The sequence below is a fragment of the Streptopelia decaocto genome, assembly GCF_964273445.1.
Source record: "Streptopelia decaocto genome assembly, chromosome: Z".
Lineage (NCBI taxonomy): Eukaryota > Metazoa > Chordata > Aves > Columbiformes > Columbidae > Streptopelia > Streptopelia decaocto.
In genome coordinates, this window is record NC_138657.1 from 54,847,854 (window position 1) to 54,992,032 (window position 144,179).

Consider the following 144,179-nt stretch of genomic DNA (forward strand, 5'->3'; position numbering starts at 1 on the left):
TTCCTGTTTTGATCCATGGGGAGAACATAGAGCACAAGCTCCTGTTCTTATCACAAGAAAGCTCTTCCTTCCTATGTCCCTCTTTCAGCTTGAGAGGTCAAAGCAAACCAGTCTGCCTGAAAACAAGCAGAAAAGGAGCACAGTCCAAGTTTTCCGCTGGCAACAAACCTGCTGCTCCCCACCCAGGCTAGCTGTGTCCTGTCATGCCCTCCTTGCTGTTTGCAGTCTCTCCCGAGGCTCCGGTTCTCCCCCTCTCCTGCACCTCAGGCTAGTGCTCCTCCTGTGTTTTCCCATCAGCATCACATGTTCTTGTTTAGCTGCCCATTCCTGCCCCTCACATGAACAGGGCTACCTGATAGATCATATAGGTGAAATGATGGGGGTTAGAGATAATCCTGTAAAAACAGTTCTGTAAAGGAGCCCCACCATCTACACCCCAGGAAAAGCACCCCTGCAACTCCCAACACTGATGCCACAACACCAGGTCCAGGTTTTCTGATCTGGAACCACTTAACAAAGCTGAGCTTTTGGACAGAGATTTGGGAGTAGGGTAAGATTTCCATGCAATACATTTTAGCCAAGTTGGCCCTTCAGGAAGTCCCACTGTCTTGAAACCATTTGAATCATACTGAAATCTTAAAAAAAATCTCCTCTTTTTTCCTAATTCTTTGTGGTCCTACCATTTCCAAAAATAAACAAACTTTCTATTAAGAACCTCCCATCAACTTAGCAATCACCATTTTGTGGAACCTCCACAGAGGTAATGCTCTTTTTGATCACCAAAGCCACCAAAAGCCAGCTTTTTCCCCATTCTCCAAAAGGGACAACCAAAGGTCAGGTTTTGCCTCTCATCTCTCCAACTTCCAGAGGCAACTTCATTTATTACCCTGTGGTCCTAGAAGGCTCCATGGTGTACTGGACAAATTTCAATAGTACTATTTTTTTTTTCCTCTTTTTGTAGCAGGCTGCTCTTCTCTGATGGAAACTGATTTTTCTATCACACTCCTGCTGTTGTTCACCCATGTCACATGCAGCTCTGACAGGCAGCATCTCGGGACATTTTTGTTTTTCTAAACCTTGGTTGGAAATTCTAGTTCCATCAATATGCTTTATGCACTGGCTCATTTCTGTTTAATTATACTTCAAGCCAATAAAAGTTATAGGTATATGACTCTAGTCTGAATAGACTCATACAGCTCTGGAAAACAATCTTTGACTAGCAGGGAAATGGTTTCTTCTACAAAAACACATAGAATATCATCCCAATGCCTTTTCTGCATTTACACTGTGGTGTAGATTTCTTTCAAAGTGTTAAAGAAGCAGAATCACCTCATACAACACAGCATCAGTTTTTTTGATTAAAAAAAAAAAAAAAGCAGATTTGGGTGCAACTTTAACTATTTGCAGACAGGCACGTGATATATTGATTAGTTTTGGCTCAAAAAGCCTGTAGAGAAGAGAAATATTAAGAAATTTTTTGATTTTTTAATTTAAAAAACAACTTTGTTTAGAAATGTTTCTGAAAATAACACCTAATAGTTTTAAAAAAAAGTTAAAAAAAAAATACAAAAGTCCTAAGGTAAGAATAGTTTTCTCCAGTTCAACAAAACAGGAATAAATGTTTAATTTTGATCACAAGACAGATTTAAAATCAGAGCTTATCCACAAACTAAGGTGCCTCCTGGAAAAGTAGTGGCAAGGCAACATACTAGAGGAGTATACCAGAGTCCCAAGAATATCAATTGCCTGACATTTAGGCATGCTTATATATATACAAACTCTCATTGTCGGTCTAAAGACAACATCTAAACAAACCCTGAGATAGAGCTACACTGCTGGTTAGCTAGTCTTGTTAGGCAGCTATGTCCCAGTTCAACATATTCAGTTCTCATCTGGCTGCTAGACTTGTTAAAAGTATAAAAAAAAAGCAATAAAAATAATAAAAGACAGCACTGTGAAATCTGGCCTTCTACAACAGGACCGAATTTTAAATAGCCACTCCTAAAGTTACACCCAAAGTTACAATAATTTTCTATTAGGTAGTGTGAATTTCGCTCAGAAAATAAAACGTTACTTTTTGAATTAACACCTAGTAATTTGCTTGCTCCCAGAGGATTGCTGACTCAGCTCTGAGGTTTCAGTTGTCCTTCATTAGGAGCAATTATTTTAGTTAAAAAACAATGGATAAATAACTCTGAACTTCTAGGAGAACATTTTACCAGTGGAAAACACCTATTTGTAAAAGTCAGATGCTTTGAATAGGGCTAAGGATTGCAAAGAAATCCTGGTGGACAACTGCCAGAAAACTCAGCTACCTGTGGGACTGCTAAGAAACCTGCCCTCTGGGACTGACACATCTGCACTATATAACCTGAACCCAGGCAATTGATTTTTCTAAGAAACAAACTCCTGCTTTGACAGCTTTGCTTAATAAAGTGATTCTCAGGCTACAACCTACTTGTGATCCTGTGAATCACACACTTTGCTGTGCCAAAAAGGTGTTTTTCCTTGGCTCTGCAGCACAGTTTGTACAGCTCACACCACCAGGACACAGCTTTCAACAAAAGCCACTTCACAGAGCAGCTGCCAGATCTATCCTCAAATGCTGCCTGCCTTTAGAAGCTTGATTATCTTATCTTCCACATCATATAGTTATCTACAGGCACCTGTGGGAACGAGACAGTCTTGGGAAAAAGGCATTATCCCTCCTTTTAGCTCTGACCTCAGAACTTTTTCTCAAGCCTTAACATCTGTTATGATATCCATTTCAAACCTTTGCAATAACCCACTGTGACAGAGGAGAGAGCAGCCATAGCTCACACTCTTCCCAGGGCCAGGAGGCTCGCAAGCCCTGGGAACTACTCAGCCGCATCCTCCCTGCCTCCAGTGGCTGCCGAAATAGCTCTTCTGTCTGCATCAGCCAGCTGCAAAGGGCTTTGAGAAACTCACTGGGGAAGCATTTGTTGTGATGAAAACACAGGGCCCAGTTCTGCTTTGTGTCTGCAGGGTGTGAGCACCTCCACCAAGGACCACCCCAAAAGGGCATGCAAGTGCACTGTTTGAAGCTGGGACAAGCAGCCATGGTGATGAGCGAATCCTGCACCTAAGCCAGGCACATGCCAAGGGGAAAGGCTGGAGATGGAAGCAGTAGATGCATCCCTCCCCTGGGGCTTCCACCCTTCCTGCCCCTCACATTGTTGTATTGCCTGCTTCTGGGATGCTAGCTCATGCTGGGAAATGTTACATCTAAGGGATGAAGTGGACAGCCTCTACCTTTAAAGAGAAAAAACAGACTGCAATGGGCACCTTTGGGGAACTTGGGAGAAGGAAGGGGAGAAGAGGTGGAAAACTCTATAGTCTTTGGGCTTTATTAAAGAGGTAAAGGGATGATATGGTTTATCCTAAATGCTGCCCTGCTCCATCAACTTGCTCATCTCATAAATTAACAGGTTCATCTCCTTAAGGAACCTTCCACAAATTCAAAACTCTTATAAACTTCATCTGTGATTTCCTGTGTATTCCAAGACCAATGTAAGAATTTATAAATCAAATTTTCATTAAGACTTTATTGATGTATTTCACCCACAGAGGAATATGCTCTAGACAATCAAAGCAAAGCAGATCCAAGCAGCATATCTAGATTAAAAACAGCAAATACACAAGAACCAGAATCATGCTGCTATGATATTAGCATGGAGTCGATATCATAATGCTGTTGATATCCTAATGATGTCACCACCTCACATCACTAAAGAAAGTGGTTTTATTATCATTTAGGCTAAAAATGTGGTCTTTGAAAAATAAATCTGTTGTCAATTTTCCAGCAAATATACTTTGCAGCAAACACTGCAAGCAAATACCCTTTCTCAGAAAACAAAGTAGCAAGAACAGGTCACACCAATGACATGGTTCAACTTCTTTCCTTCAGTTTCTCCTCAAAGATGAAGTAATTCAGCGAGCTCTTGCATGTCAGCAAATGGAGATCACATAAGGATTTTTTTTTTCTGCTAAAGCACAAAATAAATGCTAAGAATGATTGAATGCTATAACCCAAGTACTAATCCTGTTAATATTCCTGGTTAAATTTTATTTTACACATGAAGTGCTCAGGAATAGTCTGTAAGGCATCTTTCCTTCAGTTACATCAAAGCTAAACAGACTGCCACAATCTTCCACCCCAGGTTTGTGGTACTCGGGATGCTAATGACTTCTCAGAAAGCTTTTCTGTTCACCTTCAAATAGACTTCTAGAAAAAGACATTCCTTCGGCCTAGCTGTTACTTAACCACAGACAGACCCAAGCTTTTGTGCACTTCAGTCTCCAATTCCTCTTTAAACATAAAATTCGAAGGAGAAGGAAATCTAAGTTGAAACTCTGCCCACCAGCCCCTCAGATAAAAATAAATTATGTTCTTTTTGGTTTCTACATTCTCTGTACTGTTTCCCAAAACTTATACTGGCTCTCAGCAGTAAAGTGTCCTTCAATTTGACATCACACGTTTTCCTTAAGAGGCTTTTAACATCCCTATTCCTTCAAGTAACATTTCAATTTCAGGCTAATGTCTTTGCTTTGATAGCTAGCATCTCTGGTTATTTGCCTTCCCTGCAGTCAGTGCAAGCAAGTAGTTTATGCTGGCATGCTGACCACATACTCCTTACCAGAAAAATTTCTCTTTCATGAAGGATTTTAAGTGCTTAGAAATTTGTCCAGCAAAAAACATAGTAAACTGGAGGGAAATCTTATTTGTCATATGTAATGCCAACATTATGCAACTATTAGGGAAGAAGGACATCGATATTTTACTTGATCTTACAGACTTCTGGCAACTTCTGTCTCTGAAGCGTGATAAAAAGCTCCAAAGTATTTTCAGATGTTGTTGTAAAGCTGGTATAATTCTATGTACAGCCGATTCTTCACAGGGGATAGGAGGAAGCATGTGGTGTCACGCCCATCAAAACCTTTTTGCAAACCTGTAGTGCAGTCTCTAGTGCAGGAACTAAGATTGCTCTAACACTGCACTATTGTCCTATGCCCAAAGGGTCTTCAAGAAATGCTGGAACCAAAGCAAATACTCTTCCCCTCATATTTTCTGCAATTATTTTTTTTTACTTAAAAGCAAAGAAGAAACATTGATTCATTATTTATGTGGGCTCTGCTACATAAGCATACCTGTTAAAGTGATACTTTTTTCATTACTCTTTTCCCACTTTTTAAGACACCTTGTTAACAGATTTTTCTGACAAGTTTGAAACACTGTGAATTTTAAGTACATCTAAGAACCATATTCACAGCAGGTTCTGAGGACACATATTGCCACAAGATATTATCAGAAAGAGCAGCCCTTTTGCCATATGCAAACACAGACTACCATGTAGCCTCTGTCAAAGGTCGCTGCTGTGAGTAGTCAAAAAACCTCATTTGTCCTTCATTGCCTCTCTTTCCACTGTTCTTTTCTGGCAGCAACTGAATTTTGAGTCAGTTACCTAGTGTCTGTGAAAGAATAAATCATTGAATATGTTCACATGTCATATCTAAAATATCCTTCCAGTTGGAAACAGCCCACATGTGGTCATAAACAGAGTTCTGCTTCACATGCAGCAGGAATAACATGACAAAAGAAAATCTCTGTTTATCCAAAAAATCTTAAACCCATTTTACCCAGATCAAAACATTACTTTCAAGTAAGGATTTATAGGAAATGCATTAGAACCAGAAGACAGAAACCCAGTCGCGGAGAACATTTTCCAGTTGCAGGTTAAGATCAAAACTAGGCAGGTGATTAGAAGAATCAGGGTCCTCTAAGAGAACAGATTTATCTATTACATCTGCCCAATCAACCAGCTTATAGACAGCTCTCTGGGAAATCACGTATCTCCCCACAAACAAGGAGAAATATATTGCCATTTTCCTTGAGACATTCAGTGAAGAAAATTTTCATTCCATAAAACTAGTGTAAATTGCCTCAGTATGGAAATGAAGCATGGCACCTTGCACTATTTGGCAACATGGGTTAAGTGGTGTATTGCTAGGTACCAGCTATGGAGACCTGCTCAGATCTGAGAGGTCTGGTTTCCTTTATCAGTGTCTACCCAGGAGAAATGGGGCTAGGAATTCACACTTTAATGTTTTTAATGAGGAGAAGAAAATCAGATGAGGTGGTGTTTTTTTTTGCAAAACTTATTTTTTTCCAAAGAATTTCCTTGTTTTTCAGGGCTGTATTTTCAGGGGAGAAGGAGGATACAGAGGGATTATTTCCAGAGAAAAAAAATCCCTGCTTTGCTAATAAATTATATCCAAGTAATGTGTGATCCCACCACAGATGTATCAGCTTTAGAAGAGAATGTGTGAGGATGTCATGTTGCTCAGCTATTTTAAGACTTCTACTGTTACAAAGACATCCCACTTATGAAAAAGCATGTGCAGGCACAGCCTCATTTTTGCAGTGGGACCCACATCTAAAAGCAAAGCTCAACCAAAGAGCACAAATATAAAAACAACCTGCATCATTTCAAACAGATTCTACATTAAAGACCTGATCTTATTCTACCAGTGTAAGGACACAGAAATCAGTCAGACTACACAGATGTCTAATGAGGAGATGCAGAACCGCACCATAGGCGTCCTTATTGCTCATGATATATTATGTTCTTGTGCTTAAATGCTATAGTCTTCTAGTAGGCAATACACAAACAAAGGTAATTTTACATGGGAGTGGCTACTATTGTATTCTCTGATGCATAACAAGCATTGACCAACATACCAACTCAGCTGACAGACAAGACAGGTTTCAGTGTGCTGTTCCAGACCTTTCTGCCACAAAATTAGCGGTTTGTGAAATGAATAAAAAACATGAAGAAACTGAGTTCTTCTGTTGTTCTTTCAGTTCTCAATCCTGAGTTCTGCCAAAAGCCTGCAGAATTTACTATCATTCTGAGAGTATGCAAGAATCCACTTACTGAATGTTTTCTGCTGGACAGGGCTTCAGATTTTACCTTGGAGATAATCTTTAATGTCAGTGGCCATCTGTGCTGAATACAGGTCACACAGAGAAACACAGAGATGAGCAATGCACCAAATTAGACCATACTCTTGAGCAGTCCCTGCTTACAGAATACTTCTGACTTGGTACAGTTTATTTTGCTATAGAGTACTGATCAAAAATCCCAGTCAATCGGGCATAAAAACCTTTACCCACAAAGTATGGATTCAAAGCATGTTCCTATGGCAATACTGGCCCAGGACAAGGGAACTGATGTGTTCTGAGCAGTGTCCAAATGCTCATTTACCAGCACAAAGGTGGCCAAGCCCATGTATTTGTGCTTAGGTTTGTACTGGGAATGTTTACAACACAAACTGTGGCAGATGCAGGCCTGCTCTGCCCATGCTCCAAGCTTGAAAAGGGTAATGTGACCACGTTATCACCACACCAAACCCAAGCTAATACACCCTTGCCATTACATTTTGTCTCTCTCAGAAGGTTTAACTAGCTTGGCCTCAAGTGCTGTACCAGGGTGGTCTGTACTATCGTCCTCCAGTAACCAGAGAACATAGGCATCCCACTTGTGCTCGTCCTCATGGCCTTACTTGATATCCACACTGAATTAACCAAGCTAATGCCATCTCTGCATTCACCTCATGACACCCTGTGGCCTCTTCACAATTTATTCTAGTTCTATTAGGCAGCTTATCAGACCACCTGTCAAAGCGACCAGGTGGAGGCAACTCCTGGGATAACGTGGACACACAGCAAAGGGAGGGCAGAGCTGGTTACTGCCTTCATCCCATCAGGTCTGAAGCTCTGGATGAGGTCTTTGCTTCCCCACTGACCCCAGGGCCCTGCCTCCAGGTACAATGGAGAGAGGAACCAGGATGCAACCTCGGCACACAGAGCAGCCTCTGAAGGGCAGCAGCAACAGACAAGTGCACAAGAAAGAGGCTTTCCACAGGCAAGAGAGAAGGGAAAGTTCCCCAAGGCAGTGTCATCTCTGCTTACTTTTCAACATAAGGCAGAAAGCAACAGCCTCAGTTCTCTTCCGCTTCAGAATTTATTTCACTTGCCTTCATTGCAGTTTGGTTAGCAATCAATTCCAGATTAGATTTGGTGTGGAATGGAGGAAAAGGAATTTCGGGTTGGTACCTACGTAAGCTTTATATAGTCAAATATTTATTTGTAGTATTTGAAAGAAAGCCAAGGTAGCACACATGTTCACAGAGCCTGCTGTCCACAACATATTTCAGCCTTACTCAAGGGAAAGCTCAGACGCAATTGTGCTATCCATGTTTTTCCTTCTTGTTTTAAGATTAATAAAACAGAAGACCTGTAAACCACACTCATTTATAAAATGCTAACCATAAAATTTCATTCAATTACCCTGTATTGAACTCAAAACCATGCATCTGACTAAAGCATAACTTTTCTAGATTGCACTTACCTATCAAACAACAGAAAAAAGCTATTATTTTAAAGGAATGAAGTTTTCCATTCTCACCTCCTTCATTTATTCCATTGCTATTTGCTTTCCATTAAGAAAGCATATAATGTATAGGCAAATAAATATTACCTGAAGATACTTACAAAATATAAAAAAAATAACTTCTCAGCCCTTTTTTCCTAAGTTAAGTACGTTGCATTATTTTAAGTTGTTCGCTGGCAAACTGTCCCTTCAGCCTTGTTTTTGTAGCTTTTAGATCTGTTGTCATCACTGTCTTCAAATCTGTTCTGTGTTTTAGGTGGACTCTGGATGTGCATAATATATTGCAGCCTCAGTCCCTCTTCTCCCTTCTTCCTCCTCATTGTTCTTCTGATGAGAGCATCAGCCTCCACTACTCCAGGGCTGTGGCGGGAAGGCATGGCAAGGGATGGATCAGCGCCTACAGCCTTTCCAGACTCACTGTTTTGGATTTCCTGCTCCAGGAAAAGCCTTCATTGCCTGGTTCTCCACAGAGAAGTTTGTATTTGAATTATTAAAGCAAACGATGTGTAATTTCACCTTCTATACTGAAACATCTTGATTCCTCCCTCCAGCTAGCTCCTATGTCCTCATCGATTAAAACTCTGCTAGTCTTCATAGCATAAAATCACTGGTAGGTGCAGTATGAGAATATTCACATCTAGATGATTGATGAACACACAAAGTAGTTTAAGGCTTGGTAATAAACTAGGACAAGGCACATGCTAGAAATATTTCTAATTGGCGAGGTTTCCTTTTTGGCTCAACTTTCAATCCATATATTACTCACTTTATCGATATCATAGTAAGCTAGTTTTAAATTAGAATATTATGCAGTATTAATAGGATCATTGTATTACTATGCATTTTAATGAAACTGAGTCAAATGAGGTTTTCTTGATGTGGTCAACTTCTTCCAAAATCAGGGTGGCTTCCATTAAATACATTCCTTATCCTTTAACCTCTTCTTTGAATCCTCATATTTTTTTTTTGTTTCCTTTGAAAAGATGACAAGACACTAGACTTATAAGTTACACTGGACATTACACTTGACTTTTCCAAATTTTGGTACTCCTTCAGACATTCAATGTATGCTAACTGAACAATTACTAAGAGATGTGTGACTCCTTTGTAACTATAAAGCACATTTTACACTAGCCAAGTAAAGACCAGCCAAGCCAGGATTTTCAAGATTCTTGGCCTAATTTATCCAAAATGGCCTATTTAGAACAAAATAAAAAGAAATCATTTTCTAACACACATTCTTCAGACATCCTCTCTTGCTGCCAATAAATTGTAATGCAGTTTTCTACCTCTTTAAGACTTGAATACATCATCCCAGTTCTTTCCAAACAGAACATAAATACCAAAACCACAAACCAGGTGAGAAAATGCAAAACCATGTATGATTTTAATATTTTTTTCACAGCTATTGACTCTTAACCCACTAGTAAATTGAGCAAACCAATAAAGAAAACAAAAAACAAACACCATTGTGTCAACAAGTTAAGATACTCTTTATTGAAATAGAAAGTAACTCCACTGAGTTTAATTGAGCTGTGAAAATAAAAAGTGAATGCAAACATACTCACAAAAAGTCAACCTTAGATCTAGATTTGCCATGCATACTGCTTTTGTTATTCTCTCTTTGCACAAATATCCAAGCAAGAAAGAGGTTGTCTGCACAAATACAGGTGCAAATAGAATTTTGGGCTTAGCACACAGTTCATTGCAAAAATATCTTTCCCACACAGAAATGAGAATAGCTTCTTTAATAAAGTTACAAATGGAAACCTGCTAGCAAGTTGGGATTCAATTAGGATTTACAGTTGACATCAGCATTGGCCTGTCCCAAATCAAGTCTCTTCAAGGGAAGCGAGTCTCTTTGAGGGTGATATTTATATTCATTGTGTGTTCACTGTGTTACTAGCCACAAAGGCAGGTAAAACTATAACAAAGTTTAAGTTCAGCGGGTCACATTAAGCAAGGTTTGTGCTACAGCTCTCCAGGTACACCACCTATTACTAGAACCACAGACATTTTAGATCCAAAATGTATCGAGGTACATGACACAAACAGGAAAAAATTATGAAATATTACATTAATCTATGTTGTGAGTCTGTACCTTTGAGACTATACTCACTTGCACTATTCCTGCAAAATTTTCAAAAGACCCCTGGAACTGATGCATTTCTGTGAGATATGATTCCTAGGCAAAACACCTGTCTAGTACACTGCACAACACCGGACAGATTTTTACACAGACGTGATCCAACAAGCCAGATAAGGATCTGAACACACCTTACACAGATGTAATTACTCCATGAGACAAGAGCAGATGCATTTTAAAACTCGCCCTACCTGTACTATCTCAGCAGAGCAAACTTCATACAGGCCACTCCTCCGCCAATCGCCACACAAAACAGTTTCATGTGCTTCAATGCTCCCTTCCCCTGCACAGAAGGTGAGTGCAACCTGTGCACGTTGTTACTGTGTGGGCAAGTGCTGGTGTCCCAAGGCAGCCTATGCTATGCTCCTTTTGTTCATCCAGAAAACCCCAGTGGCACGGGCTGTGCAAGCCTCTGGCATCCAGAGCACAAATGTATCAATAGCATTCAAGGATCTTCCCTGCCACCAGTAGCTCTACAGAGGCCTTTTACCCAGCTCAGTACTTCCATATCAACAACTCCAGCTACAGTCATAGGCACATAGAAGCTCCATATTGGCACCTCTGATCACTATATAGACTATAGTGTAACCACAGCTCAAAACTGTTGCAGCTGCATGATGCAAGCTGCTGAATTGGTGCTAATTCACTCTTGCTCTTGCGAATCTGTTCCAAAACACCTGGAGAGATAACTTTGCCCCCAAAATACCTTGTCAGGTCAGGTATAACCTTTGATCCCATGCCAGAAGACAACCAGCACAGACCACACTATTCACACTTGCTAACGCAACAGCAATGAGATTTTGTGCTTATTCCGGTTTCAGATCTCATCTGAGTGCTCAGAAATGCACAGGTTAGTGGAAACAAATATTGAACTACTGGTACTCACTAAGCTGCTGCAAAACCATAACCTTCTTCCCTACTGCAGGTCCAGGACCTCTAGAACAGGTGTTACACCCAATTCCTCTCATTCCTCTCGTTCCTCTATTGAGATCAACAATGTTTCCGTAAGACTCAATAGCAGAAAGACTTCTTCCACTTAATGGCAGCATTTGCACACCATACAATCTAACAGTCATGCATAACATCTTGACCTACAGTACCATTTGAAAATACAGAAGAACTGAAATTTACTGCAATTCTTTACATGGCTAGATTAATTCTACATCTGCCTCACTGAAACAAAAAAAAAGTAAATAAAGTTGTGAATGGGAATGAAAAAAGGAGATGTGTTTTAAAAAGAAAGTGAAAAATTACTCACAGATAACTACTGTCATTCCCCTCCCTCACAATGGAAAAAAAAGATAGGAATAGAAAAAGAAAGAAGTTATTTCTCCTTTACTCACACACTATATCTGACTTTCCATACACCTCCCTCCAGACTTAAATACTCTTTAAATGTTTTCCTTCTGATTTTTTTGTCATTTCTGTCTAGCAGAGGAAATTAAAAAAAAAAAAAAAAAAAAAAAGCCATTATCAGAATCTAAAATATTTTGCAAATTAAAACTCTTTTAGATGAGGCATTTTTTGTTCTGAATTTCTAAAGGCATGGAGTAGTCTTTCAAACAAAATAGAAAATAGCCTTTTTAAAAATCTCACTCAACTAGGATTATTCCTTCAGTAGGTCAGACAAAAAATACTTCGAGAGTTACAGAAAGAGGCTTTGATGTCAGCCTTGTTTAAATAAACAGGACTTTGGAGAAAAGTCCTTATAAGGGAGAATTACCATAGGTGATCAACCATTAAAAAAAAAAAAAAAAATCTAGGTTATCTATATAACAAATATTTTACCAGTGACTTGCATTGGACGAGGCTTATTATTATCTATTGCCAAACCCCCTGCCATGGGCAGACATGCCTTCCATGGGATCAAGTTGTTTAAAGCCCCATCCAACTCAGCCTTGAACACTTCCAGAGATGGGGCATCCACAACTTCGGGCAAGCTGTTCCAGCGTTTTACCACTCATTTTTTAAAAAACAAACAAACAAACAAACACAAAACAAAAACAAAACAAAAAAACCCCACCTGCTTATATGTAATCTAAATCTTCACTCTTTCAGTTTAAAACTGTTATCCCTCATCCTATCACTACATGCCCTGATAAAAAGTCCCTCTCTTCCTTGTAGGCCCCCTTTAGGTACTGGAAGGCTCCTGTATGGTCTCCCTGGAGCTTTCTCTTCTCCAGGCTGAAATGAAACCTGACTCTCTCAGCCTATCTTCAGAGGATAGGAATTCCAGCCCTCTGATCATCTTTGTGGCCCTCCTCTGGACTTACTTCAACAGATCCATGTCCATCTTATGCTGGAGGCCACAGAGCTGAACTCAGAACTACAGGTGAGGTCCCACAATAGCTGAGTAGAGGGGGAAGAATTTATTTCAACAGGCTAAATAATCTGAAGTTATTCTTGTTTGATTTAGAGATGTCTGGGATGTCTCATGTCTGGTGACTCTTCCTGCAGACATTTCTGCTGCTACAAAAGCCCAGTGCTCTGTCACCCAATACTGAACAGTTCAGACAGAGTACGCAGTTTCCGTGCTTTTACAATCAGGATATACTTTATCTGTAGACACCTTCACCACTGTTTCTCTGTCACATTGCTTTTCCAGTTGTAGTGATAGCACGCCAATAGTTTCAGTTATAAACTCTGACAAATTCCCTTTTTTTCTCCCTTGTCCTCTACTTCCTTACAAACCACCCCTGAGAAATTTTGTTTCCTCAAGGACTCACAGAGAGAATGCAGGGAGGGACTGGAGAATTTAGTCATCTGTATTTTTATTTGAATAGAAAATGAATTGATATTGGGCATAATCAAAGAATGAGATAAGACATAGTTGCTAGAATGGATGGGGTTTGTTTTCAAAACTTTTAAACACTGGGTTTGGTTTGGTTTTGGTTTTGTTGTTTTGTTTTGTTTTTTTTTCAAAATACTACATGAGAATTAGACAGCCAGAATACAAAAGAAAAGCATGGTCATTATGTCATTACAAACCATTCATATGAATCCAATTTTTTTCTTTAATAAAAAGGAATTTGATTATGTCAGGTACCACATATTCTTAGAATGATCTGTGGAGAACAAGGTAGAACAGGTTGCTACAAACATTGTGAATGTGAAGTGCCCTCAAGATATAATGGCAACCAATTCTTGCTAGTCCACTTCTTACTATCTAAGTTTTTAAAACAGTTTGATAAAAGGTCAGATGCTTAAAAAAAATAAAATTGATTATTCAAGAAATTCTACAAATGTGTCTGCCAATGTTAAGATCATCTTGGGTGTTTTACAATTTTCTGTAATGCCTGTCACTGCAGTAAATTATACCAGAAAAAAAAATCACTAATAATGGTGATTTAAATCAATGTGCCTCAGTAGAAAATTGCAGTGTGCCATGGCCCTCAAAGGACAGAATTCATCTGCCAAAAGTCAATATGGTTCACAATTCTTTATCCACACCGTTAAAAAACAAGTTTTCCTTTCCCCTCAAAATTGACATTGCATCCTTCTTCCAAGAAAAAATGAGACAACTGTTTGCTTTTCTATGCAGAATGTAAAACTTGATTTTGTAATTCTCACCTCATCTGGTCATACACAGCTTCTGTCTAAAGATTACATACACACATGAGTCCATGGAGCACTTCCCACACCAAATCTATAGAGTTTCAGCCCTCCCAATCCTGGTTTTGGTAAGGTCTAAGGGAGAACCAGGAAAATACTGCTTTTCTCTGTACCCACACCATCTCCAAAGTGACCATGTTTCTCTTTATCTGCTCTTTGTCTGCCTCCTGATACAAACAGCCACTCCTCCTCAGAGATGTTTTTTTCCAAAGTTGTAAGATTCAATATAAATTAAAAATACATGCCCATGGACAGGGTGCACACAGAGCAGCCTTCATCTTAAACAGTGACCCAGAGACCTTCTCATGGTGCCATTTAGTGCCTCATGGACAGTCTAAAAAAAACCTGATAATCGCTCTCCAGACATTTCTGACATTTCAGTTGCTGCTGAGCAAAAAAGTCCTGGTACTTTTGGGAACCAAACTGATACATTTTGACTTCTCAGGAATTACCTCAATGAGTATTCATCTGGAGAGCCATAAAGACAAACCAGACACAAAGACAGTTTAAAGAATGTGAGTGCTAGCTAGGAAACACATAGCATCTGAGGTTTTCACATCAGTAAGAGCACATTGATCCTGAAAGTGCAACAACTCTGTGTTTGTGCAAATACTTATCGTTCTTTGTCCAAGGTCATTTCAATTCTGTCGTCTACATCCCACCACCTGAGCTGGTAAAATCAAAAGGTGGAAAGTGTCGAAAATTAACCAAAGACAAGAGAGTAAAGGAGCTTGAAATGACCCTCATCTGCCAGTGGCCTCCATTCCAGGGAGCAAAGCTTTGCCTTAGCTCATCAGCACTTGACCATATGAGTCTGGCAAAGCTCCACACGAGAAAGAGAGTGACCACAACTCCTTTAGAGGTCTGTGCCAGAGCATTTGCTCTGTCACTCTTGGTATCACTGTGCCAGCAGCATCCTTCCTGCATTATGGGGAATCTGGTGAAATTGATCAGTGACTCCATGGCCTCAAATCTGGGGAATGACAAACTGTGGCTGTGTTGATGGAGCTGTACCTCTCCCAGTTATACATATAGCCCTAGCGACAGAAGCACTAGTAGGCTGTAATTTACTAAAGTCAAATTCCACTAATTTTCCTTAATAATGATGACAAGGAGGAAGCTAAGCCACTTTTATATTTAAATATAGTTAGGCTAAAAGATCATTTGCACAGTTTAAAAATAAATAAATAAATAAATTATTGAGCAGGAACTTGGCACTTTATGGTTGGCTGTGTATGTCTAGGGTTCCTGCAAGCACTACTGAACACTAGTAAGTCTGTGAAGGAGGACCTTGTGCTCACTTCCACAGCAGTTGCAGTCAAGAGCTACACCAAGGAAAAAGTTCAAAACAAATGAAACCACTACAGGTACTAACAAAGCATGCCAGGATGAAAGCTGTGAAACCACTGTCATATTGGCCACATTAAATCAATAATTAAATTAAGCCATTGTCAGATGCCCTGACTCCACTGCAGCTCTTTCTTCCTGTTGCTGCTGTTTTCTTTGCCACTGTTACAGCAGCAGCAGAGATGTTGGCCTCGTTGGAGATGCTTGGACAGAAGACAAGAAGCAGCAAATCAGTGGGAGGCAAGGATGTATGAAGTAGCATCATGTTCTGCAGCACCATGAGGATACAAAAAAGAAGCTGTGATCAAATAATATTAAAAACAGAAAGAAATGAGATAATGTTGGAAGAATCTGCCAGATTTTCTACTCAGGCAAACACACTCCTGTCCAGGTTTCAGGGTCAAGGTCTTGTTGAAGTGACAGGCAACCAGCGATGTGATGTTACAGGGGTTGCTACAGGAGGACAACTGCTGCACAAGCTCCTACAGGGAAGTGCAAATGCAGAAGCTGGAAGGGAACATATTCCAATCTCACTATAGTCAATAGGGGAAAAGTTATGCAATGAATCAGGAGACTACTTCATTTAAGACAGTTTTGCTGGAATGTCCTATCAGTCTGTATCTTTTAAATTGGAGGTAGAGGTTTCCCATTCCTTCTAAATTAGATTTAGTCTGGTCTTGACCAGTACAGCAGATGGAAATAATATAAAAATAGTTCCAATAAGGTTAACAAAAAATAGATATATACGAAACAAAACCAAAACAAAACAAACATACAAAAAAACACACAAATAAAACCAAAAGAAAACAAAAACAAAAGCAAATAAACAAACAAAACAAACAAAAACACACACACACAAAAATAATTCATTGCTGCCTTCTTCACTTGTAAGCTCTTGGGCCACTGAAGCAGTCACAGTAGATTACAGAATAGACAGAGTTGTCATCAAGTTTTTGCGGGCATTGGGGGGGGGATTTTTTTATTTTGTTTTACTTTGTTTTTCATTTTACCTCATTTCATTTCATCTACAGGGCAAAATTCAATTGAAAACTTCTACTTGAAGACTACTTCAATAAAGTGCTGAGTTCAAGGGTTGAGGTGGGGTGCACATGCTCACATGGAGCTCTTTAAGCACATCATGTCTCAGCCCCAAGCCTACGGGCAGGCAGGAAGGGAAGAGCTGCTGTGGGTGCCCAGTGCCGCAGAGCTCCCCACAAGGCTTCCAGCTGACACAACAGATCTTCCCAGGTGGCAGATGTCCTCAGCTTTGGCATGTCAGAGGGAAATGACCAATTCAGACCAGAGCATGACCTCAGCGGTCAACAACAAAAATTCCTGCCAAATCCTTTCCTTAAAACTTCTAACACAAAACAACAGTTCTTATAAGAGAAAAAATATTTGTGTTGAAAAACATGAACATTTTCATTACAAAAATGAAAGCATCAGGTGTAACTCTCGGTAACACGAGCAAATGTTTTCTGCTTAAGGAAAAGTATATTTTTCTTAAAAGAATGAAAATTCTAAAGATTTCTAAGAAAAGCTGATGTATAAATACAAAACATAGGAACCTAATCTTGAGAGCCCTTTTTTTACTTTGAAGAGAGAAGGCAATATTTTAGATTTCATTTGCCTTCATTTAGTAAACCTAGGACCTATTTAAACTCAGTAAATCTTCCTTGCACACAAAGATAAGTATAAATTAGCCTAGCTCAACTATCTGCCTTTTAATTTAGATGTCCAGAAGAATTTCAGCCATTGCACTGGTCAGACATCTCTTCTTCCCCAGCCTGGTGCCTCAGCTGAGAGCTGAAGGTGCTTGGGCAGCCCTAAGTGGCAACCAGTTGCTCTCAAAGGGGAAAGCCAGTTTGAAGCCAGTTTGTGTTTTCCAGCTGTGTGAGGTCCTGATTCTCTATCGCTTGTTGCCCTTTTGCGAGCGCTGGCTGCAGTTTTAATGGGCTGGAGGTGGGCCAGCCAAACAGCTGGGTACAAACTGAGAGGTCAAAGTGCTGGTGCACCCAGCCCAATGCTCTGCAATGACAGATGCCAGTCACACATGCAAACTCTGCTGCACTCCTGCCCCATTCTTCTACACTGCCCTCCAGCACCCTCAGCTGTTATGTTAGGGTTGTTAGAGGATACGTGTCTCTTCTTCTGTCCCTTAGGACTTTAACTATCTGTTTCCAGACCTATTACCCATGCAATTGTCTAATCTGTGTTTCAATTTGCTGATGTCACGTGCATCTACAGTCTCCTGCAATATCACATTCTGAAGTTCACTGCCCAACACAGTAGAGTGCTTTTATCTGATTTAAACTGATCTCCTACCAATTCCATTGAGTGGTTCAAGTACCATTACTGGGAGATTTAGTTCTACATTAGGCTTGTCCACCTTCTTTCTGATTTTGTAGGCTTCATGCATAGCCTTCCAGCTTCCTCCTTTCTAAGACAAAGAGTCTTTTTAATATCCAGCATTTTAATGTCTCTTTGCAAGATATTGATCTCGAATGCTGCTTTCTTCTTCCCTCTTTTGTGGTGTAGAGACCAGAATTGCACACATTCAGTAAAATGATGCCTTTTTCCCTTTTCTCATCACCCTTATAATGCTGACCAATATTTTGCTGGGGTTTTGGTTGCTTGTGCTGTTGTGTATTGAAAGGCAATCACAAACAGCCCTCAACAGGTGCTCTAAGATTTTTTTCCAAGTTTAGCATCAAGTAGGCATGGTTATGATTGTTTCTCCTTCTGTGCATGGCCTTGTATTTGTCTACATTGAAAATCATTTGCTACCTTTTTGCTGATCACTCAAGTTTTACATGGTTCATTTGGGGTCCCATTTCATTAGCATATTTGATTACCTGCCAGAGCTTAATATCAACCGCAGACATTGAGGCTTCACTATACACTCCTTTATTCAGCTTGCTGATGATGCTGTTGGAAAAAATCTGTCCCTGGAGGCACTGATGATGACTCTTTTCCATTATGGAAACTGAATATTAAGCCCACCGAAGCCCTGCCTTTTGACGGACAGATATTCCAGAGGAAAAGATTTCCATCTCCAGATAAAATATCACCTATTCACACTCTATTTGTCACTGGTCACCACAATACTCTGCAATCATGAAGGTCTTTCCATGGAAAGTTTTCTTTTGAGAGAGCTACAATATTACAGAGAGTCAAACAGCACAGAAGTAAAAGAACTGGAAGGGGAAGAGATGAATTAAGGTTTTTCTATAAAAATGCACTAACCAAGAAGGAACTGTGGTTTACAATTTTTGTGCTTTATGCAAACTTACTTGCTTTATGCCGCTTAGTAATATTGCATAAAGCGATCTCAGGACAATTATTTACAAAAGGCTACATAAAGAAAATAAAAGTTTTGTGACTGTAACTAGAAAATGCCTTTGGTCTTCACTACTTCAGAAAGAGAAACTTCCTCAGTTTATAATAAAATGTAAAGGAATATCATCCAGTAATAGAATTAGTGGTTGGACAAGCTTCTTATTGGTCTCACTTGTATGAAGATAACTTCCCAGAGCAAGCAGAAAACAGACTGAAGCCCTCTGACATTGAGTCTCACCCTCCCAAGAGTGCCCTGCTCAGAAATCTACTTTATATGATGCTCAGATCAACAGAGATCCTTCTCCCTTAGCACGCCAATAATGCAGCACATCCCTCTACATACTTGGCCATCTTTTCTAAAAATCAGATTATTCTGTTTCCACAGCCCTCTATACAACTCAGAAAAGAGCTGGCAAGAGAATGTATCCATAGAAATATTTTCCATATATTTCAAAAACCATATGAGACCATTTTCCCCTTTCTGTCTCTCTCTTCCCTTTCTCTCCATATATTTTTGCTGTCATGCTGTTAATGATAAAAGTGGAACAAAGGCCTTACAGAAGAGTTTGAGGTGGTTTCACTGCAGTACTACTGTTCTCCAAGGTGTTTTATTTTCTGCAGTAATCCAGAATGATGTTTTTTTCAGTGGATCCGGAATGGTCTAACTGAGATTTCAAACTTACATTTAACTGGGCAGCTTAAGCAGGGACAGTATATCATGTTAAATTTCCCAGATGGTATGGAAGTATGTAACACTGCATGGTGGCTTTTCCAAGGACCATCCCAGGACAAGCCGTATCACACATGCCAGAGCGGCAGCAGCATGACCACAGCACTTGTGTATCTATCCTGTGACAGGCTGTCAGTTTATAACTGAATCAACTTGTTATTAGCTAATCTCTGAAGTCTCACTGGCCTCACTTGCACTTTCCTGACATGTAGCACTGTGTCCCAGACCAGCAGGCTTGAAGAACAACACTCTTTGTATCACAGAGGTAGTTTATAACACCTAAATCCCAAGCAGAAACACTGGGTGCCCCAGCAGCGATGCAAACAAATTGTACCTGGTAATATGTGTACAATGTCCTCACCTGCTTTCCAGGACAATCTTTCACCTTTTGGCTGCCTTGGTTACCCACCAGGGCAGAAAGCTGAAAACAAACAAACAGACAAAGCACTGGGCTGCTCCACCAAAAGGTCCCATTGGATAAGGCAGGGGACAAATTGCTCAAGGAGAGTTCCCTAAAATTGCTCAAGGAGAGTGCTCCCAACCATCTCAATTTGAGCACCACATCTTCCACTCAACAGCACAGCACTGCTAAGTAGCAGCAGTGAGGGATCTCAGACTGCTGACATTTGCAAGTGCATCCAGCAAAGCACATATCTTCAGTAAGCAAACTTCCTCCTCGTGTTTGTAAATGTGGAGTGAAGGGAAGGTCAGCCAGGTTTCAGGCTGACCATGCAGATCTGATCGACTGCTCAAAACACTAATAAAGAGGATTGGTAGAAATTGTCAGAGTAATTTTCTAATTTCCTTGGATCTCTGCTTCACTTAGCAGGGAGACAAATTAGAAACACTGTACAAGGTCTAGGCATGTGCTTTTAAACAGCAGAATTAATACATAACATGATTAACAGAGATCAGTAAACAGGATGTGTCCCAAAAATAATCTCTCAAGGGCTCTACCAGCTAAATTTAAACTATTTAACAAGGATAGCTTGTATATGGCAGCAGATTAAACTGCACAGTTTTCTGTAGGCTTAAGGCCTCAACTATGCAACCTGTATTTGCATTGATATTTAATTCCCTTTTGACATAGAAGGCTGGGACAAAGTCCCCTGTACAGAGTAAGGTCTGTGCAGAAAGCCAGCAAGTAACCAGTTTGTCGAATAGCCAAGGCAAAGCACCTGCCAGCCCCAGAGCTCGTGGCCGTACCTTGAATAACCAGCTTCAGGGTCTCTCAAGGGCAGGACAAAGACACAGAGATGTAGTCCTTGTCCTAGTGCCTGCAGTGACTCCACAACCTCCTGGCCTCATTAGCAAGATGGAGAAGGTTGCATTCCTCATGAGTCGCCATTTACTCCCATGTGAAGTCAAGTCTACGTGCATAATGTAACAACCAGTCATGCTACATTTGTGCCCTTCACACTAGGTGAGATTTTTGCCCCTGACACAGCTGCTCAGGTGCCCCAGGCACTGCACACAAGTCTTCTGTGTGCAAGATGAGAGTTTGGCCGCTGACCTTCTGTTGGTATGTAAATACTAAGTACTTTGGAGATATTAAAACTAACCCTAATAAGAGGTCAGGGAATTAGCCTGTGCCTTATTCAGCCTAATTTTCTGTGGCAAGAAGGACACTTAGGGCTTAGCATGCATGTGAAAGCCAGCCTAAACCATGCCATAACAGTTCACATGTGAAGTTTCAAAGCACCCCTTCTATGCCTGTGAAGAAGAGGAGGGAGAATCCCATCCTACCATTGACAACCCTGCCTGCCCCAAAACAGGATGTTTCAGCCCAGGAGAGAAGTGCACCCTCTGTTCTCCCAGGCTGGAAGCCTCCGCAATCCCACAGGCCCTTTGGCTCACTCTTGTTATCTCTGCCCCTTTAGTTCCCCAGTGCAAGACCACTTGCTCTTTTGGGTCCCTGGATAACCCAACACCACGTTGCAGGTTTTTATCCTATGGTTTCATGTAGAGCTGCCTCGGTGGCTCCCACCACCTGCAACAGGCAGCACCAACACACGCTGCCCCAGAGACTGGCTGAATGTACAGTTCATTGCCTTGCCAGTATCAGATGGCCATGTGGTATTTATCTTCCTTACCTTTTCTGAGGTCTCTTTATTTTTTTAAGTGTCTGCTTTCATGTAGGTAGTAAATACTTCTTTTCTTCCTTTTCTTAGTTTATGCAGTAGATCTGGAGTACTGTGTCCAGTTCCGGGCTCTGTGGTTTAAGAACGACAAGGAGCTACTAGAGGGAGTCAAGCAGCAGGGTACGAAGATGATGAGGGGCCTAGAGCAACTTTCTTATGGGGAGAGACTGAGAGAGCTGGGTCTATTCAGCCTGGAGGAAAGAAGGCTTATAGAGGATCTTGTCAATGCTTATAAATATCTCAAGGGTGGGTGTCAAGAGGATGGGATCAGACTCCTTTCAGTGGTGCCCAATTGTAGGATGAGGGGCAATGGGCACAGACAAGCATAGGAGGTTCCATCTGAATATGAGGAGAAACTACTTTGATGGTGCCAGAGCACGGGAACAGGCTGGCCAGAGAGGTTCTGGAGTCTCCTTCTCTGGAGACATTCAAGCCCCGTCTGGGCACATTCCTGTGCAATCTGCTGTAGATGAATTTGCTTTAACAAGTGGGTTGGACTAGGTGATCTCCAGAGGTCCCTCCCAACCCTAACCATTCTGTGATTCTGTGATCCAGTGCTACTAGCTGTGTGTGTACTTGTGTGTATGCAATCTCCAATTCTGCAGATAATACTTTCTTAACCCTCTAAATGCCCTCTGAGGATTGATAAGAGAGGATTGTTGACCCATTTTAACAGTAAAGAAAAACAGCAGTAGAGAGCCAGAGCCCAAGACCACAAGGTTACTCTGAAACAAACTCAGTCCTGAAGCTGGAGTCACTGTGTTGGAAAGGATGCTGTTGACTTCACCCAAGTGAGGAATGAATAACAGGTAACAACTCCCCACCTTCCCTGAGCTGAACCTGCCTCAGGATCATTTTCTTCTGTCCAGGGTATACATAAATGACGAGTGAGCATTTCAGTGAGACTTTCTCAAGCCCAGGCATTCTGCTAGGCAAGGAAGCTGACTTACTCCAGGCATGAACATAGTCAGTGCAGGACCAGAGTGGATTAATACACTGGACTTACTGTCAGCATAAGAGAGGCAAAGAGGAGAGAGAGGGCTGAATCTAGGTACCTATGAAAAATGACTGGATTTTTAAAAAAAAAAAAAAGTATTCATATATCTCTAAATCTATTGTGTAAGAAGTTACTCTTGAAGTTACTTTAATAGTAAGATTTTCAGTGGTACCATTGACTGACAAGATGCCAGTAACTACTGTTCATCCAACCTGCACTTCCTGAGCTTGCCTATGAGGATGTTGTGAGAGACAGTGTCAAAAGCCTTGCTGAAGTCAAGGTAGACAACATCCACTGCTCTCCCCTCATCTACCCAGCCAGTCATACCATCACAGAATGGTGTCAGGTTGGACAAATTTATTTTTTTTTTCCTTTGGTGAATCCATGCTGACTACTCCTGACAATCTTCTTTTCCTCCACGTGCTGGAGATGACATCAAGAATTAATTGTTCCATCACTTTACCAGAGAGTGAGGTGAGGCCACTGGTTTGTAGTTTTGTGCATCAGCCTTTTTGCCCTTTTTGAAGACTGGAATGATGTTGGCTTTCTTCCAGTCTTCTGGCATCTCTCCTGTTCTCCATGACCTTTCAAAAAAGATGGAGAGCAGCTTAGCAATAGCATCTACCAACTCTTTTAGCACTTGTGGGTGCATCCTATCAGGGTCCATGGATTTGTGGATGCCCAGTTTGCCTAAACAACCTCTAGCCTGATTATCCTCAACCAAGGGAAAGTCTTCCTTTCACCAGACTTTGTCTCCTACCTCCCAGGTCTGGGATTCCTGAGTGTTGCTCTCAGCAGTAAAGACAGAAGTAAAGAAGGCATTCAATAACTCTGCCTTCTTTGTACCATCTATCACCAGGGCACCCACCTCATTGGGCAGCAGACCTGCATTTTCTCTAACCTTCCTTTTGCTGCTGATATACTCGAGGAAGCCCTTCTTATTGTCTTTGAAATCTCTGGCCAGATTTAATTCCAAGTGGAGCTTAACCTTCCTCACCATATCCCTGTGCACTCTAACATCCACCTGATATTCCTCCCAGCTGGTCTGTCTCTCTTTCCACATTATTTAAGTATAGTTCTTCCACCCGAGTTTTGACAGGAGCTCCTTACTTGCTGCTTACAGGAGCTGCTTACTTGCTGGCCTCTCACTCCCTTTATTTTATTTCTTGTTAATAGGGATGCATTGGTCTCGAACTTGGTGGAAGTGGTGTTTGAATATTAACCAGCTGTCTTGGACCCTACTACCTTCTAGAGACCTATTCCATGGGATTCTACCAATCAGGACCTTGAAGAGGCCAAAGTTTGCCTTGCTGAAGTCCATGGTTTTAATCCTACTTATTGCCCTACTTCCCCCATGCAGGATCCTGAACTCCACCATCTCACAGTTGCTGCTGCCAAGGCTGCCCTCAACCCTTACATTTCCAAGCAGTTGTTCTTGGTTTGCCAGCAGCACACCTCTCCTCATTGGCTACTCCACCATCTGTGTCAAGAAGTCACCATCAATGATCTGTAGGAACCTCCTGTACTGTATGTGTGCTCAGCTGTGTTGCCCACTCAGCAGATGTCACGGTGATTGAAGTCTCCCATGAGCACCAGGGCATGTGATTGTGAGGCTACTTCCAGCCGTCTGTAGAAAGCTTCATCAACTTACTGATCAGGTGGCCTGTAGTAAACACACACAATAGTGTCCTCCCTTTTTAGCCCGTCCCTTAATTTATACTCATAAGGACTCAACTCACTCTTTAACCCCGCTTGGCAGAGATTGATACATTCGAGTTGTTCTCTCACATAAAGTGCAACTCCTTCATCTCCCCTTGCTGGCCTGTCTTTCCCAAAGAAAGGCATTAAGAATACATTAAGAATAGTATACAGTACAGAGAAAGTCACTGAGCTCCTCCCTATCCATTATCCTCTGTGATGCACTTACTGGAATTAAAGACCAAACTTTAAACACCCATAAAAACAAACCAATCTTAGGAATTAGTAAGACAAATTGATGTAGAAAACTCATTTTAAACAGCTTGTTGGAAAGGACGAATAAATACATAAATAAATGCAATATTTTTAGAAGTAGAAATGTATGTGAATATTGTTAATAAAATTTGCAGTTAAGTGAGTCACAAGATATGAGGGGCCTCAGGAGTCTGCGTTCCTCATGACACAAGGTGATCACTGTGTTCCTGAGGACAGAAAGAAACTGAGCCACTGGATGGTATCTGGCAGATAAGGCTTTACTCTGAAGAAATGTTAGCAGCACCCACTGTTGGCAAAGGACCATCTGACTAGGTCAGTCACCAACTTTGGTGATAATAGCAACTGTTGGACTCCTCCTCAGTTATCCTTTGGCGAGAATCTAAGAGTGTCATATTATGTCTCTTTCCTTTCTCCTCCCTGATGACCACATGTAGTCAGCAGTGCCTGTTTTCCTGAGTAACTGAGAAGATCTGCCTGCAGAAGGTATTTGCCAAAAATGTCTGGAGGCAGGACAAAACCCTGCTTTCTTTTGCTTTTCCTTGTTCTCTGCTATATCCTGCAAGGGCAAAAAGAGAAACCGTTGTCTGAGGATACCAGGAGTGTGGGCCAGTAAGTAACTATGTAGCATGTATCCATGCCAAAACTCAACTATAGATCTGGGCTTCCAGAAAACTGGGAGTTGGCCTTTAGTCAGCAAAAGGTGCTTGTTCCTGCTCACATGGAGAATGGGCTTACCTACTCAAAACACACAGGCAGGTGGCTACTGCACAATAGCTCATCGCAGCATACACCTCTTTCTTTGAAACAAGCACTTGTCACTCAAGTCACTGATGCACAGACACGTTTGTCCAAAAAAGAGGAAAACAGGCATTTCTGAGCCCATCCCAGAAAAAAAAAAAAAAAAAAAAAAAAAAAAGGAAAGAGGGAGAGATTACTTATCCAAAATGCTGCAAAAATAGTACTTACTCAGAGATTACTCAGAGATTAAAAAAAAAATCTGAGAAGCTGTGTCTGCAGCCTAAGTTTTGTTCTAGTTTAATGCAAACATTTCTATAGTATTTCTCATTATGAACACTAGCTTTTGCTTTCAATCCCAGAAAGCTGGTGTTTTTTACAAGGAAACCATTGTGCAACTAATTATCAGGAGCAATCAAACCACAGCTGGGGACAGAAATCTGCAAACCTACCATGAAATATCAGTTAGACACACCATGATTTACTAGTTTACCTCATAAAGAAGTTCTAATGCATTTTCACTACCAGGATTTTATGATGGTAGGTTGTGTGATTCCACAGGGATAACAGGATGCAGTGGGGAAAGCATCATTTTTTTCCCTGCTGAAGATTAAGATCTTTAGAAACATGACAAGACAGACAGGTTTAAGAATCTGAGAAACTTGATAAACAACATGGGTCCACATCAAAAGATTAATATGCTGTTTGTTCATTATGTAAATGATGCTGTCTGGAATAGGGAAAAATGCTGAGTTCAAAGCAAAAATATGAACCAAACAAAAAAAAAAAAGCCTGCTCGGAGCCATTAATTATGAATACTCCTGAAATCTAGTGAAGTGACCCAAGCGATGAACTGAGTGATTAAAGTCACGCTTTTTTCCAACCTAGAAGAGAAAATAAGATTAAAATTTACAGTTTCAGCTATGAAGTCTGTTGTTTCATCAAAAGCTTAAGACCCTTAGTTTCTAGCTTCAGCTGCAATGCAGAGTCCTTCACCACTGGGCCAGAGCCTGCCCAAGACCATGTTAAGAATGTTTGTGGAGCAGACAGCTTGACACAGCCCTCCCCAACCAGGATGGATTTCAGCTGGAGCAGGAGATCAAAGAACATCAAGGAGCAAATTATTACTATCATTTGCTTCCCACCCAGCTTCAAAGGGCAGGGCAGTGTTGCGGCAGAGGAACAGGCTGCTCACAAAGTGCGTGGGAGCAGCTTCTGCACTCTGGTGCCTCCTCGAGCTTGGTGTCCAGGATATTGGAACAACAGAAAATCCCAGGTGCACAACTGTCTGAGCAGAGGAGAGACAAATCCGTGTGTTCCCCCCTCTCAGAGGCCCAATACAGGGTCTTTGGACACCATTCTGTGTTGCACGGTGGTGCACACCGTGGGTTTCAGGACCCTTATCCCTGCAGCATGACCCAATCAATAGCCCTTCTGTCACTCACATGCCCAGTCTGATGCTCAGCCACAAAGAAGTTTCTGACCATTGCCCTCTGTATCGCAGGTTGTTCCCTATATTCATACTGCTCCCTCTCTCATATTCCATCTTCCCACGTGAAAAAAACTCCTGTTTACTTCCTTTCTCCAGGTGCCTCTTCCACCTCTCCTTTGGCTGAAGTAGAGGGGGTTGGAAAGTAGCATTTGTGATGTTAGCATACACATGCTAAATTTAAAAATTACTGGTTCTTTTTCTTTGCAATATGAACAGCCTTTATGAAAACTAAAACACCAGCCTGGAACGATGCATGTGGTGATGAGCATTAAAGGCCACCAAAGCCTAGGTGAACGCAGTCTGCCCAAGGAAAGGGCTCCCCTTCGCAAGGGAGGTCAGGTCTATTGTCTGCATGCTATAGATGGGGCAGCTTTTTGGACCAGGCCCAGCTGGTGGCTTTCTGCCATCTTGTGCTGTCAGTGTTATCACAACTGCCACCCTCGTTCTGCCTCTGCTTCTTCTGGTGATGACACAAAGTGGAGGAGAGGAGAACATTTATGCAGCTGCAGCTTTCCAACATCTGGACATTTAAATTTTCTCTTTTAACATACACTAGTAAGAAGAGCACCATCTTTTAGCTGTGGGCTAAGAGTGTGGAGGTGGAGAATTATTTTAATGCTAGACTAATAATCAGCTGAGGTTAAATTAAGTTGCTTCATGGAAATCACAACTGGAAGGCAAAGATACCTACTGACACATCTAGATTATTCCAGGGGCAATGGGGTTGCTGGTAATGGGAAAATGATTTTTCCCATCCTCAAAATATTCAATAGAAAACATTAAGCAGTTGAAGGAAGAATCATATATTGTCCTTTTGGGCTTCAATGAAATTTTCCTATTTTCTTTTCTTTGTCTTCCTTTTGTTTTCTTCATTATATAAAATAGCAGCCATCAAAATCCAGATGTTTTCCATCTCTTTTGAGAAAACATTTTGGAAAGGAAACAAGCAATCACTCTCAATACTGGATTCAAAGGCCGTTGTGCTGGCTTCCTGGTTTCCTGCTTCCATAAAGACAAACACACCTCAAGTCCACAGTGACAGCCACATGGCTTCAAGATGACTGTGTAGGGAACTGTAAACAATAAAATAACCATGAGAGGAAGAGGAAAAAAGTCTATGTTCTTAGAAAACACTTGTTATTTCTAAAAAGTCTAGTCACTGCCCACCCAGACACCAGAGAACTCCTTTGAGATTTTTTGCAGGGATTCAACCTTCATATTTACAAATACCAAGTAATTTTTGTAGCTTCTTTGGGATAATAAGCATTATCAGTCCATTGCACAGGTAGAGATCAGAGGATGGTAACTGATGCCTGAGATCTGTCTTGTGTCTAGCCTATGTCCGTGACAGCCACTGTAGGGAATAATGTTTTTAAATGTAAATGTTGTTTACATAACATTTTCGTTCCCCTAGATATGAATCACAGTCCAAGTTAGAGTAAAAGGAGCGAGATGGGTAAGGATACAAAGAGATGAAGGAAACAAGTAAATAGGGTTGAAAAAAAGATAAATACACATGAAAATGTATTATATTTTCATGGGTTTTGAACAGCAAAATTAAGATCCAGCCATTAAAATTCACAGCTTAGAAAAAAACCTGCATTAAAGATGATGAATTTAAAACACACAGAGCCAAAAAATGCAAAGGCTGTGACTTTTACAACAGCTATAATGCAGTTCTCTTATTCACAGAAATGAAACATGGCATCTATATGCAATATTGTATTTCACATGCGTATCGATTTCCCTGCACAAGCACCATAGGTTTAGTACTGCCACAGTGATTTTAATCAAACACCTTAGTTTTAAGGTCCTTGAAAAACCGTTTCCTCTTATTACTGACTGTCCCTTCAAAAGCACATCAACTTTCTCCTTTAATGCCACATTTCCATAATTGCCATGGCTCTGTTCCTCCTTGCAGTGGCTTTGCTCATTTTCAATCAAATCAGGAAATCTGGTAAACAAGAAAATCCATAAAATTTGGCCCTCTGGGGGCTTCATCAAAATTGCATAATCTTCTGTTTGCTTTTTTATTTTCCTTTTTCTTCTGCCTGCCAATCTACATTTCTGGCTTTACATTCACCTTCTGAGGATAATGCACTGAAAGCCCCAGGATAAGCAAGACCATAGGTGGAGCTGAGACACTTTTTTCTCTCTGCATCTAGCACCCCATTAGTTGCACTCAGAGCTGGACCTCAACCCTCCTTCTAAGATTTTGATTTTTTTTTGCTCTGTAGCCCTGGCATTTGTCCTTAACTCTGTCCCTTTCCCTACTTGCAAAGAAGAATGAAAAGCAGATCAGCAGTTTAGTTTTTTTTCTGCACACAGAGCAGCAGAGGAGAGGAAAATACAAAGGCATCAAGGAAATACTTTCCATCATGTACAACAGACTAAGTCATTCTTCGTGTCTCACAGAGATCTCATCATTTTATTTCACTAAGTAGCCAGCGGAGAAGGATGCAAGCAGCAGCTATTGCAAGTGAACAGGCAGGAAAGCTGGACAGCCCGAAAATGTGCAATACAGGGCTTGTGAAGGGAACATCTTTCTTCCTCTGGCTCTGAAATCTCAGCTTTGTTCCAGAGTAATTTGAAACCAATCATTTTTCCAATGGGTGATCAATCTTACTTTTGCCTTTTAACTCAGCTTTGAACTCTGCCCAGTGGGGCTGTGCACTCCAGAACCACCTGTCATGGTGAAATTCTCCCCATTATGATTTTAGGAAAGATGAGGGTATCAGACTCACTCTTCACATTAAAAAAAACACACATACTTTTAGTAGATACAATCCAAGACATTGTCATAACCCCTGTTCATTTCAATGCACTTTTAAAGGAAAACAAGACATATTTTGAAAGCAACGTGGACACTATTATTGTGTTTCTGTTGAACTCAACAAGAAGAGCAAGTTAATACGAACACGCCTGATAGGGTAATGCTTGCTCCATAGTTTCGTCCATAGTAAGGTCTGCTCATCAGCACCAGTCCTCAACAACTGTTTTTCTGTTCATTCACCCCCTCCCTGCTCCCTGTATTGTATCATTCTGCATTTCTTTCCCTCTCACTTTTCCTTACTGATACAGGGAACTGACAATTAACTAATGAACATTTAAAGAACTAACACTTGACACTTAAAGAACTAACCCTTTAACCCACATCACTATTGCCTAGCCTTGCTTAGCTCTGTGTAACTTATTGTATGAGAAACAGGACTTCACCAATGCCTTGCAAAGATAATAATCCTTGGGTGCATCCTTGGTGCATCCTTGGGTGAACTAGATAACAGAAACTTGGGCACAGGACAGGAGATACGCCAGTTTTAACCAATTCAGCAGTCTGAGACCTAACCAATTCATCACACTGGACCAAAGGTGACCGTGTACAGAGAAAGAGGACCCAGGTTCACGATCACTGTGCAGCTGCAACCAGGAGGAGCCGGCGGTGGAGACTATGGAAATTGTTTTCTGGAACTCATTGTAATAAGAACCGCCTTCTCGGGGACAGGTTATGAATACGTATAGGCATTCCTAAAATGTTCATGAATATGTAACACTTTACTGCATTTAACCAAGCTCACAGCTACTGTAATTTTACACACGTATTAGGTGAAATGATTCCACATGTGTCCAGCGTCGTAAATAAATACATACCTTCTTTATAACCTCAAGGCTTGTAAGGTCATTCTGCGCCTCATTACTATCTTTCACTAACTGTGTTTAAAATACAGTTTTTTAAGTGACAGCTGAAAACACCTCTCTCATGCTGAAAACACCTCTCTCATGCTGGATCAGTGCCCTACCAGTCAATTATGGTGACGAGACTTGCACGGGACATAGCAGCAGACCTGAGCTACTCCTGCCCCAGGCACCCAAACTCACAGAACCACACCCATGTAGCCACAAACCCTGCTCAGCCCAACCTGCAGTGCTGGCCAGGGCTCAGGTCTGTGTTACTGCTGTGCCCTCTTCCTTTACAGCACCATCCTGCGTATCACACATCCCCCATGCTCACCTCTCACGCTCTTGCACATGGGTGAGACAGAAAATCTGCTCGTGTGCCTCCACAATTCTCTGTCACAGACTGCTCAACCTACCTGCTGCCTGCATTTTCATTTTGTCATCTCTTTCACTAAGCTTGCATTTTGATTCATGTGACTATCTCCACTAAGAACAATAAGCATTTATTCTTCACTTAAAACACCTCTCAGTCCTCCAGGTCTTCTCCCTAAAGCTCGCTTTTCTGTTGCCCCACTTCCACCCTAAATTTGTAGTCTCCTTCCCCATATTTGTGCCTACCTTTTGCATTGTTTGTATCACATCTCATAAATTCAGGGTGAAAGATCATAAGAACAGATTGCTGCCTAAATGACATGCATTTCTAAGTTAATTTTATCTGGCACTGGAGAGGCACATGCTTTTAATTGGATTTTTAAAAGTTATTTCAAATCAGAGAAAATATTTTGTTGTAACTCAATATCCATTTAAAAAACCCAGGAACTTAAAATTATTACTACCAGAGGAGCCAAAACACAGTATCAGCAAATATAACTGGAGTGCACAAAGTAATATGATTTATAAGTGACTATAATCAAAAAGATGGATCACCAGGCTGAAAAAAATCCAGCAGCTACATGTTTATCAGAGCTTTTGCAGGACATGTTAGCTAAACTCTACAATACTAATCAGTTCACTTGCCTAGGAAAACAATTCTCCCTAAACACTGCATTTCCACTGCTGTGTCCACTCATATATTTGTTGAAGTAACTGTACTCTGAATGACCTTTATACTCCACAGCATACTGTAATTATTTGCATATATTATTAGTTATGCTAACGTGCCTGGATTTCTCAAAGCACAGCTCAGCTGAAAAGTCCTTCAGCTTCAAAAATTAACATGAACATGACCCATAAGAATGAGGGCTATATTTCAAAAACCCATTTGAAATTTTGGGGTTTTTAAGAGTAAATAGATGTTTAGGTTTGGGAGCAAACTGCAATTCGGAAGATTATACATGCATAGATAACTGCATGGTGTGTCTCAGAAGTTACACGTGAACACATGCAGATTTTGTATGGAATCCTAAGGAGAACCGTCTTTCTTTTAATATCTATATTAAAGCCAGAAATGTTTTTATTATCAGTATTTATGGGTAACTTTTAGGAAACACTGCCTAGAAATGCCTAGATCATAAAGAATATACTCACAGAGCTAGGGAACAGACATGCTAGGGGATCAGTTATAGAGCAATGCCATTAATCTCAGACTTGCAAAGACAGTGCAGAAAACTTTTGCCTTGAATAATTTTTTTCTATTTAACGGAAAAGCCTGTTTCTTATAGAGAACTTCACATGTAGTTCTGATGTGAAAATACCACTATTAAGAAAACATTTTCAACATCTTCTAATATAATGCAGCACTGTAATATTGTTTGCCTTCAAGTTTGTTCTGTGTTTCCAATATTAATATAAATTTTTAATGGGGCTAGATTAGAACTTTGGCTGAAAAAATGTCTCAGGCCCAAAGTTTTGGCATAAGAAAAGTCAAGCCAGAAGCAATGTTTTTCCAGAAAAATTTGAAAAGTCTATGTTCTAAATACATATCTCATCTTTAAATTATAGACATGAAAAAAAGCTGCTTTCACATGTGGTTTCAGTTATCAAATGAAAATAATTTGGACTGCAAGTTAAAGCACGGATGAGACATAAGGTCCACATACACTATGGGTTACTACATTAAATATTTTAAAGTCACCAGAAAAATCAGTAGATTCCAAATCTGTCCAAAATCCTTTCTTTTTTCTTGTTTGTTAAGTCTATGCAGCTCCTTGAGGACAGGTCAGCATATTGGCACAATGCTTAAGTGGTAGCTTTCAGACAGGGAATTCTGTAGATGTTAAAAGCTGAAACTCCCTCACTCCTCCTCCTGCCTAGTAATATGGCAAAGGCTAGGACTGACAGGATTAACACCAAGGAGGGTAAGCAACCTCAGCCCAAGCACATTGCGTCCATGTAGCATCCCTGCACCCTCACAGGTGACACTCCTGACCATGACACAGAAACACAGCTGTGCTGACACCGCCCTACTCTCACATGAGTCAACCCACATGGGGTTAAAAACGGACCAAATTCTCGATGGAGTTGTACTGTAATGCAACAGGAAACATCTCCCACAGCCACTGCATGCTTTGGACCTGGTGCTGAAACCCTGAGACAGACCAACATCACCTTTCGAAGGCACCAGGAAAGTGGTGTCAGCCACAGGTTCAGATCCCAGGTGTGCTCCATACTGGACGCAGCAAGGGCAGCTCAGAGAAAGGTATTGTGCTGCAAGCTGGGAGAGGCAAGCAGGAGTGCCTGACTTCCTGACTTACATGTTTGTTCTAATGACAGCGGGCAAGTGTTTTGCCAGTTTTACAGACCTCAATCCAAAATCTCCACGCTACACCCCATGCCTGACTGCACGCTGCTATTTTTAGCCCATTGGACATCGTTAAATGGGGGACATTGCTGGTTTAGGAGGAAAAACTGGTGGATTGAAGGCATTTCACACATGCAATCCTAGTTCTGTATGGAAAATGTAGGAAGTCCTGCTAACCTTTTAAGGCAGCAAGCATCAAACAACTGGCTGCCTATGGCTCCAACTTCCCTTCTGACAGTGTTGAGCCTAAAAGCCCCTTCTTCTAAGTCATTTTCATGGCCACCTTACTAATAACGGTCTGGGCTACATTCCTTCTTTTATCAGAGACTGGGCTATACTCCTATTTCTCTTTTTCTGCTTGTTTTTCAGGTGTGTACAGATCTTCAAAAATTGTTGCTATAAGGAGAAAAATATTTCTGGGACAGCAAAAAACACTGCATTCTGGGAAGCAGTCTCTCTGACCACAACACTACATTTCAGTGGAGTCTCAACAGACTCCTAGTAATGCTTCTAATGAACTTAAAAGCAAAAGGGAATGGAAACATCTCAAATAAAACAGCTGAGGGAGAAGGACAGCAATTTCCTCCTTAGAAGTCTCAGTAAAGCCCGAGATGTCACATTACATATTGATGACTGTTTTCTTCCAGAAAATCCCTCAGAGTCCAAGCAGTAGCTCACACACCATGATAAGGCAGCTGATGCTCTCACCCTATTTAATCTTTTCTTGAAGAGTGCAGGAAGAAGTTAAGCAAGGCTGTTTAACTGCTTATTGTAGTTTGAAGGTCTATGACATTCAAATAAGTCTCTCTTTCCCTTCTCCAACTCTACCACCTTTCTCTTTGAAATGGGCTCATTTCAAGCAAAACCCTCAGCTGCTGCCAGGCCCAGCCCACCTGGTCTTTTGGGTGCACACAATCCCAGAAAATGCATAGCTCAGCCAGTACCTCCATCTGTGAGGAGGGACCACCACAGCATCAACCCACACTGAGATGGTTTGTAGGACCCTAGCTGACCTCTAAGGATGAGCTCGTAACATCCAATCTGTGCTTCTCATTTGATCGTCAACTGGCTTCTTTTTTACCTTTTGAAAAACTCGAATTTATGCAAATCAAGTAAGGTGCTGCGAATTTTTTACTCTTCTATGAAAATAAAACTGTATTGTACTTGACAGGGAAAAAAAAAACCTCATAGCTGTTAGTATGAGTTATTTGACAGTCACAGGTACCACTGATGCATTACAAGTTAACGGCATCAATAAGAATGGAAAATTATCATTGAAATATATTTGCACCAGCCATAAGTGACTAAAGGGAATCAGAACAGTCAATGTTTTCTGTGCAGTAGTGTTAAGGGACTTGGAGGTGAAAGTGGCATATCTATCCGTATCTTAGTCCCAGAGGTGCTGGTATCACTGAGGTTAAAGATTGTTTTAGGAAGTTTCTGTGCCATTTACTTCCAAAATAATTTTTAGTACATTGATGGGCAGTTGTTAGCAAGGGAATCGCTTTATCTATGAAGGGATTTGGCAATGCCCTGAATTCTTCTCACAGTCACGACACCAACCAGACCAAAAAAAAAAAAAAAAAAAAAAAAAAAGTTACAAAAAAGATGTTTCATCTGCAATGTCTGAGCATGGGAAAAAGTGAAAAATGTTTCATGGAGGCTGAAGAAACAGAATGAATGTGCTGCTATCAGTGCCTGGAGGTGAGACATACTGCCAGGAAAGCTGCATGATGCTCATTTTCCAGCTTCTGATCCTGAACTCTCTGGACATGTCTCAACACTCCTATCACACTAAGCATGTTTGTGACACTTTAAGGGAAGAACTATTCAAGCTTCAGACTTTGATCTGTAGGCAGAGCTTCCACCAAGAAGTCACGTCCAGGAAATATAAGCTTGCAAGCATTCTCATGTTCAAAGGAAAATTTTAGCATAGAAAGGGAAGTCAAAAACATATAAAAATTAATGTGGAAAATTAACATTGTTTTCAAGTCTCTCCTGAAAGAATCACAATATGCTGCCTCTAACTGGTATGGATGTCTTTTTCAGCAGGCTTAATCCAAGAGTTGAAAAAGAGCAATATCAGAACCAAAAGGAGTGTCTGCAAATTCAGGTCCTTTTTACTTGTAAGATCATTAACCACCCCCTAATGAGGAGTATCTATAGACAGATTAGTGCAAACAAGTGCCTGCTTGGTCAAGCAGCTGTCTAATGTTCTCACAGTTATTGCAGACAGGAAGACTCCTGGGAGCAAAATATGATTAGGGAAAGGTGTGAGAAAGTGTAAGAAGTAAACATAAACAAAGCAACTAATCCCTGAGGTGCTGCAAAGATCATATGGGATTGGAAAAGAGGCCAAAAATTGGAAAGGTTGAGGATCACAGCTTAATTTTTGCAGAAAGCAGCTCCACACGCTGTCATCTGGACTGGATGACTGGCAGCACTTTTGAAGAGCCACTGCATTCATCCACCACAGCATTGCGGTTTCCTGCACCAGCAGCACAGGCCTTCACAACCACCATCTGGCCCGAGGCACAGAGCTGCCAAAAAAAAACAGGCCACAGCATTTGGGTTTTATCAAAGCACACCAAGGTCAAGATGCAGAGGATGGCACTGCCGTAGCACGTATTCACATGAACTCTTAAAATGTACATCGATGTGATTTTGAGGACAGGCTTTACTATACAAATTTTGGATGAACAAAATCCTGATGGTGTTCATCACCAATACTAAGTGAACAATATAACAGCCATTTTTCATTACAGCATGGATAAAGCTCAGGCTTATTAACTGAGGAGTCCTTCTCCATAGAAAAAATACTCAAATACAAGGCCAGATGACAGCAGATACTTGAAAGACCTTGAAGATAAATTCAAGACAATTCTTTAAACAAAACAAGCAAGTAATTAAATGAACATGGAGAGTAATATTACTCTAAATCAGTAGCAGTGGCCATGTGCTGTGGGTTAATACCTGGAGCTCCTACTGACCCACAGTTACTGAGATTGCAGGGGTTGGAGTAAGGCCAGTTTTGGCCAGTCTTCTAGATCACAGTTCACTCTCAGTTCTGGACCTTTACAAGCCAGAAATTGGTTATATTATGTATTTGAGCGCAAGTCCTCCCTTTTCACAGCCCAAAAACTGCTTTGCAGAATGCCATTACTGAAACATGAAAACAGCAAAGATTACCAGACAGCTGAGAGAGCACCAGAGGTTTGTGTGAGTAGACATGATAGAGAAATCCCTCTAAAAACAACAAAACTATACTCCTGGAGCCCAAAAAAAATCAGGCTTTCTGAAAGAGTTACAGGATTATTTTCGTCCTTTATAGGTGGTATATAAAACACAGATTCATGTAGCAGTGCAGAGACATAAGAGCAGGGCAGGACAGAAGATGCAAGGGACACCTGGCATTGCTCATGTGAAGTACCCAAAAATAATGATGCTGCCACATACATCAGCTCTCCATGTGTTTTACCATGACAGTTTAGACAGAATAAGAAGATGTTAGGGTGCATCAGAAGCAGGCCAACTGAAAAGAAGGCATTAGATTAGCTGCAAATTTACTAAAGCTACATTAGGACAAACTGCTGAGTAAAACTATTACCACTGTCAGAGGGACTCAGCCACAGAGAGAAACATGAACAGCTGCAAGACACACCAGTGGAAGTTTGGAAAGCCCTTGCTGATACCTGGCAAGCACAGAACTGGGGCAGTCCCTAAAGCACAGGCACAGTCTATGCCAGCCAAACTCTGCTCTGCCCTGAAGATGTTGACAGCTGCATTCAACTCTGACAACACAGAGGCAGGATTAATATTTTACCATCTCATGTGGAGACAAAATGTAGTCTGGCTTATAAATACTTTATTGAAAAATCTTGTTCTTTATTCTAGCAGAAAGACTCAATGTTTGGTGCAATTGACCTGAAAGGCCTGTCCTAAAATGACCTGAGCTGTGAGCACCAAAATGCTGCTCTAGCTGCCTAGTGGTACTGTGACCACGGTTGCTGGCACAGCTGCAAACCAAACCAGAGACTCGGGAGAAAGCTCAGCATTTGCTAGACTTTATGAGTTATTTTCTAACATAAATGATTCTATGGTTCTATGATTTAAGAAGAGCATAGAATGGAGCAGAGATCTGATTTCATCATTGCTGCTGATTCGTAGGAGGAAGGAATGTTGCCATAATTCTGTTTTGCATAGTGTGACCATCTCTGGCATCTATTGAGAGATAGTGTAACTTTAAAAATGAACTGTCAGTGGAAATAGACAGATAAAACTCAGAGAGAGAACAGACTATAATGCAGGAAAAAAAAAAATCATGTCTCAAATGCCCTCAAAATAACAGTTAAACGTGGGTAGGTGTGATGGCCTCTAAAACCAGCAGTATAACATATAATCTGATTGTTAACTGAATATAAAAACAGGATCCCAAGAATTGAACAAAATCTTTATGCTACCTAGACAAAAAAGCTTTTTCTTAGAGACTGTATGAAAAGAGTTTCTCACGTGGCCCTAACCAATGGTTGACTCTTTGCAGTTCTTATGAGCAAATGATGGGTGTGGTGGAATGCAACCCCCCTCTTTCCCCCTCCCCCCCTTCAGTTTGGAAGGAGTGGGCACATCTCCCCCTTTCTCTGGTACTTGAGGCTAACAGCTTCTTTTGTTTGGCCCCAGAGCACCCTGGCTAGGGCCATTATGAGAAGAGAGTGTCAAGGAGCCAGTGTGGGGGATGTTTTGGAGGCTTCAGGGGTACCCACTCCAGTGTGGGGGTGCAGAGAAGCTTCTAGAATGCCTACAGGTCAGATCTGATCAGCCAGTATAAAAATGGGATTCTCGTCGGCGACTCCGCCCATTGTGTGGGTCCCTCGGAGCACGAGCTTGGCCACTGCCGCCGGGAGCCACGGGCCCCCCCCCTGCTCCCCGGGATGGAGACTCCACTTGCCCTGCTGCCACATGTGTAAGTAAAACTTCTCACAGAATTGCGAGTATATTTATACTTTTCATGCACATTTGCACATGTATTTTCCGTGCACATTTGCACGTGTACTTTAAATTAATCCTCGCACAATCGCGAGTGGCTGCCGAGAGCCCCTCACACAACCGCGAGTGTATTTTCCTCCCGTGCTTCCACATAAGCACGTGTAGGATTCCGTGCACACTAGCACGTGTAAGTAAATTATTTCCTCGCACAATTGCGAGTGTATTATAAATTTACCCTCGCGGAATCGCGAGTGTACACTTCCCGTACTCCCTATGAGTGCGTGCATCTCTTTTAAAAAAAATAATCCTGCACCGTGTTTGGCAAGTGTGTGCTTCTCCGGGACCCAGAGACGGTTCCGGCATTGTTTTGGTGCAGCCACGTGCATGCACACTGTGGACCGCCTGTTGTATTAGTTGCTGCCTCTTCAAATTATTTCCTCAACTGATATCCGAACCTGTATTTAAGTCACTTGTGGAGTGCTAAAACCCTGTTTCTCACTGGTTTAATAAAAGTTGTTGTGGACTCTGTTGTCCCTTAAATTAACCTCGGGGTGCCTCCGTGTAATATTTCGTGACAATGGGAAGTAGCAGTGGTATGTGCAATGGGAGAACAGACTTTGGCAAAGAGTACTGATACAAGGCAGAGTGCTATTTTCATTTTTATTTCTATCTGCCTTGCAAGACTAGCAACTACAAACATGGAAAAAAAGTACAGCTCATATGTTGGTAGTAACCTTGAGGAAAACATCAGAATAAATTACAAAGACTGCTCAGCCAAAGTTAGAGGTTCTTCAGAAACAGCAAACAGTGGTGCAACCAAGGGGTGCCTGGCTTATACAAACAGTCAGATATGGAACTTGTTATTTCCGCTACAGCTTGCAAAGTAAAATAAATACACAGAGTCGCAGAATGATTCAACGTGGAAAAGACCTTATATGTATGGTGAGGCCCCACCTGGAGTCCTGCATCCAGATCTGGAGCCCACAGTACATGAAAGATATGGACCTGTTGGACAGGGTCCAGAGGAGGCCACAAAAATTATCAGAGGGCTGGAACACCTCTCCTGTGAGGACAGGTTGAGAGAGTTGGGGTTGTTCAGCCTGGAGAAGGCTCCACAGAGATCTTATTGAAGCCTTTCTGTACTTAAAGCGGGCCTATAAGAAAGATGGGGACAGACATTTTAACAGGGCCTGTTACAACAGGACAAGGGGTAATGGTTTTAAACTAAAGAAGGGGAGATTCAAGCTAGACAGGAGGAAGAAATTTTTTAAAATGAGGATGGTGAAATACTGCCACATCGCAGAGATGGTAGATGTCCCATCCCTGTAGACACTCAAAGCCAGGCTAGATGGGGCTCTGATCAACTTGATCTGGTTGAAGATGTCCCTGTTCATGGCAGGAGGGTTGGACTAGATGACCATTGGAGGTCCTTTCCAATCCAAACTATTCTATGATTCTAAGATTCTATGGTTTTTAGTCAAAGCAGGTGAACGTCTTGCTTTGTAATACCAAATTGCCACATTCACAACGAGAAAGTTTTGTTTCAGGGTCATTCTCACTATGTCATCTGTTATAAATTAATCACATCTGCTGAGATAAGCAGAAAAGTAGCAAGACAGAGTTTAAATCAGCCCCCTGCTTTCTGACTGAAGAGTATAAAACTCTCAACTGAATCTACCCTTTGAATCTGAAGTCCTGGTTCTCCAAAATCAGTTGCCCAGAAGGCACTTGCATATCCATCATAGGCAGAATCACTGTATAAACAGAAGGAAGCTTCTTTCTTACAGATCCCACATCAGCCTAAGGCAAACACATTTCTCTTACAAAACTATCCTTGTCTTCCATCTTGGCACACTGGTGCCAAATGCGGCCCATATAATAGTAGCCTTCAGGCTACTCTCATTCATACCTGGGTCCTGGTCTTCTACAGAAATGCCAAAAAATCGAGAAGCAAATCTAGAACACTTTTTCCATCTACCTTACTGTGTTATATACTTCTTACACTGGAATTTCCTTCAAAAGATAATCTTAACCAACTTATTTGTACTATTTCACAAGCAAAAGCATCTGATTTTGAAGTTTATAAAAAGCCATGAATAAGAAGCTTCAGAGTAATCTAATAAACATATCCCGCAAACTGGACAAATTTCTAATCTCAATAGCTTACTGTTTTAATGTCAGTATACTTGAGATTCGTACCACATTTGGCTATTAACGTTGCTCTTTTAAAATTTTAGTAATAATTAACCACATCAAAAAATCCACAACATAAAAATAACTGGGAGTGAAATCTCTAAAATTCTTACCTCATAGGAGTATGTTTCTAACAAACATATGTTTTCATAAGTCTTCACTAATCCACAATGCTGACATTCCTGGAATAGAGGAAATTGATCAAAAATAAATATCTGCAAAATACTTATTATGGTTTGCATTAGCAGGGGAAGAAGCTCCAGTGGGATGGGAGCTATGTTATTACAAGAACTGAATTGTCCAACTGATTTCAGCTAGCATAGAAATTAACTTTGGTTGTGTGGTGCAACTTCCTTTGATTAATGTTCAAACTGAGGGGAGTGGAGGTAACATTTGAAAAAAAAAGCTAGCAGACAGTATAAATGGTTTCCAGTGATTCAGTTCATATATATAATATCAAACCAACTATCGCCATTCTCTGAAAAATCCAACAAAACCGTACTTTCTCTGAGCTCTTAATTCTCTTTGTCTAGTCCCATCATTCATGACAAATCCACCACCTATTCCACCATCTAAATGCCATTTCTAGCTCTTCATTCTCATGTCCTTCCTTTTCTTTATGTTCTGAAGCATGTCACTAGAAATGGACTCATCCTTCCATCCATCCATCCATCCAAGAACTGTTGTCTACACCTCAGTTATTTTTTGAGCAGAAAATGAAATATTAACCCTCATCTTTCTTACTCTTCAAAATCTGGATACCATAAAGAGATGGGAAAAAAGGAAGACTACTTTCTGTGGTATTGGCTGTAATGCTATGCCCAGTATAGGACGCTCCAAAAGAAAAGTTTAAAGAGACCTGGTCTACAAGTACAAGAGATTGTTTTCCATGCTTTGATTGTTAGGACAAGGAGCAATGAACATTCTTCTTTTTTTTTGTCTAAAAGTACCATCTGGGGGAAAAAAAAACAAAACAAAAAAAAACAAAACAAAACAAAACAAACAAACAAAAAAAAGGTAACTGGAACTGAGACCAATTAATCTCTAGAAGGTCCTGTCAAAATTTCAGCAAATACCTGGTTTTCTTTCTTTTTCTACACAGTTATAATAATTTTCATTCAAAACCATGTTATTTATAATTGTATGATTCCCAAAATAAGGCAGGCCCATCAATTGTAACACTGGAAAAGAAACAGTAACTGCTTTGAAGTGCCTACCTGCTAAAATGTACACAAACTAAAGCACACATCTACTTAGTTTGTTGTACATATGTGAAAAGCAAGAAGAAATCTGTAGGAAAAGGTCTATATGGGGATTCAGTTAAAAATTCAGGATGGGGCAGTGCTTCTGCAATAATAATAGCAAAGATGCAAATAAGACTTTTAACTTAAATTGGAAACTTCTGGTGCAGGGAAAAACAGTTTCATTTGAAATGGAGTCAGTGCCTGGTGTAAGGACGTTCTGTTGGACCCCAGCTGCTGCATACTGCCCCAGGGAAATAGAACATAGAGTTGCAGGATTAAGAGCTACGTTCAAATGCAGTTTAGTGTCCCAGGGAATTAATACACAGCCTTACTGAAAGCATGCAGTTGAGTACTTCAGGCTACCCAAAATGAAGACAGGCATTGCTGTGACCAGTGAGGGATAAGAGGAGATTATATGGGAAACGACACAGATGTATCTGCGGAGAGATGCATCACAGCTGGTGTTACTCCTGCAACTGCTGTGGTAAAAACAGGGAGTAGGGAACAGATTTATGCACATTTCAGTTGCATAAATCTTCACCTTTCACTTTTGGTAACTTCAGCTCCAGAACAGGTTGGATCAGAAGTGTGCCTGCACGGCAATGTCAGCACAGCTCACTTAATAAACTATAGATTGGTGGAGTGCTATAAAAACAAAGTCCTATAGAATTATACAGGGGCAACACTACAGGGTACTTCTCAAGATGAGTGGCATTAGCACAGAGCAGCAGAAGCCCTGCCCAGGTTGGGTGGGCTGGCCGAGCTCACCATCCCTCACAGGCATGGGCAGACAACCCAGCATGTGACATGGGATAAAACCTCTTCTGTAAGAACAAAAATTCAGGCCAGAAGGGAAAAAAAAAAAATACAAATATATTTAAGTGCTGAAAATTATCTTTCTGTTGTTATTACATTGTTATTACACTTTCTTTCCCTCCTCCTGAGGTGGAGTGGGTGGAATTCAAAGGGAACACAGCTTTTAACTGGTTATAATAGCTCCCTGCTGATAAAAGCTATCCGTGGCATACTGAGCAGGTGGCAAAAAGCAACAACAATCTGTTTCTCCTTATGTCTCCACTATAGCAGTTTAGAAAGCTGGAGCTTCTTGTACAGGTGAGGAGAGGGAGAGGGAGAGGGAGAGGGAGAGGGAGAGGGAGAGGGAGAGGGAGAGGGAGAGGGAGAGGGAGAGGGAGGAAAGGAAAGGAAAGGAAAGGAAAGGAAAGGAAAGGAAAGGAAAGGAAAGGAAAGGAAAGGAAAGGAAAGGAAAGGAAAGGAAAGGAAAGGAAAGGAAAGGAAAGGAAAGGAAAGGAAAGGAAAGGAAAGGAAAGGAAAGGAAAGGAAAGGAAAGGAAAGGAAAGGAAAGGAAAGGAAAGGAAAGGAAAGGAAAGGAAAGGAAAGGAAAGGAAAGGAAAGGGGAAATGGTATGTACTTTGAATTTAACTGACGTTTGGGGCTGGGAAATGGAGGAAGAACACAACAGCCTATTGTGTAAATTAAGCTGTTTTCCATCTTCTCACACAGAACTTATTCACAGGCACACCAGTAAGTGCAGATACACTGTGTAAATACATTGCAACCCACCAACTGATTGAGATTTATTCATCCCTGACTGCCACAAAAAGTCCAGTGCATGATCACCCACACCAGCATCTCCATAGCAGCAATCCTGAGATTACACCTGGTTTGTTTGTAAGATGGCAAGGAGTTCAACAAATCTCCCTCAGAAATGCCCATACATTGGCAAGAAAGTAAAATAAGGGAGACTAATTATATGAAATAATTTAAAACTGGTAACATCATTCTTGTTTACCTATCAGAAAAAACGTCACTACAGAAAAAGAGCTCTTGCACTTCAAGACCAGGAGTTTCTTCAGCTTCATAACTAAGGGAATAAAACCCCATGCTTGGATAGAGAAACAGTGCAGTAAATCAAATGCCCTCCCTCCTGTCCAGACTTGAATGGCCTCACTTTTGTCAGCAGGAGGAGGCCTGCCATCTTCCAGAAGCTCTGATTTATTTGCAGAGCAAAGGAGGAAGCTTTTTTGGCCTGCTTCCTGACATCCTACAACTCCTATCTGCTGAAAAGATACTGAAGAGCATTATTGTTCAACTATGCACTTTACAAAGTGAATCAGAACAACAGCACCCCTTAAATGAACAGTAAAAAATAAATAAAAAATAAAATAAAATAAAATAAAATAAAATAAAATAAAATAAAATAAAATAAAATAAAATAAAATAAAATAAAATAAAATAAAATAAAATAAAATAAAATAAAATAAAATAAAACAAAGCAGGCTGCTCTTGATTTGCCAGAGAAATATCCTACACCTCAGGTTTTGTAAGTTAGTACATAGGTAGTGAAAAACAGAAAAATACTTATAAACAGTGCCAGGAAGGAGAGTTTAAAAGCTTTTTCACTTCTCAGGGAACTTACTCAGGTGTTTGCTGTCAGCAAAACTCAGTTTTGCCACCCCAATGAAGAGGCAAGAGCTTGCTCTGAGGAGTAGGTTAGGGGATAGCTGGGAAGGAGGGCATGGGGAAACCCTGGTGAGAAGGGGTTGGAGGGCCTGCATTGCCCCATTTCCAGAACCACAGCCACATAATATCCAGTAATCTGATTCATACAGGGAAGAATATCATGTAGATAACCATATTTTTGCTACAACCTTACCTGTGTAAAGGTTTTCTTACAGTGGCATGATAGCAACACTGCAGTCTTGGAAATACCCCGGTATTACCACCATAATTATATGGGGTAACAGTGACATGCTGATGGGATTCATCTGCCCATAATTTAGACATCTAAAACACTAGTCAGGCTTGACTCCTTTTACTGCAAACAAAAAAAAAAAAAAAGTAGCATCTTGTAGACATCAGCTTTGGGAGTTACCATACCCTTTGAGCACTTGTTTTCCTCCACTGATAACAAAAGGAGCACAGAGTGACCAACTCAGATGAAGACACGCACAAGTGTACATCATCAGGCAAGTGTTGCCCATTTGGTGCTGATGCTGCAGCAGTTAAATGTAATTTGCCTGGTCTAATATTATGTGTCGAGCAATCCTCATGGAAAACCATCTAGGTGGTGATTAAGCACAGCTAATACCTTTCTCAGAGATACTATCTTTTTCAAATAAAGACAGGACAGCTCTAACATCGCTGAAGGAGGTGCAGTGAGTTATGAAGAGGTGGGAGTTCTGTCCTTCTAAAGACACAGCTGTTGGTGTTGGTCACTACATCCTTAGAAAACACATATGTTAAAGCTTGTCCATGGTAGGTATCTTTGCACAAAACAAGATTTTGTCTACAATGGAAGATTTAATGATTCACATTGTGTTTATCGCCGAGGGAGAAAAAAATACACAATTCATCTTGGTAGACAGCAAATAAAGGTCAGTGGTGGCACACGTTTTTTTTCCAGTTTCAGAGAGCTAACTCATTTCTGAGTTTTAATGCATTTATCTGCTTTAATGCATTTATCTGCATTTATCTGTCTTTAGGACCTTTGTGGGGGCAAGAAGAGGTAAGATCAGCTTGTAGTAGGAAAAAGACATCTATCTAGATTATTAGAGGCTGGCCAGGGAATAGAAAGGAAGGAATCACATTTAGCAAATTAAAATGCCTTTGAAAATTAGATTATCTAATTTTCTATTCAAGACTTTATTTTTAAAGTATTACAAAAATCTTGTATTATGTAGAGTATCTACCTCAGCAGAAAAGGGAAATTGTACCTACTCCTTTCTCCTTAAATTCAAAAGAAAGTCCTTAAGCAGAATCCTGCTGATGTGCATTTTGAAGGGTTACTTGTGACATAAGAATTACCCATCTTACTACTCCATACATTCATAAGAGCAAGATTTGCTTGGTCAGATGTTTGGTACTTTCTGCACTCACTGTCATTAGGCAGGGAGGGGAGGCAAAAAATCAGAAATCAGCAGTAGCATTTGAAAAATGTGGTTGCAGCCTAACCACAGTGGGTGAATAACTCAAGAAGTGGTCTGAGGAGGAAAAATCCCAACGAACTCACTATATTACTTATGTGGACAAGCACAGATCAAATGCTGAAAACCATGTGTACACTATGGAAGAAAACAACATCATCTGTCATTCTTTGCTGCTCATTTATCTCAAAACAAAAATATTGTTTATGTTATTGAACAAGAAAATAAAATCCCACATACAGAAAAGAAGGGGATGGCAGAAGATACAAAAATCTCTTTTCAGAACTTCACAGCTCAGTGAACTCCACATTTTTCAAGAGCAAACTGTTAACTGAAGACATCCAGGCAAGTTTCAGCTGTGTTATTTGTTAATTCAAATGTTTCTCAACATGCTTTCTTAAAAGTTTCATAAATCTTCAAGTCAAATGCTTTGTACCCCTAAATGAATGATCCTTTTAAATGGTTTATCTTTGTCCTTACTACATATCTGACCTAGTCTGCTTATCTGCTTTGAAGCTTCCTTTGGACTAATCAGCTGTCTCATTTCAGTGTCTCAAAAGCTCTTGTTTTGTCTTCCTTTCAGGATTTTCTAAATGACTAGAACAAGCAAAAAAAGCCAGGAAGACAGATAAGACTTTAGAAGGCTATAAAAACAATGAAAGTCATTAAACCTGTTAATCAACATACTACATGCACATAGGGGGAATTATTTTTTATAACATTGTCATAATTTTCCCAGAAAACAAAAGAATTTAAAAAGTGGAAGATACACTTTCATATTGATAAATATAATATTTGTAATTAGGATCTGTTCCTATAACAGTTACTCTTGAACCAGCCACCATAGGACTGACCTGTTGTCCACCATGTGCAATGTACCTGCCTATCAGAGGGCTAACACCATACATCGGATATAGATAAAAGCACGATGGGCCCTATTTAACTCATTGGACAGCTCCCTTACTCAAAACTGAAGAGTACTTTAGAATCACAGACAGGTTTATGAGTCATGTCTAAGAGCCCACTTTTATGGATCAAGGTCATAAATTTGTACATGGAGTGCTCCCTAGAAAATTCACAGTTTAACAGGCACATTGATAAGCACACTTCCTGCTGGATGAGACAAAACAGACTTTTCATCTAAATCATTACCCAGTTTTCCAGAGACCTTTCACAGTCTCTGGTGGCTTAGAAAAATGAAGCACTGAATTATTTTTGTAAAAAAGCGCTCAGTATAAAAATTAGTAGTCTCAGCCTATAAAAAGGAGTTAGTGTTCCTAATTTACAAGGCTCTCCTCATATATATATATATATATATGTGTGTGTGTTTGTGTGTCTGTCTGTGTATTTTTTTTTTCTAAGAAGCAGGATCAAAGTTCTTGTCACAGCAAAGTTTTCCAAAGGAAAACTGTTTCCACATAAAATTGCAGCTTTAGTGGTGATGGATAAACTAGTTTCCAATACAGTTTTAAATTACTTCACTCTATTTGAGATAGAAAATGGGATCTCACATGCCAGTATTACCACTGCATACACTACAACAGCTCTTGTTCACTCCTGGTTCTTATACACCAACTAGGAAACAAGAATATTGCATGCATTTTTCACTTTTATAGAAGGAGCTATAGAATTCTTAAATCCTTCAATTCATTTTTTGGTTTTTGGTGACCTGACTACCAAAATAACAATCATGTATGGATTGTAATCTCTTCTTTTACAGCTAAAATCATTACTACTTGGTTTATGGGAATGTGAATAAAAATTGATAAGAGTGTTTCATTCCAGTGCCCTCAATATTTTAAACAGAAAGAGAAGGGAGAATTGAGAACTTTAGTATCATCTTCATGATAAACATTGTATATGTTCTGTAATTAATATGTAGAGGTTGACAACCGGCTTTGGGTGGCTCCTGAGTGCACAATGTTACGTGTTTCACTAAGATACTTAGTCTGCCTCAGAACTAGAGGCATATCTTCAGAATTAACCTCAAAGATACAAAAGCACAGGTCCCTTTTAGCAAACAAAAACAACAAACAAACAAACAAGAGCAATGGAACAGATATCTACACCCTGTAGAGCCTACGGAAAAAGAAAACCACCCTAAAATTAATATGTAATTGTCCTTCACATTCACTTTCACCCTCAATTCATGTTCCTTTCTTCAAAAGTATTTACATAAAAATGCAGTTCAGGTCATCTGCAGCACTTCTGTTCTCAAAAGCAAGGAATTCTTTCACTTTCCACCTGTCTTGCCTCAGAGTCATGTCAATGTGTGGGTGTTCAAGCAGAATCATTATCATTCCTTTAGCACTCTAAACTCACATTTCCGCTATATAAACAAAAAAGGGTAATTGTTTGCCTTGCCACTGTGTGCTACAGCACTTACTTCTTTGACAGAGCCTGTATCGAATGGCTGTGCTTCAAGCTGGTATGGGTGGGCTTTTGTTCATGCTTTCATCTCTGTGTTTCTTTGGTTAAAATAAAGACAGTTAACAGCCAGAAGGTCTTTCAGCTACTACAAGACCAGAAAAGGCAAGGTCAAGGGGGTTTCTTTTGTGTTCTTTTCTTTTTCATGACCTATTAAATATGCAAACAACTTCTGGAATAATAATTGTCCAGTATTACTTTGCAAATACTACTACAAGTATTTACTACACTACTAATAGGTTGTAACTGATGAAGCTGCTTTTTTTGGTGCTGCAAGGAGATATTATGAAAACAGTCAAAAAAACCCAAACCCTGCTAAACTCAGTCCAAATTTTAAATGTTTATCAAGCTGTAAGAAATACTAGTCTCCAAACCACATGGAGACTTTAATCCTGCAGGGCACCTGTAGCTTGTTGGTTGTCAATGGTCCCACCATCTGTAGTGGAACTATTTGTAACCTTAAAATAGTACAGGTACACAACTGCTTTGCTGGACTTGGATGAAAGTACTCTTCACATCACAGATGAGGCTTTGAGCTCATGACAACTTCATCATGAGCTTGAAGGTCTAAAGAGTCCTCAAAGCATTGCAAGGAATATCAAATGAACCAGGATCAGCTCAGGGTTTGAAGACCAAATCAAGAAAAAATCAGTTGCTTTGCTCAGGCTTTCTCTGGAGCTAAGGCAACAAAAATCCACTCAGCAGGTGTCACTTCACAGTCCAACAGGGAGGAAGAGCAGAGCAAAAGCTTCGACATCTGCTTCAGTGTATGAAGTGGTAACATGGGGCTTCGGCTCCTGAGGGTCTCTGACTACTGGAACAATAAAATAATAATTTTCAGAAAAGAGAGAAACATGTCCACCAGTTAGGACCATTATAACACAAATACAACCACATTTCACATTCACCATCACAACATTCCAAGACTTTCAATTCAGATACACTATCTTCACCAGCCCAAAGTTGCTCAAGCAGAGTACACAAAATCACTTTCTTCCAGGAGTAAGCAGGAGATTAAAAAATGTCACAGACCTGACACAAGTTATCACTGAGGCTTTGCAAGGGTAAGAAGTGACTCTACCAATCAGGACCAAGCTTCAGACCAGAAAATCCCAAGGGGCAGAACATGCCAGACAGAATGGAGTTCAGATACATGTGAGACAGCCAGGGACAGAGGAATGGTATGGGAAAGGGAAACTGACGAAAGCGGGGAAAGCGTTCCATTTGGAGGTTGTTTTGAAATAAATATACATTTATGTATGTGTATAAGAAATAACGTATTTGCCTATACACGCATAAATATATACAGGCTAAGTTTTTCAGAAATAAGCTGTGATTGGAAATGCCTGCCTTGAGACTGTTGAAGGGAAAGCTTGCTTTTTGCATGCTCAGCAAGCACCAAGAAAGGTGAAGTTATTGAAGAACCTACTTTGTCACTTGCACTTTTTCTCTCAAGCCACATTTCATCCTGGTTTGACACCAGTTAGAGCCTGGCATTAGAAGATGTTCCAAGGTGATGAAGGCACAGACACAAGCACCTGACAGAAAGTATTCCACACATGTCAATATCAGAACCGGGGGGCTTTTTGTTTTATATGTGCAACTTATTTCAGTTGAAAAAAGACCCTAGGTTAGTAAAAGATAAGTATCTTGCCCAGATATATTATATGGTTACTTCACACTTACCCTGGCCTAGAAATTACTTTGAAGCAGAGCTGCCACTTAACATGCAGTTTGCTTTTTCTCCTGCAGGTGATCTCCTGAATCACTTTTACAACTGCATCACATTAAGTCTGAAACCCTAATATGCCTTCTCCTTGCAAGCAGAGGATAGAACTGGTCCAGAACAATATACTTTAGGTACTGGCCACCAAAACAATGACATTGCTGCTTCATGCATTTTGCACCCGGTTCCTCCTCATGAGGGTTTCGTATTTCATGTGTATGTTGCTTCTGGTTTATTACTTTTAAATTTTTTTCTAAAATGTTGCTCTAGCCACAGGCAAAAATGTATGGGCCATTTATTACAGAAAATTGATGCACGATCTGCTGCTACTGTAGAGATTTTATATTGCTGATCTAGTCACTAGAAATATTCAGTATGGCCAGTTTAGCAAACACATCTTGTTTTCCTTCTTTCCATATGCTGCACAAAGATGAGGAAGCATACCTACACATGGTATCTCTTCTTTTCAACCAGTCCTTAAGCAAGAACTCAGCCCAATAACCTCCTTTTCAATTATGCTTCTCAGAGCCTCAGATATCTACATAATCTTTGAAAAGGAAGGTGAAATCAGTATTTGGCAAGCATTACCACTTGAAGGTGGTGGTTGATAATCTCTCTTCAGACCACAGAGACCTTTGCAAAAGCAGTATCCAGAAACCAGCATACTATTCTTTAATTTGTTCATACAGAAAGGTGTAGACGAAATGATAATTGTTAAGTATTATAGTTTCTGCCCCTGGAAAAACTCATACCTATTCATGGTAGTTTTCCCATGGCTTGACACTATCAGATCTTAACCTGGAGAGAGATGAGGAGACAAAACCCATGTAATTCAATCCACCATGGATTCTGCCACATTGTCTGCAAAACAGGATAGGCAAAACTTGTGGCAGCAAGCCTTCAGCGGGCAGAAAGATTCTAACCTTAGGACTATTTGAGCTTAGACCATGTGTTAGCTATGTCATCCCATGCCATTAAAAACTACAGCCTCCAAACAGAAGGAAGGACTGTCTCTTCTGTGGTTTCTGTGCACTGCTCCTGCTGCTCAGCTAAGCTACCCTACCCTTCTGTAATGCACTGCAGGGTGAAAACCCCCCACACACAGCAGTATCTCCTAAAGGTGATGTCCGCTCAGGAAAAAACCCTAAAAACATACTTTAAATTGAGAAAGACTCAGTAAAGCCATAGCCTCAGTGCAACACCACAGAGACCATCCATTGAAACTTACAGAGGAGAAGTGCCACCAAATGAGCCACACACCAAGCATGGCAGCAGAGAGGTGCTGTCAGCAGGGTGGCTTGACCACTCCACTGTGACGCCCCCTGCTCTGGCAGCCCATAAGCAGCGTTTCTGAGGGTGGGTGCAAGAGCATAACAGCCACACTTCACAGATTTGGAAAGAAAAAAAGAAGTGTGACTTCTTTCTTTGCACACCATTGTTTCCAAACAAAAACCCACTACTTGCAGGATAAATGCTGTCCCATTATGATGGTCAACAGAAATGGTAACTAACAGTACACATCACACCAGGTCCCAGCAACAAAATTTATTTCTCTAAAAGAAAAGAAAAATGTCAGAATCTGCTTTCTGGCTGCAGAGAGAAATCCAAGCATTGGACATTTGCAGCCCTGACTCCAACTATCAGCTATCCCAAATGCAGCTCAACATGCTCCCAGCTCCTGCATGAGGTGCCAGCAGCCTGACTGCAACGCTACTTACCCCATTGGAGCAGGTAGGTACATAAAATGAAGAAAACTACCTGATCTCAATTATTGAATTTTCACATGCAATATAAATTTCAAATATGGAGGAGCAGCAAGGATTTGAAATACGAAGACAAACTGCTATGTTGTTGTCAAGACAGACTCTATTAGGAACAAACTGAGATACACCGATTAATCTACAGTAAATTTATAGAATCATAAAATAATTTTGGTTCAAAGACAGCCTTAAAATCATTAAGTCCAACCATAACCTAACTCTGGCACTAAACCATGTCCTTAAAAATGTCAACTATACATTTTTAAACACCTCCAGAGATGGTGACTCCACCACTTCCCTGGGCAGCCCGTTCCAATGCCTGACAACCCTTTCCATGAAGAAATGTTTCCTAATATCAAATCTGGGCCTTCCCTGGTGCAACCTGAGGCCATTTCCTCTCATCCTATCACTTGCTACTTGGGAGAAGAGACCAACACCCTCCAAGCTACAACCTCCTTTCAGGTAATTGTAGAGAGCAATAAGTTCTCCCCTCAGCCTCCTTTTCTCCAGGCTAAATGGCCCCAGTTCCCACAGCTGCTCGTTATAAGACTTGTGCTCCAGATCCCTTACCAGTTTTGTTGCCCTTCTCTGAACTCTTTCCAGCACCTCAATGTCTTTCTTGTAGTGAGGGACTCAAAACTGAACACAGGATTTGAGGTGGGGCCTCACCAGTGCCAAGTACAGTGGGACAATTATTCTCTAGTCCTGTTGACCACACTATTCCTGATACAAGTGAGGACACTTTGGCCTTTTTGGGCACCTGGGAACATGGCTGGCTTCTGTTCAGTTGATGTCAACCAATACACCCAGGTCCCTTTCCACCAGGCAGCTTTCCAGCCACTCTTCCCCGAGCCTGTAGCGCTACCTGGGGTTGTTGTGACCCAAGTGCAGGACCTGGAACTTGGCCCTGTTGAACCTCATACAACTGACCTCAGCCCAATGATCCAGCCAGTCTAGAAGCCTATGAAGAGCCTTGCTAACCTCAAGCAGATCAACACTCCCATTATGGGTTGTTCAACAAGGTTTATCCTACAAAACTTCAAAAGACTGCAACAAAGGTAACATCTACCTCCTGTTTGATCTCTTAAAAATATGACAAGTAAAACACATTTGCAAATAGCCTTTAAGTCTTGAAAAAAAAAATCCTGCAGCTACGCAGTGCAAACCATAAATAGTGGTAACCAATAAAATAGTAGTAAAATCTCATTAAATCTCAGGTATAATCCTCATTCAATTTTACAATCACTTTACATGTGAGGTGTCCTTGCCAATGGTTCTACAAGATGCAGTGATTGTTTTCAAGGTCCCTTTAAAGCAGTATTACACACAGTTCCATCCAGTGATGGTGTTCTAGAGGCAGGAGAATGCCTTGCAACAATTGAATCAAATATTTTAATCTTTGCATTTTTAACTGTTGTGATTTGACAATATCATCCAAGCATGTGCAAACACAGAACTCATAACAGATTGAATAAAACTAGCCAATTTCTACTACTGAGTGGTCAAGAAAAGCAATTGCTTCTAAAGAAGACCAGTAATTAATGCAGTTTTAACAGGATACAAGAAACTTCACTGGAAAAAAACATACTTTCATGGTCACAGCCGAAAAAACAATGCCATCAGCACTGAACAACATCAAACAACTTAATTCAAAAATTACACTAGATTTTGGCATAGTGGTTGGTTCTCATCTCACATACTTGTGTATTCAGCAAACTTTATCCAGATTTTTGAGGCAGGAGAGAAAATATAGCTGGAATAAGTAATTTATCATTTTGTTCAAGATTAGTTGGAGAATCTAATTATTCTTGCACGGTGGTAGAAAGTAACTACCTGCAAGACTCCATCCAGCCATGAAAACCAAAAGACCTTCTGAGAGCTGAGGGGCCTCTCAGTCACCCTTCCTTAACCCCTTTAGGAAGAATAAGCTCTTTTGTGCAACAGGGAAAACAAGAGAATCTACTGCCCAACTCACTGACCGTTTGAGGCTTGAGCAAGAAAAGACTCCTAAGGGAAAAAAAGCCCTCAAAGCAAACTCATGATTTAGGTCTTTATCTGGAAAACAGCAGTAAATATGACCTTTTCAGAGTGGGCTGAAACACAATCGCATGCATCTGTGTGTTGCCAAGAGAAACAGGGGAAAGTAGAGAAAGCCAGGAAGCGATGAAATGCGCCTGAGAGCAGGAGCAGGCAGTCCCGAGCAGGGCCAGAGGCCTGGCCAAGCACCAAGCTGCAGACAGGGGAGCGTCCCTGCACATCCCCTGCGAGCCAGGGCCTGAGGATGGAGCAGCAGCTGCACGGTGCTACCAAGACTGCTCAGGCAGCTCCCACTGCTCCAGCTGGCAAAGGTGAATGTGTCTCTGTCAAAACTCATCTTTCCAGGGCTGTTAATTAGTATATATTTTGTAAATTCTATTTAAACTGGCTGTCTCTGGAAACACAGTATTTTCCCCAAAGGACACAAGTGGCTCAACCTGTCCCTGTTCTCATGTGCTGCACCTCCACCTTAAGAAACCATCTTATCTCCCAAAACAAGCAGGGAACTGCTGTCAGCAGAGACTTTCACTGTTGGTAACACCCTGATGGTGATTTGTCAGGTCCAGAGGAGCACAATCGTGCATTCTCTGGTGAAGACCACAAAAAGCACCTATGCCCTCTTGGAGATGCCAATTTTACAAATCCACTACAAGAAAATAAACCAAATTTTCTTGTGGCTGTTGCTTACATTTTCTTGTTTGGATTAAATGTAAGCACACCGAATACAAGTGCCATCATATAACAAAAAAACCTACGTTAGTCAATATTCGACTTCAGACTGTCACATACACATCTGAAGCCCCTGGAAGGAGCAGGAGGGAAAGAAGAATGCTATTTCCCTAAGAGTAAAATGGATTTTTACAGGCTGTGGCTCTTTCAAGAGGTCACAACATTCAAATCACTGTCTAGGAAAGCAAGTAAAAGAAAGAAGCAATGTTAAAAACCAGAAACAGCATACAGCTCCCTGGCTGGAAGCCTCCTGAGAAATCGTTACCTCGTGTTTTCAGTTGTGTTGGTTTGTGACTGTTTCCCAAAGAAAAGAGAATAGAAAAAAAAAAAATGGGGCTTACAAGAACTAAGATTTTTTACATTTGTAGGCAGTGGGCACCCTGCTGTTACTGTCTGCAGGAGCTGTGTAAATCTAAAGAGAAACATTATACAGACTTTCTTTCTGTCATAATTATCAGCCAAAAAATATTTTGAAATTAACAAGGGTTTAGCAAACTAAAACAGGTGCATCAAGATGACCATGAAAAATTACTTGGTACCCAATGTCTTTCATGGGGCTTATTTCAGTGAATTACTTCACAAATTGATCCTGTGTTCCACAAGTTTACATAAATGTCAGCCTCTGAATAGCTCAGAGGAGTCACCTTCTACTCTGAGGGTGGCTGTGAGTTTTGTCCTTAGAGGAGTCACTCTTTAGCATAACAGTCTGCTAACACCACGCAATAGCAAATAGCAAAATTTTAGAACAAGCACATGGAGTGGCAAGCCATCTTTTTTTGCACACAGATAACTTCAGTTTACTTGCCTGAAAATATAAATATTTTTTAAATGATGTTTCTTCCTGTACCTTAATGAAGAGCACAATAACAAAACCCCATATAGACACATGGAAAAGGTGGCCTAAGCCTCTGCAGAGCAGTAAGAGAGCACATGCATCTTCCCAGGCCCATCACTGTTGATCGCCTATTCACCAGCACAGCCTTTCCACCAGTCCTGTTCACCTGAAGTGCTTGAAACAGAAGCAAATGGGGTAAAATAGTTTCAAGTTGCTTAGTCCCCCTATAGCTCTGCACTGTTGCTGGACATCCTGTATTTGCTGGATTTCCACCCTTACAGTCTCATAGCCCACATTCCTCACCAGCAAGGTAAAGGATCACAGGTGTACCCCATGTTCCATTTCCCCCACAACCGGAAGCTCAGGGAGTCCCATAGGGTTTAAGGAAGTCTCTGAAGGGACCTATAGCCACAGGATGGGACTGCTAGATCCTGCACAGGGTAACAAAGCACCCAACACCATAGGACAAAGGAGCTGACTTTGAGTCCCCTCTGCACTCCCCACCACCACAACATGCAACATTGCCTCCCATCCTGAATCCATCCATCCTAGAATGACACAGTGACAGGCTGGGAGGAATTACAAGAAGTCATCTTGTCGCTTTGCCTAGAGAGATCAGGAGAGGTCTTCTCATCTCTCTGGCTGGGAGGCATTGCAAAAGGTCATCTCATGTTTCTGCTTGCCCAGGGCAGGATGCTGATGACACTCCTGGCAGGTGCTTGTCCAACCAGTTCCTGAAAACCTCTACCACATCCCCAGGCTTTTTGTCCCACAGCAACTCCAACCCAGTGCAGCACTCCTACTACTTCTTATTCTGTCGTCTGCAGACTTAGAAATCAGATTATCTATTCTCCTTTTCTCTTGGCATTTGAATGAACATTTATGTTCCCCACCCCTTCAGAAAACCCTGAACAATCTCAGGACAGTTCACCTTCCCAAATATTTTTCCCTGTGGCTATTGCTCTCACAAACAAATAGCTAGGGATTTTGTTCCTGAAAAATTTCAGACTACTACTGTGTACCTAATTTTTATTTTTTATCTTAATGCAAGTGTCTTTACACAGCCTTGTCTTGTTGCTGTTGAGAGCTGATCTGGGGGCCACTGAAGCCTTCCCTGAGCTCCTCTGGCAGATCATGACAGTGTTTCCACCAGAAACCAGATTTCAGACAAAAACTGGTACTGCCTTCAGAGGAACTAGTGCTTTCTATGACACCCAAACTGCAATAGTCCCGAAGGACCACCAGTTCCCACTGCTGTGGGCATTAAGAATCAATGCAGACCAGCTCCTCCTCTCTTCCAGCAGCCACACACCCTTGGGATGAGGCTGAACCAATGGAAAAACAAAACGGTGCTCTCACTCCTTGGGCAAGGAGGAAACGCTTTCCCAGAAAGATCAGCACTTTACTGTTCAGAAGACATGAACGTACAGTTTTGCATACACAGTAGAAAAGCTCCATAGGCACAACTTACATTAAAAAGGCTAACTGAGGAGAGTCTGTGAAAATATTGAGTAGTCTTAGTAACAACAGCAAAGAAACTTAAAAAAAAAAAAAAAAAAAGAAAAAAAAAGCCATAAATAGCAAGAGTCAGAAGGGACTTTGGCTCGAAGAAGTTAAAACAAGTTAAAATGAAAGCCCCAGGGTCATACTGTCTTAATTCCTTAATTCTTCATGGGAAATACATTTATTATAATATTTTCCTGAAGACAATTCATTATTCCAGGCTTATTAAAAATCAATAGTCATCAGGCAGACTCCACTACTGTGCTGCCTCCTATACACTAATCAAATCCTTTAGATGCATTCAGAAAGAATAATTAGACATGCCAGTGTGCGGAAGCAACTTGTTATAGCTTTCTCCTGTGTCTTACAGTTCCAGGGTGCCATAGTCTCATTTCTAGCCACATATGTCAGTCAGACAAACCTCCAGAGCATAGTAGTATTTCCCCTGTAACAATCATAGTCTTATCTAGGGTAATTGGTTTAAAACAGTCAGCTTTTAAAAAAGCATTTTTTTAAAAAAAAAAAAAAAGGTTTAGCCTCAAAATTTTAAAAATCTGTGTCCTAAACAAACATGAAATCACCTCATACAAACTTCACTTTTCAGGGAACTTAGAGATTGAGTGTGTTGTTCTTGTGGAACTATTGCATAGGCAAGAACTATTGATTATACCACAGGCATCTGATACTCTTAACATAAAATTCTCTGTGTATTAAACTAAATCAGGTAGTTTCACTTTCTCTGGCAGAAGTAAACAGTTTTCCCTCTTGCTCATCTGTCTGCCTGCATTCAGCCACACAAACAGGACATTACAAAGCACAGTGCAGTTTTTTATCTTGATTTCTTACATATTTAACAAACATTGGCTGGTCTACATATAAGCTTCCACAGAGATGCATCAAGACCAAATTATCTAAACAGAAAATTAATACTTTATATTCCAGAGTAACCCCAAATTGCAGTAGTCATAGAATGACAACAAACTGAAGATTACAAGGATGAGCTAAGGTTTAATTTGCTCACCACATGTCTGGTAGTAAATTGCTAATAGTACTTGAAGGCTCCAACCTTTTAATGGCTGCACACAAATATCATTACATCCAGATTGGTTTTCTTCTTTTTCTTTAAATATGTCAGCTGTGTAATGGAATAAATTACCAACTATGGATACTTCGAATGCCCACAACTTTCAATCATTCCTCCCCCTAAAAATATTCATTTCCATTTTTTTTTATCCTAAAAAGTCTTAAATAGCTATGTATGTTCAACTGTAAGAAAATTATTTAATTTCTCACATTCTTTAAGTATCTCATACTGATTTTAACATTTGAAAGAGTGAGTTGAAGTGCTAAAAACACGCATCCGAAGAATTCCGAAAAATCTGGTGTTTATTATAATTTTGACTTGCCTCTCTTCTACCAGCAAGACACATCCCTGATTGATACCTAAACCTAGTGAAGTCTCAGGATGATTTTGTTCATTTTAAGTCACTGCTAATTTTGCAAAGACTATGTTAACTGTGTTGGCTAGTTCACTTCTCTCTTCTAACACAATCTTTGCCCCTCCACCTTTGCTAGCTTCAGTTTCAAAGGCAAGTCAATTTTAAAATTTAATTCTCAGTGAAGTGAAATGTGTAATGTGGAAGCTGTCACAGGTTTTCTTCTTTCCTAGTAGGAGTATAAAAAAATCTAGCCTTAAAGATGTGAACTCTGGCTGCTGCAGTATTCCAAGGAGAAAGTATTGCCTAAAGAAATATTGAAAAACAAGTCTTATTAAGTGTGTTGAGTCAGGAAAAAAAAAAAAAAAAAAAGCCACCAACACACTTCCTACAAGGAAAGACAAGACTACAGTCAAAGAAGTTGGCTTTTTGTCAGAACCAGGAAAAACTATTCCAAGGATGCATCCAGATCTCCCTTGCTGTGCAGGAGCATGTCTGGCTTTTTTGAGATCAGGATTTCACATCTCTAGGTATAAAGACTACTTTTATTTCTGCCATCTAAAAGAAGTCCCAAAATAACTATGTCTTACGAGTAGTCAAAAGAAAACAGCAACACTACCCAAAGTAAATACACAAGCCGCTTTGCTATCCCATTTGTTTTATCTAGCAGGTTCTCCCCACAAGACACCTCAGCCTCAGAAGGGTGTTTTTGCATTCCCCTATTCACAACTGTTTTCAAACTTTCCATGCCTGGCCCTCCAGTAGCAATTAAGGTAATTAAGAGTTAGATATAGGCAGAGAGTAATACAATCCATTTGATTGGAGAGCTTTAAACTAGGCTCGAAGGGGGATGGGGTTGTAGCTGGGCTTGTCCCAGTGGGGCTGCATTCTAAAACTGATGAGGACCGGGTGGCCTCCTATGCCCCTAGGGAGAAACTGGTGTGCTCTGCTCGCTCCCTGAAATGCCTGTATACCAATGCGCGCAGCATGGGGAATAAGCAGGAGGAGCTAGAATCTTACGTTCGGTCGGGAGATTATGATCTGGTGGCAATTACAGAAACATGGTGGGACAGTTCACATGACTGGAATGTGGTCATGGATGGCTATGCCCTTTTCAGGAAAGACAGGCCAGCCAGGCGTGGTGGTGGAGTTGCTCTCTATGTGAGAGAGCAACTACAATGTACTAAATTCTCCCCAGGAGTGGATGACGAGCGAGTTGAGAGTGTTTGGGTCAGGATCAAGGGGCAGGCTGGCAGGGCTGACACTGTTGTGGGCGTCTGTTACAGGCCACCAGATCAGGCTGAGGAAGTTGATGAGGCCTTCTATGGGCAGCTGAGAGTGGCCTCACAGTCACAGGCCATGGTTGTTGTGGGTGATTTTAACTTCCCTGATGTTTGCTGGAAGGACCATTCAGCCAGCCAGCCACAGTCCAGGAGGTTCCTCCAGTGCATTGATGAGAACTTCCTCATGCAGATGGTGGAGGAGCCGACTAGGAGAGGTGCACTGCTGGATCTCATCCTCACTAACAAGGAGGGTCTGGTCGAAGCAGTAAAGGTTGAGGGCTGCCTGGGTTGCAGTGACCACGAGATGGTGGAGTTCAGCATCTCGTGTGGCAGGAACAGAATAGCAAGTAGAATTGCAACCCTGGACTTCAGCAGGGCTAACTTTGGCCTTTTCAAGCAATTGCTGGGGGAAATCCCATGGGCAAGACTGCTTGAAGGAAAAGGGGCCCAAGATAGCTGGGTGGCATTCAGAGATTGCTTCTTCCATGCTCAGGATCAGAGCATCCCCACACGTAGGAAGTCAAGGAAGGGAGCCAGGAGGCCTAGGTGGTTGAATAGGGATCTGTTGGGTATGCTCAAGCAGAAGAGGAGAGTTTACAGGTCATGGAAGCAGGGGCTGGCCACTTGGGAGGAATATAAGACTGCTGTTAGAGGATGTAGGAAGGCAGCTAGGATAGCCAAGGCCTCCTTAGAATTACAGCTGGCGAGAGGGGTCAAGGACAGCAAAAAGAACTTTTTAAAATACATAGCAGATAAAACTAATACCAGAGGCAATGTAGGCCCACTGATGAATGGGGTGGGTGCCCTGGTGGCAGAAGATACAGAGAAGGCAGAGTTACTGAATGCCTTCTTTGTCTCTGTCTACTCTGCCGGAGGCTGTCCTGGGGAGCCCCGTACCCCTGAGACCCCGGATGAAGCCAGGTCAATGGAGGAGTTTGCTTTAGTCGATGAGGACTGGGTTAGGGAGCAATTAAATAGTCTGGACATTCATAAATCCATGGGTCCAGATGGGATGCATCCGCGGGTGCTGAGGGAGCTGGCTGAAGTCATTGCTGGACCGCTCTCCATCATCTTTGCCAAGTCTTGGGAAACGGGAGAGGTGCCCGAGGATTGGAGGAAAGCAAATGTCACTCCAGTCTTCAAAAAGGGCAAGAAGGAGGACCCGGGTAATTATAGACCGGTCAGCCTCACCTCTGTTCCTGGGAAAGTAATGGAACAGCTTGTCCTTGGTGCCATCTCAAGGCATATCAAGGATAAGAGGGTTATTAGGGGCAGTCAGCATGGCTTTACCAAGGGTAGGTCATGCTTGACCAACCTCATAGCCTTTTATGAGAATGTAACAAGGTGGATGGATGATGGCAGAGCGGTGGATGTGGTCTACCTTGACTTCAGTAAAGCCTTTGACACAGTCTCCCACAGCATCCTCACAGCTAAGTTGAGGAGGTGTGGTCTAGACAATAGAGTGGTGAGGTGGGTTGCAAACTGGCTTAGGGAGAGAAGCCAGAGAGTGGTAGTCAATGGTGCGGAGTCTAGTTGGAGGCCAGTATCTAGTGGAGTGCCTCAGGGGTCAGTGCTGGGGCCAATATTATTCAATATATTCATTAACGATTTGGACGAGGGAATTGAGTGTACTATCAGCAAGTTTGCTGATGACACCAAGCTGGGAGGAGTGGCTGACACGTCGGAGGGCTGTGCTGCCATCCAGCGGGACCTGGACAGGCTGGAGAGTTGGGCGGGGAATAATCTAATGAAATTTAACAAGGGCAAGTGTAGAGTCCTGCATCTGGGCAGGAACAACCCCAGGTTCCAGTATAGGTTGGGAGATTACATATTAGAGAGCAGTGTAGGGGAAAGGGACCTGGGGGTCCTGGTGGACAACAGGATGACCATGAGCCAGCACTGTGCCCTTGTGGCCAGGAAGGCCAATGGCATCCTGGGGTGTATTAGAAGGGGGGTGGTTAGTAGATCGAGAGAGGTCCTCCTTCCCCTCTACTCCACCCTGGTGAGACCACACCTGGAATATTGTGTCCAGTTCTGGGCCCCTCAGTTCAAGAAGGACAGGGAACTGCTGGAGAGGGTCCAGCGTAGGGCAACCAAGATGATTAAGGGAGTGGAGCATCTCCCTTATGAAGAAAGGCTGAGGGAGCTGGGTCTCTTTAGTTTGGAGAAGAGGAGACTAAGGGGGGACCTTATTAATGTTTATAAATATATAAAGGGTGAGTGCCATGGGGATGGAGCCAGGCTCTTCTCGGTGGCAAACAATGATAGGACAAGGGGTAATGGGATCAAGCTGGAACACAAGAGGTTCCACTTAAATTTGAGAAGAAACTTATTCTCAGTAAGGGTGACAGAGCACTGGAACAGGCTGCCCAGGGAAGTGGTGGAGTCGCCTTCTCTGGAGACATTCAAAACCCGCCTGGACATGTTCCTGTGCGACCTCACCTAGGTGTTCCTGCTCCAGCAGGGGGATTGGACTAGATGATCTTTTGAGGTCCCTTCCAATCCCAAACATACTGTGATACTGTGTGATACTGTGATTTCCCTCCCAAGAAACGCACATACAGCAGGAGGAGAGGGAAGGAGCTGCAGACAGAGATAATAGGAAAAGTGAAGACAGGACAAGACAGTCTTTTGATCAGCACATGCAGCTTTTCTGTCTGCAAGCTGGAGACCACCCAGACACAAAACCATACAGCACCGGCTTGTCACTCCCACATCAATCCTCAAACTTTTTCTTTCTTATTTTTTTTCTTTTTTTCAGTCTAGACTGTGCTTTAAAACATGTCCAGGCATTTCTCAAAGTCATCTGGTAATAGAAATGGTCTCCAAGGACCTGTGCTAGGAAAGATATATATTATTCCGCCTTCTAATTTGTCACAGTTTTGCTCATGTTCAAAGACATAACAGACACCCAACTTTCAGGCCTCCACTGCACTCGAGACTAAGTTAAGGTGATATACAGCTCTACTGCAGACCCACTGTCTCGTGCTTTGCCTGGAAAAATGCTTCAATGTCAGTAACAGGAAGAGTCTTGTTGTTTTATCTGCTCTGAAATGTGCCATTATTTTATCATTTAGCAAATTTGCTCCTTCAATATCAGTCTGCTCCATTTAAGCAGTTGAAGGGTCCTACTATAACCACGAAAGGATGCAGATTCTGATAGGAGCAATTAGTGGCAAAGCTTTAAAATCAATAGTACAAAGAAGAGTAAGAACAAACAACCAAAAAGGTTCTGTCTGCAGCCTTCACATAACAAGGCACAAAGAGCAGCAGCCCTGGCCAAATGCCACCACAGGACTAGTTCACACTTCTGAGTATGAATTTGTCTGATGTATATTTGAAAATGCACATGGTCATGACAATTCACAAGTGGTAGCATTTTACAGAGTTTAAGAGCATGTTTGCTACCAAACTGTTGAATATATGCAAATCAGCCTCTGTTGATACAACAGTGTTTTTACTGCTTATGTTCAGCAAGATGCTTTAATCCATGGTAGATCAAATAGTCCTACAGAAGGGCATACATATTATTTAGCATTTCCTTCATGCTATTATGATGGCTGTCGGTACACACCACTGTTCATTTGCAGGCTGGAGCCTCCTTCGCTCTTCAAACTTAAGCAGTTGAGAACAGGGAACAAAATTCAACTCATGTCCATGCAAAGCCTTAAGCTGCAGCAGACATGACCAGCGGTGGGACCCTCCAGGACTCTCACAACACCAAATCAATCAGAAGCGAACGTGTCTCCATACAAAAAACAGCCAGCTGCAAGATCAGCATAACCAGGAATGGGAAAGTGAGGCAATAACAGCACAGAAATAGATCCCTTTCAAAAGAGCTTTGGCAATTATCCAGTGACTTACCAGCCCAGTGGAGAGAAGCACTCAACTGGACAGCAGCTGGCCAGTGTGAGGCCATGCTAACGACCCATAGCCCCCAGCATAGGGGATGCTGAGACTCATCCTTTCTGTGCCTTGGCAGAGAAAAAAATGACAAAAATTTTGGTGAAGAAAACAACACCAGAGTGAAATAAACTGCCATTTACGGAAGACCTGCCATGCATTTGCTGTGCTTTGGAGCAGAACATTCTCCTCTAGGTATGCCCCCACTAGCAGGGAGGGAACAGGTTGCTCAGCTCTTCTTTCATCACTTCTCAGGTGAAGCTGTGATGTTGGTAGGCTTTAAGCCTGTGAATCTGCAATGTTATTCTGCCTTCCAGCGAGCACTTACACATACTGCTGCATGAATTATCTTTTAACTTCATAGAATACAAAAGTACAGGAAATTTCTTCTCAGGGAAGAGTCCTTTGTCATGGAAAGAGGATCACTGCTACGTACACAAAGCCACTCTGTGCCACATGAGTCACAACCAGCAGCTTTGCCATGACTTCGTATTTAGAAACTACAGAGTCTCTTCCCAGAGCTGAACTGTCCTTCCACACATGGCACTTCACAAATGATCCTGGCTCAGCTACAATTTGCTAAGTGAGGAAAAATGTGCTACGAGTGAAAGGGATGTGTAGTTTTCTCCAACTGCGTAAAAAGCAGTGGAAGTAAACATCCTTTATAGGCATGTGACCTGAGTAGGCAAAAGTGGACCCTCTAATAATACATTAAAGAGAGGGGAAAGAAACCACAAGAGCTGGAAATTTTGAAGTAAGAGTGTGAAACTGAAAAGCTGACTTATTGCAGCTCTTCAACTGTCTCATCTGCAAAAAAGTGGAGGCAATCCTATCCCAGCAAAATTCCCCCTAAGTTTTCACATCTTGGCTTTCCTGTTGGATGTTTCCCCTGAAATCTCGGTTTAAATGTATCCTTCATTGCCAGTCTAAATATATGGGTTCATGAGGTTTCCATACAAAAAATTTCCCTGGGCTGGTGTACATTCAGAGTTCTGACACACATCTGTGAATACAAAAGAAGTTTACAAACATGAAAGTGAAAGAAAGCAGCACTCCACTTCCACCTTCACATTTCAGTTATGCATATGAAATGAACTTGCCAGAAGTAGCTGTGTTTCAGTGGCAATGGAAACGTCACAAGTTGTAAACTGTGGCCTTGGAGGTTTCTCACCTCTAGGAAACTGAGAAAAGCAATAGAGGAGACTTTTTTTGCATTTGGATATACACAGGGTAGCCATGTTCAAGGATCCCCTTTAGCACTAGATGTTGGAGCAGATGTTTCAGAAGCTGCCTAGAAAAATTTCCCCTAAGAACATGGAGCAGTTGCACTCATCATTGGCCTCCAATTTTTATCCATAGCAGAGGATTTATCCAACATATGACTTCCAACACCACAGCCAGGCCACACAACACATCACCCTACAACTTTAAAGCAGTTGACTCCTATTTTAATATATCCCTGAAGCTTAACACAAGCAATCTGTCAAAATCCTTGTGCAGGTTATTCAGCAGCTCCTATTGTTATGGGCAACCTACGTGGCAGATCATGCCTGGTCAGCCCTCCTGGAGCTGCATTACTGAGATGCTGGGGAAAGAGAAATTATGAATCAGAAAAATTAAAAAGAGCACTGTGGATTCAATGAAACCAAAACCAGAAACGTGGCTTATACAAGTGCTGCCTCGCAATTTGTATACCATTTGACAGAGGTAAACAATACTCCAGCTTTACTTACTTGAGAAGCTTTGTGTTAGTGTAGCATTCAGTATACTGTGATTTCATTTACAGACTTGCACGGGACATGAAGAAGGGATCATGCAGAGGAACTGGCTCTACAGCAGAAGAAATTCTTCACTAGACTACTCCAAAACCTGATTTTATATTAAGCTAAAAGAAATATGAAGCAGAGCTCCACATGAGAAAGCAACCTTTTTTTAACCTGACAGAGGGAAAAGGCAGTCACCTACTCAGTCACAGCCTTAGGACATGTCCATCTACTCCAACAAGTGCAGGCATATCTGGATGCCTCCGTACTGATTGCTGGAAAGACAAACATAAGTCAGTCACCAAAATGCAGCACAGCCCTGTAGGAAACAACCCCATGGAGGAGCTTACTGGCTCAGATGCAACGCTGTGCCAACATGGCAGACAGCTTTCAAACCAGAGCTGGCACAATCACAGAATCACAGAATGTCAGGGATTGGAAGGGACTTCAAAAGCTCATCTAGTCCAATCCCCCGCCAGAGCAAGAAAACCTAGAGCAGGTTACACTGGAACGCATCCAGGCAGGTTTTTAATGTCTTCAGAGAAGGAGACTCCACAACCTCCCTGGGCAGCCTGTTCCAGTGTTCTGTCACCCTCATTGTGAAGAAGTTTCTTCTCATATTTAAGTGGAACCTCTTGTGTTCCAGTTTGTACCTGTTGCCCCTTGTCTTATCATCGGTTGGCACTCAGAAGAGCCTGACTTCATCCTCATGACACTCACCCCTGACATATTTATAAACATTAGTGAGATCACCCCTCAGTCTCCTCTTCTCCAGACTAAAGAGACCCAGCTCCCTCAACCTTTCTTCATAAGGGAGATGCTCCACTCCCTTAATCAGCTTTGTTGCCCTGCGCTGGACTCTCTCCAGCAGTTCCCTGTCCTTCTTGAACTGAGGGTCCCAGAACTGGACACAATATTCCAGATGTGGTCTCACCAGGGCAGAGTAGAGGGGAAGGAGAACCTTCCTCGACCTACTGACCACCCCCCTTCTAGTACACCCCAGGATGCCATTGGCCTTCCTGGTGTGTCAGTGAGTAGCTGGGGGGTCTCTTTCTGCCTGGTGTAAGACTGGTTGAGATCCCATTCCTGTTCCAGCAAAGAGAGATTAACAAGGAAAGACTGCAGTGCTCTTCTACAGACAGCACAGGACTCTATAAGATGGTGCTATCTTCAGGAAGTGTGTCTATATCCTATCTCTTTTGGTGGTGGAGCTGACCAAGTGCAAGACATTAGTGTCCAGCGCTGCCAGGAGGCTGGTCCAGTTAAACTCGCAGTCCCAAAAGCTCTCATGCCAGTACCAGCAGCACACCTTTCAGTCGTAAGTCAGAATAATACTAGGAGAATACTAGAATAATACTAGAAGAATTTATCTTGAAACCTGAGTGCACCACAGTTTTTCTTTCCAATGTTTTGAAGTTCACACACATATACACAGAATTCTCACTATTCCTACAGCTAACACACAGGGGACACACTTCACCACCAGTGACCATCTTCCTCCCCACAACACTCTCATGAAAGCTAAAGAGACACTACAGGTTCACAAACATCAAATCCAACCATCGAGTCTTGTTGCTCTCTGACAGAAAGACCTTGTGTCTCTCAGTGCAAAGACTGCACAGCAGAAAGCAGCACTATGCAATATCCAGGAAAGTTTTGATAGAGCTCAGGTAGTAAAAGCCGGCTAAATCAATTGAAAAACATTATGCTAACATGTCTGACTGGATTCAGCCACCTAAATGGCTTTTTCAAAACTGGGCCCTCCTCTTTACATAACACCATATCACTCCAGGACAATTTAACCTCCATGAAAGGAGGAGTCACCCACAAATGGGTGACAGAAGGGTGGAAAATGCACAGATAGTCAGTAATGCTTCGAAGTGAGGACCACATGGAGGGGCCACACACACACATTCACACACAGACACTACCAAGATCAGCTGCCTGCATGTCTCCTCCAACGTACTTCAGGCAGAGAGGTGCCTACAGCAGCAGCCCTTAGAGGTACAGAGGGCTGGCTGCCCGCACGCAGTTAACAACATACAAAGCTTCATTCTTTTAGTAAATAGACAGGAATTTTAATCCTATGTGAAATCTGGATCTCAGGTCACACCTCCCCTCCCACTCTCTGGCTCAGAGCAGAGGGGCTCATGGCACCCCTATCCCTCTGCTCACCCTGCAGGCAAGAAGCCACCTCTCCCCTTGCTCCTGCATGTCAACACAAAGAAGCTGGAATATTTCATAAAAGGAAGAGTAAGCCCACACGTAGTGGAAAGCACTTCTGAACCATTTCAGCTGCAGTCTAGTGCCTTTCTGGAGTGAAAGAAATACAGCTGACAGCTACTCAAGCAAAATGGTCTGATAGTTGCCCAAGGTCATGCAGGCACACTTGGCTTCCCATAGATTCTCTTCATTATAAAAAAAAGAAGATTGCACTTTATTGATTATTTGCTTTTAATTGGTGATTTGCTTGAGGGTATTTTCTTTTTTTCACAATTTTTCAAGGCTGTGGGTCAAAACCAAGATGAGTAATCAAGCATGAATGAACTCAGACAGTATAAGATTAAAAAAACAAACAAAAAAAAAAAGACAAAACAAGAGCTTTGACCCACATACAGTAATGATCAACAGAGAGAGTCATGTCCCGTATTATTCTGTGTTCTTGCTGATCACAGCCACAATGATCAGCACTATACAGCCAAGGAGAGTCCAGACAAAGCACATCGCAAAGCATTGGGAAGGTGCATGCTTTACAAAAAAAAAGGAAGACCGGGAACCATGATATATTATTTCTTTAACCATTTATCTAGAAGAAAAGATATCTGCCTCCCACAGGAAAATTTTAGTATGCTGCTCAGAAGAGACATTTCATTTTCCACCTGGTCCAGGTTTCATGTGAAAACAGATGTTTTCCTGTATCAATATTTCCCAGCCCACGCTATATTGTCACTCGGCATGGAAACTCCCTTCTACAAAGAGTGAACAAATCTTCTTCTCTAATTCTCCAATACTCATTGAAAGGATTATGGAACCTGGAAATAAAGAACAGTAAATATCATCTTTTTCTAAAATATAGATATGACTACTGTAAAAACATTATCCAGAATGATTCTAACGGCAATCATCAGTGCAAGCAAAGAGGCAACACTGTCACATATTCTCAGCTATTATAAGTGCTTATTCATCTATTTAACAAAACTTAGTTGAATGGACTGTCATCCAGGCTAGTTACAAAGTCTGCTAGAGAGCAAAACCTACCACCTGCCCAGAAAATTTTTGACTCAGACATCGTTTCTATTATCCAGAAGAGTAAATATTAGGGCACACACCAACATCCACCCAAATGATTCAGAGATCTGTGGAGCTGAAATGATGCACAGCTACAACTGTGGATCACTGTATGCATCGCTGTAAGGCAGCCAAGGATGCTTTGCACAGAACCTCTGGTACAGTATATACATGGTACTGCAGTTATTTCAAGCTCTCATATGAATCATGCTGTCTCTTAACATGAGATTATTAACCCCAGTGTGCCTCACTATGCAAGAACCTGATTTTGAGGACAATATTACTATGGTTTGTACAATAAACAAGCAGAGTTCACATGAGATAAAAGATCACCTCTGGATTCGACAGGAGCTTTCTATGTTTGATTGATTTAACTTCCAAAAAAAAGACAGAAAATTCCTTTAAGGCACTGTGAGGTTGTTTATCCAAAGACGGCTACAGGGAAATTGTATGGTTCGTGTATTGCAACCAGTAGCAAAGCTTCAGTGGTTGTTTGAATGGGATTTGTCAACAAAATTCAAATATATTCTACAGGTAAAAACGCATTGCCACGATGAGATAACCTCCGAAGTGTTATGCCAAGATATTGAATCTGTTAATTTACTAGGATGCCGGGTTCTAAGGAATACAACTAATAATGATTCTTTCCCAGTAGTGGAAGGATTTGATGAGAGCTGACGTGGTATGACCCAAACGGTCAACAAAATCCCAGACAATGCTCTCTGAGTTCTCTTCTACTAAGTACATTTAATTCCACTAATATCTTTAAGTAGCTGCTTAAAACAACAAAACTGAGTCTTTGAACATACATAACACAAAACTAGGATCAGGAATTTCAAAATTCACTTAGGACAAAATAATAGTTGTACAGACTGTAACGAGTTGCTCTACTAATATGATTAATAATTTTGCCAGAGTTAAAAGTGACCAAAAGCTTTCTCTCTAAGCAGAGCTGTAATAAATGCTTGGAATGGGTGACTGCATTTAGTGCTGAGGGTCAAATGTGCCTGGGAAATTAAGCTCTCTGCTTATCAGCAGGATAAGCACGATTCTGCCTGCTCTGCCCTCAGTTGCTTGAAGGCAGCATGGCTTACAGGCACCGCACGAGACAGGCAACACAGAGGCCAGTCAATAGCAGCTGCGGGGGTGATTTTCCCTAATGGTGCTGCTGATGAACTAACTACACTGAAACAAGAATTGGGTTGGGGGGGAGCATTTTTTGCAGACAACCGAGCACAAAGGAAAGGGTGCTGTGTCAGCTGCTAATGGACTTTTCTTGATTTCTAACTAGTGTAAATGTTGTCAATATTAAAACCAAGACAAAGGCTTATACCCAGCCACAGAGCCTTTACCCATCCAGGTCCTTAGGGAGCAGACAAGACTGACCAACCACTTGCTGTCCTCTCAGATGAGCTGAGAAACTTCTTGTGGAGGAAAGCTTCACCCCACATTTTCTTCTTCCTCACAGCTACCCTCTCCCTTATGCAGGTGTCAGGTTTAATGTATTTCCTCTATATTGTCTCCAATCCAGATGGCAGTACAACATGGTTTTCCTCTCCACATCACCCCAAATTCACATGTTTTAGTAAAGGACTGGGACTTCAGTGCAGGCCAGTAATTTCCAAAATCAGCTCAGAGGAATAGTGTCTCCTTCAGTGAGGGTAAAAGCAGAAATATCAAGGGAAAAAAAAAATCGCAAACCAAAACAAACTGTCCTGAGGTGCTCTGGGAAGGTTCATCATTTACACATCCTTAAGGGATCTGCTTTGCAGCTGGTAAAGTTCATTATTTATTCTGAAATAGCATGCAGTCTGCCTCCAGCCCCGGAAACCATAAAAACTTACTCAAATAAAGTCATCTAGGAAGATGGTCCCAAAGGAAATACATCAAAATAGAAAAATGTTTAAAAGCTTGCATAAGAAAGTACAAAGGAAAAGTGGATTGGACCAGTAGCATTTTATGAACTGTTGCTATAAAAGTGTCTTGAAATGCCCTGAGGAGAAACTGGCATCAGAAGACCTTCAACAAATCTGGAGATTTCCAGTTCCAGTAAGAATTAAAATAAGCAGTAAATTTACTTATAGTGTTTCTTTGAAACCATCTTTTCTTCTTCCAGGTAAGCTATGTAAAGCATCTCCTCTGATCTTTGAGAATTTCCCCTAGCTCTCAACATCCCACCTATTTTACTGCAGAAGGTAGAGTTGTGTAGTTTTCTAGTAGAGTCCATCTCTTCTTTCAACCCAAGAAAAGGGTCTACTAGAAGAAGTCAAATGTAAAGATTTTGAAGCACCATACAGTTGCCCCCACTGAGTGAATTTCTAATTTCCCCCCAAACAAGCTAACAAGTATGATGAAATCATATTCCTCATTTTGCAGCACTGTACAGTTCAGGCAGCACTTTTTATCCCCTATTATTTCAGAGAGGCCAGCATCCAGAATTTAGAAGGACCTCAGACACGTCTACAACTCTGACGAGCGGGAAACAAACTCCAGGTTCAGTTCTGCACTCTTTCATGTGCCACGGCAACCTCCATGAAGCCTGAAATTTGCAAATGTGTCATCATCTGAATGTGTAATTAGATCTATATGTAATATAATTATTAACATAAATATTTTCTTCTATGACTAGCTCTGGTCAAGTGAACCTGGTTTCTTCCAGCATTATAGGATGAAGGGGAAAGGCACTCCCAAGAGAAAGCTTTCTAAACTGTCTGTTAAAAAATCCTAAATACCTGACTGAGATATTTTGCCCAAGCCTGCAGCTGTTGATAGGAGCATTAAAACTGGGCAGCAAGCCCCAGGAAAATGGATTGCATCGAGCTTGACGTACAAACCAAAAACACAGGAAAAAACACCAAATTCTGCCTGCACTGCAACATCCCCCTGCTGTAAACCTCAGGGCCTGGTGAGGTGTCTGTGGCCATGGCCCGCCCTGGCACATAAAGGCAGCACCTCACTGAGCTGCCACCTTGCCTTGGGCAGTGCTACAAGATTGTGGTTTCTAAACACAGAGCCTACCCTTTGTGTTTCAGGTGTGTCCATGACACTGACTCCCCTGTCACTTACCACTTCATCCACAGGTGGATACAGACATGGACAGTCATCTGTCAGATGGGAAGGATCCCAGTCACCAGCAGTGACCAACCCAGCCCAGTCTGCAGAGCAAGCTGTCCTTGGGCTGTCCTGGAAGAGGTTGTGGATGTCCCCCGTGAAAGGCAGAGACCAGAAGCAGTCCTGGAGAGGTGAGAAAGAGAGAAAAATGAATCGTTAGTGAAGACAGAGTAAATGACCAGTTCTATATTGTTCCATTCTCCTCATTGCACTAGCTATTTCTATGTGGGATATTACAGTGCAAAGAAAGTCAGAAAAACCCACCTTGTTCCATGTCTTTTCTAGAAAACTCCTGTTGCCTTGGCTGGTGGTAGTTTGCCTTTACCTGTGATCATCTATTGCTTAGCAAATAATTTTATCTGCATTAATCTTATTTTCCCTTCTGAAAGGAGATTCTTGTAAGTTTTTCATACAGCAGTAACTCAAGCTGATCTTATCACTTACTGAAAAAAATCTATTAAGTAAAATCTGAAACTTGTACTTCTCAAGCATGACAAGCCTTGGATGGTCAGGAATATATCACCATTCACCAGAACATAAACATTCATGCTGCTGCCACTGTCATCTCATGGTCCTGAGCATGAAGAACTACAATTATCTTGACTTTGGACCTGAGGAGCTAAAACACCAAAGTTCCAGTGGGACCATCTTTCTCAAATAATAGACTAATAAACATCATCAGGCCGTGCTGGGGTGTTAGTTATCTGAAGTAACAAGCGAACGAACCTACTCACTGTTCAAACATCTTCTTAATTAACATTCCTTTGTGAAATTTACCACAGCTATAAACCAGAATAGTAATTAGTAGTGTGGCATAGACAGTTAGGACTTGGGTCATAATTAAAAAAAAATACTGCTTGTTAATAAATAAATTGTCAGCTAGCCAGGTCCTTGATGCAATAACAGCTTAATTTGACTGTTTGTTTCTTGTTTCAAACAAAATCTGAACATAATGTAACATGGGCAAGAATACAAATAAAAATGTTACTGCTGGGTTTTCCCCTTTCCCTGAAATTGAAGAAAAATAATTAAAACTTATATAGATAGTAACTTTTCTGCCTATCTCCACCTCCTCTTCAAGGCAAGTGTGGTTCTGGGGTTTTTGTACAACGGTACTGGGCTGTGTTTGCTTCAGTTGCATCCAACAGAAACTCCTTCACAAAGACTCATCTGAAAAAGAAAGGCACGTGGAAATGTCATGTATTTCAAAAGAAGTGAAATCTTACAAAAATGTAAACTTACTTGCCTTGCTGAAGGTGGAAGCAAGCACACATGGGAATGACAATGTTCCTCTTCTGCAGTGACCTCAGAGTAAGGTTTTCTTAGCCAGGAACCCTTCCCCAGTTTCCTTGTCCAGCTTTATGCATCTGTCCATGCTTTCTACCCAGCTCCTCCTTATGGGATGCAGGGTTGGCTGTGAGTCGCATCCCAGGCTCCTCTGCCCAGACCCTCTGCATAGTTCTGGCATTAGAACTGTGGAGTAAGGGCAGATATTTCATACTGCCTGGTTCTACACAATCCAAATATTAACCCATCTTTAAATCCAGTGGCATTGCCAGTGCCTTTGTGACTGTGGCAAGCCCTAAAAAGGGAGCTGGTAAGCACAAAAGGCTTCAGACAATCCATGTTTTTTCATTCAAACATCTCACACTGGTGACATGGGACAACTCGAGAAGAAAGATTACGTTTAGGATAAAAGTCTGGAAGCACATATGCAAATGGACACAAAAACTAATACACCCTTGGTCTGAACTGGAGATCCTGAACAATTAATGAAAGCAATGTTTAAAAAAGAGCAACCCACTTAGTCACATTCGGTCACATCCACAGTGACACCCACAGTACCACCAGGGTGAACATGACAGCTGGGCTTTCCAGTCAGTTTGTCAAGGAGATATGTCTTAGTTGGCTTGTTTAGTTTCAGCATTACCTCACTAAATAATTTGAGGAATCTAGCCTTTCTCTTTTATTATTATTCACGGCGTTAGTTTTCTTCCAAGATGTAACATGGCATGGTGTTGAATATACAGTGACAATCCATGAGTCACCGCACTGAAATACAAGTGACCACAGCTCAAGAGTTAGGGAAAGGCATTTTTGCCTGACTTCAGACTCAGCTTTGCCTCAGTAATATACCAGGACCAGTCCAGATTTCACTGGGTCGTGACAAGAACATGACCCATTAGCCATCCAGGCACCGTACGTGAGGAAATGTGTATGTGGAGACCAGTGGCTCTCTGCATCAGTCGAAGGTGAGGCTACCCAGGCCTCACAGTAACCACTCCTGAGCATGCCTCTGTTTACCAGACATAGTTGTTAAACTCTAACCTGAGACTGCAAGCTGGATGCTCTTTTTTTCATTTGGTCACTTCAGCCTTCTGCAAGCCTACCCTTGCTGCAGGAGCACATGCATCACGGAGACTAGTGATGACAAACATATGGGTAGGCTGTGAGAGCTGAGGGTGAACGTTTTGTGAGTTTTTTATGTAAAACACATTTCCCCTGAGATATCAACTAAGTACTTACATCACCTGAGAAAGATAAAAGACACAGGTCTTCATCAGCTCCAATTTGAAGAAAACTGAAAGGCATTCAGTAGGATTTGCTGTTCACTAAGGACACTCAGTCATAGGCTAACAATTCCTGTGAGCCACTAATACTGCTAATTAAGAACAGGAGTCCATGAAGCAGTACACATAAAATTGCAGTAATCAGTCACAGAATTTAAAGAGGAGGAGGTGACATCACAAAAGGAAAAAAAAGGGCAATAATAACTGAAGACCTAAAACGGAAGAGCGTAAGAGTCACCTCAGGTCATTTTAGAGAGGCCGCAGTCAAACAGAAATTAATGTCATGCAAGAAACTGATAAATATTAGCAATAAAATTAAGAGTAATTGTTCACATTGTCTCCAAAAAGTAATGTTAATCCACTGGCAAAAGTGATAGTCATTAGCTTTCTTCTAACTGACCTGTTTTTCTTATGAAAATAATCATGTGAAGCCTAGTTTATTAATTTAAGATGCTTCTACTTTTAAAAAAGGAAACAATATCCAAAGCTGGACTGCTAGGATAAAAAAAAAAAAAAAAAAGTATTTCACTGCATCAGGCAATGAAGGGGAAAAAAAAATGGAAAAAGTTTTAAAAAGTCTATACAACTACACAGACATTTTAATATAGGCTTGGCAACGTTTACACATGTCAGCTGTGGTAAGATCTTTACCTGCCAGCCACAAAGTTGACTGCTGACTTCTTAGTGTTGCTTTACAGTTGCTTTTTGTCCCTATTCCCCAACATTAAGAAAACAATAAGGCTAAGAATACAAGCATAGTGAGAAAATTTTATTCATTTTCAGTAAACATTACAGATAATTTTTTGGATCTGACATCACTTACCTTCAAAACAGCTTAACCACCCATTCCTGATAATAACATTTCCATTACAGTATGGGGCTCCATGAACAGGAAGTCATAACCATATGAATGAGGGATTTCTGGTGCTTCCTTGCAATTATCTAAATGAAAATCTCATCTCCTTTTAGCTTTAACCTGTCAGTAGCATATGTATTTTAAATGTTGAGTTTATTCCAGGTCATGGCCCTCTCTTTCTAAAACTCTTAGCTCAAAAGTTTCTAGTGGAACATAAAAGCAGAGCGCAGGGTTATTCTAAGTGGGAATCTTCACTGAGATTCCACACGCTGCTTAACAGGAAGAAAATGCTCATGAAGCTTCTTCCCCAGCAACTCTCTTCCCTGTAAATGAAAGACTAGATTTGATTGAGCAAATACAATAATACTGACAGAATACAATTTTCCCAGGAGCAGAAGGTAATAACTTTATTTAGCTATATTATTCTGCATATGTATATGCATAATTGCCTGAAGTGGTTCAAAAATCAGTCTCACACAAAAAACCAGGCAACAGATGGCATCAGATGGAGATGGCAGAGGAAAGAACATTAAAGAAAAAAACAACTTCAGCAAATATTTTTAAAAAGCCGTTTTTATGTTCACATATATATATATATATGTTTAGTTATCTAATTAGTAGCATCATGTGTTCTCATTTAGGCAAAATTACCTTGGGTTCTCAGCTTCAGTTTCTTGCCCTAAATTTTACTGGCAGTTATTCCATACTGATAAAAAGAGCTCCTTCCACTGTAGTGTTTTATAGACCCTGCAAAAAATCTGCTTTGTTTATTACATCCTATTTCCATACTCCTGTGTCCTGAAGAGAATCTGGATTACGTTCTCTATCAGCTCCCTCGTGGCTGTGACCGTTGCTCCATCCCTGGCTCCTGCTCCATGCCATAGGATGTACAGCACTGTGTGCAGCTCAGAGTAGAGATGATCACTCAGAGGTGTCTTCTTCCATTTATACTAGACACAGAGAAAACACAGCAGGAAGGGATGGTAGTTCCTTTCTCAGGAACACCTATTTTACACAGTTTTATGCCAACTGCTTTCCTACTTGAGTAAGTTCTGCCATAGTTTGCCACACAAATACCTTAAGCATGTTGCTTTTACTCTGAAATGATTGTTGTTTTTACCAGTTCACTTAGTTTGAAAATGTAGCAAAGAAGGATGTTCATCTGGGCCCAGAAATGCTTCTACAGGCATGGTGTTTGACACCTACAACTTCAGATTTTGTATATATTTTTTCTTCCTTTCTACATGTTAGAAATTTGTTATTGGGCAACTGTATCAAAGTAATAATTCTAAAAATTGGGAAAAAAAAAACCTGCTGTGTAAGAAAGCAGGAACAGATGGCTTAGAATATCTGGACCATTGCTTTTCATTATTTAGCTATGACATTTAGTTTACAAAATGCAAAAACAGAGGACTGATGGGCAAAGTGAAGTTTGAACTTGAAGGCACAGAAAAGGATTACAGCCAAATTTTTAAAGCAGGGGGTCAGTCTTTTCTTACTAGAAACACATGTCCAACAAAGGTCAATTAAGTTTATCATTTATGAGGGCTTTTATACTTCTTGGGGTGCCATGTTCCCTCTTATTAGTTGGTTGTTTGTTGTTTTTTTTTTCCAAGTAATGTTTGCTTGCATGAGAAAGTCATCATCCTTTCATATCCTGGCAAATTGCAATCAGTCATTGGTTATTTGTACCTCCAGTCCTCTCTCAAAAAACAGCAATGGCAGATACCCAGGGCATGACAATGTCAAATTGTGTGATGCCGTTGTCCCCTTGGTATCCCTGGCCATCACTAACACATCAATCCTGTCCTCTGCTCACTTCCAAAAAGAGGGGAAATTGTCTATTAGACTCAAAACCTTAACTATCAAGACACAAAAGTTCTGGGCAATATGTAAAAGCTGGCAGTTGACAATTTTTTTTCTCAAGGACACCTCACTTTTCTAGCACAAACATTAAACACAGGACCAAGTCAGTGACATGAACTCTCCAGGCTGATGATCTCTGCTCCAGGGTGAAGGCACATCTCTTTGATCTCTCCTTTTTCAGGTTCAGCACAGCACAGTGCACGTTTAATCAGCTCTCCATGGCACACTTTACCTTTGATGAGGCAATTATTGTAGACATGACCAGAAGATACTCAAGATCCTGTTCTCCTCACTGCTGTATAAAACCGTATGCAGAACAAATGTATTATAGTGCACTTCAGAAATTAAGATAACCCATGCATTGCTGTTGAAGGCCAAAACTCTGTGCAGGCTAGGGCAATGTTTATTCCCCAACTGGAAATACAGTTGCAGCACCTGTAGCTGTCTGTACTCAAGCCATCATCAGTAAAGTTAGCAGCAGACACACCTACCTAAATTTCAGTGCTTTGTAAACTTCCAGGTTCCCTGGAGGATGTCTATAGCTTACAGTACAATTTTGTACCTATTAATATCCAGATTAGTTAAATTAAAGCCAGCTCATGTACAACTGCACATGCTGCAATCACACTTTCAATCACAGCACAGAAAATATCAGAAACAGCTAAAGAACAGACTTAGCAACAAACTCCAAAATTTTTATGCGCACAGTGGCCTGCACAGGCAAGCACAACTGGCTTCAGCATCAACCTGAAAGACAGCTGACACCTGGACACATACCACATGAGGACACGAGCACTGTCCTGTAGCAGAGCATCTCCCAGAGTCCCCCTGTGCTGCACCCCACAAGGAAGGCGCTTGCACCCACCAGCACAGATGCAGCCTCCAATGTTCCTTGTTTCCGAAAGGACAGCTTCTTCTCAGTGATGGAGCTACCCACCAGTCCCCAGTGTGCTACAAGGAAAATGCAGCCCACGTTTCCCACACGTGGCTGAAGAGGGTCCTGGCACAGGAATGGGGCTTTTTTGCACAGGAGAAGCGTGTGAGTTACTGCTTGGTTGAGAAACGTTTGTTACAGCATTGCTTTGTTTGGGCAAATTATGAAATCTCTCTTGCATCTCAATTTCCCCAACTGTAAAATTCCTATATCTACCTGCAAGAAGCACAGTGATAAATCTAAGCAGTACTTCAGAGATTAAAATCTCTAATTGGGTGCTTATTAAATATGAAGAACAGGTAAAAGTGCACTCATAACAACTATCATCACTTTATCATCACATCTATTCATTATTTTTGTGTGCCTTCTGTGGATTTAAATGTTTCTTTTTACTTTTAAAAGTGAATACATACAAATACACTTTGGGTTCAAGTGTTGCATGAAGACACTTCAAAAGGTTAAGGAGCAGGGAGTTACTTGAATTAATCAGCAACAAAAGATTAGTCTTCTCATGTCACTATGGCAACTAAATCCATGTAAGAAATTGTCCATTTCTTCTGCCCATTTATTGCTGAGCCCCAAGTGGGGTTTATGCAACCAATCTGAGGTGTGTACTCTAAGCACAGCCAGTGAAATTAGCTATGTTAAGTTAAAAAAAAAAAAAAAAAAGAAAAGAAACATGAAACCACATGTGCACACCCCTTGCTATCCCAAAAAGAAAGATATGAGAAACGTTAACCCAGATTAACTTGGCAACCTGGTTAAATGAGTGGCTTTGTAAACACGGTGGCATAGCTGGGGGACCTGAGTTGTCGCAATGATTTGGCACCAACAACACAAAAAAGCTGAGCTACATCCTTTTTTTAAATCACTGAATCCTCCGAACAGTCTGTGCTGCATGCACAGGTCCATATGTTGACACTACTCTCTGCCCCCAACCAGTCCTGGCTTAGCTACGTGCAGAGTTGCCTGTCATGAAGCCCAAGAGCAAGATGTTGCATGAGCTGAGCAGTCAAACACTCCTACTTGTGGGGAAGAAAGCAAAACCACACCAGAGCAGTTAGGTACATCATGTTGCACATTAGCTGTAAATTTGCACGCAGACACACTAGCAAACAGTCATTGGCTTCAGGAATTTTGACATTTTCTCCTGCTGCTGCTAGCCAGGAGGGAACACAACACTGGTGCCACTGGTGGGCACAGCTGCTGCCTGGGGCTGCTGGTCTCCAGGTGTCTCAATCCAAGAACAGCAGAAAACAGTTGAAAAAGAGATTTGTTTTTGTAATCCCCATTTTGGACATGCAAAGGGTACCCAGCGGGTTTGTACACAACTCCCCGAGAGCATCCTGCAGCTCCATAGCTGGGGAAGTGGGCCATTGCCTCACATCTGCAGTCAAACACACGGGCATAGCATGGTCCTAATTGCACTGCAAGCATGTCATTGAGAGCAGACAACCTGGGCCACCCCTGCATCACACATACAGAAATGTAAGTATGTTAGAGAGGTGAATAAATGCTGAAATCCAGATGAAGCTCTCAGTGAAGAAGCAGAGGGCGTCCAGCTCCCATCCAGCAAAGCCCTGCCAAAACTAAGCCAAGTCTATGCACTCTATCCTCATCTCAGAAGCTACTTAAAATGCACTTAATATGCAGGTCTTGTCATAGGAGTATAAACTATAGTAGTTCATACTATCATAAACTTACACTACTTTACAAACTGTTGGACCAATGTGCCTGAGAAAGATCACTGATCCAGCATTATCGAGCTGAGAGAGGGGGAATTTTTCAGGTCACAATTCTATAACACATCAGTCTTCAGTAATAACACTTCCAGAAACAACCTTCCAGAGCTGTCGCTGGCCTGTGTAAAATTTCACTTCATGAAATGAGACTGTGAAGACACACCACTGAGACATCACAAGAACTGGTTAGAGTTTGCACAAAGTTATAAAAACTCTACAAGGGAAAGCAGTGAACAGATACTGCAAACATTACGCCCACTTGCTTTATTTTCATACACAAATTTTGAAAGATATGTCAAAAGAAACAGAAGACCAGGAAAATAAGTGAGATGCATTTTCTACAGGTGTTAAATTTCAAGCTGAAACATGGACTAAATGCTCAAGAGAGGTCGCATAAAGTCAACGTGGCTTACTGTCAGATCTCAAAATTTCTCCCAACTCTCACTTGAAAAACTTGTGTTGGCCCACTGACCCTGTCAAGATCAGCAATTTAAAAGCAAAACTTATATGTAGTGTTAATCAGGATGTTTCTCTTTACTAAAAAGCCACCAGCACTTTGCATTCATGCTTATATGTCGTGCAACTTATTTTTTATCTGGACTATTTAAGAACTGTATTTCCATTTCATTTGAACATGTATATTAATTCCAAGTACTAAACTATGTTATGTTGAATGCTGATTAAATGCATGCAATGCATTTAATAGAATGAGAACAAAGTTTGTATTAAAATATCCATAACACAAATAATTGAACTTCATGACAAGAGAAGCACTGATACATTCTCCTCAGTTGTTAGAAGTTGAGTAGATAGCACAATAATGCTGCCATCTGTTAATACTTATTAGCAAGTGATAAATTGTTTACATAAATGAACTGCTTCAGATGACATCAGACTCCCTTATTCTATTTTGTCTTATCAGAAGAAGGAAGGAAAAAAAAATTCCCTTTAACACAAGTTTTTCCAGTTTCCTACACTAGAAAAAAAAAAAAAAAAAAAGCAAAAATAAATCTAGCTAATAGAAAGTAATATTTGAAAAACAACCTGCCCTAGGATTTATGTTTCACAGAGGTACACAGCAAACGATGTTTCATGAACACTGCATCTGCTTAGGGAACCTGTTCTCAGCATTTCAAAATTTGGATAAAGGGCTTGAAACACAGCAGTAGATAATCTTTCTTCTAGGAGAAAAAAAAAAAAAAAAAAAGCTGTCAAAGCGTAGCACTTATACAATGGGCACTGCAGTCAAGCACTTCAACTTTAACAAACATCAACAGTATGCCTTGCAGTTCTGGGGTTTGTTACTGTGTTTATTCACAGCATTCCTCTTTTCCTCAGATTTAGGTGTGTTTATTAAAAGCAAAGTCCAGGGTTTTTGCTGTCCCCTATCCTGGGCATAGGATTTTAGTGTAAAGTGAATATAATAAGCCTGACCCAAGCAAGACAAATTGTCCTGAAAAACAGGAGAAGCACAAGTCCTCTGTAAAATACTACCTTCTACCAGATTGCAAGGCCTCTTCTCTGAAGCATGTAAACCTTAAAGTTGTTTTAAAATAAAAATGGCTATAGTGTCAAGGACAGGCTTTTCCTCTTATTCATATTTTGAAATAGCTTTATTGTTTCATTTCAAAACTCTCCCTTTGCCAATCCCTGACCAAAAAGCCGGACTGAGGCAGATATCCAGTGCATTGTATTTTGGCACAAAGAGTTAAAACTCATTTAGTCATGACAGTTGCCAGTAAATTGTTACAACAATCCCTGAAAAATAGATGTGCTGCCATCCATGTGATAACACAGTGAGCTTTGGTGTTCACAGAAAAGAAAAAAAAATCCCCGACAACAAAACAGATTTTAATAAAAGTTATAAATATTTTACGGCCTATGTAAAATTTATCTGAAGACTTTTTAAAACACGTTTTATTTAGTAAGGAAACCAATAAACCATGTCTCTGCTTCTCCTGTATTTTAGTCACACTTGTAGACCCAAAACAATAGCAGAAAAGCCAAGTGTAAGACTCCTAATGAGTTGGACATGTGTTTTTCACTTGATCTGAATTTAGAGAAGAATGCACCATTTTCTCTTTTTATGTTAGAGTACATTTTGTCCATATCATTGCAGTGCCAACACAAACACATTCTTAAGTACCTCTTAAAAGGAAATCAGATGCAGCTTTAATTTCCATGCATCTTTCAAAAGCACACATAAAACCAGAAAACACCATAGCAGCAAGAACACAGGCCACACTAACCAAGAAAGAGCTCCTAGTCCCAGATGTTTATAAACACGATAGTACTTGAGCACTGGGAAACAAATAATCTTACACTCCAATACAGATACCAGCTGAATATCACAAAATGGCCATTGCTGGAAATATCAGCACCATTTTTCATAGGACAGGGGTAAATCAATGACTTACACTTAGTGTTTCTCCTCTTGCAATCTTTTATTTTCTAAGTCAACACAACAAAAACTGTCCCCATGTCTCACCTTCGCACTTTTCCAAGCAATCAGGCTTTCAAGCTAGTAAATAAAACATTTTCAGGGTCAGAAGTTCAGCAGGTGCAGGGTTATCTGCCTCTTCTCCTTAGCTAATCACCATGCACAATTTGAGGCGATAAACTGTGCTACAGGTAAGGAGAAAAGTGGGTGAATGTGGGAGGTTGGGTGCCCTTGCTGGCTCCTATCAAAGGGGCTTTCAATGCATGGTGCATCTAGTGGTGAAGGTTCATGTTGCCTCTTAGAACACAGTATTTTGGATGTGCTTACTCTCTCTAGCACTGCAGAGATGTTTACTTATCCATCTTATTCACTTATTACAAGCAAATATCTCTGTCGCTTTTCTGTGCCCTCTCCAAAACTCTTTCATGTGACACTGGAAGCATCTGGCTGTAGTTCAGAGGAACAGATTAAATCATCCTGCTGAGGCCAAAAAGTCTACCATGACTGCAGCTGACACTGGGCAGCATGGGCAGGGAGGGCAGGGAGGCTACTTACAGGCAGAAGGCCCAAAGGGATGGTTTCCCAAAAAAGCCACTGGTGGGACCAACACAGTTTGGAAATTCATATTGTTCTTCAGTGGATGGAGTTCATCAAGGTCATGTTATTATTTCTTTCAACTGCAGCATTCTGGGGATACTTGACCTAGTGGAACCATCTTCTTCTAGTACAAAACCTAAGGAAGAAAACAATCAAATCTCCAGTTGCATATAGTTGCTTGGGCAAGTGCAAGACCCAGCCTCAGCTGCTGTTCTTCCCCTCTGTTCTTGAGAATAACAGGCATAATAATAATAACAGGGTGCAGTTGGGGTAGATCAAAACAGATAACGTGGTTGAGTCAACACCCAAAAGCAGGAGAGGTGTCCTGAGTCTGAAGTATTGTTTTGAACTTACTATCACCTTGGTAGTATGACAGCCTCTGGTGACAGGGTCAGCTTTACAGTCCTTTGGGGTTCTCCATGTTATTCTCTCATTATCTTCTTAAAATCTTGGTTAAAAGTTGTTATGGTTGTGCCTCAACATATAAAGTAGAGAATGATATGTGACACAATAAACTACTGTGCTGCGCTGGACTCTCAGCAAGAAAAGGCTGCTGCTGCCACTGCCTCCATGCAGGAGAAGTACAGGCTTCCTCATAGAAGTGAACACAGTCTGCTGCTCTGAGGTTTGCTCTCACCACTGAGCCTGTAGCATCCATGAGACAAACACCATTTCACCATAAAGTGCAGCACAAGTATCTGCAAGGACTTACCTAGAAGCAAGATGCTCTCTGGGGGCAAAACTGATGCAGCCATGCCTGTAGACTTCACAGACTCTGCCTTTGACACCAAGTTCAATAAGTATCCAATTAATATTCCCACCTTGGCACAAGTATTTGATCTAAATTGACATCTTGATTTTAGCAACTCTTCCACCTTCCAACAGACTGGCTTAGTAAATTAAAATATATATTTCTATATATATTGCATGTTAAAACACAATTCTAAAAGGAATTTCTTGGTAACTATTGTGTAATTAAATTTCCTAGCACATCAAACTACATTTACATCCCCAAGAACAATATTCCTCCTCGTAGAAAAACAGTAACTACGCACTTAAGACTTGCTTTCTTCCCATCATGCAATATCCTGACCAGAGATACGTAAAATCCATTCCTGCAAAAGTAGGATCTATGACCTGGTTTAAAGACATCTCATTCAAATTACCTTCTACAGGCAAGTTTCAAGATGTCTCTGATAACAAGATACAACATGTGAAGTTCACTGAAGAGCTTCTCAGAGAGTGATTCTGGGATTACAGAATATTCAGGGTCTCTTCAGAAATTCCTCCAGCTCTGTGCAGATTCAATAGGGTCTTGTTTTCCCATAGTTACATTTGCTTTGTAATGAATTCTGAGATTTGACTTCAACAACTGAAACAAAACTGCTTGTGTTAATGGAGGGGAAAAGCACTTTAAACATCTTTATAGTCTGAATGTCCAGGGAAGTCAGGGGAGAAATGCCAGTGTAAGCTTGTTCCCTGTGAAACTCTGTTGACTAGCAATATGAATAAGCCAAATTTGACTAATATCTGTATATTAGTCAAATGTCAAAAAAAAAAAACCCTTTTAGTTATGTGTGTATTTTGAAGACTGAATCTGTTAAAGCTGTAAGGATGCTTTAGTCCTCACAAGTTGTAAAGTACTGTAAATTAGTAATTTACAGTGTATCAGAGTTCATGTTTGCTATAAAGCAAAAAAAAAGATGGAGTCAATTAAACCATTTTGTTCTAATGTTAGTATCCATTATCATGTAGTACACATTAACCACTCACTGCATAAAAGTGTAGCTGTAAGCTTAAAATGAGAGATTAAAATAGCTCTCAAATTTATTTAAGAATAGCAGGCAGATCTCTAATCATCAAGTTTTGATCTACTTAAAGTGTAGTACACTCTTTCTTACAGAAGTAGAGTTCTTTTAAATCAGAGCTCCTTTTAAAGCAATGAAAGAACTCAAATTTAATCAGACTTCCTCTTCTGCAATGGTGGTGGGAAACAGTCCATTAGAGTCCTGCTTTATGGGAACATGAAATAGTCTGGGATAGGGCTCCACCATATGAAACCCCATTTGGACTGAAATGAAACTCTTCAAACAAGCAGAAAACATTCCACTCCTATGAAAAGCAAGTTCCTATCCCATCCATGCCAGACAGTACTGGAATTCTCTGCATTTCACATCCAGAAAAAGCACTTTTCTACAGGCAGATCTGGTGCAGCACATATGAAACAAACTTACTTCTGCAGTCTACAGGAAAACACTTTGACAAGCACTTGAAAATCTGAATGGCAGGTAACTGTTATGACGTCAACTGTGATGAGCTATTGGCATAATTAGTTTCACTGTTCATAATCCACTTATGCAAAACATAGTGTCCTAGACATCACAGTTGCTCCAGGGAGAGTTTATGCGGGCAATGAAGCACCAAGTGTACATTTCTGTTTCCAGACAAAGACTAAACACAGGGCTCTTTTTTAGGGCAAGGTTCACTGAGACCATAATAAAAAAAATAACTTCAGGTGTGCCCTTCCGGGATCCACCCACAGCATTGCCTAGGATCCTGATGCTTCATTTGGGGTGGGAATACAGTGCACGGTGACTGCCCAAGTGAGGTATCCTGCAGCATCACTGCCCGAAGTCACCAGTGTAGCTAATGCCCCATCTGCCTGTCATAGTAATTTGTATTTGATGTCTACTTAGCTAACTGCTCCACTAACTTTGCATATTTGTATGGGCTCTACTGGTTATAGAGGCCTACACATTTTACTCAGGACAGCTGAGAAGGCCCTGCTCACACAGGACCAAAAATGTATATAGGCATCCTAGTGAGATTAAACCTCAAAGATGTTTCCCAGTCTTATTTCTTCCAACTGCTGAATACTGCAAGATCATAGAATTGAATCATAGAATCATAGAATGGTTTGGGTTGGAATGGACTCTCCAACTTCCAAGTCAGCTACTTCAAACTCTCTGCCATGAGCAGGGACATCCGCAACTAGATGGGGTTGCTCAGAGCCCTGTCCAGCCTGGCCTTGAAAGTCTCCAGCGATGGGGCTCTCTGGACAATATGTTCCAGTATTTCACCACTCTCATCATAAAAAAATATATTCCTTATACCTAGTCTGAATCTAAGCTCTTTTAGTTTAAAACAATTACCCCTTGTCCTGTTGCAACAGGCCATGCTAAAAAAGTCTGTTCCCATCTTTCCTATAGGCCCCTTTAAGTACTAGTATACTTAAGTAATAAGGTGTCCCCTGAGCCTTCTCTTCTGTGGGCTGAATAACTCTAGTTCTTTCAGCCTTTCCTCATAGAAGTGTTCTATTCCTCTAATCATTTTCATGGCTTCCTCTGGCCCCTCTCCGACAGGTCCATGTCTTTCCTGTACTGAGGGCTCCAGAGCTGCACGCAGGACTCCAGGTGGGGTCTCACCAGAGCAAAGCAGAGGAGCAGAATCACCTCCCTCGATCTGCCAGCCACACTCCTTGTCATGCAGCCCAGGATACAGTTGGCTTTCTGGGCGGTAAGCACACATTGCTGAATCTTGTCCAGCTTTCCATCTACCGGTACCCTTATGTCCTTCTCTGCAGGGCTGCTCTCAATCCTTTCATCTTCCAGCCAGTCTTGATACCGGAGATTGCCCCAACCCAGATGCAGGACCTTGCATGTGGCCTTGTTGAATCTCATGATGTTCACATAGGCCCTCTTCTTGAACTTGTCCGGGTCCCTCTGAATGCCTTCCCACCCCTCAGGTTGTGTCAGCCACACCACTGAGCTTGGTGTCATGTGCAAACTCACTGAGAACGCATTCAGTCCCACTATCTATGTCACTGATGAAGGTGTTAAACAGTACTAATCTTGATACAGATGCCTGAGGGGCACAACTCATCATCTACCTCCATCCACACATTGACTCATTGACCACCACTCTCTGGATGTGGCCATCCAATCAATTCCTTATCCAACAAACAGTCCACCCATCGAATCCATATCTCTCAAACTCAAAGAGAAGGTTGTTGTGGGGGACTGTGTCAAAGGTCTTACAGAGGTCTCCAGATAGATGGCATCCCTAGCTCTTCTCTTGTCTATTATCGTGCTAACATTGCTAACATCAAAGAAGACCACTAGGCTGTTGAGGCAAGACTTGGCCTTGGTGAAGCCATGCTGACTGTCTCAAATCATCTCCCTGTCCTCCGTGTGCCTTAGCATAGGTTGTAGGAGGATCTGTTCCATGATCTTCCCAGGCACAGAGGTGAGTTTGACATGTCAGTTGTTTCCAGAGTCCTCCTTTCTACCCTTTTTTAAAAACTGGTGCAATGTTTCCCTTTTTCCAATCACCAGGGACTTAACCTGACTGACATGACTTCTCAAATACCATGAAGAGTGGTTTGGCACCTACACCAGCCAATTCCCTCAGGACTCTGTGCTGCATCGCAGCAGGTCCCACAGACTTATGCATATTCAGGTTCTTCAGGTGGTCTTGAACCAGATCTTCTCTTAAAGTGTGAGGGACTTTGCTCCCCACATCCATGTCTTGTGGTTCATCCACTTGAGAGGTGTGGGAAGGGAACTTCCAGGGAAGACTGAAGCAACCTCAGCCTTCTCCTGATCCATGGTTACCAGTTTGCCAGCCGTCTTCATTGGGAAGATACACTTTCTCTGACCTTCCTCCTCTGGCTGACATACCTGTAGAAGTCCTATTTGTTATTCTTTGCATCCCTTGCCAAGTTCGGCTCCAGCTACACCCTGGCCTTCCTGACGCCATTCCTACACAACCAGGCAACATCCCAGTACTCCTCCCAGGATATCTGTCCCTGCTCCCACTGCCTGTGCATTTCTTTTAGTCTGGTCTGACCAGCAGATCTTGACTCAGCCAAACCAAACTCTTGTCTCCCTTTCCTGTTTTCTTACATCTGGAGATCAAGAGCTCTTGTTCTCGATGGAGTGCATCCTTAAAGAACTTCCAGCTCTGTTCTGCTCCCTTGTTCCTGAGACTAATTTCCCAGCAATCCTGTTGACTCACTCTTTGAATAGCTGGAATGTGGCTTTCCTAAAATTCAGCATCCTGACTTTGCTTGTCCTGCATCCCTCAGGACTGCAAACTCCACCAGTGGATGGTCACTGCAGCCCAGGCTGCCTCCAGTCTTGACCTCACCAATTAGTTCACTTGTGTTGGTCACCAACAGGTCCAGTATCACATCCCCTCTGGTAGGGCTATTACCTAGCTTAAGAAGTTATCTTCTGTGCACTCCTGGATTGCCTACGCCTCATTGTGCTACTTTTCCAGAAGATGTTGGGGTGATTCAAGTCCCCCAGCAGGACAAGAGCCTGTGAGCATGATGTGTCCCATAGCTGGAGTAAGAGGCCTTCATCAACAGGCTCCCCCTGATCAGGTATCTTGTAGTAAACACAAAACACAAGGTTTCCTTCCTAGGAAGTCTCTGATTCTTACCCATAAGCTTTCAACCTGCCTGTGGCTTTTCTTCAGAGACAGCTTTTCCCAATCTGTCCATTTCTTGATGTAAAGGGTAACCCCTTCATCCCTCCTTCCTCGCTTGTCCCTTCTGAACGGCCTGTAGCCATTGATAGCTGCACGCCTGTCAGGAGATTCATCCCACCAAGTTTCAGTAATGGCAACTAGGTTGCAGCTTTCTAGTAGCACAGTGGCTTCCATCTCCTATTTCCTTGAAGACTATAATGGGGAGGTGATTCAGCTCTCCAGTGATGGTCTCTACCTGCCAAGGAGAAGTCCATTGGGACCTAGTGAGGTCCACAATGGGCTGTGAAGGGTGGCCCAGTACTTCTTATCTCTCTAGTTATTCTCTGAGATCTTGCAGCTCTTTGGTGAGGGCCATGGCCCACATTCATCTTTTCAAGCTTACTACTCCCTTTCAGGTCAGTGGTGGCAGGCAAGGAAATGCTGACTCTGGTGTGTAAAAAGACCCCTCTCCCTTTTACTTTCAGCCATGAGGAGTACAGAGGGCAGCCTGTCTTCATTTGAAGGCAGTATGAAAAATCCTTTTGGACACCAGCCTGAGGATTCTTGCTCAGGGCTGTCTTGACAGCAGATCTGGGGTGAGAAGTTTCCCCTGAGTCACCTTAGAAGAGAGGGCAAATGGGATCAGCAACATGGTGTGACTAAGATATTGCAGTGTATTTTGCCCTAGAGGGACGAGATACACAGTAAGTGTGCTATGTTAGGCTCTCCTGATTCTGTACAAGGCTTACTGTACAGCATCCTGAGAACTGAAGTACCTTAATCTTGCAAAAGTCTTCTGTTTTGAAATATGGCACATGGACAAAAGTTCACAGGGTGCATAAGGCACATAGGTGATCTTAAAGGTTCCTTGCAGCTCTCCTATTGATGGCATCCCTCTCTGGCTCTTCAGATGCTATGGGTTGTTTAAGCCTCAAGGCACCAAAGAAAAGAAGAAAGAGAGGGCAAAGTTTCTGAGCTTTGCTTGGATTGGTATTGCCATAGCAAACAGTAGGCAAGAAGTAACTCAATTCAGTATTTTGTTAGATTCCTGGAAAACAGAAACCACTTAACTACTTTAAGGGCTGTTCTTCCACTTTTTGCAGAGGCTTAGCCTTAATATCTATTGCTCTAATGGCTAGTGCTGCCTCATGAGCAAGCCTATGAGCTCCAAGAGAAGAGAACAACACCACATTATCTTCTAAAACCATCAAGAAAAGCAAGAGTCTCTTATACTTGCTTGAATAGAGGCAAACACTTCTCTTTATTCAACATAGATCCAGTTTTACAGTCCAATTGAGAATGCCTTCCTGTAGAACACTACATGCTATTCAGGACAACAGAGTTCCTTATAAGGAAAAAACAAAAAGCTTTTTCATGGAATTTTTTCTTTGATTGAAAACTCCCTGCTGGAGGGCATAGAGGTTTTGGGGCTGGATAATATGCCAAAAGCAAAAGAAAATGTTAAACATGTGAGAGAAAAGGATAGACGAGTTTCCAATTTGTGTCACAAAATTCTCAACATGATGTCTGTCCATTTAACCTCCAAACTATTTGTAGGGATTTGATTTTTCACATTCCCCGTGCTTTTCTGCAGCTCTTTTCCAGTTGGCACTGTTTTAACTTGCAAACTTAAATACTGAGCTCCTCCCTACATGCACAATCACAACTCCCAAATAAATAGAGTGCAGTTCTTCAAGACTGAAGTAAGACAAGGTGGAACGAACTGAGCTAACACAAATAACAGCACAAACTGCTACACTTTCTCCAGTTTGGAGTCTTGTTGCACCTCTCAATAACCCAGCTAAATTTTACACCATGGCAGAAATATGACCCACCAAAGCCAGTCAGAGGTTTTCTGCTCTGTGAATTGAATTGACGCATGGATATTCAGAAAGAGGTAGATCTGTACAAATTACAGTGAGTCTTGGAGGGACAAGGCAAGGAAGATCTTCCACTCTTTCTAGGATGAAGTAGCTGTTGTCTGTTTGGTAGAACTGCACTGTCCCCGTGTGGATACAGATGTAAGTAGCTTTGTGTCAGACACTGAAGTAACTTACTTCTCTCATTATCTATAAGATCATGGCTGTCAGCACTAAGAACCTTCACATCACTATAGTTGAATGGGTGCAAGATATTGGGACAGAAAACATATATAACACACTGTGTTCTACAACTATGAAAATACAACCTGTGTGTGAGCACGCCTTTACTTGCTGGGATTAACAAGCTGCGAAGAGAAAGTGATTATTACAATTGCACAATAATTCCTAGATGTGTCACTGAAAATGAACACCAAAGCTCCTTTGAAGACTGCTTTGAGGCTGTCTGAGCGGCTTTGTACACTTACTACCTTGTACACTCAGCTCTACCTAAGCTAGCTGCATGAGTGCAAGAATGGTAGTGAAACCTCTAAAGAAAATACACACACATCTTGCTGATGGCATTAGGAGGAATGATTCATCCTACATGTCCTTGCCTTCCCTTCTGGTGAGGATGCTGTCTTCCCCTCTTTGTAACTGTTCATTGTTTCCTCTCCTTTGTTCAAAAACTGGCATACTTTGGTTAAATGATTTGTGATACATATAAACAGAATGGAATTTTGGCATAAGGTGCTTGTCTCAGGAGCCCAAAGATGCACATTTTTATGCCAAGAATGTCCAAAATTTGATTACTCTTTGTTCTGTTGCATCTAGGAGAGTATCCATCTCTGCTCTACACAAAACCCATGGAGCAGTCCTGCTCAGCAGAGGCAATGAAAAGCCAGACAGCTGTGTTCTGTTTGAACACAATCTGCCATGAGGTGTTATTTTCATTTCTGTATCTGGAATATTAAAGAGGAAGGAGACAGAAGTGTGTGTTGTTACTTCAAATACTCCATGCTATGTTGTCTCAAGATTTCCTTGTTTCTGGCATGCTGACGTTTCACAACCTACAGTGAACAGGAAATGACCAAGAATTATTCTGTTTACTTTAGATGTGGAACATGCGTTGCTCATAAGTGCATGGCAGCATCACACAGACGTGTGGTAGTTACAAAGTTTGACTGCACTCTATGAAAATTGTCCTCGACCTTTTTAATCCTGGCTATATGCTAACAACTGCATGTAACTAGTCTGCCTTTGCTCTCTCAGCAAAGCATTTAACCAGGATTCTATGAAAATTGTCCTCGACAAAACAACTGGAGGCAAGATGAGGAGAGTGCAGAGAATTTTCCAAAGTTTTCAAGGCAGGATTGGTACCTGTGATGAAATACAGCTCAAAAGTGATTCATTTTGAAATGCAGAATGGAAGTGGAGGGATAAAGAACAAGGCACTCTAAATACTGAACAAATTTACACAGAATGCATACTGGATTTGAATACTGACTCCTGCATTGCAAAGTCTCTCAGCTAGCTGGATAGCTGTTACTCAGAAAACTGATAGTAGCTGGTATTATAAGGCTCTGTTTCCTCTGCTTTTCTAAGTGAAGCACAGCTGAAGATAAAATGACATGCAATGTTGTCTTTGTATTCCGGAGGATGTGGCTGCTTTGTATCTTTCCTCGTTGTGCAGAAGAAACCCACATCTAAGAAGTTATTCTCAAGGTTATAATTGCATCCAGATCACCACAAGCTGGAGTCTGATCTTTCCTGTCTTCATAATATATAGTACTTTAGTCATTCCCTAGGATTAAACTTCTGACATTCACAGTCAAGAGTCCAGGCATCTGTAAACTGAGCTCAAGAGTCAATCTGCAGAAGTATGAAATCCATGGACACCAGCAAGCACCAAAGTGCCAAATGTAGGTTCTAAGCTATATTTCATCGCTGCTTGGGATTTTCATCCATAAACCTAGAGCTGGACCCAGTTCACCCTGGTTTCCTACCCATGATGACAGATCTGCTAGATGATGAACCTTAGGGATAAAAACATTTTGTTTGAGTTTGCTATTTCAAAGCAAGTGAACAAGGATTTGAATGTAGGCTGTGTGTATCCAGTTTGAGTGCAACACCTATCAAAAGACCAACATATATTCACCCGTGTTCTTGGCTGTAACAATCTCAGATACACAGGTGCTGCCTAGGAACTCAGGGTCTTGGTGCCAAGGGCATGGGAACAGTGAGTTTGGGAATCCTGTATCAGAGCCTTCATCTTCTGGCATTGTGAGCAGATACTCCAAGGAGGGTCATATCTTTCTAAGTCAGCACACTGGTAGAAAATGTAACACCTATAAAATTAAGGAGAAGCTAATAATATTCCTTCTGAAAAAGTAATTGTTGACTAAATTTTAGATGTCTACATTCAGCTCCCAAATCCTCTGGCTCAGACACAAAAGACAATGTACAGAGTACAGATGTTGAATAGAGGCACTGTACATCTATTGAAACAGGGTTAAGAAAATCTCACTGAAACCTAGCACCACTGTTTTGCAACAGGACATCCTGGTTCAGGTGCTGCACTGGCCATGCTACATCATTGCAACACTGCTAAAATTCCATGCTTCTTTTACAACAGAACGTTACATTCTTTTAAAAACTATTTAAGAGACATCTGATACAGCATGGTTTGCTTTCCTTACTCCCATTATGTTACCTCCAATTGAATGACAGCAAAATTCCAACCAAAAAGAAGACTCAATGCTGCTGATTTGGGTGATTATTTAGGATCCCTGAGGCAGTAGTTTAATTCACCACCTTTTGCTAGTGACTTTTGGTGTGATCTCAGGTGACTTTCTTAAACTTTCTTTTCCTACAGATCCTATCTTAAAAACTTGAATGTTGCCATTTACTTTCATGTATTGATAGCTACTCACTCTCCACCCATCCCTGAGTACATGTACACAGGCAGATGAGCACTCAGATGTTACTGTGGTGCAGGATATTGGGGAGCTTAGATAGATCCAGCGTAAACAGACAGAAAGAGAAGATCCCACCTGTCCTTCACATAATGCATATCCCTGCAAAGGTATGGAAAGCACTGGCAGAAAAAGTGTTAATTTGCTTTAAATTCTTTAATTGTTTTAAATATATGCACCCTGAGGATAATTTTTTTGCTGATGGAACTATTTTTAATTGGTGTGATGATGGCATACTGGATTATTAATCAAGTTGCTTATGTATGCAATAGGAAGAAAGACTTCATGAGAGGCTACAACATAAGACTGCTGGAACACACAGCTGTATAATTACTGGGGTCTTTCTGAAGAGCAAACTAATAAGAATTCACTAAAACAATGTGTTTAACCTAGATTTGCAGGGGGAAAATAGCCACATTTTTTGCAATATGGAAAAAAAAAATGCTTCTGTGTAGAACTGCTGGCATTCCCTTGGAAATTGGACCTCATAGTTAAAAGGTTTCAAGAGAAAAAAGTGTGGGAGTAATTAAAGAAAAATCTTTTTTAAATACTTCCAAAGAACATTTATTCCAAAAATTGAATGGGCAGACATCCAAAATCAATTGCCTAGATGTGCCTAGTCGAGCAAACAAGAGAGAATGAAAGATGCTTGGCAAGGTTGCATGGCCAAATCTGGAGTGGTGCAGTCTCTGCAGCAACAGCAGCATCAGGCAGCTCCAGGTTCCTCCAGCAGCCAGTGCTTCCAGGGGTGGCTGCACTGCTTGAGGATGCCAAAGACCCTCCCTCCGTTGCTGGATGAACTAAACGACAGCAGAGAGCCCTCAGCTCCAGGATGGACTCGGTGAGTCTCCTTTCCTGCTGGGACCCAACTGAAATGCAGACATTGGAGCAGATGATCAGCTCCCTGTATTTGAACAACTGCCTCAGCCTTTCTCCCTGCTTTTTTCTTTCATCACTTCCTGTTTTCCTCATGTCACATGTGTAAAAAATAGTTAATGTTAAGAAGAAACTTGTAACGCTGCTGGAGGATTTGTGTCTGTCCTTCTACCCTTTTCCAGGCCACACTGGAAACTTTGTCATGGAAACAAATTGCTTCTGTGGCAGTTTTCTTCTCTTCACAACTGGCTTTGACTTCAAGTTTTCAGTTAAAGAAGGAAAAAAATATTGGAAGGGACTATTTTTATTATACAAGCATACAGGCTGAAGCACAGCAAGGAGATTAAATGAGCAGACAGGACAAAGAATGGGAAAGTTGAATCAAAATAATGAAACCATGTAAGAAAGAGTCATTTGAGAATTCTGAGGCCTGTTTGTAAAAAGAAGGATAAGAAGAAAGACACTATCAAGAACACCATGAGCCATTAATTTCTACCTGAGAAATGTGTTGTGTTGAAAAGTCACCTCCTTTAAATTCAGCCTTCATGTTGTCTCTGCAGCATCCAATATTAATTAATATGAAAAATTATGTGACAGAAGAACACAGGGGGAAAAAGGAGGGCAAATTTTAAATACCACTTTTAAATCCCTCTCAGAAGCTGTTTAATGGTCTTCACTTGCATCAATATCAGTTGCATTGCAGGAGAAATCACTGTGTTTGCTTCATCTCTAAGTCCTAATTGCTGTACAAGGATTTTAAGAGGTGTTCCTTTTGAAGTGTGCATTTTGGAAAAGAACAACTCCTGTACATAGCCCCAGTAAAACAGCCAATCTCTCAAGCAGCTAGTCACATAAATTCTGTATAATTTCTTGGCAACATCTAGGAACCCCAGTAATAAAGAAGCAAGAAACTGTGCTACTGCTAGAAAAGTACAGATCCAGAAAACAGTCTCTTTTCCTTACAACTTAAATATGTATTGTAGACATTGCTCAGTAAGTTTCTTTCTATTTTTCCAAGTACCTGGAAGAAAAGGTCAAATTGAGGATGCTGGAGCCTCTGCCATTTGTCGGTGCATTTTCTCCAGAGCACAAGCGTTTGGTTGCCCAGAGCATCCAATGAGCCTGATCTTTGCTTCTCAGCCAAGCAATACAGTGCTATTTTCGAGCTCTTCTGTATTACTTTCACACAGGATAAGACAACTCATCTGGAATGCAGCGCAGCAGTTCCTGTGCCCTCAGACACACCAGTCCCATGAAGGCTGGAGTCTGCTGCCTGCATGGTGGGACAGTGAGAAGAGCAATGCCAGTCTGCAGGACAGGGTCTTCTCCTACAAAGATCTTTTCCTCTCTAATGACAGTTTATGTTCTCTGCTCCTTTCTTCTTCTCCAGAACCACTACAGAGCAGTATATTTGCCATGTGCTGCTGAATTCATTCAAGCAATCAGCTTTCCTGTCTCTGCACTTCTGTTTTGGTTGCTGCTAGAAGTAGAAAGGCCAAAATGCCATGAGAAAAATGACTCTCACAACATTTCAAGCATTGCTAAAACTAAGATAGATATATTTACATTTTAGAAAATGCTTGACCAGTTAAGAGATCTAGTCCAATTTTGGAAGCCTAAGTTATGTGAATCAGTTAGGGATATTTTTGTCCATTCTTTTAATATTAGAATCATAGAATGTCCTGAGTTGGAAGGGACCCACTAGGATCATTGAGCCCAACTCTTATCCTTGCACATGACAACCCCACAGTTCACACCATGTGTCTGAGGGCATTGTCCAGTCTTCTCTTGAACACTGTCAGGCTTGGGGCCATGATATCTCCCTGGGGAGCCTGTTCCACCACTCCACCATCCTCTGGGTGAAGAACCTTTTCCTAATATATGATCTAAACTTCCCCTGGCACATCTTCCTGACATTCCCTTGAATTCTGTTGCTGGTCACTAAAGAGAAGAAGAGTCTGGGATCTGCCCCTCCTCTTCCTCTTGTGAGGAAGCTGCAGACTGCAATGACGTCTCCCCTCAGTCTCCTCTTCTTCAGGCTGAATAAACCAAGAGACTTTAACCACTCCTCATAAGGCTTCATCTCCAAACCCCTCACCAAATTTGTAGCCTTCTTCTGCACACTCTCCAGTAGCTTTATATCCTTTTTATCCAGTGTCACCCAGAACGTGCTTCAGGTGAGGCCGCACCAGTGCAGAGTGGAGTGGGACAATCACCTCCCGCTCCCAGCTGGCAATGCTGTGCTTGATGCACCCAGGATGCAGTTGCCCTCTTGGCTACCAGGGCACACTGTGGGCTCATGTTCAACTTGCCATTGACCAGAACCCCCCGATCCTTCTCCGCAGAGCTGCTTTCCCCCAGTCTGTATGTACAGCCAAGGTTGCCATGTTCCAGGTGCAAAATCCAGGACATGGAGTGCAACTCCTTTTTGTTACATGCCATGTTTATCTAGTCAATAAAAGTAAAACGTGGAGCATGACTGGGTTTTCTACTGGTTTCAATTTGACCTTAAAGCAAGACAGCTACCGAAAGACAATGAGAAGCCAAATACATGGGGATCTGTTCATATTACTTAATGTCTCTGCGCATGTTTAAGCTTAAAGGTCCAAATACAATACAAAAGTTAGATACCTAAGCTTACAAAAACTTTTACAAAAAAACATTAATACTTACAAATACAATATAAAAGCTAGGTGAAGTAAGTGAGGGAGACCGTCACAGGGAGGGGAGAAAATAAGCATTCTGGTCACAGTGCTGCTCTGATACATGGTAAATCTGATCCTTTTCCTATGAAATTTGTTCAGTGTGCTATCAAAAAGCAATATGGTATTAATTATTTACCCCATGACCTCCTGCCATGTCCCTTTTAACAGAAAGCTTACAGCAAAGGAGTAATTTAATTTTCTAAAGCTGGTTTTTTTTTTTTTTTTGTTACACTCCTTAAAATGAAGCATTTTGGTTTAGGAACATTGGTGAAGAGTCTGGATCTGCTTATTTGACTGAAATTAGACATTTCAAGCTTCCACAAATACAACTATTTTGAGATTTGGCAGTGACTTTAACTGAATAGGAAGGGGTCTCCTAACCACAAAAAATGTACAAGTAGTTACTTTAATCTTCTATGAAGTCAGAAGCAGTTGGTGTGCTGTAAGAAAAGCCACTGCTGTCAAATGAACAATGGCTCAGTTTCTTCATTTTTGGAGTTACCAGCATGATTCAAACATAATGTGACTGCGTCTAAGAGCCCAGTATGTAATAACTGAAAATCTTTCTGAAATATCACATTTACTCAGTTCTAAAGACTGCCAAGTTTCTGTGACAGAAAAATCCTTGAAAGTGAGTGGGTGGAGCAGAGATGCAGACAGATCAGGCACGCCAGTGTGCATCTTGTCACCTGTTCCATTGAGGTGACACACATGGGCTTCCCAGGAACACAGCCACCCCAGCACCAACAACCTTCACTTGATGCCCAGTCTGGGCAGGGAGGAGCAGCTGGGGCTAGATGCAGAGACTTCCTGGGAGGAAATGGGGACCAGATGAGGGTGCATAAAAAACCCTTTGAATTATAAAGTTAATTGCAGTGATGGTGACTACACAGATAGGCCACCCACTCCTCGTGTGCACTTTAGCAACAGGTGGAAGCCAAGCAGCGGAAAGGAGAAGCTGGAATAGGGTCTCCTACTCCATCCCTGGTGACTACTTTCCAGGTCTGCCCTGAAGGCAGAAAAGGGGCAAGATGGTGGGCAAGTCTGGACCCTGACTGCAGGAGCTGGGATGCCTCCAAAGTGTCTCTGAGGAGAGGCTGAGGAAGCATGAAGATACCTAATGTCTAGACTTAGATAAAAATTGCAGTTTACATTTTATTTTACCTGTTTTCAGCCATGTAAATAAAGTCTGGCTTCAGAACTCACTGAAAAATAATTTTTGCTCTGTTTTATTCTCAAGCACTATCTTGGCATTACAGGGACATCAGGACAAATCCAACAGTAGGGTCTCTCCATAAGGAACAGGTGGGGGACACAGCAAGGGGAAGCACAGACCACTCGGAGGGAGCTGCACACAGGACACACGTTGTGGGAGGCTTTAGGTCAGAGAAGGTTACCTGCCAGCCTGCCATGGACCACCAGGCTGCAGTCCATGTACCGCAAGAGGCTGAATTACTCCCTGCAAAGACTAATTGGCCGACAAAGACTCTATGGCCTTCAGAGAGCCCTGGCACCACAGCTGCCTTCATCTCCTCTCATCAAAGAGAAGTATAAGCCCAGTGGACTTAGATCTGAACATGTATTAGGGAAAAATGAGCCCATGCATTTCACCCACACACATTTCTCCAGACATGCTGCCTACAGTACTGGGTTTTGAAGAGGGGAAAACTGACAGTCAGGAAGGCAAACCTAGGTTAAAAGTAACTTAAGGTGTCTTTCCTTTCCAGTAAACATACAGAAAGCCCTAAAAGAAGCAGGGCATGTTAGAACACCAGAGGTAACTTGCTGCTCTGTGGCCCTTTCTGAAGTACACATGATCATCTGCTTACTCCATGTAGATATACCACCTCTATCAGGAGGCCCCAGCCTAAAGCAAATAAAGTTATTTCTATTCCATGTCTGAACTGGAGACTTTGACAGGGCCAGATCAGTATTTCCAGGATAAGCTGGCCAGAAATATTGATTATTCAATGTGAAACAGGCTTTATTTTATGGTAAGATGAAATATATAGCATATTTTTTTTCCAAAGAAACAGTCGCAAGAGGTGAGTTCAGATCTGCAGATGCTCACTGATACTTTACATGATCTAGCAACAGAAATTTAAGCTGAACCTGTAGTAGCAAGGTGCAAAGCTGATAGTCCTGTTTTATCTGCCAGGGTGGCTCACAGAGACGTGGAAGTCAGTTGGTCTTCACCTTCCAGGAAACTAAAGCGTCTGATGTGTGCTGGACTCTGGAAGGGTACCATAACTCTATAAGCAGGTCTGAGCAGGCCACTGACCTTGGGAAGAGGTGGACCAGTAATTCCCCCAGCTCAGGAAGGAAGCACTCAAGTTTTTTCTTGACTACATGGCAACAGTTACACTAATTACTGTAACCTAGTAAAAATAAGCCAATAGATGTGTCATTCCATATTTTGGTAAAAGTAGGAAATATGATTCCAGAAGTTATTTCTCCTGATATCCATGTAATGGTATCTCAGGTGTTACCTGTTCACTTGTCCCAAAGGCACATGGAAGCACATGTGTCGGTGCAGGCATCAGTCAGCCTGTCCATAGTGCTGGGCACAGAGCGTCATTGCCAAACAGGAGCAAGCCCAGTGGAGGGCCAGCAGATGCTCAGGGCACATGCCATGCAAGGAAAGGCTCTCCAGTCTGGAGAAGGCAAGGCTTCAGGGGGACCAGCCACCTAAAGAAGGGTGTAGAGGTATGGAATCAGACTCTTCTCATATGTGCCCAGTGGAAGGAAAAGAGGCAACAGACACAAGCTGGAACTTGGGAAGGGCCGACTTGATACAAGGGAAAAATGTGCACTGATTATGCAATTTGGCTGATGGTCAAATGCTGAAATAGATACTCTAAATCTCCATCCATGGAGATATTCAAAACCTAACCAGACACACTATGAACAACCTGCTTCAACTGGAACTGCTTTGAGCAGGATTTTGGATTAGAAAGCCCCAGAGGTCCCTTCCCATCTGCATGACTATGATCTGATCCTACAATTCTGAATATAATGGCCATTTCCACTAAAGTAATAAAATCACTCATTTTCTTAAAGCAAATCATTCAACTACCATTCACTTCACTGGTATTTAAACTGATTTCCATCATCCTCTGTTTCGTCTAGCCTTTAAGGTCTTTAGAATAAGAGTAATGATGCATTATTTCCAATTAAACTGCACTTTCTAAGAATTTTAAATCGATCTCCCCTATGATACTGTGTAATGTTGTTCATCCAAGTACTTTCTTCATCTTTCCTCACTTATTTGCAGATTCTTTGATTTTCAAGTCTTTCAGACAGAAACTTCCACTCTCAAATGCAGCATAAGCTTAAAATCACACACATGTACATGCACAACTAAAGAAACAGAAAAGCAGCTTCCACAAGTAGGAAGGGTCATAAGTGTTGATCTCAGGTTTCATTGTTGCATACAATGAACTGGGAATAAAGTGCTCTGGGTGTTTTGTTTTGTTTTTTCTTTTGTAATTGCACTATATTGTATTTGAGAGCTGCTTTCAGTTTATAGTTGCAGAGCTTCATGGGACACTGGTGTGTTCAGTGGAGTAAAACTTCTCCACTCTGCTACAACTCTACTAAGAATAGAGCATGTCTGAGAACTCAACACCCATAACCATATTATTACTTCAAGTTCAAAAATGGTGTTTCAGTTGCTGTGCACTTTCTTTCCTCTTTACATGTTCTCCACTTTCCCTTTCTCAGTCTTCCTGAAGAGCGGTATTTCTAACCACACAGGTAGGTAAGCAAAATTTGTTCATTGCTGATTTGGGGCCTATAGGGCTTATTTGCTTTTATCCAGCCACTTTGGAACAATAAAATTTTCCCATTTCTTTATCTTTGCATCTGTTCCCTTGGTCAGGCAAAAAAACCTGGAAAACTCCACTCTGCCAATGTAAAAGAAGAAACCTTTTTGTTCTCTTGTCTCCACTGTTTCCACCTCTCCCCAAATCCCCTCTCTTTCAGCAACAATTTATAGCCACGTACCACTGACTGTATTTGCCTGCTATGCAAAGTGGTTTTCACTAATCTGCTACTTAGTGGGTAATTGTTAAAACAATTTGTCCATATTAATCAGTAGTATAACATCATTGATTTCTGTTGGAGTCAAACCAGGAATTAATGTGGGCTATTAATTTTGCAGAAAGCTTTTTATATGCAACTAGGTGCATTGTGAAGTTGCCAGGAGCGTTAATGATTGCTGCAGTTCCTAGCTCAGATATCAGTTGTTTTGGCGAGCTCTGCAGTGTCTTTTCATAAGATTTACTCCCCCTAGATTAAAGCTTTTGGAAGCTATTTTTTTCCAGTGAGCTTATTTGCTTTACCTGCTGATTGTATTTAACATTCATTTTAAGTATGTCAGTCCATGGTGTACAATACTTCTAATGATATGTGCTATCACTGCTGAACCAATGTTTGGGAAAGGATGCTTCAAGCTTGTCTATTTGCACCTGGAGCAACCAGATTTCCATGCAACATTTTTTCTCACAAATGTTGGTGGTCTTCTTATGTGAGTGAAAATTTGGACATTTCTTTTTGAATAAAATATAATGTGAATGACAGACTGACACTCAGTGTTCCCAAGGTCTTCTCATTTTATACAAAAATAAATTTTGTGTTATGCCTATTAGTCTTTGTTATTTTAAGGGGCTGGAATATTTTTAACAATAAGTCTTGAAGACCATTGCTGTAGAAATCAGGAAAGAAGACTTGGGAGGAGAGGAGGTTAGCAGACAGGTAAGAGATATTTCAAGTTTCTGTCATCTGGCAAGAGCCATGGGGGGATTACAGACTATTGATAGTAGGTGGATATTTTAATGAATATAACTATTAGTTTTAATCTATTACATTGCATCTATATTAGTATTGAGTTTTAATGAAAATACATTGTCTAGATGCAGGATCAGACCTGCTGTAACTATTGTTTAATAACTGTATGGCATATTGATAGGTCATGTTGTGTTCATAACCCAAAAGGCTGCAAAGCCAGATTGTTTGAAAATCCTAACAACTCTATGGCTAAGAAGAGACCAGGAAGCAGTAGTGTAATGATATTGATGGGGGATATGTGCAACTACTACAAGATTTAACAAAAATTCCTTGAATTCTGCATGCGTTTATCACAACAACCCAAGGAATTATGGACAAATAATATGGACAAATTGTTTTAACAATTACCCACTAAGTAGCAGATTAGTGAAAACCACTTTGCATAGCAGGCAATAATAAAGGCACAAGGAATTGAGAAATTTGTAGCTGAAAATTACAATTTGTCCTTCTGGAACACAATTTGAGTTTAAAAAAAGGACTTCTGAATGACCAGTCTGCTACCCATTGGATAAGGTCATTTTTTATCACAGTGTGCTCTAGCTTTGCACAAAGAAAGCAAGGGACAGTGGTGTTAAGAACTATAATTCTATAAATAACCCAAAAATAAGTTTTCTCAGCAAGAGTGTATGATCTGACCATGAAGACTATCCTTTGCTATATATATAGCTAAAGAATGTGGGTTTTTTAAATATCAGAGGAAGAATAAAAATAAGCTAAGTACGTTCAACCATATTTTTGTAATTCAGGTTTGAAGTTCAGCACTAACTGAATCCTTGGACAATGGGAGACATGATCCCATCCTGAAGAGAAAATCCCTGCTGAGGAACAGGCCTTCAGGGAGTCAGCTGGAGGCAACAGTGATCAAGTTATCTGTTGAGAGCAGCAGACTGCGTGGTCAGCGAAAGGGTGCAAGTGAGCCTTGGCCTTGCTCTCCACCTCAGCTGCACCAAACAAGATGAGGACAGCACAGCTCAAAGGGGAGACTGAAGCCTTTCCCCCACAAGATCAGTGGGAGGATTCAGATATATTGCATCTCGGGGATATACAGATGTACAAATGAAAGAGTAATCCAAGCCCATAAACATCACAGGTGAGGGCTTACCTTGTTAAGCTAACCAAGCAAGGTAACCATGGAGGTCCTGCCCTGCCTGCCAATATAACCCTTTTCCTGAAGAGCTGCCCAAGGGAAAGCCCATCAACAACCTCAGTAGAGCCATGGGAAGAAGCATATGGCCAGGGTACCCTCAGATCATGGGACATGATAGCAGGGCTATCAGCAAGAAAAAGTTTCAACAAATCCAGTTCACATGAAAGTTAGAAAGTAGAAAAATAGGATTAGAAAGGACATTATTTTAAGCTAAATGAAAAAGAAAAATCATGGGAAGAGTAGAAATATTTTCAATCAGATCTCTGAAGAATGAGGTGTATATTAGAGTTATGGTTTTATTAAAGCCAGATTTCTAAGCAGCATCCAAAGGGTTCTGTTGCATGTGTTTGAAATAAAAATCAGGCACAAACCAGGAATACACACATGAAACCTGGCCAGACCTCCAGAGAGGTCAGCAAGTTCCCACGTGTGCCTTTAAGAGAAGGATCATCATGCTTGCTTTATAGACATCAATTAACCTCGCAGAAAGAGTGACACTGAGGAAGCACAGTTATCCTACTGTAAAACTAGCATGAGATCAAACTGGGGGGGGGAAAATTATTTTTTAATGCAACCTCTCACTTCTTATACAGTTAAGAATACCAGACCCTTGACCAGAACGGCCCTACATGCTGGAGCCATGCTGGAGTGTAAAGGGGGTCAGAAAAGAATTGCAAAGATATTTCCTTCAGTGACATTTAATGGCTGAGGCTTTGGGGAAAGGGAAGCATTGGGCATAATTTCATGTCACCATTGTGGGTTAATGGTTGAGGTCTGTTCACAGCACCAGCTTGGAGTTCGGCAGTGGGAAAGAGGTGGGAGAAGGGTGTGGAGAGATGTGAAGGAGAGGAAAGGGACTGAAACGCTCGCCAGCACCAGGGCTAGACACACAGGAGCCACAAGTTAGGCAATCATTTAGATCAACCAATTATTTCAGTGCTTATGTTTATGGCATTAACTTCTATTCCTACTACCCACCTTTCTCCTTTCCTTTAAGATTTCAAGTGCATTGAAAGCTAATGAGCATGCTCTTTGGTGAGCCAGGATGCTGTAGAGGCTCATTAGGATCAGGTCAAACTGTTGGCAGGCACACAGGGCACTGTGCCATCACATCTGAGCCAGCAGAGACCCTGCCACGGCCCTCCCTGGGTACCTCCCCCTTCACCTTCCTCGTCCCCTGACTTTTTTTTCTGCTTCCATCAGACCCTGAAATCACAGCATGTGATATTTTCCTGGGCATCACCCAGCCTATGAAGTTTGACTGGAGGAGTCCGATACCATGCACATAGCAGAGCTGAGCATCGGGACCTGAATGCCTAGCCACAGTTGGCAACCCAACCTGACCACATGGCAGAGCAAGCAGCACCTCCCACCCTGGGTGCACCAGCAGAGCGAGATTTCTCCCCATTCACATTTCTCCGCTTTCTGTCAGAAGCAGGAGCAGGGACTGCAGCATGTAGTGGTCCTGACAGAAGGACTAACGCCCTTTTTCCCACTCCAAAAAAACAGCAGACAGACCAAATGCTGCACACAGCAGCCCTGCCGATGGTGACATTCACGGGTTCTGTCTAAGCCCCTTTGGGCGCCACCTGATTCCCATTTCAGCATGTTTATTTTTCACTTTTCACTCTTTTTTTTTCCTCTGTAAACTAATCAACACATTGCAAAAGGCTGGTATGAATTTTGAAGTGTGCTTGCCACTGCAGAACAAATTTGTCTCTCTACTCCAAACCCAAAACCATGTTCCTTATTTCACACAGCAAGAGGAAGAGTCATTCTATCACCTTTGAAATCCTTAGGCCAAGTCAATCCACCAAAAATTATCACAGGAGCATCAAACAATGCTATTTTTTTCCTGGTAGTGGGAGAATCCAGTAGCAGCCCATCAAAATGCCGCTGCATGAGAGATGACCACAAGTTAGGTGAAGGGTTCCACAGCAACCATTACCAAACCCTGCAGGGCTGCAAGGAACAGAGTCAGTTGAGTAAAACCCCTCCATGACGCACCTGGAGACAGGTGAGGGTTAGGCAGGCCACAGAAATGTTAACAAAGGGACTTATGTAGCCTCAGCAGCAGCATATGGTTGTCTTCCTTTTCAGCAATTTGATCAGATGAAAAGCCTTTCTGTTCCCAGGGAGGTTCCTGAATTCATTTGCAGGTCAAAGAGCAGAATTGGTGGCAGAGGTGGAGTGGGAACTGGCTGTCTTCACAGCGCTGTGTCCCATGGTGGGCTGCGGGGATATGGAGGCGAGAGCACACAGCTGTTGGTCCCAGGACGGCTTGGGGATATGGGAGCTCCAGAGAGGCTGGAGGAGGGGCAGCTGCAGGCAGGGCCGTCAGCAGAGCTTAATTTTACAAACTGAAGCAACAACAGTAATGGTATAGGCGTGACAAGCCTCGTCACAGCTGGTTTGGGATTCAGCCGGCTTTATGTTGTTTTGATTAGCCTGATGTTTGGCTGGTGGGATGCCTGTACGGGCACACATGTGGGCGGGAGGATAAACACAGCTGAGCAAATCTGGTCCCTCATCTTCCTTCTGCATAGGCAAATGGGTTTATCCTTAGCTCAGATGAGAGCCGTAGCCATTCTCCCTCCCACATCCAAAAAGATGCAGCTGTATTTAATGGCAATGTATCACAGGAGCATTTGTGGCAGTTTTGCTGATGTTTATTGCTATAGACAAAGCACAAATGCTTTCAGTGCTGTGTCAAGCTGGTGAAACTCAGACAGCTGTGAAGAAGAAAAAAAATGGCACTGAATCACTTGGGGAGAGAAGATGGCAAAAGGTGGAACATCCTGGTAGAGAAAATATGGCAGTTTAAATACGATTCTTCCCTCTCAGGTCAAGATACCCCTCCAGAAAACCAATTTTCAACCAGCTCTTTACTGCAGAAGCTAGACAGGCTTCATTCAAAGCCCATATTTTTGGTTCCTATGGTGTGTTACTGGCAATTGGTTGTAAACACAAACAGTATAAGAAGGTAGACCCAACTTTAGGGGACTGGGGAAGAGAGAAGGATGGAAAATATTAAGCCATTAGAAGAGGGAAAGCAAATGTATTAATAGGTTGAGATAGAAAAAGAAATCATCAGTCTCACAAGATAAATTATTTTGGGGTTGTCCAGTCTCTTCAGACACACTCTGTATCTGATGTCCCTGCCCCTGTTTTGAATGGATAGACTTTCTCCAAATCCATAACATTTTTTAAAAGACAATGTATCGTCTCTGAAATTTACCCAGAAACATAATAGAAAATTGTCTTAAACTGACAGCAATATAAGCTCTGTCTTCCATCTTCCCCTATAGCTTCTGAGAATTTGAATTTTTTTCATTATGAGTAGTAAAATAAGCTATGATAGCTGAAAGCCTTTCCAGGGGTTAATAAATGGGCAGAGATGGCTGAAAATACACAACCAAAACTTTGTGCCTCACATTGGATCCAAGGTTGTAAACTCAAGCCTACAGTTTGCTAAGCCACTGCAACAGTACCTCAGTGCCCTGTGAACTCTGAATTACTAGTTAATTCCTCTTTAGCACCCAACACATCAGAGGTGCTGAGGGGTGGTAAACCCCAAACTACCACTACCCTCTTTGCCAGAGGTTTTTCCTTCTCTCCCATTTCTGTCATCTGAGCTGTGTTTGTGTAAATGCTCCTTCATTCACTTTGTATCTGCCAAGGGACTTCAAATCACATCAGCAACCTAGATAGATTTGGTGGACACATTACAACTTCACCAGGAGAAAGGCAGTAAGCCTTTCACTGGCATAGCAGTTTTAGGAATGATCATCAATCTATATGCATCTATTAACACTTTAGAGTTCAAAATAGAAGACTACCTAATCTACAGTTCTGCTGTCTGTCCCCCTGCCAGCGATACCGTCATTAATCAGAATGCAACAAGGGTAATATATTTAAGCAATAGCAAAGCAGGAGGTGGAAAGCTGAGATCCTTTGTACCCATCTGTGAGTAGGACAGGAACCATGGGATTTCAAAAAGTAAGCACAAACCAAGGGATACAGATGTTCAAAAGGAAGAACAATATGGTTTGCCCAACACGGTTCACCTCAAGCTTGCCTGAATAAGAAAAAATCACCCATTCTCATGCAAGTGGGAGGTGGGTGGAGCTTATTGATGTGAATTTACTTAAGCAAAGGGTGCAACATATTCAGTATAGTTTATCTTGCTTTTTGACTCTGTTATGCTGCATAAGGGATGTGTTACCTACTACTATGCATACAATGGACTTTTTTCACATATTTATTATTGGACATTTGGTAGAATTAACTAATTAAATAAATTATTCCCTGTATATTGTTCAGACATTTGGAAATGAGGAAAAAAAAAACAGTTTTGATTTATTTTTTTAGTAAAATATACCAACACTCTTTGGAGAAGAAATAATTAGTCATTCAGCCAGCACAGAAAATAGGTACTGATCCATCAACAATATAGTTTATACATCTTATCTTGAAAAGAATAGTCCTTAAAATGAGCCAAAATTTATAAAAGTCACAGAACAATGAATAACTGTTTTATGGGTAAAAAGGATGTTAGAATTGTGTGAATTAATTATAACATGCCTGAGTTTTAATCCTCATTGGAGAGCCTTCTGTTTCTTCCATCAGGAACTTTTTCTACACGGGGAAGGGTGGAGGCCATCCCCTGACTAGCATCAGTGCTCCTTTAGCACTTCATTCTGAGGCAGGGGAAGCATCAGGATCAGTGTGGCTCCTTGTGGGCTGCAGGTCTGACCAGCACAACTAGCAACCCAGAACGTCTCCTAACCTTTTCCCCCATCATAGAATCATAGAACGGTTTTGGTGGGAAGGCACCTGTAAACGCCATCTAGTCCACGAGCAGGGACATCTGCAACTCGATTGGGTTGCTCAGAGCCCCATCCAGCCTGGCTTTGGATGTCTCCAGGGATTGGGCATCTACCATCTCTCTGGACAACATGTTCCAGTATTTCACCACTCTCATCATAAAAAATCTATTCTTTATATCCAGTCTAAGTCTAACTTCTTTCAGTTTAAAACCATTACCCCTTGTCCTATCACAACTGGCCCTGCTAAAAAGTCTGTTCCCATCTTTCCTACAGGCCCCTTTAAGTACTGAAAGGCTACAATAAGGTTTCCCCAGAGCTTTCTCCTCTGCAGGCTGAACAACCACAAGTCTCTCAGCCTGGCCTCACAGCAGAGCTGTTCCATTCCTCATGGCCTCCTCTGGCTCCTCTCTAACAGGTCCATGTCTTTTCTGCACTGAGGGCTCCAGGTGCATACAGGACTCTAGGTGGGGTCTCACCAGAGCAGATCAGAGGGGCAGAATCACCTCCCTCGATCTGCCAGCCACACTCCTTGTCATGCAGCCCAGGATACAGTTGGATTTCTGGGCAGTAGAGCACACATTGCCAAGTCTTGTCCAGCTTTCCACCCACCAGTACCCCCAAGTCCTTCTCTGCAGGGCTGCTCTCAATCCTTTCATCTTCCAGCCTGTCTTGATACTGGAGATTGCCCCAACCCAGATGCAGGACCTTGCATGTGGCCTTGTTGAATTTCATGATGTTCACATAGACCCTCTTCTTGAACTTGTCCAGGTCTCTCTAAATGCCTTCCCACCCCTCAGGTGTCATCTGCAAGCTTACTGAAGGTTCACTTGATCCCACTGTCTATGTCATTCACGAAGGTATTAAACAGTACTAGTCTTGATACAGATGCCTGAGGGGCACAACTCATCATCGATCTCCATTCAGACATTGACTCATTGACCACTACTTTCTGGATGTGGCCATCCAGCCAATTCCTTATCCAACAAACAGTCCACCAATTGAATTCATATCTCTCAAACTCAAAGAGAAGATTGTTGTAAGGTGTCATGTAAAAAGCCTTACAGAAGTCTTCATATAGACAGCATCCCTAGCTATTCCATTGTCCACTACTGTATTAACAGTCACTCCATTGTAGAAGACCACTAGGCTGTTGAGGCAAGACTTGGCCTTGGTGAAGCTGTCTCAAATCATCTCCCTGTGCTCCATGTGCCTTAGCATAGGTTGTAGGAGGATCTGTTCCACGATCTTCCCAGGCACAGAGGTGAGACTGACAGGTCAGTAGTTCCATTTCAAAACCAGATTTCTATTGCCATCAGGACAACTGCAATATTGACACAATCTAAAGTTTGAAATTGCTGCTTTTCATCCAGGAGGCTGGTCCAGAAATTATCACAACAGTGGAACTTCCCTGCCAAATCCACAAAGACTAGCTTGCTGTCCATGGGTTGGATTATATATACATATATATATACACACATACATACATTATTTGACCACGACTTCAGGAAGGTTCCAACAGCAATCCTCTCATCTGTTCCTCTGCCTAGTTGTAATGAAGGGAAGGGACCTCAGTTACAGCATTATGATGATCAGCAGTGAGTGTAACCATTTTTTAATTATTATTATAACCCAGCAGCATCATCAACAGTGTAGTCTTCCTGGATACAAGATAGTTGCCCACCCCATCCAAAACCTATTTCATCAGAGAACATGGGAGATAAAAGAAACTTGTTGTTTATATATGCAACAGATTCACATAATCCATCATCCATCAAAGCTAAAAAACAATTAGCCACATTGTCAGGATCAACTAGGATATAAAGTACAAAACACAGAGGCAATAAAGGAAATGCAGAAACTTGCTGACATGGAAAGGCAAACCAAAGGATTAACTGAAGAAAATTAGCATTCCAGAAGGAAAAGTGAAATGTGAATTATCTGTTGATTTATTCCAGTTTGCCCATGTACTGGCCCATATAAAACTCTGCCTCAAGAATTCAATATCTGGTGAATCTTTATTAAGTATAAAGCTGGTGTAAGGAAGACTGAATTGGATCTCCTCTTTATTCCGTTCCTGATTATAGGGTGGGTCTCTGTGCTTTCTTTTCACTGTATCTTGGAGCACTTATCTGGGGGCTTGCAAGCCAAACCCAAAGGCTGATCATCTAAGGTTAGGAGGTGGAGCAACTAAGTCCTCGTAAGATGATCCAAGCCAGTGGGTATCTATGTTGTAATAAAAAAAAATCATACCAGATGTGATTTTATAGCAGGATTGACAGTGCATGCACAAAGCAGAAAAATCCTGTAGGCTACAGTCATTTTTTTCCACACCAGAGTGCTGATCAGCCAGGAAAGGGACTGGAGAGCATGTTAAGAGAGAACATGGTCCCTCTGAAGAGCAGCACCTCCCGCACCCCCAGTCTAGCACCCAATCACAGCAGCACACCCAGGTCTGGAAGGCCTCTCCATGGATGAAGTCAGCCAACCTACACACACTGTGACAGCAAAATCTAATTATCCCTGAGCAGCTGAAGACCCTGCACTAATTGTGCTTTAAATAAAGGGACTATCTGTGGGGAAGCAGAAAGAAATTTGGAAACTGCAGGTATCCCTGGAGCAGTGGAGAAGCACAATCACCACAAAATGGCCCACTGATAGTTAATAACAGTTGGCCAGAGCTTTTTTCCTACTCTCCTGAAGAGAGATGGGTCAGATATTTTCAGCTGGGTCATCTCTGATATAGCAACTTCATTTCTCAAATGATAATAATCACTTGTACCCTGCCACTATAAATAAAGTTTTAAAGGATCTCTGACTTGAATTTTCTTCATGACATTTCATTTTCAGAGGTACTTCCAAAACCACTAATGAAAGACCAAAACAATATAAATAATGAAACTGTGTATTCCATGTCTGAATTAATAGTATGATATTTTTTCATTTGTATTTACAGATAAACTATTTTCTAGATTTTAGTTATTTGAAAAAAAAAAAAAAAAGTAAATCCTCTCGTCACTTAAAAAAAAAAAAAAAAAGGTATTATTATTTCATGTTTGACATAAAAATACTTGCTTCTGGACCAAACAGAAAAGCTTTAATTCCATCAAGCTACTCTCACAGGCTATGCCATAAGAGAATGTCCTGTCTGTATTACAGCTTTTCACTGCCTTTCCTTCTAAAAGGAAAATCTTGTCTTCATACAAAAATAAATCTGGCTGAAAACAACTGCATAGACCTCCACAAAAAGTGATTAAATAATGAAGGCTGGGAGCAGCCACCAAGCATAAGAAAGCTCAAACGGAGCATGAATTTTGATTGTTATGGTTTCTACTACCACCTCACCAAGGATTTGGAGAGATTTGGGTTCTGAGGTCAAGACAGAGTGTGACCACACAATAGAGATGATAGTTTGCAAAAGCCAAGGTGCAAAATTTCCTTCAACTGGAGAAACTCCCAGAGGACTCGTGGGAAGAACTCCCCAGTCAACCTGGGAAATCTTCGCAATCTATATTTCCATGAATACTTGAAGAATTGGCTTGACAGGCTCAGAAGGTCTAATCCTAGAGGCCAAATTTGACTCTCATTTGCACAAGAAAAGAAATCTGGATTATTCTAGTGATGCCAACCAACAGTTCTCAGGGTGATGTCTGTGATGGGGCACAGACTGTTTCCCCTGTAACTCAAGCAAGCGCACCTCAGAGCTGTAGCAAGTGACTGCTGATGGCATTAAAGCTCATTTGATTCATTACTGCCAAAACTCATTTGATTCATTACTGAACCATCAATATGGTTTCAGGCACTAGTTCTCAAATAAGCTAGTTACATGTCACCAATTCTTTTAATTCCATTTTTGCAAGCAGGATGAAAATCTAACCCTGCTTCCTTATTCTTTTAAGTGACCATATAAACCATGAATGTATGTGTTTTCTGCCAGAGACAAGCCCTCTGAAACCTGCTAGGTAAGTATAAACCCAATATCTTTTCATATAAGACAATATAAATCAATTTGCCAAAGCCTTCACAGAGGAAGAGACACAAGATTCAGATATATCAAAATAATGTCAGTATCAATATGAGAAAGCTGTTATGCAGTGTCACTGCCCCTTTACCATTGAGTTACCGCTGGCTCCTGTAGGAGACAGGTTGGCCACCTTCTCCCAGATGACAGCACTGCTCCCATCTCCTGCCCAGGCAGAAGACATCTCCTCCAACAACCTAAACTACTTCCTGGGATGAGGGCTGTTTGTGGATGCACAACACTGTCAGACGCAGTTAGCAGTTACCCAATTTTATTATTGTCATAAATGATTATTCATTTTCATTCACCTTAGATTTGGGAGTTTCAAGAAAGTGCTCAGAGAAAACCATTTAACGGAGTCATTCAAGTCAATCAGCAATTACTGGTAACATTAAGGGCAATTTATTCTTTGAGATTATCTAGGTTAATTTTGCAGCCCTAAGAAGTTCAGAGGTAATTTGGACTAATCTGAAATACTGGATGCTTCTGCAAAACAATCAGTAAAACAAAGCTCAGTTTTCACTACACAGGAAAAGATCATGCAGTTCAAGTGTTACATGGCTCATCCCATATCAGAACTGTATTTCAAAATATCAAAAGTCCACAAAACTCTTTTGAGTTCAGAAGATTGGGGGAGAGATCTCAGATTTGAACATGAGAGTGTTAATCCACCCTTAGGCAATATATCAAGTTTGGCCAAAGAGATCAAAGTAATACTCTCCTTTTTTTTTTTTAATGCGATTCCAAGTTGGCAATTTGTATGCCAGGTTTCAACATGACAGTATTTTGAACAGCTGAGATAACATGCAGTACCATGCAAACTGACTTGCTTAGTAGAAACTAAAGGAAAAATTATAGTGCAAAAGCAGATAGGTCCAGAACAGTTATCTTATATACAAGGTAGGTAGAAGGATATGACTAAGACATCCTTGCTTTGGTACATGAAGATGTAGGATGTGCCTCTTATGGTCTCTCAAAATGAAATCTGGCAATTATGAGAGAAATTAAGGAATTAACAGAGTTGCTCTGAAATAAGCAGAAACAAGTGAACTACCAGAAAGCTGTGGTGGCTACAGTATTATAACATCTTTTGCCTAAACTTGCACCATAAAGTTAAAGCTGGCAGATCAGGGACACTTTTTCATTCCTGGAGAATTTAACTTTTCAAACTGTAAGAAACTGTTAAGAAAGGGGAAAGTAAAAACATTATTGAAATAATATGAAAACTTTCTCCCTATTTGATCAATTGAGGTGCCTGGAATACAAAATGGTCCCTGGAGTTTAGGACACTATAGGTGGATGTTAGGATTAAATTAATTGTTCTTATCTACATCTGAGCACATTCTCTGGGTGTTATTTTCTTAAACCTTACAGATAATGACCAGTGCTGTCCCAGCACACTTCAGCTAAGAAGTTCTACTTTATAACATCTTATTTCATCAAGATGTTGGCACTGAGTAGATGGTGTAAAAAGAAAAAAAAAGAAAAAAAAAAGCATAGTCCACTGAAGTTTAGCATTTTAAAAAAGAATAACATAAGGCATTTCAGTCTTATTATAGTAAGACAATGTTATTTTTGCATTGTGAGGTAGCTTTTCAGTGGTTTCATGGGAATTCTGAAGTGTTTTGTTGTGTAAGGCTCCAGACTGAGAGCAATTATTTTTAAAGCCAAGTCTCCTGACACACAGAAACTAACCAGAGTGCATCAATACAACAGCCAGGGATGTTATACTTACATATGTGACCCAGCAAAGAAAAGGAGACTAGCAAGCGGGTCCTGTTTGACAGCTCAGACAAGCTGCCAGTCCCTGGTAGAAGCATTGTGTGCATCACGTCTCCTGCCACACTCCCGACCCTGTGGCTGGTGTGCCGTCTGGAGACAGAACCATGCTTCAGCAGCCACCCAGCCCAGACCTCCTCCTAAACCTGACCCCTTCCAAACTGGACTTTAGCTCCGTGACATCAAGGCCCAGTGCCACTGTTGTGCACAGACTCTGTACACCCTTTAGGACCCCAACGTCAAAATTAAATGGTAAGTAGACTTTGCAGGGCTCCTGACTACACAGAGGTGGCAGGGTAGTTATCATTTCTAAGAACTTCACAAGTCATCTGAATATCTAACAGACCAATATTCTTTATATTTTACTGAAGTTCTGCAGAGTGGAAGGAAACTTGCTGCTGCTTCACTGGCTGTGTAGTTTTTGGCATCCCACTGAAATGGACTGGTGTAGGTTGGAGGGCATCTCTGGAGGTTGTCATCTCCATGCCCTGCTGAAACCAAGGACCAATTTCAGAGTCAGATCAAGTTTCTCAGGGACACTTCCAGTCAAGTTTGGAAAGTCTTGTAATATTTCAATTCCAGGTCACTGTATGTGTAGATGTAGTGAAAAAGGACCGTCCTTGGAGGTGTTTAAAAGGTGTTTATTTGAGGTTCTTAGGGACACGGTTTAGTGCTAGAGTTAGGTTAGGTTATGGTTGGACTCAATGATCCTGAGGGTCTCTTGCAATTGAAATGATTCTATGATTCTATTAATGGAAAACACAGGACTTACTGAGGCTATTAGGTTGGTGCTGTTAGCTTCTGACAGTGTGCATAGCAGGAAGCCCAAAATAGCCAGCTACAAAAACCACTTTCTTGGTGTTTCCTGTTGGGAGTCCTCTGCCCTTTTCAAGCCACCATGGCTGCCACCTCCCCTTTCCTTCTAAACACCCGCACCACACTACCAGGGGCTGTAGACAGCCAGGACCACAAAGACATGTGTCATCCTGCAAATGGAGAATGGTACAGTTAAGAGACACCTCAACACTAGTAGCTTCTCTGTTTTCCTTTGTAAACGCAGTGCAGTGAAAAGTGAAAGATGCTCAGCCAGCAGAAACTGATCCCACAGAGCTTTGCTGACTGATACCCACTGGAATCTACTGAAAAGAAATAATACCCTTTAACTTTGCAACATGGAGGCTGAAATAAAAACTGAGGGTGAAATTAGCCAGTGGAAGTGATTCTGTGAAATGCAGCTTCCAGTAAAGGTCTCTTTGCTATTTTAATGAAACCAACCTACACAAGAACTACACAACTGAGAGGTTAATACAAAACCTGGCAACTGACATCTGTGAAGGCTCTTGCCTGCTCCTTCTGAGTGCAGAGACAGGCTGGAAAACCTCAGTACCCAGTACATGACCAACTTCTTATTTACCCAAGCACTGACTAAAGGTGAGATTGTGAGACAGGTGGCTGGGCTAAAGGGACCTTCACTTCAACCCACTTCATGCAATCAGGGAAAGGGGTGCACAAAAGCTTTTTGGGGGTGAGATGGTGGCATTTTTAACAGTGATTACCTTTCAGGCTCCATACTGCAGAAGAACTGCACTCCTGTCTGCAGTGGCAGACCCGTGACTGCAGACAAGGCAGCAAGCCACCATACAACATACCTACTCCAGGTTAAGCTTGTTTATTGCAGCTTCATTTCTGCTCTTGGCATGTTCATCTGATTCAGTGGCTGCAAATATACAGATGGGGATTTGAGCTCAGGCCACCAGGAAAGCTTACCCACCCATGATATACTACCTCTTTCCCAAATGATCGGTGGCTCTGCCCTCAATGGGCACATGCCTTGCCATGCAATTTCACTTCCAGACACATGAAGGGAGCGTAACAAGTGGAGAATGATGGGACTGCAAACTGCAGACATAGTCCATCATGTGGCCCACCTCGTGTCACCAACGGAAGCAACAACCAGCCATCCATCTGGGATGAGGCAGGGTGCAGGGAAGACCACAACATTCTACCTTTGAGGCAATAATGTGAAGGAGCATAGGGTTGGATCCTGCTGCATTAGACTTCCTAAGTAATCAGCAACAGCAAAAAGGAAACAGCAAAAAGGTGAACAGCAAAAGGAAAATTTGAAGTGTTTCATTCTTTTGCAAGTGTTTTCAGACTCAAAGATTTTACCAGACTGACTTGAATTAAACAGAGTGGCCCTTGTACCCCTCATCAAATCCAGATGCCATAACAAAGTTCTGTATTTATGTGCAATGGTGTAGCATACCATGTTCACAGCCAGGATCTATAACACCTCACAAGGGGGCACAACTTATATGAGTGCACAGCTAGCTATCATGAATAAACTGTGGCTAGAATATCTCATCATCATGCATTTTCCACTGTAGCAAAGAGAAGAGGCAGCTGTGTGACATCTTTCAGTACTTGGCTGAGAACAGCACGGACAGAAAGGGGAAAAAATCAACCGTTGAAAATCTTCCTCTTTAGGTTTCAAGCCACACTTAGTAAGATCATGTATTGCATATGTTCTGCTCCAAAAAGAAACTGAATTCATTTCATCTCCAAGTCCTCAAGTTTAACCATTAAATCACTCAGAGCTGGGAAATAGAAATACTGGTTTCTATTCTTTCTATACTTTCATTACATGGGTTTGGCACAATCTACCACCTAAAATTAGCAAAGGCAAATTTTTCTCATTACTGAAGCATAGCTAGTGCATCTTAATTTTCGTCGTAATAATGAAACAATTAGTCGGTTACTGGTGTGTGAGGGAGTTAAAACACATGAGGGTCCCGAATGACACTTAGCAAAGTCTCACACTGTTCATTGCTGCAACAATTTACAGTCTACTTAATGGTCTATATAATAATCAAATTAGGTTGGTATTGGTTGTCATTATGTTCTACCCTCAGGAAATGCGTTAAATAAACACTTAGAGCTAAAGGAAGGACTTGCTGCTAAACTCTATTAGGTCATGAGTGATAATAACATGACAAGTTATAAATCAGGGTTGGTTCAACAGCCATAGTCTTGAGTTTTGCTGTATAGAGTGCCTAATAAAAATGCATTTCCATAACAGACAGGAAGACAACTAACTGAGTTAAGAAATGCAATCACTACAGCTGTCTCTCAGCAACCAGCAAGCTCCTGAGGAAAAACCATTGTGATATGAATTAATATCTTAGTATCCTGTGAATGAATAAAGTTCCCAGCAGCAGTTTATGAAGGGAGGTGGTTACTCCCATGAAAGCCTGGGGCACTGCAGATGCAGCAGCAGTAAGCGCAGCTGAATGAGAGCAAAGGAACCTACAACCTCCTTTAGGAAACAGTGGGGAAAAACAAAAACAAACAAACAAACAAAACAAACCACACAAATTGTGTTTTTAAGAGATCTGGATAAGTTTCCAGAAAATTGCAGGCAGGCCTAAATAGCCCATAAAGAATTCATAAGTTCAGGTGTGCTCTGAAAAACAATTACATATCAATAAAACCTTCTTGCTCAACTGACTTTTTGCAGGTACTAACAATAAGTCCTGATGACATTGTCAAAAAATCATTGCTAACAATTGTTATTTGCAATAATGTTAGGAAATCAAAAGTCTGGCAGACCCAGTTGAAAATAGTGAGGTCAGTAAAAACCTAATTCTGTAGCTTAAGTATATATTTCAAGTTACTTTATCGTTCAAGTGTATAGTTCAAGTTACAACAGGACAGGGGGTAATAGTTTGAAACTAAAGGAGGGGAGATTCAGACTAGACATGAGAAAGAAATTTTTTACAATGATGGTGATGAAACACTGGCACAGGTTGCCCAGAGAGGTGGTAGATGCCCCATCCCTGGAGACATTCAAGGCCAGGCTGGACGGGGCTCTGAGCAACCTGATCTAGTTGAAGGTGTCCCTGCTCATGGCACGGGGGTTGGAATAGGTGACCTTCAAAGGTCCCTCTGACCCACACTATTCTATGATTAAGTGTTCTTGAGTGGTTTCATTGACTTCCAGGTATTGACAAGAGTTGTTAAAACAGCTCTGCTATTAAAATATTTGTTTTACAGATGGCAAAGAAAGTTGAGGAGCTGAACAATTTGCTGTCAGTGATAGAGAAATCTCAGTGGTAGGGCCCAGTTGAATACTCCGGAATGTCTCACCACCATCCCATGTGCTTATTCATCCCATACTATTCTGGTTTTCTTTCCTAGTTTAGCAATTCCCAAGAAACAGCAGTTTTGAAATTCCTTTCAAGCCTATGACTTGATACTCAAGTAGCAAAAAAATGCAAAATTGTTTAACCACCACCAAACAGAGTCACCATGAGCAAAATCCATCACGGATGCAAAATTGTCCTTTCTGATCAGGAGATACTAAAGGCTGCTGAAACCTAACCAGAAAATCAACCCATAGGAATAAACAAGCAGTCAGAATTGGTACAACACAGAGGAAGAGAGAAGAAGCCAACTTTTTTTTTTTTTAAACCATAAATAATTAAAATATCAGCCAGCATTCACTTCTCCTTGCAGTGTGAAAGCAACAGCAGAAGCCACCATACTAGCTGAGCAGACAGACCTTCAGCACTGCAAAAAGAAAATCTGGATTTACTTTTCAAAGGCTGCTGATCTCTCACCAGACCAGATTCTTACTATGATGCAGTTGCTAAAAGTACAAACAAATGAGGCCTTGCTAGATGTGGCACGGGATTAGGACAAGAGTCACTCCAAACCCTCTAGTGCACTGCCATCAAGATAAGTAAAACCAGGCTTTTTGCTCAGCTACCTTCGACACTAAAAACATTAAATGACAAGTAAGCAGAGTAGATCGTTTGGAATATCAGTGGAGTTGAAATTAAACTTCACTCAATTGCAGTCTGATCATTTATAAATTAGAGTTTTTTCCCAAAATAGAAGTGAGAATAAAAAGCTAACTGAAGCAGAGCAGCATTCTCAAACTCATTGATACTGGCTGAGTTGGGAAATGACCCTTATCTCCCCAAGGAGTGTTCCCCTAACTCTTCACAGCAAAGTGCTACAAGATCTCCTTTATGCTGTTTTAGTTTAGAAGGATCTTGTGAAGCTTAATATGTGGAGAACAATTCGGAGATACAGAGGATACTGCTTGCTCCTCTTTTCACGTCACCGTATGCATAGTGCAATGATTCTAGCTCTCCTCGGGTGCATCACGGATTCAGCCAGGCTCAAGCTCATCACTGCACAAACACAAATATGTGTTCCCAGGGCTAGCCCAGTCCTGGAAGCAGAAGAGGTACCTCAGTGGAAATGCAGGCAGTACTCTTCACACAACCTCTCGTGGTGCCCTGCAAGCCCAATTCACACAGCCTGAACCATGTTTCCATCACCAGGGTCTTTCAAAACCACCTTGCATGCAGCATGGCTTATTGCATATGGAACACCTCTGATACACATCAGTGTCCCTATTTTTTTGTTCCCACTACCCAGCCTCTCTAGATATTGAATAACTGAGAGTACTTAGATACCAGATCACTCTGAATTCAAAAAAAATAGCAGTTTTCCTTTTTTTCTTCCTTTCTTTTTAAATTTTTTCATCAGTTCATAACAGGATCATCATGATAGACGTTAAGCTAAAGCCAGCTTGAAAGCAACTTAGGATTAATTTTAGCAAGATTTCACCCAGCTTCTGGGGTTTTCAATTTTAAATCTCTGTGAAACTGCATGGGAACACAGCCTGTGTACTCCAGGGCCTGAAATGAGGTTTTCTATGGAAGATGTTTATAGAATTTTCTGTCACTTATTATAAAGCTCCCAGAATCTTTCCAGGGTTTTAAGATAGCTAGAAAAGTAAAATACAAAACTGTATTTCTGTTAGTTGGCTTTCTATTCAGGCATCAGGGGCCACAGCAGTTTTGGGGAGGAATACCTCATGGGGACATATACCTTTTTGTTCTACCTGTCTGTAAAGAATCAGTGGCAGGGTGTTTGTGCAGAGCAGAGATGTGTGGAAAAGCCAGGCAAGACTCTGCTGTAGCCACAGCACTCTGGGTGCGCTGCCTTGCAGAGGTCCCAGTGCCTGGGGAGAAACAGGTTACAGGTTCTGGCTTGGGACCTCCAGCACTACTTGTGCCCAAAACTGAGTCAGAGAGAGTCAGCGGAAGCACCACAATCCCCCTTGAAGCCAGAGCAGTAACCACAGAATGCATTTGCTGTGACAGCACATTATTTTTGCCTTCTCCATTTTCCCCAAAGGTGGTAATGTATGTCGTTGTACCATGTTAATGATAACAGAAGAAAATGCTGGCATAGCAGCGGTACCTTATATAGCGACAACTTTGCCTCTGTGACACCATTGAAGCAGAAAAGCGGGTCTTGATCACCAGCAATGTTCTATGGCCTGTGCCGACACAACAAAGACAGCTCCAAGTTTTTGTAAGCTGTAGCTACAAGTCTCAATTTGACACTGATAATCCCACTTTGCTTGCTTGAGGGCAGCAGTGAAGAATGAGACATCTCCCTAAAACAGTGTGGTGTTACAGCAGCTATTTGTGCATCTGCATTTATCTAACAATGAATAGTAAAGATCTCATTCTTTAACATTTATATATTGGAAGTGTTTCTTAATTTGGTATCAGAGAGCAATATATGATTCTTAGGGCATTTTTAGCCTTACTAATCTAAAGAAAAGTAGACAGGGCTTTGATTCAGTTTTAGTCCTAAATCTGCAAAAAACCCTTGCCCAGAACAATCACTAGAAGCAAGTCTCACTGCTACAAGAATTTATTAATCACAATAATGATGTTCCTTTGAAGCCAGAGTCAAGAACTTGTAAATCCCAGTGCAGCAATCACCCTGCTGCAAAAGGCTTCAGACTGATGGTGCTCTACTAATACACCCACCCAGGGGTGCAAATATCTGCCCCAGAGGCTGCTTTGGGTGCCTGGCACAGCATGGTGAGGGGTAAGTAAACACTGATAGGACTGAGCACGATCCTTTTGTCTTTCTCTTTTTCCAATGTCTTTCTATATTTAAAAAAAAAAAAAAAAAATCACTAATAGGCATACAGGACAGGCATTTACATTCAAGAAAAATAAAAAACTGCTGAGTTTATTCTACACTTTCAAAGCAGTGCACATAACATTTTCTAGACATGAAAGCTTAATAACGCCTTAATTCAAGCCAGCTGACTGCTGGAAATGTAGTTATTTATAGAGAATTAACAACACATGATAATTTGCTTCTTCAAAGTCCTTCACTTTGAACACGGAGATGAACTGGATGTTTTCTGGTCATACAGAAAATGAAAAGCTTTAAAGGATTTTTAAAACCAGGATGATTTAAAGCAAGACAAATGGTACCCATTTTAAGTTTGCTGAGTTCAATCCTACGCTCCCACATAAAAAAAAGTTCCCTTTCCCTTGATCTGAAACAGAATTGTGGCTGATGACAGAAAATACAAATATGAAAAATATGACTATGCTACTGACTCCAGGGGAAGGAGTCTCTGAAAGTTTATCAGATTTCCTGTGGCAGCTCTTTGATGAGGAAAAAAAAACCAAAAGTGATTAAAAAAAAAAACTGTCATCAAGTGAATGGTAGTGCTATGATGTATTATAATAAAACTCAAATTTAAAAGGGTTTGATAATAGGAAGAACTGAAAACAGAAATACAAGAAACAAATAGGCAGATTTCTATGATGTGGGAGTTAAAACCAGTAATAAGCATAAATGAGTCTCAGCTGTGATATCTGAACCTTCTTTCCCAAAGTTTGGGAGTGTTACATCTTTGGGGTGGTCTGTATTTACCATCTTGTGTTAAAGCTTATTCTAGTATTACATTTCCTTTCTATTTTGTTTGACAGATGAATAGGGTGACTCTTTGTCAACAGAAGATAAAAAGACGAAACTGTGCAGGTATTTTCTGGATAGCTAAGGATACAAAATGGGTTTATTCCCTTCTTACCATGGAGAATCTTCCCTCACTCAGCAACCACCTTTTGTGCTGTTGAATACATATGGATTAGATACTCTAAGAAACATAATAAAAGCGTAAAAGCCCAGGTGTTTGTGTTTTTAATTTTAAGTAATTGTAAGCTAGCTCATTTCTACATATTTTCGTTTTATGTTATACACCCTCTCCTTATGAAGAGACAGCTACAACCTACAGGGTACAGAATCACTCTCTGAAAGTGGAGTTACCTGGATTCACCTCAGCAGAGGGGCTGGTCTTTAAACATATTCCACGTCACAGGTACCTGGGTCTACAGTGAAGAATTGCGTTAGTCTCATAACGTGACTGCAAGCATGAGGTTTTACCTACACAATCACAGGTACATGAGCCCTGCTGTAGACATCATAGTATCACCAGGATCTGACTGCTCTCCACTGCCACAGAGCTGCACCACCACAGCTGCATCAAAGCTAAATGGGTTGTAACTTCCTTACACTTGACACCTTTCGTGCAAGCTTTAGAGTTCAAATCTGCACTACAGATGTGTGCTGGCAATTAGGGGGGAAAAGTGGCATGTCTTACTGGTAGGACTACACTGCTGTGCAGACAACGCAAAGCCATCAGAGAGCTGGGGAGATGTGAATCCCACCTTTCAGTAGTTTGTATTATGCTAGAAAAAAGGTCTTTTCTCAAGAGCGTGCCCATTGCAGCCAGCAAACTGCATGTGTCAAGATAATGATTTTAACTACAGTTACAGTCATTAGACAAAAAAAGGAAATAATAAGTGCAATATATGCTTTCCTTACAAGTAGTACATGTGGGGTTTTCTTATGAGCAGTATATGTGCATTTACACAGCTTTGGCATTTATACATACCCATTATGTGTACAATATTTTCATATCTCAGACATTAATTATATGAAAGCCAGTCTTATTTGATCATAAAATACACTGTTCTTTTTCCCACTGTGACACAGTGACAAAGTTCCTAATAACTTCAAAGGAAGCAAGAATAGATCAAGAAACTAGGTGGCCTTTTTACCCTGCTCCCAGCTTTAGCTCCTTAGATCACAGTATCACAGTATCACACAGTATCACAGTATGTTTGGGATTGGAAGGGACCTCAAAAGATCATCTAGTCCAATCCCCCTGCTGGAGCAGGAACACCTAGGTGAGGTCGCACAGGAACATGTCCAGGCGGGTTTTGAACGTCTCCAGAGAAGGAGACTCCACAACCCCCCTGGGCAGCCTGTTCCAGTGCTCTGTCACCCTCACTGAGAAGAAGTTTCTTCTCAAATTTAAGTGGAACCTCTTGTGTTCCAGCTTGATCCCATTACCCCTTGTCTTATCATTGTTTGCCACTGAGAAGAGTCTGGCTCCATCCTCATGGCACTCACCCTTTATATATTTATAAACATTAATAAGGTCCCCCCTTAGTCTCCTCTTCTCCAAACTAAAGAGACCCAGCTCCCTCAGCCTTTCTTCATAAGGGAGGTGCTCCACTCCCTTAATCATCTTCGTTGCCCTACGCTGGACCCTCTCCAGCAGTTCCCTGTCCTTCTTGAACTGAGGGGCCCAGAACTGGACACAATATTCCAGATGTGGTCTCACCAGGGCAGAGTAGAGGGGAAGGAGGACCTCTCTCGATCTACTAACCACCCCCCTTCTAATACACCCCAGGATGCCATTGGCCTTCCTGGCCACAAGGGCACAGTGCTGGCTCATGGTCATTCTGTTGTCCACCAGGACCCCCAGGTCCCTTTCCCCTACACTGCTCTCTAATATGTAATCTCCCAACCTATACTGGAACCTGGGGTTGTTCCTGCCCAGATGCAGGACTCTACACTTGTCCTTGTTAAATTTCATCAGGTTATTCCCTGCCCAGCTCTCCAGCCTGTCCAGGTCCCGCTGGATGGCAGCACAGCCCTCCGGCGTGTCAGCCACTCCTCCTAGCTTGGTGTCATCAGCAAACTTGCTGATAGTACACTCAATTCCCTCGTCCAAGTCGTTAATGAATATATTGAATAATATTGGCCCCAGCACTGACCCTTGGGGCACTCCACTAGATACTGGCCTCCAACTAGACTCCGCACCATTGACTACCACTCTCTGGCTTCTCTCCCTAAGCCAGTTTGCAACCCACCTCACTACTCTATTGTCTAGACCACACCTCCTCAACTTAGCTGTGAGGATGCTGTGGGAGACTGTGTCAAAGGCTTTACTGAAGTCAAGGTAGACAACATCCACCGCTCTGCCACCATCCATCCACCTTGTTACATTCTCATAAAAGGCTATGAGGTTGGTCAAGCATGACCTACCCTTGGTAAAGCCATGCTGACTGCCCCTAATAACCCTCTTATCCTTGATATGCCTTGAGATGGCACCAAGGACAAGCTGTTCCATTACTTTCCCAGGGACAGAGGTGAGGCTGACCGGTCTATAATTACCCGGGTCCTCCTTCTTGCCCTTTTTGAAGACTGGAGTGACATTTGCTTTCCTCCAATCCTCGGGCACCTCTCCCGTTTCCCAAGACTTGGCAAAGATGATGGAGAGCGGTCCAGCAATGACTTCAGCCAGCTCCCTCAGCACCCGCGGATGCATCCCATCTGGACCCATGGATTTATGAATGTCCAGACTATTTAATTGCTCCCTAACCCAGTCCTCATCGACTAAAGCAAACTCCTTCATTGACCTGGCTTCATCCGGGGTCTCAGGGGTACAGGGCTCCCCAGGACAGCCTCCGGCAGAGTAGACAGAGACAAAGAAGGCATTCAGTAATTCTGCCTTCTCTGTATCTTCTGCCACCAGGGCACCCACCCCATTCATCAGTGGGCCTACATTGCCTCTGGTGTTAGTTTTATCTGCTATGTATTTGAAAAAGTTCTTTTTGCTGTCCTTGACCCCTCTCGCCAGCTGTAATTCTAAGGAGGCCTTGGCTATCCTAGCTGCCTTCCTATATCCTCTAACAGCAGCCTTATATTCCTCCCAAGTGGCCAGCCCCTGCTTCCATGACCTGTAAACTCTCCTCTTCTGCTTGAGCATACCCAACAGCTCCCTATTCAACCACGCAGGCCTCCTGGCTCCCTTCCTTGACTTCCTACGTGTGGGGATGCTCTGATCCTGAGCGTGGAAGAAGCAATCTCTGAATGCCACCCAGCTATCTTGGGCCCCTTTTCCTTCAAGCAGTCTTGCCCATGGGATTTCCCCCAGCAATTGCTTGAAAAGGCCAAAGTTAGCCCTGCTGAAGTCCAGGGTTGCAATTCTACTTGCTATTCTGTTCCTGCCACATGAGATGCTGAACTCCACCATCTCGTGGTCACTGCAACCCAGGCAGCCCTCAACCTTTACTGCTTCGACCAGACCCTCCTTGTTAGTGAGGATGAGATCCAGCAGTGCACCTCTCCTAGTCGGCTCCTCCACCATCTGCATGAGGAAGTTATCATCAATGCACTGGAGGAACCTCCTGGACTGTGGCTGGCTGGCTGAATGGTCCTTCCAGCAAACATCAGGGAAGTTAAAATCACCCACAACAACCATGGCCTGTGACTGTGAGGCCACTCTCAGCTGCCCATAGAAGGCCTCATCAACTTCCTCAGCCTGATCTGGCGGCCTGTAGCAGACGCCCACAACAGTGTCAGCCCTGCCAGCCTGCCCCTTGATCCTGATCCATACACTCTCAACTCGCTCGTCATCCGCTCCTGGGCAGAATTTAGTACATTGTAGTTGCTGTCTCACATAGAGAGCAACTCCACCACCACGCCTGGCTGGCCTGTCTTTCCTGAAAAGGGCATAGCCATCCATGACCACATTCCAGTCATGTGAACTGTCCCACCATGTTTCTGTAATTGCCACCAGATCATAATCTCCCGACCGAACATAGGATTCTAGCTCCTCCTGCTTATTCCCCATGCTGCGCGCATTGGTATACAGGCATTTCAGGGAGCGAGCAGAGCACACCAGTTTCTCCCTAGGGGCATAGGAGGCCACCCGGTCCTCATCAGTTTTAGATTGCAGCCCCACTGGGACAAGCCCAGCTACAACCCCATCCCCCTTCGAGCCTAGTTTAAAGCTCTCCAAATGAGCCCAGCTAATTCCTGCCCCAGCATCCTTTTGCCCCTACGAGATAAACCTTTCCCACGTGACAGTGTCCGGACTGGTGTCTTATAAAACCAACCATTATCAAAAAATCCAAAGCCCTGCCTGTAGCACCAGTCTTGGAGCCAACCATTTAGAGAGTGAATTTTCCTATTCCATCCCACATCATCACTTGAAGATGGAAGGAGTGAAGAGAAGATCACTTGAGCCCCTGAGTCTTTCACCATCCTTCCCAAGACCTTGAAATCATTCTTCATCCCCCTCAGACTACGGGAAGCAGCTTCCTCCCCATCTGTCTGGAAGACCAGCAGCGGGTAGTAGTCCGTCGGGTGCACCAGTTTGGGGAGCTCTCTAGCGATGTCCTTGATCCGGGCTCCAGGGAGACTACAAACTTCCCTAAGATGAGGGTCAACTCTGCATATTGGGCCCTCTGTTCCTTTCAGAAGGGAGTTTCCTATTACAATCACCCTTCTTTCTTTCTTATCAGAGGCAGTCTTAAGTTGTGAGGTCGACTGCCTCTTCCTACGTGATCTTGTAGGCTTGTTGGCTTGTAGGCTTGGCACCACCTCCTCACCTACCTCTTCTTCAAGATCCAGGGCCTCAAACCTATTACGGAGGGGCACCTGGGGAGGCAAAGCAGGCAGGGAGGGGGGCTGCCCTCGACGCCGAACTGGAATACGCTTCCAACCCTTGTCGTCCTTTCGGTCCCCTACCTCTGCCCGAGAGCAACAAGGGTGGGGCCGTCTCAGGACTTCTGCCTCTGTCCGAGAGGGCAGGAGGTCCATCTCCTTTTGGGAGGTACCTCCCTGTGACCTTTCCGACTGGCACGTCAGGGTGTTACTCCACCACGTCAGGGTGTTACTCCACCATCTAATATTTATGTATGAAGATCAACGTCATTAAATAATAATACCTTTAGCTTCTGATTAACCATGAGTTTGAGTAAGTGAAAAGAAAATAAAACATGAGAAACTCATATCATCTGCTCAAAGGGGTGGGAAGCAGAATAGCACCCTACCCCAGCACAGGCTGCCATCAAGTCTAGCTGGTGGTCAGGATCTGGTGCTGGCAGCTGGCCGAAACCATGCAAACTTAAGGGACATGGCTGTGAGCACACATCACCTCCCAAAGCGCCCCACACACGGGGCCTCGGATCTGGAGAGACTGAATAAAATATACCGTTTCTGCAAACCAAATAATTAAGTCTTAATAGATGAACAGGGTTTCCCATGTAGTCTAGGAGTCTGTTATTTCCTGAGGGTTTTTTTTTCTTTTAGGATGATAATTTTGGCTTAGATTATATAGGAATAAAAAAAAACAAACATCAAAAACACACTAAGAATTTCTGTCAAGCTGTCCAGAGAAAACACATTTTTATTAGCGTTGTGCATATTTGTTTTCACAGAGGTGGGACTAATGGCTGGGAGGCAAGAGGGAGCTCAATAAAATTAAATCAGAGCCAAAGCAGTCAACCACGTGTGTTTTCATTTCAGCTCCACTGAAGACAACAACTCTGGTCTTGAGGGAAGCTTAAGAACCTTACGTTCCTTAAGATACAATATGGGTACAACCTGAGCTCATGGTGCTACCAGGTATTTATTGTGCCTGCTAACGAAGGTGTTGAGTGAGTTGCAGACAGGTTTTGAGCCAGGCTTTAGCAGTGAGCCTAAAGGCCCTGCCTGGGGTGCACACACAAGGCATAGTCTTGCAGAGGGAGACATATGCTTGGCTCTTCAGAGGGACAGGCATGAGCTACAGGACAACACCAAGAGGGATCACTAGTTGCCTAACCTGTTTGGGACCAGCCCATGCAGCAACCCCATAAAACAAGCCCTCTGTACTTTCCCCTGACAAGGCTGATGTAGGCCAGATATGGGGGGAAAGGGAACAAGTTGCACAGACCTGTTGTCTCTAGTTCTTTGTGTGGAAGCAAGAAAAGACAGGACACCACCATCACCCTGGAGTCCTAAGGAGCAGTAATATACTATAGAAAATATACTGTAACAGGAACAGGTTGCTAATGAGTTATGTCCTCCACAGAGAGACAAACGGAAGTTACAGCTTCCAGTGTCATCATCTCCTCCTCTGAGATCTCTAAGGATGAACACTACCTCCTACATGGACTAGATGGACCTATGCATGTATTTATCTAGTCTGCTTCCACTCCAGTTCACAATAAGTGTGTTGGTAGCACCTTTCACTCCTCCACAATTACATTCAGAACCCTGGCACATAAACTTGCATTTAAGCAGTAACTAACACCTCCTAGGATTAGTCCAAATACAGGCTCATTTTTTGCTTTTGCTTTTTCTATTTCTCTCTCTTTTTCTTTTTTTTTTTTTTTTTTCAGAAATGGCAGTTTGAGAGCTGCCTCAAGTATCACTTTTCTTACATCTTAACACCAGAGACAAGCTTAGTATAATCCCACATATCAAATTGCACCAGGAACAAACACAGTCCATTAAATGCTACTACCCTTATTCTTCCTTTTGAAGAAGGAAAAGCTGCCTTTAGGCTAAAAAGTTTTTATAGCAAAATTCAGTCCCAGACTTCAAAGAGCTGAATGGAGCTGCTGTAAAATGGGATTATAATGAAACAGCTTTAGAACTCTGAGCACTGGGCAGCAGAGCAAGGACTGCTTAAGTGAAGTCAGAGCCTAAAGTTTCATGTGACGTTACTGCTAGCTTCAAAGCCACATGCCAAATTGCTGTGCTCAAAACCCCTATTAAACAAAGCACAGTTTTGAAAATGTGACATTCTGTATAACCACACTTAAGAAAACAGTATTTTAACAATTGTTTTCCTTAAACACTGTGTGGTCTGTTGAGACACACATCCCCAGAAAGCCACATATATGACACTGACCAACCTTCGTTCTTGGACTTGCTGACTCAGGGCCGCTGGCACAAAATAATAATGCACAGGCCAGTTCCTAACCTACTGCTTATTCCTCACATCTTCCAGTGCATGCAAAGTGCCATATTTTCTCACATACCATTTTAGACACCGCCCACCCATATGATGCCTGCAGTCCCCCTCCTGAGTTTACTACTCTTACAGTAGGGACAAGGAGAGAGATGCTACCGGACAGACTCAAAGTACCCCTGCCCCAGGTTATCATTGTGTAATCGTTTGAACCAGGCTCTGAGTGCTGGCTGGAGCACAGAGTGCATGTCCTGCATCACAGACCATGCAGCAAGGTCTCTCAGTGGGGCATGGAAGACAGCTGATGACAATATACTCCTAGGGCACTTTAGTGGCAGACACCTGCACGCAGCCCACAGGGCATTTTGTGGAAACAGGTTGTATAGCTTCCAAATCCTGTGCAAAAATCTTTTCCAATCCCATTTGATGCTTGGCTTCCACCCAGCACTCTTACCTCCTTGTACAGCCATATGTTCACCATAGTAAACCCTCCCATGTTGGCTGGGAGCAGAATGTCACAGCATAAAAGTTAATGGGACCTTATCTCCTCCTGCAGTTGCCTTGGGCAACAAGGGGGAAAAAAAGCAGCTAGCAATGTGTTTCTGCCTCTAATACCTATAGGTGCAGCCAGAGAGGATAAACAGCCCGAATTTTCCAGTAAAATAAACAGGATTGACATTTAAGTATAATCATTAGAGTTAGGGATGACTAACTAAAAGAAAGGTGTTGGCCTTTTAGATTGCCAGTCGTACATTTAATCAAATGACAACATTTTGTGCTCTAAGTCTCCCGGGCAGCAAGGAAATATAACACTCCTTCCCAGGTAAAATGCTGCAAACTGTGAGCATGTGCAAGGGGCCTTCGAAAAATGAAGTGAAATTAACAGCTCTTGGTTGAAACTCTTACTTCAATACATTTTAAATGTAATTGTTGCCTCAAATACTAAGTGGTTGACATATTTTATCAGAAAGCTAGTTCTCTGTTCAGTTCAGGATGATAAGGGGAGAGGTAAGAGTTCTCTCCTGGCTCCTAGAGACCTGGGACGCAAGATCACTCCTGTCTCAGCACAACACAGCCCTTGCACAACAAACAGGGCAGCCAAGCTCCTGCTATGAAGGGAAGTTATTTTAAACAAAGTTTGCTTCACATACTGATAGTTCCAGACAAAAGCTGAATCAAGCAGAACAGCCTCAAAATCGACAGCTCGTCTCTTTATGGTTTTGGTCAATCAAAATCAAAGCGCTCTGCCCATTTCTGGTTTGAAGGGTAAAATCATCCTTTATAAAGACCAGTACCTAGAGAGGCCAGAAGGCCCTCTGCAACCCTCTTCGGAAAAGCCTCCTAATGACTCCAGTGGCAGCTGGATCAGTGAAGTTTTTAACCACACAAAGGTCAGATCACTCACCCTGGCTGAAAATCCTGGGGATGGGGGCTCATGGGATGTCAGGTCTTATTCTTGTAGTCAGCAATTTGCCTTACATCTGACTCCAAAATACTACTTTCAATATTTTATGTAGACAAGTAACAAAAATTCTGATGGAGTGGAAAGCAAATACAAGATTTTAATGAACTAAATACAACATGTGGTACAGAGCAATGGAAATTATTTAAACTGAATCACTGAACACATGGTGCACCATCTTCCGAATGATGAGCATCTCTGAATGAATCAGTTGTTTTGTAAATAATAATACAGTCTCTTTAGTACAAGATCAGAGCTGTGATCAACTCAGCACCTCTCCATTTTCTCTGTTATCTCCTGAGTTTGTACTACTGCAGGGTGGAAATGATGCAATTAGTTCCCAAGAACACATTATATTAGGAAAAATCATGACAAGACCTAACTGCAGGTTGACAAGGCTGTTTACAAGCTTGACATCCAAAGCATGCCACCTACTGGCTCTTCTCTGTCTTAATGGAAATTCATTTATAAATACTTATTTTCACATAGCAAGCTGTAGCACACACAACCGTGTCCTAGACCTTGGTTCCAAAATCTCAACTGCTTCATGGTCATGGCCAGACTGTAGGTTTTATCACCTCTGCAGGCCGGTGCCTTCACTCTGCTTGTGCCACACAGGCACTGGAACTGGTTGCCCAGAAGCTGTGGGTGCCCCATCCCTGGAAGTGTTCAAGACCAGGTTGGAATGGATTTTGAGCACCCTGATCTAGTGAAAGAAAGCTGTCCCCACCCATGGCATGGGGGCTGAAACATGACCTTTAACCGTTCTATGATTTTATGATTCTATTATTTTGGGAATTAGGAAGAACTATGTCAGCTGGAGAAGGGAAAAAGTCAGTGTGGATTCATATTATCTTATGGTTTCTCAGATATCTTTTGAAGCTCTACTCATCCAGTCTGTGAAGTGAGCTCCCCTACATGGCACGTGGAAAAGGAAAGATAGTCCCATCTTCAAGGAACTGTCCAGCCGTCAGATGATTTAGAATTTATTCCTTATATTTCTACAGACTTTCTTTATGGCCTTGCACAAGTCAACTGATTTTTCCTGTGTAATTTCTCATGAATATTTTAAAGTGATCTGGGTAATTTTTTCACACAGCTATTTCAAGAACATCAATATGCACACAATGAGAATCCCATCATGTCGCTGGGTGCCTACATCATTAACCTTTATTTACTACCTATGAATCTGCAGGTTTTCCACAGTGTTAAGCATCTGCAACACCCCCTGACCACAGCTCACTATTTCCAAAATAGGACTTAAAATTAGAAATTTCTGACATCATTCTTAAAGTTCAAAAGCATTGTGCAAAGCTAATTAATGCTTTAGAAGTAATTTCAAAACTTGTGTCTCGTAGAAATTCAGGACAACAAAGAGCTGGTTTTCACCAAATTATACTAAGAATCAAAGGCAAATCAGAATCAGCATAGCAGGGAAGGAAGAGCTAAAATGCTGCTCCCAAGACCTGATCTCGTTATGCTGCATAGGACTGAACTGCAGCAAATACTGGTGTGAGCACTGGGTCAAACTAGAAATTCACCTTGTTTAGTAACCCATTTTGAGCAATCTTACTGGCAGATGCTTAAAAAGTGGGGCAATTACAGTCATGTCCTTTCTGCTCTGGGCTAGCCTGGGATCTCTAAACATGGGGAGATCTCTTTCAGGGCTCCTAACTGTCTGAAGCACTTTTGCAAACCTGATTCTTGAATAAATGAACTGACTCCAAAAATCTTAGAAGCTCTGGGGAGCCTTTGCAGAATGCATTTTCTATTATAAGTACCATTAATGAGGGTACCCAAATGAAAAGCACAGGCATAGCAGCATAGTAAGAGCTGACACAGCTGGAGACCATGCTTGTAGGGTGACGAGGGTTACTGAAAAGGCACCAGCTCATTTAAAAAAAAAAAAAAAAAAAAAGTTAAGCTGGCAGTTTTCCAAGCTTTGGCAACTTTTTATGTCTGGAAAACATTCTTTTTGTTGTTCCAAAATCTCTTTATTTTAAAAAATGATACATTTTTTTTCAGCTTTATCAATTATAAATGTGAGACAGAAAAAAACTGCATGTAATTAACTCTTATTGCAAACACAAAAGCCTTTTCCATTTAAAGAAAAAATTCAGATGTAACAATTGAATTTAATAAGGAAATAACAGCATTAAGAAAATCACCCTTTTTCAAAAATCTCATGGAAAACCTGGTACTTAAATTACAACAGTGTAATAAAAATAAGATAACAAAGACTGAGAGGCATGCTATCAGACTTCTCCAGCACTGTTAAGTTTTCTCATATGAAAGCATATTTTAATACCAATTACTATTTTTGGCTTGAATGTGCAAAGCTTAAAAACATTTTATGATGTCACAGATCATGCCATGGGTCCAGAGAGTGGCCACAAAAATGATCAGAAGAATGGAACATCTTTCCTATGGGAACAGGTTGAAAGAGTTGGGGTTGTTCAGCCGGCAGAAGAGAAGGCTCTAGAAAGACCTTATTGTGGCCTTTCAGTACCTAAAAGGGGCCTGTAACAAAGATGTGAACAGACTTTTCAGCAGGGCCTGTTACAATGGGCAAGGGCTAATGGTTTTAACTACAGGAAGGGAGATTCAGACTAGACACGAGGAAGAAATTATTTACAATGTGGGTGGTGAAACACTGGCACAGGTTGCCCAGAGAGGTGGTAGATGCCCCATCCCTAGAGACATTCAAGGCCAGGCTGGACGGGGCTCTGAGCAACCTGATCTAGTTGAAGATGTCCTTGCTCATCGCATGGAGGTTGGACTAGATGAGCTTTGAAGGTCTCTTCTACCCCAAACTATTATATGATGCTATGACTTCTGTATAGAGTGTTGACTAACCTGTAACTGTAAGACCAGTAAGTTCATTTCTAAGGACAGCATGTCCTGATACACTGAGTTTCATGCTGAGGTCTCTTCTACTGATTAGAGCATTATGCAGTAATATATTTTTCATATCTGCATTCAGTGGCCAAAATTTTGTCCCTATTTACACTTTGGGTTAAGTAAATCTTCCAAGTTGTAAGCATACAGCTATGTAATTTCCAGAATCAATTTGTATGCTACAGATCTTCTAAGTGCTGTATCTTCCATTTATTTAAAACACACTGTCTTTCTGACCAGCAGAATATGTATTTTGTAGATTTCAAAACAGCATTTTTCAAAATATGTTGAGGGAAAAACACACAGAAGATTTTTTCACTAACATTCATTCACAGAAGTGTGATAGCAATGTGTTTATTCACAATGTATTACTGTGATTTAATAGTATTTCACAATTAAAAAGAAACCCAGCAAGAATTTACTTAATCTTTTCAGTTTGAAAATGTTCTGTTTTAATGAAGAGTTTTTTGGTATTTTAAAGATATAGTTTTGAACAGCTTTAGCTCTCTTCTCAAAGTTCATGTGAATCGACTGCTATTTTGCAGGAAATGATCTGCTGGGCCCTAGTTTGTTGTCCTTTTTTCTACTTAGAAATAAAGCCAGTTATTTCCAAGAACTATCCGGATTTGCTTCAGTGCTTACTATAATAGCTATCTCTAACCATGTTTAATGGTAGTTTTACCATAAAGCATTAGTAAGGGTAAGTTTATACTCCATAGTTATCAAGTGCAAATGGCACTGAGGCACTGGAGGTCCCCCAGATGCCAGCTCAGGGGAGGCTGTGTATTCTGTTCCTGGGGCAAACTGTGTGTTGGAGGGCAAGCCACCAGACATAATTTTTATTGACACAGTCCAAGCCTCAGATCTTCTTTTAGCTGATTGTGAGAAAGCCAGTCTGCTCCCTGGAAGGGACTTAAGGGATGAACATCAGAGGATAAAGCCAGTGATATTATCCTCACCAGCGGACACATAATAGCCTGGGCACAGCCAGGTTTTCCCCATTACTTCTGCATATTTGCTTCACACACAGTCTACACATGGAGACTTTAATCAAAACTTCCATGTAGATATAGCCTGAGAGGGAGCAACTGTTGAAAAATATTTGTACCTATGAAATAGGAGCTTTTGTTCAAAGCAGACTACTTTCATTTTTTGCAGATTAAATTATCTCAAAATCTATCACAAACCTTCTTGACCATTTGCTTCCCACAGATGACAGAATATTATAGGACTTAAGTGAGAATGTATAGCTTTGGAAAGATGTATGCAGTATTACCCTTAGAAATATGAGAGACATCTAGCCCATTTGCTTCCTAGAATATTTAGGATAGATTATGAATAATACCTTTTGGTAGTCAGTTGAAATACATCAGCCATCATTCTGCTTTCTTAAAAGAGAAAACATAAGAAATGTGTGTGGTTCAAAATTTTGTATGAAATCAATTTATCTGAAGACTACATATCTTGCTGAGCAAAAGCATAAAGAGGAAAATTTGGTACAGTCCCAATTATTGTCTATCAAAGAGAGATGTCTTTTGCTCTTTGGTGTAGTCTAAGTACTGAAGAGATGGATAGTCATAGCTGTGGAGCACTTTCTACATTATCATATCTATAGATATGTAAATACAAAAAATTGCAATTCAGTTACTGCTTTCCATGTATTATTAAAGACACAATAGGATGCAATAGAATGGATGGTACTCATCTCCTCTATAGAAATGAAATATAACAGGTATTCTGCCTGCTTAAATCAGTGTTTGTTTTTCAAAGGTACATAAAAAGAGTAGAATCACTTGCCCTTCAAGTTGAATTACGTGGTAATCTGTCTGCATGGGTGAAAACTGTGGAGGAAACTCTGTGTTGGGTAACATTCATTTTGTCTACAGTCACCTAAAATGTAGATGTCCAGCCTAACAGGGTTAGCCAGGTTTCCTCCACAGTTAGTGAAAAGAGATATGGACCTCCAAATACTGGTTTAGTCTATGTATCTTAAGAGGAAATAATTAACTTAGAGAATTGGCTTTGTGTACTGGCAATGAAGTGAAGCTAAGATGATCTGCATAAGCTAAAATCCTCACTTTCAGTTGATTCCTGCTTGTTGTGCCATCATCTCTGTGATTTCCTTGCCTCTTGGTTCTTCCAGAATCACCAGGCATGCACATCCTTTTGGAGTACTTAAAGCGTACCAGGCATCAGTTTAGGCTATGTCAGCACATTCAGGTATGCTGTGCACAGGACACACAGGCTGTATAAAAATGTCTCAGCTCTGTTATCTGCACAGAATGGCTTTCAGAGCTTTATACCTTGTGCCACTCCTGTAGCAATGGAGAGACTTCCATTGGCTTCATCTGTTGAAAAACTATTCTGGATGAGAAGGAAAACGTGAGAGTTATCCTGTGCCCTAACAAAGGGGAACATCTGGCCTATAAACGTATGCATTGCATTTTTATAACTACATTATCAAATTTACTTTAAAGTATAAGGATTATAAGGATACATTGAAAGCTTCTTCACCTGCCCATCACAATCCTTCTAAGTGTATTACCTCACGTTCCAGGGACTGGAGAAGTACATATGATTTAGGGAAGGTTGGAAGTTTGAAAAACATCAAAGTGACAGAATCCTTCTCTTTTGAAGAGAAACACTATTGATTCCGTAAGGGTGGGGGTCAGGGTGGGTGGAGAGGGGTGGAACACAAAGCATTAACATGACCAGTCAGCAGTTTAAAAGCTAAGTTCTGCTTTAGAAAGTTCAAAATGAAGAAGTGATTATTCAGACATCATCTTTAAATGAGATCTTAATCTATCCTAAAACAGATGGTCCACAGTTAATGTTTCTTGTATCTAAAATATTTCGTTCAGTATCACAAAACAACTTTCAACAGCTGCTGAAAACAAATACTAATTATAGCAGGAAGATATAACCATTCACTGTGCCCCAAAATCATAAATAAGTCAACATGCACATTCAGAGATGACAGCAAGAGTCACAATAAATGGTACCCTGTTTTGTGTGTGTGTGTGTTTTTAAACTGAACAGATTTCACCATCTGTGCTTAATCATTCTGGGATCATTGCCATTATTTTATTCAAGATTTGCTGTCCGGTTTTAATAAATTAATGAGGTGTTAGGAAAATCCTTATGTGAATGGAAAGAATGCATCACCACTGTTTACAGAGCAATCCCAATATTCTATCAGCTGCCATTCTTCTTCTCAGAAGACACCATAGATAACTACTAGCACACTGTGTGCATAATTACTTTACTAACCCTCCTCCAGAAAACCATACATGCTTGTGAGACTAAATCCTTATGCTCCTCATTTCAGCTTTCCCAGATTCCACTCTGACTGGAGTCCTCCATACTGGATGTCTGTTTTAGACAGTCTTTCTTGATTTTTTGGGCAAAACCAGTTAAATTTGTTTGAGAATGAAATCAGGAAGGGAAAAGAAGGAATCACTGGAAGTCTGTGAATCCTTCTTAAAACACACCCAGGATCAGAGTCAATGATGAGACAGGGACAAGGAACTGAGGATTAACCTTAGTCGTTTCAAATGTTTTTGCCATTTCCATAAAAACCTGTCCAGATTAGGGCAGCTTAACACACCAGGGGCTTGCCGCGTATGCTTCGGCTGCCCAGAGATCCAGCTGGTGTCCAGGACCAGGTGACAGGTGAGCCTCTCTGCAGCCTTGGGCAGCAGGGCATCACCCGGGCTGGCTGGTGACTCAAGCTCTCCAGCATGGAGGGGCAGGTGCTAAGCACTACAGATGGCAGCCACCAATGGACCACCTTGCTCATCCTCCTGTGGCCTGGAAGAGGCAGGGTTTGGACCAGTCAGTAGAAGAAGTAAGAAGCCCATCAGACTAGAGGCAGGAGACCTGACCGGGACAGGGACTCTGTCCTAGCTTGCTTGTTAGGCATATCCAAAAGCAACATAAATAAGGCTGTTCCTAGAAAAAGGAGCCTCATATGCTTTTCAGCATCAGTGAGGCTTCCAAGTAGCTCTGGTCTCAGTACCAGAGAAGGCAAAATGCTTGATTCAGAAGCAGAATACTTGTTATTAGAGATGATGTAATGCATATGCATTACAACATACAACATACATAGGCTGCTCAAAACACTATCATTTTGGCATTCCTTACATAACAAATATTTATCCTTGCAACCTGAATATCTCCTAACATCTCCATTGTTTTTGTGTCGGTGCACTATTATATATAAATAAACCAGAAAATCAGTCAGTCTGTGAATATTTAAGCAGTAATACATGAGGTCAATTGCATTCCCTGGAGAATGGATGATGAGGTAAGAGAAGAGAAACTGGGAACTACTAGCAAATCATTAATTACCTGAGAAATACATTGGGATTATGTTGTCTTTTCTCTAGCAGGGTGCTTGTGAACATTAACTCTGGGGATTTGGTTGCAATTTGTAAGGCATGGACGGAGGAGAATGAGTCCTTGTCCTAAGCATGGTGCTACAAGGGCACAGACACGTTCTCTATTAAGGAAAAGCAGCAAAAGGGATTAGACCTTCTTGTTTGAAAATTGTTGGTGTGTCATTCAGTCAGATCACCCATGAAAAGAACTGAACATCCCCACTGAAGGAGCAGTTTGAAAAGTTTTTCTTTGGCTGGCTTAATTTGATATAAACCCCTGAATCAACTAAATTAATATCATCTGTCAGACATTTGTCATTGTGTTCTGCTCTCTATTTGCTCTTTTTATGCCTGAGTCTAAATATTGTACCAGCTAGGGTGTTCCTTATGTCAAACATCTTTTCTTTGCACCTTAATTTAGTCTGAGGTAAAAGATGTCAAATCAATATTTTGTTTAATGCCATGGGTTTGATTTGTGTAATCTGACAGGGAAAATAAAAGTCCTTTTTTTTTCAAGTTAGTGGTGCAGAGCCATTAAACCAAATTCTTGGACTGTCCTAATGATTCATTATTGCAATGGTAATAAATGCATCATCTATGCTGGATCTAATATATTAGATATATATTTTATACAGTGCTCAAAATGATCCCATCTGGACCAGTATGCCATAACAGGACTAGAAATTTATTTATACGCATACATGCACAGAGAAAACAGATGCTATCATTTCTAGATTTCTAGCTATTCTGTACATAGCTATGATTTAGAACTAAATAAAAATAAGCAAATATCAAAAAAAAAAAAAAAAAAAAAAAAAGAATATGAGTGGAAAGGGTATGCAATCCCCAAAAAATTTGCCAGTGTGATCCATGGTGGTAAAGCCTGGATGCTGCCAATGAGAGCTTTGCTTTTGCAGGAAAAGGATCCAGGTACCACTCAAGACAGGTGAAGGTCATGTGTGCCAGCAGAGGTATGTAACACTCCCCTCACCATGCTGCTGCATGGGCATAAAGCCCAAATTACTTTCTCACTGAAGCAAGGCACGGCAAATAGCTAAGTAGATCTTGTATTCTCTAGATAAAAACAACAATAATATATCTTTAGCCTTGAATAAGAGGAAATACAGCAATCTTATCTGATCCCCTGGCAGCCCTTATCTCAGAGACTGCCACACAGCACTATGATGCCTGCCCACTGCTGTAACAAGGGCTTTCTGCAGTAGGCCCCAACAACAGTGCTTTGCTTTGCTGCAAGGAAAGGTTGCAACCTTCCTTGGCTCATATCATGATGGAAAAGATAGTGCTGGTCGAAATGAAAGCTTTGCATGAGTCCCCGTGCTGATAACAGGCAGCGCAGCTGTGTTTTACCCAAGCAGCTGAAGGAGCACTCCCATAGCAACCGTGTGTTCTCTCCATTTGTTACACACAGCAGCAACCGCAGGCAGCTTTAGTGATAAGTTGTTTTCTGTTACTGCAACATCAGGTAACTGCTTCAATCAAAAGTACGCAGACTTCCCTGCAGGTCTGATCATAACCAGATGAAAAAACAATAAGTAGTTTTAGCTCATATCCCGTAAGACCTAGTCCTTTTAGAGGCAAGTGCAAATCCATGCGTTTTCTGTGTAATTTTGCTATCCACCAGAGCAACACATAGAGTTACGCTAAAGGGAAATATTTACATGCTCCAGAAGCTGAGTAAGTGTATTACTCAAGGCTGACCTTCTACAAATTCACATGAAGCATGACAAAATACTGAACTCTGCAAAACTATTGCTGGATCAAGTTAACACATAGTAGTTTACTGGGCAACAGTCAGCATATACCCAAACACGCTCTTGTATTTACAAAATAATGAGTTATGTATCAATAGTTTCACAGTTAGTCAAAAAAGCTGGCAGGAAAAACGCTGAAGAGGAAGCAATATTTTAGGAGTAAAGAAGCATAGTGATGACGTGAAAACTTTTGAGAACTGAGTGTGACTTTGTAGTGGAAATTAAACAATTAGCTACATTCAGCTACAGAAGTCGAAACAGCCCTAATACTAGAAGGATAAATAGATAGAACCTAAAACTAATTGAAATCAGAAGTAAAATATAGATTAAGGAAAACGCTAATACAGGGAGCAAAAGGAAGACAGGGTTATGGGTATGAAACTCAAAATTGTGTCAAATAAAGTGGAAGCAGAACTCAAAGACTTTGTGCACCCTTGATTAAAGCAATCAAACAAACTCTATCTCGAAACTTCTAAACTTCTCCGCTATCAAATCTCAGATTTGGTAGCAAATATTTTCCATAAACTTACCTAATCAATGGAGGCACAATATAAGTGGATAACAGGAAATTAATGTCCTTATTTAAAGAATAGGGAGACAAAGTGAAATAGCAAAAATTACCTACGTTAGCCAAACCTCAATGATATTTAAGGTTTTAGAGCAAATTAGGAAAGGCATCTAAGGAAAGACAGAGTGAAATGGAAACTGGAGAACTCAAGTGTATCAAAGGCAAAGCCAGGCCAACTTATCATTTTTCCTTAGGAAGAAAAACAAACTTCTTAAAGTCAAGCAAAGGAAACAAACTTTGATAAATACCAGCTAGCACCTCATGAAAGATTACTTGCTCAATCAGAGAAGGGATTATTGCAAGAACTGTTAAGGAGGCATGCAGACAGCTACCACAGAACTGACAGTAAGCTGTGCTGTAAGGAGAACCATCCCTCTGGACTGACAGTCCACTCACATCTGTCTTAGGGCAGCCATTTTATTCCTTATTCTCATTAATGGCCTTGGGGTAGAGAAATAAGAGCCCACTGGCTAAATCTATCAATATGAACCTGAGGAGTAGGAAGAATAAGCAGCAGAATAGACTTTGAGAAGTAGGAGGTCTCAAAGCATGATTAACCAAAGCACTGAGCCTCCCACATCAAAACTGACCCATCAAGCTCAGCATTTTCTTGACCTCACAGCACTAGAATGCCTTCCTCTTTCATGAAGCAAGAAAATGCCCCAAAGATGGCTCCCAGCCAAACAACTGGAATCAAGGAATATGAGGATACATTACCCAAACACAGGAAGAGAGGGGCAGACTCAGAAAGTGTCATCACAGTGCTCAAAATTATCCCCACTTTGCAAAGGCAAGTCCCCCTCTGCAAACCAATTTGAGTTTTCTGGACTGATCGGTAAGTGTGTAGAAAAGGATGCATGGCTGACAGATAACCTCTCTGCATTTCTAACACTTTCACCAAGGTCATCCACCAAGGACTTCTAAGGAAACTCAGCAGCCGTAACATTGGAGGCAAACAGTCAGCTTATGCCATGGAGGGATGTAACATGCAGCATTCTTCAAGGGTATGCACTGGGACTTGTGATGTTCGATAAATTCAGAGTGATTTGGAAACAGCAATGTGGTAGCAGAGTTTGCTGATGCTTATTTATTCAGGGTACTTGAAAAGAGCAATCTTCAACAATTTCAGGAGAACCTCATCAGACTGGATAATGACACACAGATTACATTCAGGACAGATAATCATAAAGTCAGCCACAAAGAAAAAAAAAAAATTCCTAATTTCAGACATCAGATGATGGTTTCCAAGTTGACCATTACCACTCGAGAGCAAAATTTTGAGGTTATGACCAATAGTTCCAAAATACATCTGCTTAGTGCTCAGTAGCACTCAAAAGAGCAAGCTGCATATTAAGAATTATTGGAAAAGAAACAGAGAATAAAACCAAGAATATCATTATGTTCCTGAACAAGTCCAGGCTTTATCCACAAATTGGATATTGCATGCAGTTCCACTACTGTCATCCTCAGCAGGAGATAATAGAACTGTGAAGCATTCAAAAAAGGAACAAAGGTGATCAAAGGTGTGGGTTGTTTCCCACAAAACCCAAAAATTTTGCTGGTTATTGTTTCAGATTCCTCAGTCTGAAAAAGAAACAACTGAGGAAGAAAATGATAGGGGTCCACAAAAGCATGACAGCCTACAGGGACAGAGGCACAACTTCTGGCAGGCAACTCAGAAAAGGCCATGGGAGCTGGCTGTCCAGGAAGGGCATTGTGGCATCAATCATAGGAGGAGTAATTTAACCAAACAAGGTCTGCAGGGAAAGATAATGTCTCATTAAATCAAACATTACAGTTGGGAAAGAGATGACAAATTTTTGGGCATGCCCATCCTTCTTCAGGTTATTTGGTATCTACTAGACTATGCATCTGGCAACAAAATATCTCTTTCAACACTGGTATTGAAATGTCTTAAACATTTCCATTTTTGTAATGACTTGATCGCTTTTTGTTCACATAGCACAAGACATGTCAGTTGTTGTACTGTCCTCAAGTGTCTATGTGCTGGCTGCAGCCTCGACAATTTAGCTGAGGTGGGAATGGGAGCACTGAGAAAGATGCCTCTGCATACAGAGCATCAGTTCTTTAGAAAAGCTTCCTCTCCCATTCCCACAATGATTACTGTCTTTTCAGTGTGTTGGTACATCACTCCATACACCACAACATGCAGAATCACAAAAAAGAAAAACACTGCAGTTGCTAACAGACAAAACCAAAGACATACATGTACATTTGTAGCACAGTTTATCCTTTTGTCTACTTTATATGCCTCATGCAAACACAAAAGCTACCTACTCCCACATGTTCTGGGGCCTTATCCAAAAATACAGCTCCAGATATATGCAAGCTGCAAACATGCTGATCCCTCAACTTGAGACTCATTATGCTTTTAATGGCATGCTGTTATTTTTTCCTAAGGCACAACATACACATAGAAAGGATTCCCCTGCATAGCTCTCTCTAGCTGACTGCATAAGAAACTAAAGCCTATGGTTCAACATTTTATACCTTTACAGCACCCATCTTAGTGTGAGCACTGGTCAGCACAAGAAAACCTCAGTCATTTCTCACCGAGTTGTAGTTCATTATTTCGAGATTTTTTATTCTTTTTTTTAAAAAAGAAAAAAAAAAAAAAAAAAAAAAAGAAAAAAGGAAGAGTCCTTCCCTCTGTGACAGGAGTGCTCAATAAGGTGAAGATAGCAGAGCAGCTGTACATTCTTGTTTTTTCTTGTGGATAAGCCATATGTGTAAGTCTATGCATCTGTTCATGCTGCTGCGTTACAGGCTCATAAGGAAGCAATGCAGCAATCCATAAGAAAGTACTGTAGCTGAGCTCTCATCTGAGTCATATGCTATGATGGTATCTTCTCTGATTCATAGTCCAGCACATTCAATTCTTGCTATGCTCTGTATTTTCCCTCCTCTGTAGTGGTCCAGTGGAACAAGAGCTTTTTATCTTACCATGTCTCCCCCAGCCCTTTCAGGAGAGAAATCTTTAACATAATAGAAAGACAGAGTACCTGTTATATGTGAGGCTATTGAGCAGAAGTTATTTGTTCTCATGATCATTATTTCATTATTGGAAATTAAAAACATTTGCCATCTATTACCTCAATGACCTATAGAGCATGTCAGTAGAGTTCTGCCCACATTGGCATCACCTGTGGTTGCCCTGGACGTCTTTTTCAGAGACAGCAGCAGCAAGACAAGGAAACAAGAACACTCTGATAGAATTAGTGAAATTGCCAGAAAGCACAGCCAGGGACACAGTCATTAAAATGCTGCAGAATTAATTTCAGCCTGGAAATTATCCATGACCTAAATGCCTTTTATAGATTACCAATGCTAATGAATTTTTGCCTAATGGTACATTAAAAGCCATTTTCCATCATTTTTAATTAATTGTTGAAAGCAAACAAATATCCAAACATTTGATAGCATAGCCTCAGTTTTGTAAACCAAGGTGTACATTTAATTTTACTCACATCAGTAGATCTTTTAACTTCATACACACAAAAAGCCCAGGAAACCAATTACATTCATCTGCACCTGCAAAATCAGAGCCAAGGATCATCACCAACCTCTTCTCCTCACAAAGAGAAATGTGTCCTTTCTTTTTGTTCCAGAGGACTTGTGGTGGAAACTACTTTATCTCTTTATTGTGAGGTCAAGGTGGGGGAATGGGGCTTAGGAAGGAATGTGTGGAAAGAAGGAGAAAAATAATAAAGTAAACATTTCACAACAATCTCCAATGAAAGTTACCACAAGACATGCCAGCACTGCCAGATGGATTGGGCAAGTATGAATTTCAACAGATTTTCCTAGCTTGAAAAGCTATTCCATAAAAGTTGATTGTTTATGGTTTGCATTTATTACATCTCAGCAGCTTCAGTCTAGATATGCTCAATGTAATAGAAAGACCACAAAGAAAACAAAGTCCCTTTCTTAACTAAAAATTACTTCCCAGAAGGCATCGGAATGACACAAGATTCAAATTTATCATATCCTGCCTTAAAACTATTCCTGAACTTTTACTACTTTTCTTCCTTTCGCATGATAAATTAGAAATTCAGTTTTATTCTGTGAGGTTAAGCGGCTGTTGTGCACATGACTGCATATCAGCGAGGTGCAGGGTTTTTTATGCACATTATATACAAGCAGCTATACAGCCCTGGCCCAAGACATGAAACTTCAAACAATTAAAGAAAGAGCGTGTTGCAGTGAAGTAGAAATCAATCATTATATATAGGGATTTAGAAAATATATGCCTTGCCAGGGCTTCCTGGGACTGCAGCCCAGCAAATGAAAGCATATACAATAAAGTGTTATCTGAACCAGAATCAACCACAGTAAGTTTCTGAGAGCAAATATTTACTAGTTGCATCTGAAGAGCTGATGCATCCTTGAGACTTGCAAGCCTTTATTCTGGCTTCTTACCACTAATTAAATATGTCAAAACTAGGTCCTTTCAGGAGAACAAATACAAACATAGGTCTATAAAAGAAGCCACAGGCCTGTTGCTTTAGACTTTAATAATGAAGAGGAATAGTTTGACTGCCTGGGAACATATTTCATGACAATACCTAATGCAAGTTGAATGTTGGGCTATGCGCAGTTATTGGCCTCTGCTCAGTTGAAACTGCTTTTGCTACCATTTATTATGATAAAGCAACAATCACAACACCAAAGTACTCAGATATGCCTGAACACAGTTTCCCATCCATTCAGCTCAGGCTGCAAGTGCAGCACAGGAGTCTCACAGGTCCCTCTACCCCTTCTACGAGACGTTCATTAGCCAAGCATCAGGGCCACGTCTTTTTTATGTACCATCTGCCCTGGACAAGAAGCTCCCACACAGTGTTTACCACCACTGCTCCATGTTTCCATTCCATTTCTCTCTTCCACAGACAAAAGCAATATGCAGGCCTTCAGCATGAAAAGCTCAAGGCAGCCAAGCATGGCAAGGCAGAGAGGAAAACAGAGCAAAACTCGCGAGGAGCTCCCTGCAATTTCAGCATGGGCAGAATTACAGCCCCCGGGCCTTCACCTGAGCAGTGAACTTCCAGATCATGCTCAAACTGCTGG